Source organism: Pseudorca crassidens, chromosome 3 (genome assembly GCF_039906515.1).
Source record: "Pseudorca crassidens isolate mPseCra1 chromosome 3, mPseCra1.hap1, whole genome shotgun sequence".
NCBI classification, from domain to species: Eukaryota; Metazoa; Chordata; class Mammalia; order Artiodactyla; family Delphinidae; genus Pseudorca; species Pseudorca crassidens.
In genome coordinates, this window is record NC_090298.1 from 124,370,648 (window position 1) to 124,492,543 (window position 121,896).

The 121,896-nt window shown below is 36.8% G+C and overlaps 2 protein-coding genes and 1 long non-coding RNA gene across 6 annotated transcripts; 2 read left to right on the top strand and 1 right to left on the bottom strand.

Annotated features, from left to right (window-relative positions):
* Positions 1–14,669: 14,669 nt before the first annotated feature.
* SPINK5 (serine peptidase inhibitor Kazal type 5) lies at positions 14,670–84,310 on the top strand. 3 transcript variants are annotated; one of them, XR_010942169.1, is made up of 26 exons: positions 14,670–14,796; positions 16,096–16,121; positions 21,334–21,461; positions 23,316–23,385; positions 34,243–34,370; positions 36,101–36,167; positions 39,659–39,786; positions 41,194–41,275; positions 43,403–43,530; positions 45,004–45,085; positions 46,199–46,323; positions 46,761–46,842; positions 47,189–47,316; positions 50,303–50,351; positions 58,128–58,255; positions 58,906–58,966; positions 61,294–61,421; positions 63,004–63,115; positions 64,578–64,705; positions 68,311–68,383; positions 69,284–69,411; positions 69,565–69,643; positions 75,965–76,095; positions 78,539–78,626; positions 82,845–82,954; positions 84,008–84,310. XR_010942169.1 is itself a non-coding variant. In XM_067732181.1 (25 exons), the coding sequence occupies exons 1-25, from the start codon at positions 14,742–14,744 to the stop codon at positions 84,014–84,016; spliced, it is 2,343 nt and encodes a 780-aa protein (XP_067588282.1). In that variant the 5' UTR covers positions 14,670–14,741; the 3' UTR covers positions 84,017–84,310. The 3 variants fall into 3 exon arrangements, 1 of the variants encoding a protein (XP_067588282.1); XM_067732181.1 differs by lacking the exon at positions 82,845–82,954; XR_010942170.1 differs by lacking the exons at positions 21,334–21,461; positions 23,316–23,385.
* Positions 58,170–64,582, bottom strand: LOC137221848 (uncharacterized). 2 transcript variants are annotated; one of them, XR_010942171.1, is made up of 3 exons: positions 64,390–64,582; positions 62,751–62,866; positions 58,170–58,305 (listed from the first exon to the last, which is right to left on the bottom strand). It is a non-coding gene; the product is annotated as an uncharacterized lncRNA (long non-coding RNA). The 2 variants fall into 2 exon arrangements; XR_010942172.1 differs by lacking the exon at positions 58,170–58,305 and adding an exon at positions 61,348–61,475.
* Positions 84,311–97,918: 13,608 nt separating the features above from the next.
* Positions 97,919–115,414, top strand: SPINK14 (serine peptidase inhibitor Kazal type 14 (putative)). The gene is given in 7 exon segments (XM_067730232.1): positions 97,919–98,178; positions 110,439–110,546; positions 111,394–111,439; positions 114,279–114,300; positions 114,303–114,414; positions 115,370–115,392; positions 115,395–115,414. Coding segments are annotated over 7 exon segments (591 nt in total).
* Positions 115,415–121,896: the final 6,482 nt, after the last annotated feature.

The following is a 121,896-nucleotide window of genomic DNA, read 5'->3' on the forward strand; positions in this document are numbered from 1 at the left end:
AGCGGCCATGGCTCACGGGGCCCAGCCGCTCCACGGCATGTGGGATCTTCCCGGACCGGGGCACGACCCTGCGTCCCCTGCATTGGCAGGCGGACTCTCAACCACTGCGCCACCAGGGAAGCCCAGGTGTCACTTCTTGGTGGCTCAGATGACCTTTCAGTCCATCCAGCCATGTGTGGTTGTTGTTCACTGAGGGTGACCCAACTCCTTACAAATGCTGCACCACCTGAATGAAGTACAATATGTTGTCCAAAGGAAGGGGCACTAATGAGGAAATGACTCCTTCACCCTGGAGGCTATTAGTTGTACCCCTAAAATTAGCACTGGTTTTTAGCACTTCCCACAAAATATTCAATACTTTAAAAGACCCGGAAGTGGATTTCCCTATTGTGATCTCTAATTCAATGTAGCCAGCAGGCTAACAAGAAGACCTTTCTAACAACAGATAACACTGTGCACTCTCCATACGCCAGGTACTATCTAAAGGCTTTACATAAATTACCTCACGTAATCCTCATGGCAATCATGTTACCCTTCTCAGGTTAGTGGTGAAGAAATTGAGACAGAGTTTAGGTAAATTGTCCCTGGTTACACAGCAAAAAAGCCAGTTTTTAAATCCAGGTAGCGTTGCTCCAAAGCCCAACACAGTTCTAAGTTACATCTCCTTTGCCTCTCAAGAAGGACTTCAGCATGTATAACTTGAACAGCTACCAATAATAATAGTTGCTTTAGCCTTTTCACACAATCATGTCAATCTGCTCAACAATTCTGTCAAGTGAATGATACTCTTATCATGATTTGTCTGAGATCAAAATGCTAGCAAGTCACACATTTCCAAAAACCGCTTGTCTCCTGTGGTGCAGATTGGAGAAGTAATCTTCTCTGTCCAGACACTGTTGGGATCCACCTCCAGGAGATGGTCCAGGAAAATCCTGAGACACTTTGCTTTAGCATTATGAAGTGGGGGTTTGGAAGGATGAAAATCTCCCCCACCCCATCAAAGTAAATCATGACATTTACAGTTAGATCATATCGCTTAGGGGATGAAGGTACTGAGGATGTGTGGTTTTAATTGAAATAATTAGGAAAAATCATTCTATTTGTCTTAGCCCTCATATCTTCATCTGTAAACTAAAGGGGGGAGTTGGATGACTTTCAGTGTTCTATCTAGCCCTAAAATTACCTAACGAATTTATAGAAATAGCATTTTCATTCTTAAAAATAATACCTACTTGGTACAAAAAACTTATCAGACAAGGAAAATGAAAGGAGAACATTAAAAAATCATAAGTAATTCCACCAGAGATAATAAATGTTAGGATTTTCTTGTAAATCCATTTCTATCTTCCTTAATACTTAAGTGTATAAATGTTTTTAAAATAGTATGATATTTAATGTCAGTTTTTTTCCAAAGTTAAGTTTATTGAAGTGAAATTTATAAAGGCAAAATTTAAACTTTTGGGTGTACAGTTACATAAGTTTTGACAATCACTTATGTAACTACCATCACCTCAAAATATTTTCATGTGCACCTTTGTGGTCAATCCTGTATCCTCTCCTTTGATTCATAGCCCCTCGCACCCTCTGATCTGATTTCTGCCCTTGTAATTTTGTCACTTTAAAAATGTCATATGGGGACTTCCCTGGTGGTCCAGTGGGTAAGACTCTGTGCTCCCAGTGCAGGGGGCCCGGGTTCGATCCCTGGTCGGGGAGCTAGATCCCGCATGCCACAACTGCAACTAAAGATCCTGCGTGCTGCAATTAAGACTTGGTGCAGCCAAATAAATAAATAAATATGTATTTATTTATTATGAATATTAATAAATATTTCATAATAAATATTTATCATTTCATACGAATGGAATTTTATATCTGGCTTCTTTCATTTAGAATAATGTTCTTGATGTTCACCCATGTTGGAGAAGGTTCATTTCTTTTTATTCTTGATTAGAAATCCACTGTAAGGATGTACAATAGTTTTTTTTTTAATCCATTCATCAATTGATGTACATTTGGGTCATGTCTGTTTCTCAGTGATTATGAACAAAGTTGCTATAAATATTCTTTTGTAAGTTTTGTGTGAACATATGTTTTAATTTTCTTTTGAGTAAATACTTAAGAGTGAGATTTCTGGGTCCTATCGTAAGTACATGGTAAACTTTATAGAAAGAACATAGGATTTTGTAATCTACATTTTTAAAAACTTTGTTTGGAATTTTGCAAAGATAGTACAAAGAAGTCCTGTGTACTCTTTACCCAATTTCTCCCAATAATTAAGTCTTACATAATTATACTACAAAATCAAAACTAGGAATTTGATTTTGATGAAATGTGTGTGTGTGTGGTTCGATATTATTTTATCGAATGTGTAGTTTTGTGTAATTAACACATCAATCAGGATATACAATTTTCCATCACCACGAAGACCTCCCCCATGCTACCTCATTATAGTCACATCTACACCCCCCACTCCCCATCCAACAGCCATCATTAACCCCCGGCCAATATTAATTTGTTTTCCATGTCTGTAATTTTGAATGTTATATAAATTGAATTACAGTATGTGCGTTTTGGAGATAGCCTTCCCTTACTTAGCATAATGCCCTTGAGATCCATCCAAGTGGTTACATGTATACATAATTCATTCCTTTTTATTGCTGAATAGCATTCCGTGGTGCAGTGTACTAAAGTTTGTTTAACCATTCACCTACTGAGGGACATTTTAGTTGTTTCCAATTTGGGGCTATTACAAATAAAGCTACTGTGGATGATTGTGTGCAGGTTTTTGTGTGGATATAAGTTTTCATTTGTCTGGGATAAATGCCAAGATGTGCAACTGCTGGGTAGTATAATTAGTACGTGTTTAGTTTTTTTAAGCAGCTGCCAACTTATTTTCCAGAGTGGTTGCACCATTTTACATTCTTACCAGGAACGTATGAGAGATCTGGTTTCTCCCAATTCTTGCCAGCATTTGATGGTCACCATCGTTTATTTTAGCTACATTCTGACCTCCCACTCTTCTAAAATTACTTTCTACTCTTTACTTTCTCATATATTGATGCAGTCAAAAGGTATTACAGGGCTTCCCTGGTGGCACAGTGGTTGAGAGTCCGTCTGCTGATGCAGGGGACACGGGTTCGTGCCCTGGTCCGGGAAGATCCCACATGCCGCGGAGCAGCTGGGCCCGTGAGCCATGGCCGCTGAGCCTGTGCGTCCGGAGCCTGTGCTCCACAACGGGAGAGGCCACAACAGTGAGAGGCCCGTGTACCACACAAAAAAATAAATAAATAAAAGGTATTACATAGTCTTTCATGGAGACCCCACATTATTTTGCTCCTGGAACTTTGTGTATGTCATTGTGCTAAAATATCAGTTACATTCCCATCACCACATGTTCAAATATTCTCAAGCCTCAAGGCCCACCCAATCCAAAGTCCACATCGTTCAAAAAAATCATTACTATCTTCCAGATAGAAATACTGTATCTTTCCTGGACACTTCATTTGGACTTATTTTAGGACACTTTAATATTTTGTTTGGGACTTCCCCAGTGGCGCAGTGGTTAAGAATCTGCCTGCCAGTGCAGGGGACATGGGTTTGATCCCTGCTCCGGGAAGATCCCACATGCTGTGGAGCGCCTAAGCCCATGTGCCACAACCACTGAGCCTGCGCTCTAGAGCCTGGAGCCACAACTACTGAGCCCACGTGCCACAACTACTGAAGCCTGCATGCCTAGAGCCCGTGCTCCACAACAAGAGAAGCCACTGCAATGAGAAGCCCACGCACCACAACGAAGAGTAGCCCCCGCTTGCTGCAACTAGAGAAAGCCCACACACAGCAACGAAGACCCAACGCAGCCAAAAAATAAATAAATAATTAATTTAAAAATATTTATATTCTATTGAATTATTTCTGAGGCAAGTATTGTCTTCCTTACCAGGTTGCTAGATTCCTTAGCGTAGAAAAATTTTTTATTTTTTTCTCCTTACTTCCAGCACCTATGGTTTTCAAGCTTTCAACTACTGAAATTCAACATGACTCCTATAAATTGATATTGATCTAAATTTTTGATTGGCATTAATATCCTTATAGATAAGTATACAAGAGAAAAATGCTTAATTTCAAATCTCTGTGTTGAACATTTTCTTAATCCTATACCATCTTTATCTTCATTGCATCTAGTTAATTTCTACATAGCATTCAAATTTTATAGTTTAAAATCCACTTATTCTACCCTAGGCCCAGATAGTAGCAGCCCATGCATGTGATCTATTAAGTGTTACTTATGGTTTTTCTGCCATCCCCAGAGGCATAAAAGACAATCTCTCCAAGGCAACCATGTGCTTTATATCTGGACAGATTTCATTGTTAGAGAGCTTTCCCTTTCAATGGAGTCATAACAGCCTCTTACTAACTTCAGTCAGGTTCTAGCTTTACTTTCTTGGGTTACATGGAGTAAAACTTTTTCTTTTCTGCTTGATCATAAAGAATTTCAAGACTTTCCTAAGTATTCAAAATGCCAATGAGTAACAATTCTGGCTTAAGGTGAGTTATAAACAGATACTATGATTTATAAACATATGAATGCTTGGTTTTCATCTAATGAAACAATAAGAAATATTCTCTCATGTAATTTCTATAACTCTTGACTACCTCTCCTTTGTTAGGTACAAACACTTTGAGTGGTAAAAATGTTCTCTTGGTGAACTGATATCTTTGTCATCATGAAATGATTCTCCTTATCTCTGGTAATATTCTTTGCTCTGAAATCTAGATTGTCTGATATTCATATAGCCAATCAAGCTTTCTTTTGATTAATGTTAGTATCATATATCTTTTCCCGTCCTTTTACTTTTAACCTATTTCTATCTTTACCTTAAGGTGTGTTTCTTGAAAGCTGCAAATAATTGGATTTTCCTTTTTTTATCTAATTTGACAATCTGTCTCTTAATTTACATATTGACATATAACACATATGTTTATGTCTAATACATTTATATAGAATATATTTGCATTTAATATATATTTTACATAAAATATATAGGTTTAAATATAATACAGGTTATTGATATGGTCAGAGTTGAGTCTGCCATCTTTTTGTTTTCTATCTGTCCTTTCTGTTTTCTTGTTACCTTTTTCCTTTTTTCTGCTTTTGGATAAATCAAGTATTTTATGATTTCATTACATCTCCTTTGTTAATTTACTACCTATAGATCTTTAGTTCTTACTATTAAAGCAGTTATTTTTAAAAGAGATTTAAATAATAAGAAAAATTCTCATATATTTACCCATGTCGTTATCCTTTCTAATGATTTTCTTTCCTTTGTGTAGATCCATATTTTCATGTGGTATGTTTTTTTCTCTTGCCTGAAAATCTTCCTTTAATATTTTTTCCAGTAAATGTATGGAGTAAGGGATGAATTCTTTTAACTTTTATACATAAAAAAGTCTTTATTTCACCTTCACTTTTAAAAGATGTTTTTATTGGGCATAGAGTTCTAGATTGACAGAATTTTCTTTCAGTACTTTAAAGATGTTGCTTCACTGTGTTTTTACTTGTGTTATTTCCAAAGAGAAAATCTGCCGCTTTCCTAATCTTTATTATTCTGTATATAACAGAGCCTTCTCTCCCTGCCCCACTCACCCACCCCCTGCAACTGCTCTGAAGATTTTCTCTTTCTCACTATTTTTGAGCAACTTGATAATGATGTGCCTTGGTATAAGTTCTTCACGTTTCTTGTGCTTGGAGTTCATTGAGATTCTTGACCTGTTGGTTTATAGTGTGGAAAATTTGGGGCCATTACTACATCAAATATTTTTTTCTGCCTTCCCAGGCCTACCTTTGGGGGCTCCAATTACACTTATATCAGTCTTCTTATATTAGTTGTCCCACAGCTCACTGATGCTCTTGTCTTTAGTTTTTTTTTCCTCTGTGTTTTATTTTGTATCATTTATATCATATGTCTTCATATTCATTCATCTTTTTTTCTATGACATCCAATTTATCATTAATCATATTTAGTATATTTTTCATTTCATACTCCAAAGTCCAATTTGTATTTTGTTTTTATGTCTTCCATATCTCTACTTTATATTTTCAAATATATGGAACACATTTATAACTGTTTTAATGTCCTTGCATTCTAACATCCGTAACAGTTTTGAGTTAGTTTTAATTGATTGATTTTTCTCCTCACTATTTTCTTGCTCTTCATATTTTCTTGCTTCCTTAGCATGCTTGGTAATTTTTTATTGAATACCAGACATTGTTAATTTTATATTATTGAGTAGTGAATGATTTTGTATTTCTATAAATAATTTTTAATTTTGTCCTGGGACACAGTTCTGTTAGGAAAAGTGTATGTATCCTTTTGGATCTTGCTATTACCATTTGTTAGGTAGGACCAGAGAAATATTCAGGCTAGAACTAATTATCCCCTACTACTGAGACATAGCCCTTTTGAGTACTCTATCCAATGCCTTATGAATTTTGAGATTTTTCCAGTGTGGTTGATAGGAACAGGTACTAGTCCTGACCCTGTATGAACATAGGGTGCTATTCTCTCTAATTATTTCAGGTGGATCTTTCTTTGGTCTTGAATAGTTATGTCATGTGCCTTTGGTGATCCATACTGTGCTGAATGCTTAAGTGTTATTCATATTTCTAGGGTACCCACTCTGTTCCAGCTCTCTCATCTCCAGTATTCTGTTTTGGTAAATTCCAGCTGCCTTCATCTCTCTGGAATCTCAGCTGTCTCCTTAACAGAGTCTGTATGGCTGTGCCTGAGTTTCTCCTTCATTCTCTGTGACTTGGAAATTTTCTTAAGACAGTAAGCTGGGGCAGCTTACAAGTCGCAGCTTGTTTGTTTACTATCTCTCATGGATCACTTGTCTGCATTTCAAGAGACTGTTGTCCAGTATCTTGAAAACCATTGTTTCATGTATTTTATGTTTGTTTTTATTTGTTTGTTTACTTATTGCAGGCAGTAATATAACTCCAGTTCCTATTACTTTCTTTTGGCTAGAATCATGAGTCCAGTCAATTCTTTTGACTGATTTTTCTTCTTAACATAAATTCTATTTCCTGTTTCTTGGTTTGTCTGATAATTTTGGATTGTATGCTAGTCATTTTATGTTTACTTTGTTCAGTGATGAATATTTTTCTTTCCTCTAAATGTCCTTGAGGTTTGTGCTGGGACACAGTAAAGTTACTTGAAAATACTTTGATCCTTTCTAGCCTTGCTTTTAAGCTTTGTTAGGTGGAACCAGAGCAACTTTTTGTGGTTAATTTTTTCTCACTACTAGGGAAATACCATTCTCAGATCTCTAACTAAATGACAGGTTTTTCCCTTTGATTGGTGGGAACACAAGCCATCTCCTCTCCTGTTTTACTCTGGATATTATTCCCTCTACTTCTTAGCACCCTTTTTTCCATAGCCTTGAGTAGTTTTCTCACACACAGTTACTGACTATCACTCAGTTGAAGACTCTAGGTGGACAATTTGCTGCAAATCTCTCTTTGAAGTTCTCTCTTCTTGGTATCATGCCATGTAAATTTTACCTCCCTTGGTCTCCTCAACTCTTAGCTTTGTATCCTCATCTCGGAGAGACTGCTGTGCTCTACCTGTGTTTTCTCTCTCTATTCAACAGACTGGAAACTATAGACAGTAAGCTGTGGCAATGTAGAGCTAACTTGGGTTCTATTCCCACTCCCAAGGATCATGACCTGCATTATCTAATGTCCAGTGTCAGAAAACTCTTGTTTCATGTAGCTTTTTTTTTTTTAACTAATTTTTTTCTTTTATTGTTTCAGGTGGGAGGAAATATTCTTTCCTTGTTACTGCATCTTGGCCAGAAGTGGAAACCTTATCATTAAAAATGAAACAAAACAAAACCTGGTATATCCTGGTAAACATATTTTTTTGTTTCTCTTTTCAGAAAATAACTCAGTTATTTTAGTTTTCTTATTTGCCTTCTCATCATTTTCTTCCTAATGAAATTATGAAAGCTTCAAGCATCTTTCACAGTGTTCCAGAAGGTTTATTCTATATAAACTACATGTTAGTCTTCAGTAGAGTATCTTTTCCTTTTCTTTTCTCCCCCTTTTTTCTTTCTTTTTTCCCATTTTTCTGTTATTATTATTATTTTTTTGATTTTGGTTGTTTGATGTGCAATATGTTTTTGTATGCAGGTAGTAAATAAACTTTGATCTTCAAAAAAAAAAAAAACCAAAGGGCATAGGGAAAAGACAATGGAATCTTGATTGAGTAGACTTCAGTCTGAGTCCAGCTTTCACCACTTACTGTTTGTATCTTTGGGAACGATCTCTCTAAATTTTAGTAAAATGGGGATGCTAGCAATAATGTATGTCCAACCTACTCAGAAGGTTGTTCATGAGGCCCAAATGAGAATATTAAAAATTGTAATTTGTAAAGCATTTTACATGTTATTATTGCCCTTCATCACCAAGATTGGTTCAAACTTGATTTTTTCTCTCTTTCAGTATATTTGGTGTCCTTCTGTTCCTTTATTTTCTTTCTGAATACATGCCTCTCTTTTGTACTCTTTCCATGTTTTCTTCTTTCCTATCCTAATCTCACTGAATTTGTGTTTAGACCTCTGTTAAATATGGGAGAGTGTGAAAAAAATATATCAGAACAAATACATATATATATATATCAGGAAACTTGAATTCCTGTCACAGCTCTTCCACTTATGGCTAACAGACTTGAAGAAAATCATTCAACCATTGCTGATTTTCAGTTTTACTGACCATGAAATGGAAATAAGATATTATTTGCTTACCTCAAAGAGTTAATGTGAGGATCAAATATATAAAATATAGACAGTATATAAATATTTTTATATATACATATTGTGTACAAATTAGTATTGCATTCTATTATTATATAAATATCCTATTATAAAAATAAATTTTATATGCAATTGCTCTATAACTACAATAATAATAAGTATATTAATAGCCTTTATTAATGTTAGTAACTGCATAGAATTCTTAAATAATTTCCTATACAGTTTTACAATACTTCTCAGAAGCATAAGTAGTATTTTCTATCTAGAAGTGACAGAAAAAATAGACTAAAGCTGGTTATTGCATTTTCCAAGGTTGTGTATGTAGATAACAAATGTCCACTACTTACAGCTTCTTGCTCAGAAATATTAAAATTACTTTCTGGAAAAATACCTTCTTAAATAGAGGTGTTTTATAGTAAGGACGTGGTGATGAAGTGCATTAATATCATGTGGGAGGTGTCACTCAAAATAAACAAAAAACCCACTAAATGCAAAATAATTTCTATATTCACTTTTGAATTTCTGTATTCACTTTTAAATTCACTTTTAAATAACTCCTGCCCCCATCCCCAGTAGTGTTAGTTAACTAACTAGTAATATAGTGGAAACTAAAATTCAGGTAAAAGAAATGACTACAACAAAATTTCATTCTCTGATTCATTTAAAATATATATTTTTAAATTTTTATTGGAGTATACTTGATTTACAATGTTGTTTCAGGTGTAGAGCAAAGTGAATCTGTTATACATACACATATATCTCTTCTTCTTTTTTTTTTTTTTTTTTTGTGGTACACGGGCCTCTCACTGTTGTGGCCTCTCCTGTTGCGGAGCACAGGCTCTGGACGCGCAGGCTCAGCGGCCATGGCTCACGGGCCTAGCCGCTCCACGGCATGTGGGATCTTCCCGGACCGGGGCACGAACCTGTGTCCCCTGCATCGGCAGGCTGACTCTCAACCACCGTGCCACCAGGGAAGCCCCCATTCTTTTCTAGATTCGTTTCCCATATAGACCATTACAGAGTATTGAGTAGAGTTCCCTCTGCTATACAGTAGGTCCTTATGAGTTATCTATTTTATATACAGTAGTGTGTATGTGTCAATCCCAATCTTCCAATTTATCCCTTCTCCTGCTTTACCCCCCCCCAGTAACTATAAGTTTATTTTCTACAAGGAATGATTCATTTGGATTAACTGAATTTTTCAGATGATTGAAGGCTATACACCTTTTTAACCCCAGCTTATTTTTTTAAGAATTGAGAGTATCATCAGGGAATTCCCTTCTAGAGGCCAAATATCTGTATTATATGCTAGTTTTACTCTATGGACATCGTTTTTAAAAGATTTTCACAGAGTCAGGTGAACAATGATTTGTATGATTATTTTCTGCTTCTTCCACTAGAGTATAATTTCTTAGAGATTAGAGACCACATCTATTTTATTCACAAGCTTAATGCTGGGCTCTCACATGATAACAGATAATTGTATGCATTCAGTAAATATTTGTTGTATTCATGTGGGGAGTATTATAGAATCTATTGGAATACCATAACATCTAACTTTGGACTTATATTTTTAACTTGTTAAATCACATTTTGGTAATTTGGTCCCATACCTGAGGATTCTCTGATTTATTATTCATTCTTACTGCTTTTTTCTGTCTAGTGAATCAGGATTGTTGTATGACACAATGGTTGGTGCTATTTAACTTGCTACTTGTTTGAATGAAATTTTTAAGTCTTAAAACCTAGATGTGAGCCACAGCTTGACTGCTTACAAACCATGTGGCCTGGTGTAAGTGACTGTGCACAGGCATCCCTGGTGTCTCTCTCTACATCCAAATTTCCTCCTATAAGGGCACCAGTCAGTTTGGGTTAGGGCTCAACCCTAACGGCCTCATTTTAACTTAATCACCTTTGTAAAGGCCCTCTCCTCGAACACAGTCACATTCTGCAATACTGGGGTTTAAGACTTAAAAATCTGAATTTTGGAGGGACACGGTTCAGTCTATAACAGGAAGTGTCTGAGATAAACTAGTTATAGGTGTAAATAATATGGTCACTACAGTGTGTGTTATTTTAGAGCTTGGACTCTGGATTTCACTGCCTTTATTTTCATTGAGTGTTATCATTTGCAAAGACCACTGCTTACAGGCTGTATGACCTTGGAAAAGTTATAGAATCTCACCAAACCTCCATTTTTTAACCTGTAAAAAAAAGAGAAAAATGATACTCTTTATTGTTGTACCTGTCACTTAGTAAGTGTACCATAAATGATAGCAAATTTTATATTTCTTTGCAAATAATTTAATAAAGATATATATGTACCACCTTTTTCTAATTTTGCTTATAAATCTAACAGTTTTCTTCTTATTGTATATACACACACATAAAAGTATTTCACTGTAAAATATGCGTTACTTTTTTGCCAAAACTCATTATACTAGCTACTTCAGAATTAATTCATTGTGATTTTTTTCCCAAAGGACTGTAGCTCCACAAACTTGTTTTCTACAGTCAGAATGAATCCTAGGAGACTTGAGAATGTACAGAATTTTCAAGTGATGGATAGTGTAGGGTCATGGAATAGGAGTTCCAGTAGCATCAGCTGTAGGGAGAAGCTGGATATTGTATTTAAGAACAAAATATAACCTGATACATAAAATTTAATACAGTTAAAAATTAGGTATTAAAACATTCCTGTTTTCTTAATCCTAATCTAACATAAGCAACAATTATATCTATAAATAGTAGGGTCTGTATGCTTAGTGATCAAAGAATGCCCATCTCATCCTGTTCTTAGATAAAATGACATGCTTATCTTTATAGTTTCTCAGCCTTTCTAGACAAACAGAAAGGAACTCCCAGAGAGGGAGTAAAGGTACCTGTTAATGGGACATTTCAAGATAAGAGGGGGGTAAAATCTATTTTCCAGTTAGTGTCTTTTAAAAAAGGAGAATACAGACATGTTCAATTAATGGGGGAAAACATGAGAATTTTAGGAAAGGAAATTAAAAATTAAGAAAATAAAAAAGAAATTAATTCATCTTCTAAGAACTGTTAGGACATATACTTTTTCAGTCATGGTCACAACGTAATTCTTTTTGTCATTATGGGTTTACGGTTGTGTGTGTGTGTATGAATGTGAGAGCAGCGGATAAACATAAAGGACTGCGTTAGCAGTAGAATGTTGAACCTAGTTTAAAGCACTGTTAACGTCCGGATTCTCTTTGAACTGTCTGAAATGCTATGCGATGGCCACATAGGGTGTAAAAGGTGAGAAAGTGGCAAGGCTGGTATTACCATCCAAGCTAGTTCCTACTCTGAGGTTTATTAATGGCGCCATTTTGGGCAGGTGAGGAAAGGACAATAACACCTACTCTGCTGCATCACTGCATTGCATAAACAAGTCATGGGAGCTAATGGATGACAGATTGTTTGGAAAGATGCGGAAGGTGATTTAATTGTAAGGGACTATAATTATTTATTATTGTGATCATCAAGGATATCTCAGCATAGAAAAAGAGAAGATCTGAACAATGATCTGCTAACTTTGGATTTTGGAAATAACCTTTGTCTTTAGTAATATTACTGATCTACAAAATCTTGTTTACTTTATATTTTTCTTATCTCTTCCCTCTGTGTCAATATCCTTGATGTGAATTCAGATTCTGGGCCACTCGATACATGTTTTGAATTGTAAAGCTTATACTTTTTACAACCTAACTCCATTCCTTTTTAATGAGAAGAAAAAGGGTTTTACACGTTTGATGAATAATTGAAAGAGCTGGCCACCCCCCCAAAAAAATAGAATTTAGAATTTCAGGAAAGTACTCTGATAACCTAATATAAAAGTACTCTATTAACCCAAAACTCAGTTCTCTAAAACCTCAGTCCCATTCATTTGAATTTAAAGTCCATGGTTTTCAAAAATAAGGAGTGATTAACAGAGTGTATGATTAATCACCTCTGGATTTACATTTCTAAAATGAAATGCAGAAGTAGGTCTGATGACAAGAGCCGGCTGACATGTACTTCCAGTATTGGGGGTGCTCACTGAATCTTCTCTTGGCCATCTTATTCTGCTGGAAGAGGTTATCAATCTGAATCCTCTTATTCATCATTTCAGAAGGTTCTGGGTGTTAGTAAGGAACTCTTCTTCAGTAAGAAAGAAACCAACTCCTTCAACCTTCCCTCATAGCAGGGATACTTTAGAGATGCAATCATCTTTTGGTTCTTTTGTTACACCCTATCACTACTTCCACTCCTGGAAATACTGTCCATTTGGGCTAGATTTGGTGTTCATCAGAACATAGTACACAGTCACCAATTCTATTGTAAGGCATTAAACTTTTCTACCGTATGGTTGGGACACATTTCATATGGTCTAACAGAGCAAATGGAAGATTAAAAGATTAGTATTGGTATGTCATTATGCAGAGGAGGATTTTTATAGACATCAGTGATGACCGAAACCTAGCAATGACTTTGACAAAGTTTAGATGGTTAATACTTTGATCTATTTCAGGTGTCATGGTTTAGAACACAATGATAGGATGAAAAAGAGAACCTATATCCTGACTTTTTGATTTCACTTCAGAATGTTTGGGGATTGTTATTTCTATGCCGAGTAAACTTAAATCTGTCATTGTGGACCACGTTTAAGAGATGTTGACTTTTCTCGGAGTCTTAGAAATTACCTAGTAAATCACATCATTATAATGAGATAAAAATGCAAGGCCAGCTATCATTAACTATAAAACTTACCACATATGCTTGGAATTGTTCTAAACAGTACACGCACACACGATTTACCTCTAACTCTTACAACAATTGTGCAATATAGTTTTACTGTCTCTATTTTACATATTAGGAAACTGAGGCTGAAAGCAAATAAGTGACTTGCCCAAGACAACATAGCTAGTAACTCATGAGTCAGGATTTGAACCCAGATCTATAAATGCATCAAAGCCAGGTTCATTTCCATTACACTGTGTAGTTGCAAAGACAGGAATAGAAACAAATTTTCTGACTCCCTGTCCCATTCTTTTTCCATTAAGCTAAGACAGTCAATTTTCTAACCTGTGATAGTCATGCAATTTGAACTTGTTTTCCATGGGCACTAATTTCACTAACCCACTGGAAAGAAATAAAGCTTATAGCACAGACCTTAAGACCAATGATTATATTTTATAGGAAAGAAATTAATTCATGAAAAAAAGAAAGGGAAATATTCTAGCTTTGATGGGATTCAGAATATTGACACAATCTCAGTGTTGAATAGCCTTAGATCAGTTTTCTGGAACAATATTTAAAAGGGCTTTGATCCCATCAATTCTAACTTATATATGTGTCTGTGACACTGAATTGAGACACTTTAGAACAGATGCAGATGGAAGCAAACGGAATCCTAGGTGCTCTTGCTATATGCAGCTTTCTTCAGATGTAGAAATCTTTAAATCTTTACTTGGCTTGTAGGACAACCCATCTGTCTTCTTTTTCCCTCCCCTCCCACTTATGAAGGGAGCTGAGTTAGAAACATGTTTGTCTATGAGGAAATGTGTCTGGTGTTGGTGAGGAATTCAGTTCTGATATAGGATTATGGAGTACTAAACTTTGAGCAGGGTCCTTGGACATTATCTGTTGCATTCTAGGGGAGGTATCATGAAGACACATTAGAACTACTTCAGAAATAATATCTGTTCAGATCTGCCACCTTGACAGGATCCTAAAAGATGGAAACTAAATTGATGTGGTATATTAAGTTTAGCATGACCTTGAACAACTGGTTTTACAGTTTGGCTGTTGTTGTGGGTGTCACCCATAGTATACTATAAAAATGAGCTGCATCTCCACAGGTTCAGTCTTAGAGCACCAGCTGGTGAGCAGTGCAAGGAGCAGTCGTGTAACCAACTTACATCGTCTTCAACATGAAGATAGCTGCAGTGCCAATGCTTCTGACCCTGGCTCTTTGCCTCATACAAGGTGAGCAATTTACCTGTAGTCTAAGCCTCTTGCCACACATCCTAAAGCTCTGGACAGGGACTTGTCTCTCTCCCTCCTTCTTCAGTGTGTGTGTGTATGTATGTATGTATGTATGTATGTGTGTATATATATATATCCCTGAAATACCTTGCCAGATGTAGAGTTTTGAAGAATTACATATGTGGTTTTATAGCTATGTTATCTTTAGAAATGACAAGTAGTTTGAGATAATCTGAATTTTTATCCATCAGAAATCCTTCCATTAATTCTGCAAAGCTAATAGATTCTTTTCCATATTCCCCTCACCAAACATAAAAGTTCATAACAATATGAATTATATATATTATACATATGTAGGATATTAAGCCTATGAATTGATGCTGATATGAATTATGTGTATAACAGATATTTAAAACTTACATGTACTTAATATGTATATTTTAATACTATATTTGTAAATAAAACATTAAAAACTCAAATTCAGTCATCTGTTTTTATTTTAAAGCAGTAGTGCTTTCTAGCAAATTTTATTTTTGTGTTTTCAAATCCTAAATGGATTGAAAATATTTCATCTAATTGGTAAGGGACTTCTGTGGGAGCTAGGAAGTAGGTTTTTGCTTTTGCTATTTGAATTTGAAGGGAACACAAGACTGCCTAGACTTAACCTGCTATGAAGCATTTACATATTTTAAAAGGAAACCTCAGAGATGGAGAGTGAGGAGACCATTATACACAAATGATGCCCACTTTCCTAAAAAAGTGTATAGGTACAAAAAAAGTCTGTTAATGAGAGAGTATATTAGTCTGTGAGTTTAATCTTAATATTTACCAGATCTCTAATTTTTGTGGCTATAATGAGGAGGCGGAGCTACCAGAATTCAGAAAATTTAATTTTATGTATATATATGATATAAACTTTATGCTACACTATACCTTAAAACTATAATTGATATATTTGATAGGTGTACTATGTTATAATTTTAAAAGAGGCCTGCAATACTTTGTTCTGAAAGGATCTTTTAGAAATTAGATATTTTGAGGGGGTAAGAAAGCATATGAGTAAGTATTATTTTTCAAAGTAATTGGAACTTTATGAGCGAGAGATCTTTGTGACTGTATATACTGCCGGGTGCAGTGCCCTCACTTCATTTGCCATGGTAAATTTTAATGTGTTTAAATCAATTTGTGGTTTTAAAATATACTGCCATTAAAATAAGCAAGATACTACACTCAGTAAATTGTTTTACTTATTAAATGTTTTACATTCCCTTAACTTTGGTTTCTGTATTTTTGTCCCAGATGCTGCCAGTGAAGGTGAAAATCAGGTTAGTCCTGCTTTTGCTCTTCATTGAATTCATTCCAAGATCCCTAAAGAAAAATGTTCTGTGGCCAACACCTTCATATTATAATACAGATATATTATACTCATGGGTACTAATAGCTTTTGTTAAAAACACAGAAACAGGTCTTTATGAATCAAGACATGAATCACACACACACACCAGTCAACGTCTTAATGATAATGGATATCTGCAAGAGGCAATCTACCACACTAAAGGAGTGCTTTAAAATTCCATAAACAAACACACTAGTGAATTACTATTGTTCAGTTTAACAGCTGAAAAGTCATGATACACATAGGAAGCTGAAATAACTTTTCTTGTGATCATTATGCAAAAAGGGGCTGTCTGTATCTTGTATATAGTCAGTGTATATATTTCATTCAATACATATTTACTGAGCATCTGTTGTATGTCAGATCCTGTTTGAGATGCCAGGGATATAAAAACAAAAAAGAACGCTGCCGTCATGGAGCTTACATTTTAGTGGAAGAAAACAAACAAGTTAATAAGTAAATTAGTAAAATATATACAACATTAAATAATGATTAGTGCTAGAAGAAAAATAAAGCAGGATGGAAGACAGGAATTTCTGGGGATGGAGATGGTATCAGTTCTTATGAGATAGTCAGGTAAGTTCTCTCTGAGAAGATAGCATTAGAACATGGATCTAAAGGTGAGGTGGGAGTGAATCATGAAGTTACTTGTAACTCTCAGCAGACCAGGCAGAAGCACCTGTGATGGCAGAGGCCCTGACTCTGGAAGGGTCTGCACCAACTCTAAGGGATCTTTTGATTGAGAAATGAAGGAATCGTTTTCTATAGAAATTAAACATTTTTTAATCTATTTGAAAGACACGTTGAAAGAGCCAATTATACACACACACACACACACACACACACACACACACACACACAACTGTGCCATTATTTCAGATTGAAAATATTTCTACTTATGTAGCAGATATTTGCTATGTTTCTCAAAGACCACGAACATTGAAAGAATAAAATAGTAAAAAGATTCTTTTCTACACCAAAACTTTTATAAATGTGGTTAAAATACTCTTGCTGTATTTTATTGTTACTTTTTTTTTTAAAGAAACTTACAGGAATATTCTAGAGAATTCCATTATAGTCTCTATTATTTCATTTAAGTTTTTTTTTCATTTTAACATCTTTATTGGAGTATAATTGCTTTACAATGGTGTGTTAGTTTCAGCTTCACAACAAAATGAATCAGTTATATATATACATATGTTACCATTTCTCTTCCCGCTTGCGTCTCCCTCCCTCCCACCCTCCCTATCCCACCCCTCCAGGCAGTCACAAAGCACCGAGCTGATCTCCCTGTGCTATGCGGCTGCTTCCCACTAGCTATCTACCTTACGTTTGGTAGTGTATATATGTCCATGCCTCTCTCTCGCTTTGTCACCGTTTACCCTTCCCCCTCCCCATAGCCTCAAGTCCATTCTCTAGTAGTAAGTCTGTGTCTTTATTCCTGTTTCACCCCTAGGTTTTTCATCACATTTTTTTTCTCTTAAATTCCATATATATGTGTTAGCATACGGTATTTGTCTCTCTCTTTCTCACTTACTTCACTCTGTATGACAGACTCTAGGTCTATCCACCTCATTACAAATAGCTCAATTTCGTTTCTTTTTATGGCTGAGTAATATTCCATTGTATATATGTGCCACATCTTCTTTATCCATTCATCCAATGATGGACACTTAGGTTGTTTCCATCTCTGGGCTATTGTAAATAGAGCTGCAATGAACATTTTGGTACATGACGCTTTTTGGATTATGGTTTTCTCAGGGTATATGCCCAGTAGTGGGATTGCTGGGTCATATGGTAGTTCTATTTGTAGTTTTTTAAGGAACCTCCATACTGTTCTCCACAGTGGCTGTATAAATTTACATTCCCACCAACAGTGTAAGAGGGTTCCCTTTTCTCCACACCCTCTCCAGCATTTATTGTTTCTAGATTTTTTGATGATGGCCATTCTGACTGGTGTGAGATGATATCTCATTGTAGTTTTGATTTGCATTTCTCTAATGATTAGTGATGTTGAGCATTCTTTCATGTGTTTGTTGGCACTCTGTATATCTTCTTTGGAGAAATGTCTATTTAGGTCTTCTGCCCATTTTTGAATTGGGTTGTTTGTTTTTTTGTTATTAAGCTGCATGAGCTGCTTATAAATTTTGGAGATTAATCCTTTGTCAGTTGCTTCATTTGCAAATATTTTCTCCCATTCTGAGGGTTGTCTTTTGGTCTTCTTTATGGTTTCCTTTGCTGCGCAAAAGCTTTGAAGTTTCATTAGGTCCCATTTGTTTACTTTTGTTTTTATTTCCATTTCTCTAGGAGGTGGGTCAAAAAGGACCTTGCTGTGATTTATGTCATAGAGTGTCCTGCCTATGTTTTCCTCTAAGAGTTTGATAGTTTCTGGCCTTACATTTAAGTTTGCTGATTAAAGAGAGGTTCAGAAACTTCTATTGCCTAAGTAGAGTGGGATGGTAGGGTAGAAAAAAAGCCTGGATTTTTGAGAATCGAAGAGCATGCTCATTTGGATATTTCATACTGGAAAAAGAAGGGTATTGTGTAAATCTTACTGAGCATGAAGCCATGATTTTCTTTTTTCAGTGTCTATGATAATGGGTAGTAGTTTTGGTGGATATTTCAAATTTTGCACTGATATTTCTCATACTGTTGAACTCTATTTCACTGAAAAACATTTTAAAAACAAATTTAGCCACCTCTCGTGTTGGCATAAGCAAAAAAGAATATAAAACATAATTATTTATCTGGAAATATTTCTGATCATAGTCTTTGGATATTTTGTCAGAAATGAAAACTATTAATTTAGTCTTTCTTATAGTGCTGGAAATTTTATTTTCCAAGTTCAGTAGCTCAAGTTCTTTCTAGTACAACATAAAAACATGTTGAATTTTACAAACATGAGCCAGAATAGCACAGAAAAGCACTGGAGTAATCTGCAAGGATCTTTACCATATGCTTAAATTTGTCATCCCAGAAGAGTTAATACGAAGCCATGGCAACCTTGATGATGCTCTAACACAGAGCAGGGGTGATGCCAGCTCCTGAGGGGTTTATGGTGATGCCTGGGGAGGAAAAATGGAAAACACTGGGCAATATCACAGCCAGTGAAGGAAAACAGAAAGAGCTTGGCCCTACAGGGCTCCAGTTTCTCTGAGACAAGTGGAGAAAACACAAAGAGCAACTAAAGCAAACAAAACAAAACAAAAATGAGCCAAAGACTGGAAGTTAGATTGCAAGTAATCGGTTGCTGGGAAGTCATCTCACCAACTCAGGATTCCTTTACGGTCCAGACCTGTTCCTGTTTCAGCCCTCTCTATTATGGTCATTGGGAGGTTATTTCCTTTTTCCCAGAGAAAAACACAACTGCTGATTTCAATTTTTATGGCCTTTTCCTATTTCCCAAAAGAACACACTGGATAACCTCATAACTCAGAAAAATAGCATCGGGTTCCATCTTTACTAATTACAAACTGTGAACAAATTTCTTACCTGTTCTCTGGGACTCAGTTGTCCATTCATATAAAAATAAAAGTGCGTCTTTCTAGGATTTAGGTATTTTTCTAATTATGACACAGGAGAAGTCCAATTCAGGAATTATCTTGATTGAGAATGTTCTTTTTCAGTTGACCACTAAAAACTATTTAAAGCTTTATTCTAGTGTTATCATGAATCTTTGTTTTCAGCACTTTCTTTAAGACCTACCTCACAAGGGATATATTTCTATTACAGAGTCACCAGGCTGTTCTCTGGTTCTATGACAATGTTTTTATCTGGACTTTATAGAATCAGTTATATCCAGCCAGCTAAGCAGTAACTTGCAATACTGGCATAAGATACTATAGAATCAGAGACCAGACACGGATCTCAAGAGGCCCAGTTGTCAGTCTGTTGCCAGAAATTATTGCTCTGCTACTCAGATAAGATCACTGGGTGGTGGTAATACTCTTAGAGATGTTTTAGTAGGTCACCCTTAGCAAAATTTCCTAGGGCTGGTCTCTGAAATTATTTATTCTTCTTCACCATTAATCATTTATTCTGCAAGTGCTACCAACTGCCTCCTGTTTATAGGATGCTAGGTTAGTTACATCATTATCCATTAGATGGTAAGCACCATTTAGGCAAGGATCCTTCCTGCCTTATTTATTGCTGTATCCATGACACCCAGGAAAGTATAACATCCTCATAATAAGTGTTTGTTGATTAACTGAATGATTATTATGAAGATATAGGAGGCTGAATAGAATTCTATAATCTGTCCTTTGGAAGAGGTTGCCTATGTCAGAGTTGGAGCAAAGGCTTGATTGATTTACTTATATTTTCTGGTGCGAGGATCTTTATGCTTTGTATTTTCAAAGTCAAAACAAAACAAAAAACCAAAAGAAAAAAAAAAGAAAACATAGATTACAAAGGCTTTAAAGGACCAGTGGATTTCCTAAACTAATAGGTAGTATAACATTTTAAATCAGTACTTTACTAAGTAGTGCAAATGCACCATTAATGTTAAGCTCCTAGAAAAAAAGTGAGTGGCATATAGCAGGCCTTCATCAAATATATTGCAACATTTTCATATACCTTTTAATGGCCAATATTATTGAACTGTGTGCTAGGTATTTTATATGCATCATCTTAGCATATTCCAATAATAATGGCAATAGCAACAACAACTATAATAATAAAGCAGGAGGAAGAGGAGAGGTAGAGAATCTAATTATTGAATATCTGCTGTGTATCAGGCACTCTTTGAGGGATGCTTATGATATTTAATCCACACGAAACTTATGAAACACATATACTTATATCCTCTGTTTTTACAGATAGAGTAAATGAGCCTTTGAGAAGTTCATTTTCTATGGCTATTGGGCTTGTAAGTGAGAACCCTGGAAGATAAGCTCAGATCTTTTGACTCCAAGTCCCTTGTTCTTTCCATTTCATTAATGACTTTAGATGAATGCTTTTAGGTGAATTTTCAATCTCCAACAGACAATCCAGATTCATTACTTTTATTTGTATTATCTGTATCACCTGAGTGAATGTCTTCCATACAAAGCGGGTGGTGGTCATGAAATAATATTGTTCTTAGAAGGTAAAGTCTTGCTTTGATGAGATTTCTGTAAGCACTTTTTTCATATTTTCCTAAGGAAACATGCAATGAATATAGGGCACTGATGAAAAATGGAAAACTGTTCTGTTCCCGAGATAAAAACCTTTTTCAAAGCTCTGATGGAATAGTGTTCATCAACAAATGTGCCACATGCAAAATGATATTGTGAGTAAAGTTCAATCTTTCTTTCAAGTGTTTTGAGTTACAAGTTATTCTCTGAACTACTAAATGTATTATTTTTATTTTCTGTCAAATATACTTTTCTAAATCTAAGTGGGTAAATAAAAATGCTTAGCAGATCACTGTGATAGCTACCATCAAGTGAAGTTGGATAAATGCCACCCACTCTGAAAGATTTTAATAATAACTCATGGTATTCCAAAATATCCCAGAGGGCCTGGTATCAGTACCTCATGCAACACTTAATAGTTTTTTGAGGATGTACTTCCAAGTTGAGTTTTCTGACCCTGGGAGAAAAGAATTCTTGAGCCTGTTAAGACCTGACTCTGTTGTACCCCTGAGAATGATGCCAGACTCTTCTTGTGAGAGCCAACCAGGAGAATCAGGATACACCCTGACTCTGTGAGCTGCCAGTGTCTTCAGACATCTAGGATTATGCTAGCATGAGACGGACCCTAGGATTGACTGTGGCTTCCAACTCCCCACAACTCAGAAAGAATTAATATCCTGGAGGTTTACTGACATCTTTGCAATGCTTCTTAACTATTTCCTTCTCTCCAGTGACACTCCATAGGTGGTAAAGGCTTGAGTTATCAGTTGCAAGTCCTCAAATCAAAGGGACCGAATTTGGTTTTGAACAGGGAATTCATTCTCGGTTTCTGACCACCATCAAAACTTCAACTCTGGGGGCTTCCCTGGTGGTGCAGTGGTTGAGAGTCCGCCTGCCGATGCAGGGGACACGGGTTCGTGGCCCGGTCCGGGAAGATCCCACATGCCGTGGAGCGGCTAGGCCCGTGAGCCATGGCCACTGAGCCTGCGCGTCCGGAGCCTGTGCTCCACAACGGGAGAGGCCACAACAGTGAGAGGCCCGCGTACCGCAAAAAAAAAAAAAAAAACCTTCAACTCTGGTACCAAGCCAACACAAAACTTACCCACTGAAGATAATTATATTATAATCAGCTTTTAAAATGCCAAGTTGGTAATGTGTCAAGGCATTTAATCTGACATAGTCATTGATATTGGGATAACAAAGCTCTGATCACATGTGCTGCTCCTAATGAAGACACTGTAGGAAGATGAAGGAAGGCAGGGCAAAATTTAGGGAGGAAGGACTCCCAGGGCAAGTTGAACAATCCTTTCTTAGCCTCTTGAAAGCTGAATGTAAACCAGCAGGTGTAATATTTACTAAAGAGTTTCCTCCTTGTTACATAGGATGTTTTGTTAGGAGACTGAAACTATAAATAGAATAAATTTATTGAAAAATAATTTAAAATAAAAATTAAATGCCTTTAGACATACAAGGCGGGTTATTTATCACTTTGAGGTCACTCACGCAATTATTATCTTTATTACTTATGTAAATTATATTGGGATAAACTTGGCTTCTTAACCTGGAAAGGAGGAGACTGTATGAGGCATTAAAGTTATCTTTAAATTGCTGAATTTGCTCTGTGGGTCCTTAGAGATTGGAACCTCAGACCAGGACAGGTGGGTAGATTTTGGATCAATCTGAATATGGTCTTTCAAAGAGAGCATTCCAAAAATGATATAAATGGCTTTTAGAGTTGGTGACCACCTGGATGATGGAAGTATTTAAGGTGGGTAATCAGTTATACAGTTAACAGTAAAGATTCTTGCCTTTAATAGAACCACATTTGAGATATATTTCAGCCCTGAGGAGAGATTTACAGTACCTGTGGTTATTTCCAGAGATACCTCCACTTCTGACAAGCTAGATTAAGCTGAGAAGAATAGCCAAAATTAAGTTTACCATGTATGATGTTAGACCTAAAATTGGTCAAGCATATCTGAGCTATTCTGTTCTTTGCTATCTTCCAGAGAAAAAGAAGCAAAATCCCAGAGAAGGGCCAGGCATTTAGCAAGAGCCAGGGCTACTGCCCCAGCAAAGGTGAGACTATTTGGAGTCAACTTGTCATATTTGCTTTAGAGATTATGTTCAACTCTATTCAGATCTCTTTATTTCTTAATTACTAGGTCATACCTGTTGTGAGGCCAGCTACTTAGAAGGGAGGGAACATGGCGTAGTCCAGGGGTAGGCTAAATATCTGGTACAGCTTGTCCATAGGTCCAACCCATGACCCAACTCTCTGAAAACATCTGGGGCACTGACAGATGCTAAGAGGTGGTGTAAGCCAGTGTGATGTCTGCCTTCCACGGCCGTTTCTCATTTCTACTGTCCTGTCTTAGCTCCAACAAGAGAATTCACGGGACTGTAGAACTTAAGTTCAAGTCTCAGAATTCGGACAATTTATGTATACCTGGGTCTCAGTTTTTTCACCTGTGAAATGGAATGTGGATCAAATGAGAAACTAACTTTTAAAAGCCAGCTACAATGTTTAACATGTGTTAGCAGACATTTGACTCATTTTATTTCCTTTCTCTTTTCCTCTTTCTCTTCTGACTGAACATATTTTCTAATACTTGGAGATTTCTCCTAATTCAAGTAGACTTGCTTATTTATATCTGTTTTGCAAATTGGGATTCAGGCTAATATTTGTTGGAGAAAACTGTTCTGTGGTAAAAAAAATTTTTAATTAAATAAAATGAAAGAAACTATACAGATGCAACCCAACACATAACCATTTCCCTTTATAAATAATTTTTTATTATACAAAAATTCTTATTTATACAAAAAAATAAAAGTTATAGGCCCAGACTTGTTGAACTCTCTGTCTACGATGTCTTACAATAAGTTATTGACAAAGCTGGGGCTATTGCCAGGTATTCTGACAACTACTCATATTATTCCAGGTCTCCTATGTAGCTTCTTCTCCAATATCTTCTTTCTCTTCCTCCTCTCCTGCCTCTGACATGTAACTAAAATGATCAGTCAGGGAAGGCACACCCAAATTACATTAATATCCCTGGTCTAACCAAGCTACCATTCTCCTTGTCAGTGTTACTCAGGACTGTCTGAGCACCTCAGCCTCCGCAGTAGACCGAGTCAACCAAATCTTTGCCCGGGCTCAACCAGTCTCACTTTTAAAACAATAACATAGTCACCACACAATTGGTCAATAACTACAAACTCTTTGAGCAAAAGGGAGCTGCTTCTATGTTCCCCCAAATCTGTGAGGGTCAGAAAACTTTACTGATACTTTTCAAATCTGCCTTTCTTTGTGACATTTAGAGAGAGGCTTATGCTATAAAATCCATTCTCTTCCTCCTCCTCTTTTTTCTTCATGAAAAACTGATATATCATTGGTGTTTAAAAATATAAAATACAAGAAAGTGACAAATAAAAATCCCCCCAATACATACACACACACACATCATTCTTAAACCTACTGTTTTAAAACATTAATAGTGGTACGTTTTCATATGTAGACACACATTTACTGAATTTTAATGAAATAGGATTTTTAAGAAATAAAATGATAGAATATTAAGACATTATACTTCTCTGTTACCATTTTATGCCTGAATTATAATTTTGACCTCTAGATAAAGTTCCTATGGTTACATGTTTTGCTACCTAGGAAATTATTTGCTTATAAATTAAGGCAGTTAATATTTAGCTGTTTGCCTTCAAGTAATTTCTGTCTAGATGTTTACTTGTCTGTGTGTGAATAGATTAATGCAATTATAGTATATTTTTATTGTTGTTATTTTCCTCTTAACTGTAAAAGAAAACAATCTACTTTCTCTGCTTAGATTTTTCCCATCAAAAATTAACCCTTTTCTCCACACCCTCTCCAGCATTTATTGTTTGTAGATTTTTTGATTATGGCCATTCTGACTGGTGTGAGGTGATACCTCATTGTAGTTTTTTTTTTTTTTCCTCATTGTAGTTTTGATTTGCATTCCTCTAATGATTAGTGATGCTGAACATTCTTTCATGTGTGTGTTGGCAATCTGTACATCTTCTTTGGAGAAATGTCTATTTGGTCTTCTGCCCATTTTTGGATTGGGTTGTTTGTTTTTTAGATATTAAGCTGCATGAACTGCTGGTAAATTTTGGAAATTAATCCTTTGTCAGTTGCTTCTTTTGCAAATATTTTCTCCCATTCTGAGGGTTGTCTTTTCGTCTTGTATCCTCTTGCACTGTTGGTAGGAATGTAAATTGATACAGCCACTATGGAGAACAGTATGGCATTTCCTTAAAAAACTAAAAATAGAACTACCATACGACCCAGCAATCCCACTACTGGGCATATACCCTGAGAAAGCCATAATTCAAGAAGAGTCATGTACCACAGTGTTCATTGCAGCTCTCTTTACAATAGCCAGGACATGGAAGCAACCTAAGTGTCCATTGACAGCTGAATGGATAAAGAAGATGTGGCATATATATACAATGGAATATTACTCAGCCATAAAAAGAAACGAAATTGAGTTATTTGTAGTGAGGTGGATGGACCTAGAGTCTGTCATACAGAGTGAAGTAAGTCAGAAAGAGAAAAACAAATACCGTATGCTGACACATATGTATGGAATCTAAGAAAAAATTGGTTCTGATGAACCTAGGGGCAGAACAGGAATAAAGATGCAGATGTAGAGAATGGACTTGTGGACACAGGGAGGGGGAAGGGTAAGCTGGGATGAAGTGAGAGAGTGGCATGGACTTATATATACTACCAAATGTAAAATAGATAGCTAGTGGGAAGCAGCCGCATAGCACAGGGAGATCAGCTCAGTGCTTTCTGACCACCTAGAGGGGTGGGATAGGGAAGGTGGGAGGGAGACTCAAGAGGAAGGAGATATGGGTATATATGTATATGTATAGCTGATTCATTGTTGTAAAGCAGAAACCAACACACCACTGTAAAGCAATTATACTCTAATAAAGATGTTAATAAAAAGAAAATTAACCCTGCTTCTTACTCTCAGAATAAGATGCTTTGTTCAAGAAGTTTCCTCCTATAGACATCCTCTCTCTCTTGCATCATCAATTTATTCTTCATTACTATGTATGTCATCCTTTAACCTTATGACTCTGATATGCAATCCATCAACAAGTCTTGGTTTTGCATCCAACGCATATTCCAATTTGACTCCTTTTCATGATTTCCATTCCTACCACCCAAGTTTTCTGAAATCCTCCATAATTTCTAATCACTAACATCTTTGGCCTATGTAGAAACTTTTGTTTTTTAATTGATCAATTCATTCATTCAGTGTTTCTCATTGATTTAAGCTGCCAACTTTGTAGGATATTAAATTCATAGGTGTGTATGTGTTTCTAAGTTCCCTTTTTTGTTCATATTGTTCATTTCTTTAATAACTAATAAGACAAGTCCCCTTTCTTATCTCACTTTTTCAAAGTTGACTTACCTATGCACAGATATATATTTTTCCACATATATATTTGAAATAAAAAATTTACTAAGTTTATTAAAAATCCAACTTGAGTTTGAGAACTCAATGTGGTAAAGGCTACAGAGAATTTATAAATTAATTTGGGTAAAATTGACTTTTTACAATAGTAACTTGCCCAAGTCAAAGGCATAGAATATCTTATTAATTCATATAACTTTTGTGTATCTTATGAAATCTATAAAATATTCTCCACAGGTATTTTTTGCCAATACCTAGAAAATTTGTAATTTTATTGCTCTTTTGAGTGGTATTTTGTTGTTTATGGTATTTATATCTGATTATTGTTGGCATAGACAAATTCTGTTGATTTCTATAGGTTTATCTTCTGTTAAAAACCTTTATGATATCTTGTTAATTCTTATAATTTATCTTTTAATTCTGTTGTCTTTTTCTTGTAAGTTGATCACATCATCTGCAAATAATAGAAGCTTTATAACTTCCTTTTCAATCTTGTCACTTCTTTCTTTTTCTTTCCTTATATCATTGGTGAGGATCTAGAGTTCAATACAGTAGTTCAACAGTAGCAATGATAATGGACTTCAATCTGCCCTTTCTCTGCCTATATTAAATGCAATATAGCCAAAGTTTCTCCATTAAGTATATTGTTTACCATAGGTGTTTTTCTATAAACTTTAGTAAGTTTAGAAGTTCCTTTCTGTTTTTATTCTTCTGAATATGTTTTGATCATTATCACATGCCTTCTCTGCAACTATTGAAATAATTTTACAATTTTTCTCTTTCAGTCTATTAACATAATACATTTTTTGATAACCATGCTAAATGTTAAATCATTATTATTTTCTTAGGGTAAATCATAATCATAATGCATTTTTTAATACACTGTTGAATTTGCATAGTTATTATTTAGAAAATTTGAAACTATTTTTGTAAGTAAAATGAGTCTATACTTTCCCCTTGTTAATTATTCTTATCTGGTTTGGGAATCAATATAAAATTACCCTGAGGGGGTGGCACTTCAGACTATTGCTGAATAAGGAGGTCAGCTAATTCCCTCCCCAAAGAACAACTATAAGGCTACACAAAATTGAGTAAAACAACCATTTTAGCATTCTGGAAATTGACCAGCAGCCTATGTTAATCTGACAATCAGTTATGCTTGAAAAACTGTTGAACTCTGGGTAAGAGCAATGGGATTCTATGATGTTCTTGCTTAATGATAGTCCCATCTCACTCCCATGGCTTGGTTGATATGGAGGGTCTACCAAAACAGAGCAGGCTATGTGGATCAGCAACTGCACTGCAAATGTTGAAAGGGGTTTATTTAATTTTGAGTAGTGGGCAACTGACATATCCAGAGATATTTTTGGTTACTCCAGTAAGGAGAATGATCTTAGGTTATAGCAGTAAGCATATTTCTGGCTATGTCTTCATAACAGGGCAGCAGAGACAAAAAGGGACTAAGCAATTCATAAAGTCCTGGACAATCATAGGGATGTGTGCAAGCACTTAGAAGACACAAGAAAATCCCAGTGGAAAGCAAATGCTAGGGTAGACGTAAAAGTAGCCTGAAATTTGAATACCCTCTCCTACATACACAGGTCCATCTGTGGAGGATAGACACCTTACTAGCTTGAGCATAAACTCTGTCTAATCATTGGCCTACTGCTAAGTTACACAGATCCAGGGAGAAAAAACCTAAAAAGTCAGGCTTAAAAAAACCAAAAAACTACAGTCATCCCTCCATGTCTGTGGGTTCCACATTCATGGATTCAGGCAATCACAGACCAAAAATATTAAAAACGAACAAACTCCAGAAAGTTCCAAAAAGCAAATCTTGAATTTGCCCCATGCTGGCCACTATTTACATAGTATTTATATTGTACTTAACAACTATTTACATAGCACTTAAATTGTGTTAGGTATTGTAAGTAATCTAGAGATAATTTAAAGTATACAGGAGGATGTGCATAGTTTATATAAGGGACTTTAGTATCTATGGATTTTGGTATCCATGGGGGTCTTGGAACCACTCCCCCAATGGATACAAAGGTATGACTGAATAAACATTTTCTTAGCATACACATCAACAGCTGCACACTATGGGAGAGCAAGAGATCAGAGATTTAGCTCAACCACAGAAGCAAACAATAAAACAGCGAAAATCATCTTTGGAATAAATTGAGTTGCTAAACTATATTATCCATAATGTCCAGTTTTCAACAAAAATTATGAAATAGGCAAAGTAAATAGAATATATGAACCATAGTTGGCATGAAAAAATGTTAATGGAAACTGTCTGAGTGGTTCCAGATGTTAGTTTGACAGACAGAGACTTAAAGAAGCTATTTATAAGGTGTCCAACACTAAAGAAAACAATATTTGAAGAGTTAAAGGAAAACGTAATAACAATGAATAGAGATTTTCAGTGAAAAGTTATATATAACACCCTCATATACACTTGTGTATGTGTGTATATATATATATATACACATATATATGTATGTATATATATAACCAAATGAAAATTCTGGAGATGAAGGGCACAATAACTCAAGTTTTAAAAATTCAGTAGAAAGGCTCAAAAGCAGCTTTGAGATTGTATAGTAAAAGAAGAATTAGTAAACTTGAAGAAAGATTAATAAAGTTTAACAAAAGAAGTACAGAAGGAAAAAATATTGACAAAAATTGCACAGAGTCGCAGAGTCCTTGAGACATCAAGAATGCCAGTATATGTGAAATAGGAATGCCAGAAATAGAAGACAGAGACTGGATAGAAAAATTATTTGAACGAATAACAGCCTAAAATGTATCAAATTTGATGAAAGAATGAATCTTTATATTCAAGAATTTCAACAAACTCTAAATGGAACAAATCAAAGAGATCTACACTTGGGCTCATTATGATCAAAATGTTGAGATCAAGAGAAAGTTTTAAAAGTAGCAAAAGAAAAATAACCCATTATATATGACTGGCTTCTCATTTAAAATAATGAAGGTCAGAAGGCAATGGAAAGAGATGCTCAAAGGGCTGAAAGAAAAAAAATGTTAACCAATATTCTATATCCACAAAAATTACCCTATAAAATTAAGGCAAAATGAAGATATTCCCATATCAATGAAATCTGAGAGAATTTGTTGCTAACAGATCTGTCTTATAAGTAATAATAAAGTTCTTTAAAGGAATGACCACCAGATGGTAACTTGAAATTAGAAAAAGAAATAAAAAGCACCAGAAATGGTAAATATAGGGGTTAATATGAAGTACTCTATAAATATATGTCCCTTATTTTCACCTAGCTTCTTTTAAAGATATAATATTGTATATAGCAATGATTATAATGCTGTTTTATTGGGTGTACAAATATAACATGTATGATAGTTACAGTACGAAAGGAGACAGAGAAAATAGAGCTACAATTGGGGCCAAGTTTCTATATTTTACTAGAATTAAGTATTAATTGGTAGTAGATTGTGATAAATTAGGATGCTTATTGTAATCACTAGAGTAACCGATCAGAAAATGACATGTATAATAAATGCATAAAATCAGCAGGAGAATAAAAAAGACGCACTAGTAATATTTAACCCAAAAAGAAGGCAATAGTGGAAGAATAGAGAAGTAAAAAGAACAAGAGTATATTAAAAACAAATAGAAACATAGCATATGTAAATACAATCCTATCGATAATTATATTAAATGTAAATGGTTTTAACATCCCAATCAAAAGGCTGAGACTATTATATGCTAAAAAAAAAAAACCCCAACTATGTCTCCAGTACATACTCCTTAAATTCAAAGTTTTAGAAAAATGTATTTTAAGTCTATTAGAAATGGGGCATTTTGGGGAGAGAATATCTCAGACCAGTATATCAATTAGTTAATATACTTATTGATACGTTCAACTTTCCTCCTGCTTAGGACACCAGCGGAGGTATTTTCTACTTTTTTTGTAGCCATGTCTCCATTTTGGTTTTCAAATGCATTAGCATATAGATACTCACAATATGCTTTCATTGTATTATTTCTTAATGTTCAGTTATTTCCAATATCACTATATATATTTTAAATTGTCATCTTCTCTTTTTTTTTATCAGTTGTACTAGAAAACTATAACATTAGCTTTTTTATTAATTTTCTCTGTAGTTTCTGTTCTTTATGTTATTCATTCCTATTTGCTCTGCTGCTCATTTTACAGTGAATTGAGCAATACTTAGTCTTTAAATTTTAACTTTCTAAATTTCATGACAAGTGTATTTGAAGGTATCAGTGTTCATCTGTCTCAGATTTGTACTTGAAGTGTTTTCATTTGTCATTCTTTGCCAAATATTTCTTAACTTTCCTCCCTCCCAAATTTATTTAGTAACACATTATTTGATTTACAAATATGTGGTACTTTTTTTCCATTTTAAATTAACTTGTTTATTGAATTGTGGTCAAAGAACATGGGCCATATGACACTGATCCTTTGGAATTTCCTAAGACTTTCTTTGTGGCCTGATAAATATTCTACTTTTATAAATGTTTTATATCTTCTGAAAAAAGGTTTATTTTCTGTTTCTTGGATGTAGTTTTCTATTAAAATCTAATGACTTAAGTACCTTAATTTTTTCCTTTGATATATCAGCTTCTGAGAAGTGTGTGCTAAAAACTCGAACACCAGTTATTGATTTATTTAATTATATTGGTTATCACTTGACATATTTAGAGCCTGTATTATTGAATGTATGCTCATGATTATTATACCTTCTTGTTCTTTTCTTCCTTTTACTTTATGTAATGTCCTTCTTTGTTACTTATGATGCATTTGGGACTGAATTCTATATATTAATATTTTTGCTTCTGCTCTCTTCTTATTCACTTTTGCCTTGTATCTTTTCTTATCCTATTATAATATTTGTGGGCTTTTTAATTTTTCTGTAGTAAATTTTTTTCTGCTAAAGTGAGTTAGAAAATACTGAAGCCAAGCTTCAGCCTCTGCCTCTCCTGGTAAGTGTCAGGAGAGGACAAAGGATAAGACTCAGAGCTGAAGGTTCTAGAACCAGTGTTAACTCCAGTTTGCTGCCACTTCACCATGTCAAGAATCCATCTGTAAGCTCTCAGAAATTGTCAGCATCAGGAAGAATTGTTCACTGTAGGCTGTGATCCACCAGCCCTTGGGGTTTGGAGGAGGAGGAGGTGGAGTAGTAAACGCTTACACCTGTTTTCATCACCTCCCAGCTGGGCTTTTGATCTGTCCATCACCCTGCCAACATCTGTGACCTAGTAGGCTGCTGTTGGTTTCACTGGTGAAGCGGGAGAGGAGTGATGGCCCCAAGTTGATTGCTTGGATCCCTATCCCCATGCTTCTGCAATTTCTCCAGAAATGATTTTTGAGAGAAAATCAGCAGCTTTTCCTTACGCTCCTGCTTTTTCCTTATGCTCCAAACACACTTCTCTTCTTTCTGCCCCTTAAACAGGAGAATCTAGTTCCTATCACAAATCTTTTGCAACTGCAGTTCTCCATGTCTGGAATGTTCTTTCCACAAGTCTTTAATGCCCGGCTCCTCCTCATTAATGCCATCTCACCTCAAATGTTACCTTTGCAGAAAGATCTTTCTTGACACTATACTTAAAATAGCCCCTATTCTGGGTGCTGTCATATCGTGCAGTTTATTTTACATAGCACTTGTTATAATTTAAAGTTTTTGTATTTACTGTCTATCTCTTCCCCTATTTAACGAATGTAAATCCGTTAGAGTACATATTCCTTTTCTCTTTTTTTGCTGTGTCACAGTCTAGTGGAATGCCTAGAGCCTAGTAAATGGGTAATGGGTTTTGAGGAATAAATGAACAACCAAGTGAATGGGGTAGCACATATGGCCATGACTTAACCTGTTTTCACTCTATTTTTAACTTCTTCCTAAATATATGACATGAAGAGTGGGGTATGTTTCATAGATTTTCTTTTCTAGTTTAAATTCTTTTTCCTTTTTAATTGTCTTCTAGGAGAGTTCCTCAGTGTAATCTTCTGGTTCAAAAATTTATTTTACATTTGTGTCTATCCTACTTTATTCTTGATATTGTGTGCCATACTAAGTCACAGGTCCATATCCTAAGTTTTCCAAATCTATAATAAAGACATTTTTGTTATGACAATAATGACATCAAAAAATTTGTTTTGCAATGTTCTTTGGTTTTAGATAGAAATTAAGTTCTGAACCATATTCTTTGGTTTTAGATAGAAATTAAGTTCAAGTTAACTCTGAATCAGAATATCTAGCTTATGTCACAATGATGAGTTGCCAAATAACGTTTCAGTTGGGCTAGCACCTTCTTTCTATGCTAAAATTCTGTGAGCCTGTGATAATAGGGGAAGTGAGTGAGGTTACCCCCATCAAGACATTTAGCACATTGTATTTTTTTCTTTAGATTTATTTAAACTATATTTTTTGTCTTTTTTAATTGAAGTATAGTTGATTTATAATGTGTTAATTTCTGCTGTACAGCAAAGTGATTCAGTTATATATATATACACACACACATTCTTCTTTATATTCTTTTCCATTATGGTTTATCATAGGATATTAGCACATTGTATTTTTTTTAGCTGTATAGCATTATTTTTATGAGAAAAAGATAAATATATGTGTGTAAATATGCTTTTGCTTTTATATGCTTAGGGAAAAAAGGGAGATACCTAAAAAATCACAAATACATTTATCCCTGGAAAGTAGGATTACTCTAGGATAGTGGTTTTCAATGTTTTTTGTCTTAGGACTCATTTAAACCCTTAAAAATTATTGAGGACCTCAAGGAGCTTTGTTTATGTGAGTTATATCTATAGATATTTATTGTATCAGGAGTAAAAACTGAGAACTTCAAAAATATGTTTATTTTTCATTTTAAATTACAATAAACCCCTTACATGTTAACATAAATAACCTATTTATATAAAAAGCCACATTTTCCATAATTAAAGAAAAACAGTGAGAAGGTAACATTGTTTTATCTTTTGTAACTCTCTTTTATTGAAGTATAGTTGATTTATAATGTTGTGCTCATTACTGCTGTACAGCAAAGTGATTGTTATAGATATACATTCTTTTTTTTAATATTCTTTTCCATTATGGTTTATCATAGGATATTGAATACAGTTCTCTGTAGCACGTTGTATTTTAAATGTCTCTTTGTATCACCCAGTAGATTGTGAGCAAGTTGAGGGCAAGGATTGTGTTCTACCTTTGTTCTAACACATCATAGGTTATCCACGTTTACTAATAAATGAATAAACAAGTAAACGAGTTCTATAGTTAACCATGTGAATTATACAGTACTTACTGACCTACTTTTACATGACTGGCATTGCTCTAGGTAGCTAGTGTGCACTAGGCAGAGGGGCACTGGGCTCTATAAAATTTCTGAAAATGGTGTTGTAAGCATTACCATCCGGATGGTAAATGTGAAGTTTCTTTCCCTGTTCTTCAGGATATATGTAGTGATTTTCGGCCTTATGTGAAGGATGGAAGACTTGGATGCACAAGGGAAAATGAACCAGTTCTTGGTCTTGATGGAAGGACACATGTCAATAAGTGTGTGATGTGTGCTGAGCTATTGTAAGTATCATCACCCCCAAGCTGGCCAGCAGGTGGACCTGATGAGAATGTACTTGGTTGCTATCCTGAGAACCACTCCACAGAGAGATAAAGTCCTTTTCCTCAAGCATGTTATCCTTTGTCTTTATAAGGTGAAATGGGCCTTGCTCCCAGAGTGGCTTCTTCTCTTTTTAATTCATATTATCTGATAAAGTTTCTTTTCTTTTTTTTTTTTTTTTTTTGCGGTACGCGGGCCTCTCACTGTAGATAGGGCTTCCCTGGTGGCGCAGTGGTTGAAAGTCCGCCTGCCGATGCAGGGGACATGGGTTCTGCCCCAGTCCGGGAAGATCCCACGTGCCGCGGAGTGGCTGGGCCCGTGAGCCATGGCCGCTGAGCCTGCGCATCCGGAGCCTATGCATCTGGAGCCTGTGCTCTGCAACGGGAGAGGCCACAACAGTGAGAGGCCTGCATACCGCAAAAAGAAAAGAAAAGAAAAAAGAAAAAAAAGGAGTAGATAAAGCGGTTATGCTAGTTATTTAATTTATTTAATTATAATGACTTGAAAATGCACAGTGTTTTATAAGGCATAATATTTCAAAATTTAAAAGGTGCTCTCTTGTGGAATAATCTAAGTCAGTCATTTGACATGTACTGCTTCATTCAGGCATGTATAGATACTCTCACTGAAGATGACAGTCTAATTTAAAATAATGTCATGTGGCTGGATTTATTAGTTGTATAAAAGGTGGGACTTTATGAAAGGGAAGAACTGTTGGGTTAATCTTTCTCTCAGTGCCTGACACTGCTCTGAGCACTGAGACACAGAAATGAGTAAGATCCACAGAGTCTTTAATATTCTGACTGTTAAAGCATAGATTCTCTAATCCGTTTGTCAGCAAGCCTTAAAGTGCTCTGTTTATATCACTGGATTTTTAAAATCAGGAGAGAGAAAGATTTAACAGATTAAAGGACTTCACATCTGTCTTTGAAAATTATAGTATGCTGTGTGGAATTCAAGGGCATGTCCTCTCAGGTTTAAAAATAGTTATTATAACTGGTTTCCAGACAGGAAATCATCCTCATTTCCACTTTCTTATCTAGGAGGCATGCACTTTTAGTGCTCAAACCTGCCCTAATTCTATGATTCTGTGTTTCTTTCCATGTGCTAGCTAAAAAAGAGAATCTGACCTCCCTGACTCCTGGTTGGTTTTTTCCTCTGTAGAACTAAGATAGTCTTGTCTATCTCCAAGTTGAACTGCAGTTAGATAATAGATCTGAAAGGACTTAGAAGCTCAGTTCAATGTAGCTTTTATTGACAAGGGTGCTTTTACATGAAGGCAAACAAGTACTTTACAAGGTTTAAAAAAGCTATACATAAGGGTGTGGATGACAACATGTACTTCAAATGCTTAGTTTGGTTTCATCCTTGTCACAGCATTGTTTTAAAGCTCTTGGTTCTTCCTGTTAGAGCAAGTTTTCCTGACAATCTTGTGTGTCAATCAAGGAGTCACACCCATCCAGTTTTACAGAACAAGGCTTCTAATTGATTGATTGTCAGTGAGTCAGTTTCACACCCATCCTTAATCTTTGGCAATTTTCTGGCTCAAACATTCAAGACAGGCAAAGCTTGTCTCATGTAAGTGGATGGGTTGAGCAAGTTGAGCAAAGGATATGGAAGTGCTTAGCACAGAACTGGACACTGAAGATATGATAAAGTCATAAACCGACCAACTATTTTCCTTTCTTAACAGCTTAAAAGAAGCTGAAGAAAATGCCAAGCGAGAAGGTGAAACCAGAATTCGACGAACTGCTGAAAAGGTAAATTTCTCATCAACACAATTTGGTTCTTGTGGACATAAATATTAACAATTTATACTTGAACCTTTAAGGTAATTCAATCATGTCATTGTTCTTCATTATTACATTGAACTTTTCTCCTTAATTTTAAAGTTTCCCAAGTTGAATTCCTAGTACAGTATTCCTAGTATAATATTCCTAAGTATATTAATCACTAGATTCAAAGTTAAAATAGCATTTCCCACCTAAAGCTCAAAATACTCTGCTTGCTTAAAAAAAACAAGAGAAGACAAAGTTTATGCAAATTAAATTCTGCTTAGTTTCCACCAGACTTCTCTTTGACTTAGTGTAAATTACTTTTGCTTTGAATAAATTAGTTAAAAAAGCAACTTAATATAAATTTGACAGGACTAACTTGAAAATAATTCCAGAATCTTTTAAACAGTATATCCACTGGTGTATTTTATGTATATTCCCACTGATGCAAATTAGTTATTCATTTTTCCATTATGGTTATTATGTTCAGAGAGGCATGCAATTATAAAGGTCATGCTTCTGATTAAACAAAAACCTCAAACAATTATTGATATTGTTTTTAAAATAACCTTAAAATTAAGGTTTTTCAAATTATTCGATGATTTAGTTTTTCAATCTAGTATAAAAAATTATTCCTTTCGTTAATTGAATATGCATTGTAGATGACACAGCCTGGATTTCTTAAATCACCAAGGTTATTAAACCCTACTTTCAGTGAAAGTGATAGCAGCTACTTTGGTAATGAGTAGTCTTTTGTTGAAAAGTCAGAACACCTGAGTTTTAGTCCTTCTCTGGGTGTGTGAAACTGAGCAACTCATCTCTTCTGTCCAGGTCTCAATTTTCATTATTAGTAAAATAAGGAGGTTGGGTAAATGATCTCAATTTTACCCTCCTGTTGGATTCTGATTCTGTGTCCTGCACCCTTTGGTGCTAATAAAAAGATACTATTTTTGTGGATTGTAGGGCATATGTTTTCCTAAGGGGAGACACAGGTGCAATTTTTGGTATTTAAGAGCTGAACTTCCACTTCATAATGCCATTCAGTGAAACAAATGTCCCACCCTAAATAGGGCATTCAGAATTTAAATTAAGAAACACAGAGCATTCATAATTATCCATAATGTGTTCAACACTCACTGAGATTTGAAAAGCAATTTTGTTGTGGTGGTTGTTAAATTTCAGTATAACACTTTGGGTCATCTCGTGATATTCAACATTTTATTACTTCATAAACAGGGAGTTTCTTTTCCCTTGTCTTTCATCATGCCTCAGCTACTTTTCCTTCTTTTTGTCTGTGGCTGGGATCATTGTTTTGGTGGGGTCATTGGACATGATTATGTTGAACAGGACTGCATTATTGTGATGGCTCAATATTTGCCCCATAATTAACCTGTCAGTGGGTTGATCACACAGCAGCATTTCTTTAGAATCTCCTTGGATGAATCACAACTTATAAACTGAAATTATCATTGTTTCTTTTATGGGAACCATTGAGCATCAATTTTATTACCACACTGTGATTATCAGGTGACTGTCTTCTGCGTCTGTATTCCTAGATTGTTACAACCAGGAAGTTCGGAACACACCCATTACTCCTCTAAAGACAAATATCTCCTCATTAGATTCTCTTTTAAAGTGTCCTAATGAAGTGTGAGTTATATATTTTTTAAAATCAGAGAATACTAGATCTAGAAAAGGTCCTAAAGAGCAGCTATTCTGAAAACTGCCTTTGTGTTGGTAGTGAGACTGAAGTCTCAAAGGTGATGTGACTTTGCTATGGTCTCCCAGTGAGTTAGAGCCACAGTTTAATTTCCCTTCTGACTCCAAACCACACTCTTTTTTAAAATAAAATTTTTAATTGAAGTATAATTGATATGCAATATGTTAGTTTCAGGTGTACATCACACTGATTTTGTGTATATATATATATATATATATATATATATATATATACATTTCAAAACAGTCACCATGATAAGTCTAGATACCATTTGTCACCATACAAAGTTCTTATAATATTATTGACTATATTCCCTTTGCTGTACATTACATCTCCATGACTTATTTATTTTATAATGGGAAATCTGTACCTCTTAATCCCCTTCACCTATTTCCCCTACCCCACCCCACTCCCCTCCCCACTGGCAACCACCAGTTTGTTCTCTGTATCTATGAGTCTGTTTTATTTGTTCCTTTGTTTTGTTTTTTTAGATTCCACATATAAGGAAAGTCATACAGTAATTACCATTCTCTGTCTCACTTATTTCACTTAGCATAATACCCTTTACAACCCATCCATACTGTCACATGGAAAGATTTCATTCTTTTTCATGACTGAATAATATTCCATCCATCCATACATACACATTGTATATATGTATATATCACATCTTCTTTATCCATTCATCTACTGATGAACACTTAGGTTGTTCCACGTCTTGGCTATTGTAAATAATACGGCAGTGAATAAACCATACTCTTTATGCTCACGTTTTTTTAGCTGAAATGGGAAGATGAGGGTCATACAGTTGAAAAAGGCCACAGAGAAGGAAGCATTTTTATAGATTATATTATAGTAATATATGCTATCAAGTAGTGTTTTGGTATAGTGTTTTAAAGTTTATATATATATTTATCATATATAATTAAATATAACTTTTGTATACACACATACCCACACACACATATATATGGCCCTTATCAAATAGAATTTTCAAAACACAGAGAAACTTGAAAATACTGAATTCAAGCATCAATCAGGAAATTTGTGTGTATAAACCTCTTCTGAATTTTGGGAGGAAGTCACAACATTTTTAGGTTTTCTAAATAAAGATTAGTCTTGATGGTCTGCATTTCTAAGTGGGTAATGAAGGAAAATTAGGTTCACTCCTGAGGTTTCCACCTGCAGTGTTAGAAATGAACATTGATAAAGGTGGCAGAGTATATATAAAAATGGTCCACAGATCCACAGAGGAAACAAATAGAGTAAGCATAATGCTGTTGGATACCATCTTATTCCTTTTTCCTTGCAAACTAAGTAAAATTGTTCTTGACTTGTTCCATATTAAGTAGCTCTTAAGTATCTCATCTTACAGATTCTATATTCTGCTCATTGGCAACACTTTTATTTTGTCTTGGCTGCTGTGTTTTGTTATGTCTTTGTTGGAACCTCATGACAGATCTTTTATTTATTATCTTTTTCCATAGATTTGAAAGTGAACAAAAACTATCTGATTTTAGAAAGTATTTGCTCAGGCTTATTCTTTCCTAGGATCTTTTACCTTTTAATAAATACACGACATAGTATATACAGGTACCGAGTAATTTGACAATGTAATTACTATTTCTCATTAATACGTTGTGTGTGTTCACCAACACTTTCTAGATATGACATTCTTTGACTATAAATCCATGATGCACATTTTCTAGATTAAAGAATAGAAAAGTGCTAAATGTAATTACTTGTCTTTTTAAAGGATTTCTGCAAGGAATATGAAAACCAAGTGAGGAATGGAAGACTTTTTTGTACACGGGAGAGTGAGCCAGTCCGTGGCCCTGATGGCAGGATGCATGGCAACAAATGTGCCCTGTGTGCTGAAATTTTGTAAGTATAGATGTGGTTTCTTTGGAGTTACTCAAAAGGTGAAGTGGAGAGTGACTAAAATGATGAATAAGAACAATGTTCATGGGAATATTTGTTGTTGAGAATTTTTGAGCTGTTTTATGTCCTCTACAAATCATAATACCACCTAATAAGTAGGCTCTAATGCTATACATTTCTTTTTTAATACAAATGGATTCTAATTTCCAGTAGGATGACTGGATTACAAAATACTTGTTTACATTTTCTCCCATGACCTTTGTAGGCCTTTTTATGAGCTAGTCATAGTACAGAATGAGGGTTAAAAGCAGGCACTAGGACTTTGATTCTTTTCCTTCAGTAATTACCCCATTGTGGCAGAATAGATGGGATGCCCACAAAAAAATCCATGTTCATATGTGAACTGGATTAACTCTCTCTTTTCATCTTGGACATCTGACCCTGGGGGAAGAGCAAATCCCACAACATATAAATTATGGCACTTATAAAGATGGCTCAGGAAAGGTCTCATCACATTTTTTTTTAGATCCTTGAACTCTATGAGCTCTTTCCTACACTTTCTGACTGCCAGTTCTTGTTTTGGCCAGCTAATGTCTCTTCTATGGACATTTCAAGATTTCAAGATTATCCTTCCTTGGATGAAATCTCCTAAAATCACTAATTAAATTCAATCTTTATAACACTTGATAATTTTATTTTATACTAGTCATCATAGTTGGTATTTGTATAATTATTTCTAGTACTATTTGTTGACTGTCACTCTTCTCTACTGGTCTGTAAGTTCTAAGAAGATAGGGTATGTGTTTATATTGTAAACTACTGAACTATATGCCCAGAGTGCTTTCCAATGCTTGCTGAAAAATAATTACTAACCAAATGTTGAATAAATAAGTGAATGAATGAATGTATGGACAAAGATCCCTGCTCTCAAGAAGCTTAAGGCTAATAGCAAAAATAATCCTTGGATGTACACACACACACACACACACACACACACACACATATACATTGCAAGACAGAGTGAAAACTGTCCTATAAGAGAAGAATATACAAGTATGAAAACACACTGAAAGATGTAGAACTCATTTCCACTTTGAGGTATGGGATGTCTTCTTAAAGAAGGTAGAATTTAAGCTGGGGAGGTTTAAAAGGGAAGATGACAAAAAAAAAAAAGAAAAAGATTGTTACAGTGGAAGGAAATGGCAAACTTAAAGGCAAAATGCAAGGGGTTCTTTGGGGAAATGGTGAAGATTTCAATTTCATAAGGGGCTTTAGGGTGGTTTGAAAATGTTTGTTCTAAAACTCAGGAACACTTAGCTGTTTTTTTCCACTTGCATCTAAATGACCATTTTGTAGCTTGAAGATTCAAAACATCTATATTCACTTCCTTATTTTTGTTTCTTACTCCAGCAAACAGCATTTTTCAGAAGAAAAAAATAAAGCAGATGAACGCCTGAGAAAGGCTAAAGAAAAAGTTAAAAGAGAAACTGAGGTGAGGATTAGTTTGATCAATTCAGTTACGACTTTTGTAGGGTGTGCATGTGTGTACTTTACTCTAGAATGCATTTTCAATATTTATTTATTTTTCCTCCACTACTAATGGGTTTCTGGAGACTAATTTTTAGTTACTATTTTATAAGATTTAGAATACTTATGACATTACAATTTTCAGCTCTATTTGGAGGAAATTAAGGCACATTAATAAAAACAGTTCTACACTCCTGAATGAAGGTGATATATCAAGGCTTATCTGAATTCAAAGCTGATATACATTCTTCAAATGTGTGACAGTTGTTTTGGGGTTTTCATTTTGAAAGCAATAGCAATGTAAAATTTTAATACGATCCTTTTAAAATCATACGACATTCTACTTTTAAAACACCTCTTAACTAGTCATCTCCCTTTTTTCCACTGCTGTCATCTTAGCACAGATACCTAATAGCTTTCTTTTGCATTGATACATTAGCATCCTGCCTGTTCTCTATACTTCTAGCCAACATCTTCCTCAATCTTCAAGATTCAATTATTCTTCCATGTTGTTTTCACAGAGTAGGAAATACTTCCATGAACCAATGGCATTATGAAAATCTAATGTTTACAGGTATTCTAGAGTGTATTTGGACCATTTCACTCCATTAAAGAGACCCTATTTAACTTATTCCTTAGAGTTATCCCACCTTCTATGAAGTGTAGTTCAGTTTCATAAAATAGCTCATTCCCGTAGTCCACCTTCTGCCTTCATGTAACTATATCTTAATTGCTAAGGCCTGTTTCAACTGCTTTCTTTCCTTCAGTCCTAGGTTACACAGTCCTTTTAATTTTAGCTGTTAAATGTCCCTCAACTATCCTATCTTTCACTTTCAATTTCTTCCTTCCTTTCTCTCTTCCTTTTCTTTTTCTCCCTTCCTTCCTCCCTCCGTCCCTCCTTCCCTCCCTCCCCCCTTTCTCCCTTCCTTCCTTCTTCCCTCCTTCCTTCCTTCCTTCCGTCCTCCCTCTTTCCCTCTCTCCCTCCCTCCCTTCCTTCCTTCTCTTCTATAGTTTCCCTAGCTTCAGTCTTTAGTCACTTAAACCCTCCACACATCCGACTGGATAATCTTTCTAAAACAAAGATTTGATTAGGTCCTTCTCTGCTATAAATATTGTTTTCCATTTCCTAAGAATAAAGTCCAAAGTCCTTTCAAAGTTTAGTAGTCTGATTTTGACTTTCTTCAAGGTCTCCTTTTAACGAGTTCCCAAACCTTCCTCTTTGTGTCCTGCTAATTCTTTAGCCACTATACTCCTGACTGTAATAGATTATCTCAAAATAACATATTCTTTTACGCCTGTGTCTTTGCATATCATAATTCCTCCTGGAGGACTTTTTTGCCACATTGTTCTCCTAGGCACATTCTAAAGATACAACTCAAATATAAGCTCTTCTCTGAACTTCCTTGGATCATTCTTTCCTATATGCTAGTGCATACTTAATTTAGACATGTGTCATATCCCTTAGCTTTTTATATTGCAATTCCTTATCCTTTTCACTTGACATAAAAGCGCTAAATCACATTCATATTTAATCCCTTTAACTTAATATATTTGTTGAACACTTAAATGGATGAATCTTAATTTATTTTTTAAATTATTTTTGGCTGCACTGGGTCTTCGTTGCTGCGCACAGGCTTTCTCTAGCTGCAGCGAGCCGGGGCCACTCTTCATTGCAGTGCACGGGCTTCTCATCGTGGTGGCTTCTCATGTTGTGGAGCACGGGCTCTAGGCGTGCGGGCTTCAGTAGTTGCAGCATGTGGGCTCAGTATCTGTGGCTCGTGGGCTCTAGAGCGCAGGCTCAGTAGTTGTGGCTCATGGGCTTAGCTGCTCCACGGCATGTGGGATCTTCCCGGACCGGGGCACGAACCCGTGTCCCCTGCATTGGCAGGCAGATTCTTAACCACTACGCCACCAGGGAAGCCCCAAATGGATGAATCTTACAAGCAGAGAAATATCACAAAACTTTTGGACAATTATACATCCTAAATGTTTTATTTTTTTATCCTTAATTCCTCTTTTCCAATATCTTTGATAAAGAGTATCTAAAGTTTATAGAGAACCATATCTAAACTGTCTTATTTTCTTTATTCAGAAACTCTGCAGTGAGTATCAGGATCATGCAATGAATGGAATCCCTTTCTGTACCAAAGAAAATTACCCTATTCGTGGCCCAGATGGGAAAATGCATAGCAACTTGTGTTCCATGTGTCAAGACTTCTAGTGAGTACAGAGTTTTAGAATGTCAAAGAGAAAAGGGAACCTACAGTAATCTAATAGAACTAGCTTGTTTCATAGATGGGCAAACTGGGAAGGGAGTTCAGGAAATTACATGGAGAATGTAAGTAATAGAGCTGGGAATAAGTACCTAGAGCATTTATGCCAAGATGTCTGTTAGCCCCGACACTCATTCTCTTAGCACTGGAACATCCTGACTTATGCAAATATCAAATTCTCCCTACTGCTGAAGCTTCATATTGTGAACCCGTTGTACAAGTTTATAGGCATCTCATCTTCCAGAGAGGCAAAGACCCAAAGTTAACACTTACTGCAGAAACTGATTATTGAAGTTGCCCATGAAACAACCATGAACTCTTATTAAATTACAGTAAATGTTACTTCATATAATGTGACATTTCTCAGTAAGTTATAACTGAGTTTGGTTTCAAAATTTGGGACTGTACTCAGTTTATCTGATTGAGTTCAGATTAAGTAGTTGACTACATTTAGAATCTTTGGTCTTTTGTAATTTGATTGACAACCAGGTATGGTTGAAATACCATCAGTTAACTGTACATACCATGCAATTCCATTGTACAAAGCAAATTTGGCTCATTTGGTTTATCAATGTATGGAAATTATTATTTTTCCACCCATCCTACATTTTCTTACAGATAACACAGCCATGAGTAAGCAATACAGGTAAACTGAATTAATAAAGCTACGGCATACACGACGTGGTAGACAGAACATAGACTTGAGAGGAGAAATTTGGGTTAGTTGTTGTCATATCCTGAGATTATAAGCAAAGCCCTCACCACCTCACCTTGTCTCTGTGAAACAAGGGGACCAGTCAATGTGCTTTATTAAGGCCACTTTCAGGCTCCAGGTGTAATGTCACCGCAGTACTAGTTGTTTTTTTTTTTTTTTTTTGCGGTACGCGGGCCTCTCACTGTTGGGGCCTCTCACTGTTGTGGCCTCTCCCATTGCGGAGCACAGGCTCCGGACGTGCAGGCTCAGCGGCCATGGCTCACGGGCCTAGCCACTCTGCAGCACGTGGGATCTTCCCAGACCGGGGCACGAACCCGCGTCCCCTGCATCAGCAGGCGGACCCCCAGCCACTGCGCCACCAGGGAAGCCCACGGTACTAGTTTTGATATCTCCTTGATGAACACTGATGATGTTCCTTTTCTGACCACAGCCAAAAAAGGTAATTTACAGAAAGCAAGTCTCCCAAATCCACAAGTAACGCTATCTTTATTTCAGTGTTATGCAGAAACTATGAAGAAGTTCTGGTATCTTATACTGGAGGCTGTTTTGTTGCTTCTCATTGGTATGTAGTGATAAAGGGGCAAAGTTGCTCCTTCTTCAGGAGGGAGGACAGATTAGCAATGCAGAAATGTGGAGAAACCATTGACTGTGTTTGGTCCTATGGATCTGTACTGTTTTTGTTTTGTTTTGTTTTTTCTAATTCAGCCAAGCAAAAGCTGAAGAAAAGAAAAAGGCTGAAGCAAAAGCAAGAAGTAAAAGAGAACCTGGAAGAGTAGACTCATATGCAGTGAGTAGACTGTAATTTGAACACACTTCAAAGAACCTAAAGGCTGGAATATTGCCCTGCAAAAATCCCCAGAAAACCTTAACCTTTCAATCTGGAGATGACATTGAGATGAATGATATGGGAGTGGATCAATTCTTGCTGCTTCAGAGACTAACTCTGTACAGTAAAAAGAACTTATTTGCAGTCTGAAAAAAAATGATTTCTAGTTCTAGTTTCATCATTTACAGACTATGCTAGCTTTTGCTTACCACTTTCCTGAGACACTTAGTGTATATTTTCTACATGTGAATTTTTGAAATTTCACATCTGAATTGGGTTCAAAATACATTGTACACACACAGAAAACATAGTTTTTACCTTTGAAATATTACAATATTCATTTTCATGGCTTTATATAAGTTACCGTTAACTTCTTCTTTAGATGATGAAAGTCTCCTAATCTTCCCTCTAAGTTCTATTCTTTTTCTTATCCAACCATCCTCCCTAACACAGCTGGAGTAGTTTCAAAATATTAACTAGATCATAATACTGCTCTTCTTAAAATGCACAAATAACTCATTATCAACTAAAGGATGCATTTCAGTCTCCTTAACTCTCTTATTTGGCTCCTTACCGTCATTCAGAAATTCATGTTCTGCTATAGGCCATGTAGTTTCTGACATGTGCTTCTCAGCTTATTTTAGCAATCTAAAATGTGTATTTCTGAATCCATTTCTTAACCAGGAAAATCCTATTTACTCTTCAAAGTCTCACTCAAAGTATCCTAGTTCCCTGACATCTTCCCTGATTTCCACAATCAGATTTCATGGTCCCAACCTCTGAGTTCTCAGATTTTCTTGTACCTGTATGTTTGCACTTATTTTATTCTATTTAGATTATAGTGGAGTTTACTTATCTACCTCTTTTATTATACATCCTATTATGTCTTATTTGTTTCCATCTCTTAGCAAATCACGAGGGTTTTTTTTGTTCAATTGAATTTTATATTTGAGAGAAAACACAACTAAAATCCTGGGCTCAAAGATTAGTTTCTACCAATGTAGATGCTTCAAACTTCTGCTCTGAATGGGAATAAAACGTGTGTCCAAATTACCTTCTCTATCTTGGCAAAAGCCGTGCAGACCATACCTCAAGTTTATGACAAATGGAACACTCCCCTGCACCAAAGAGATTAACCCCACCAAGGGCCCAGATGGGAAAATGTATAACAACCCCTGCTCCATGTGTGCGACTATGCTGTGAGTAGAGCTGCTGCTGGGAAAATGAGGGAGGGTTTTGTCCTTTCTGCTTCATTTCTCTTTTTTGGAGCTTTATTCTATTTTGTTTCTTAAATTGTGTTTGTTTCTTATCAATGGCATTTTTTTGTGACACATTTTTGCACAGTGTCATAATTGTCAAAGAATGATTCCTGCATATCAATCACTGGTTGAGTTCCCGTGAAAGTGTAAATGACATGAAACAAGGATCATACCCTTGCAGAGTGGGATATGAAATCATCTGAAAACACGACAGATCACTAGCAAACATATCAATATGCCAAACAGTACATCAGTTCATACATGGTTCATAATATATATAACTGTAATAACTGAATGATATTTGAGTATTTTAGATCACTTTCAATCTGGAGATTCTATGATTCTTACTCATCTCTTTTTAAATCACTCTTTTTTAGCCAAGCAGAAAAAAAAGAAAAGAAAAACAGGGAAGATGAGTCAAAAAATAAAAGGCAATCTGAGAATACATCTTCCTTTGAGGTGAGGGGACCTTCTTCAACAAGTCAGAGGCATATGGACCTGGGATCCATAGATGGCGTTCAGGGAACCCATAAATTCCCTTAAACTGTATGAAACATTGATACAGTTTGTGGTTTGTGTATTTGTTTATATGTGTGCATGTACACATGTGCATATGTGACTATTTCTCGGTTGAGGGTCTGTAACTTTTATCATTTAAAAATATTCACGTCTTCAAAGTTAAGAACTATTCTAAAATTTGCTAAGTGCTGACCGCCATTTAAGAAAAATGTATAAACTTGAGCAGTTTTTGCAATCTGATCCAACCCGTGTTCAACACCTCAAACTTCCCTCCTTGATTTCACAGGAGTTGTGCAGGGAATACCGCAAATCCATGAAGAATGGACATCTTCTTTGCACTAGAGAGAACGACCCCATCCAGGGCCCAGATGGGAAGGAGCACGTCAACCTCTGCTTCATGTGTGAGGCTCTCTTGTGAGTAGAGCTTGGGGCTTCTGAGGCAGTGGGGACAGGGAACTGCTAAGGGCAGTTTTCCAACAATTATGAATAATGCGTTTTCCTCTTCAGTGTAAAACTTCAGTGTAGTTTTCCTCTTCTTTTTTTTTTAATTTTTTTTATTTTTTGCGGTACGCAGGCCTCTCACTGTTGTGGCCTCTCCCGTTGCAGAGCACAGGCTCTGGACGCGCAGGCTCAGCGGCCATGGCTCACGGGCCCAGCCGCTCCGCGGCATGTGGGGTCTTCCCGGACTGGGGCACGAACCCGTGTCCCCTGCATCGGCAGGCGGACTCTCAACCACTGCGCCACCAGGGAAGCCCAGTTTTCCTCTTCTTGTGTGTCACATTTAAATGAACTAAAAAACAAACACACAAAAAACTCCAAAACCAAGTGGAGAGCTTTCAGATGATAACTACTGTGATATAAAAAATGCAGAATAATTTCAGGACATTTCAGAAAGAACTCCGAATCCTTTTTTCAGAGAAGAGAATACTCTATGACAACCATACTAATTGCTTTTAGTTTTCTGAAGGATTATCAGCTGAAAGAGGAAATGCATGAGATTACATGTAATATATTGATATCATTATGGTGCATGGCAAATTTTAGGAATTTTTGTTTTGTGTTGGTTCATGATTTTTATTTCTACTCGTTCTGTGTGACCTCAAGGAACAGAATTAAAATTGATGAGAGATATAGGGAGACAGATTTGGGCACAACATGAAGATGAACTCTGCAATAGTTAGAGAAAGGCTGCTTCAGGAATGATGATTTTGTTGTATAGGAGTTGAATACCTCATTTACAGGGGACTAAAGTATGACTTTAGAATAGACAACATGGTATGTCCTAGACAACATGGTATGTCCTCTCAAACCAGAGTCTGCTGTATTCCTTAAGTCTTTGTCCCAAGGGATACTCTATTTTCTAGATGCCCAGAATCTCTGAAAGGATTCAGTCATTCCGTCTTCCCTAGTGGAGAGCAATACAACCCAGCAGATTTGTCCCATAGTATAAGTGAGCCATGGAAGCATTAAAAAATCTGTTAGATGGAAGTCATGACGATGACCATATAATTATCATAACCAACATTTATTGGCATATAATCGGCATATACTTGGGTTTTGCTACCCAATCTCATTTAATCTTCACAACAACCGTATGAAATGGGTTCTGTATTATCCCAAGTTATAGATGGAAAAAAATTAAGGCCCAGAGAAGATGAGAATGATGGAAATTTCGGCCCAGGAAAAATGAAGAAAATGATAAGATTTCTCAATGTAGGGTGTAGACAGGGTATAATTATTTAGCAAAGCCATTATCAACTTCTGGTAGTAACATCTGCCTGTTACGCTCATCTCAGTCTTTTTCTTTACCTTAATCTTTCATAGATAAGGAAGTAAGTCTGCCACCTAGTGGTCATCTCTGCTGTTTCCTCTGACAAGTTTCCATTATGAAAAGAAAATGCTTCTTAAATTTTATAGTCAACTTAGACTCACAGTAAAGTTTGGATCAGTATCCATATAAAGAAGTATAAGAAACACCACAATTTTGGAGCTATTTTAGTTTGTTCCATCAATATAAAAATTCCTTATCCAATTAAAATTTTATTGCCTCATATTTTATGGATATGTTAGCAAAGGCTATTGCCTTTCTTAAGAACCATACTTCCCTCCACAGTCGTTTCTTAAACACTTTAATATCATATACAAATAGTGTTTTCAACTTTTAAAAAAGTTTTAAGTTGATCAATGAGCAGTTTTTACGTTGACTGTAACGTATGAAAACGTTTTAGCAAATTATTTTTGTTTCTACAACATGATTGAATTATCTGCATTATAGATCTAATTATGCTGCATACTGAGTATATTAAACTTAATTTCTAACACTGTTACTCATCCAAAATGGTTAATAGCTATTACTCTCATTTCATTTTCATCATGTGCCTGTTTTTTTGTTGTTTTCATTTATTTTATTTATATAAATAAAAGTTATTTATTCATTTTTGGCTGTGTTGGGTCCTCACTGCTGCACACGGGCTTTCTCAAGTTGTGGTGAGCAGGGGGCCACTCTTCCTTGCGGTGCACGGGCTTCTCATTGCGGTGGTCTCTCTTGTTGCAGAACACGGGCTCTAGGAGCACGGGCTTCAGTAGTTGTGGCACGTGGGCTGAGTAGTTGTGGCTTGGGGGCTCTAGGGTGCAGGCTCAGTAGTTATGGCACACGGACTTTTAGTTGCTCTGCGGTATGTGGGATCTTTCCAGACCAGGGCTCGAACCCGTGTCCCCTGCATTGGCAGGCGGATTCCTAACCACTGCGCCATCAGGGAAGACCAATATGCCTGTTTTTGGAGTGTTCACTTTCAATAATGCTTACAATGCTGATGATGACAATCACTTTTATCAGTCACTTTATTATGTACCGGATACTAATTCTAACTGCTTTACATGTATCAACTTATTTAATGCTCACAACAGTCCTATGAGAGAAGTATTCTTATGACCTCTTCTATCCCTCCACTCCATTTCCCCATTTAAAGATGAGGAAAACACAGAGAGGTTAAGACACTTTTTGTGTTCCTTATTCTATTTGGCTGCAGAGTCTTTCTTCTTAACTTTCTTCTTAATCACCATGCTATACTGCCTCCCAGAAGCTAAATATCACCACTTTATAAAGAGTTCTGCACCTTTTGCAGATGTAAAAGAATCAGCAAATAAGAAAGTCCTATTCCAGGATATTTGCTGGGAAGCTAAATAGGTTTACTCATTAATTAAGGGGTTTTCCCTTGAACACCATTCTCTTGAGGTGTGGTAAATCATTCTAATTATTACCCAATAAAATTACACCTACTATGAGTGGATCTTTGGAGTTGCTTGAGAATAATCAAAGCAATGAATGATCAACCTGTGAATGTTAAGAATCTATACTACTGTATTAAGATTCTTCTCTCTTTTTTCCTGTTTCTTACAGTCAACAAGAAGAAAGAGCAAGAGCAAAGGCTAAAAGAGAAACTGCAAAGGTAATCTTCTCACAAATTCTTATATTATACCCTGACATTTTTTCTCTGCAATAACATTCTAGATATCTCATTAGCATAAATGTTTTCCTGTTTTTGGGGGGACAGAGAAAGATAAATATCATATGATATCGCTTACATGTGGAATCTTAAAAAATGGTACAAATGAACCTATGAAACAGAAATAGAGTCACAGATGTAGAAAACAATCTTATGGTTACCAAAGGGGAAATGGCGGTGGATAAATTGGGAGACTGGAATTGACATATACATAGTACTATATGTAAAACAGATAACTAATAAGAACCTACTATATAGCACAGGGAACTCTACTCAATACTCTGTAATGACCTATATGGGAATAGAATCAAAAAAGAGTGGATATAGGTATATGTATAACTGATTCACTTTGCTGTATAGCAGAAACTAACAAACATTGTAAGTCAACTATACTCCAATAAAAATTAATTTAAAAAATGAATAAATATAACCTTTAACCTGGAAAAAAAAGTCTTAAGTACAAGTTTCCTGAGTATCAATTTTATTTCATGATAATTCAAAATTTAAGGTTTAGTTCATAAAAAATGGAGTTTAACTTATTTGGCTTTTCTTAAGATTTCTGTTGTCAGGCACAGGTTATTACTATCAATTTTTACAATTTACTAATTTCAGGTTACATAATTCCTACCTCTTAGCTATTTTAAAGAGAGCACAACATCCCTATCATTCACATTAGTTCAATTTACAAAACAAAGAGCACACATATTTTCATATTTGATCTTTGTCAGCGCCCAGCTATGGAGGAATACTAGTATTTTCACTTTCAATTATGACTATTAATTAAATCCTTTGACTTTCTAATTATTTTTAATCTACTTCACATTTCTATAATTTTACAATTTTATAAGTAGCAGAGCAAAGTCTGTCTTTACATAGATGTAGGATTACTCTCACATAGCCTTACACAAGGTTTACCTTTATTTATTCTGTTTCCTAACAACAGCCTCAAAAGTATAAGCCTAATAATTTGGGGGGGGAAAGTTGACAGTTTAAAATGTTGCCTTTAAACTGATTCATTTTCTCAGTAACTTTGTTACCTGGAACCATCTTTCTATTAGTAATTCAGAATTGAAAATTTGTTTTATCCATAATGTTTGATCAGTTTCTAAATCCTATTAGATTTTTCAAATGTTCTTAACACATTCCTCCTCCTCTCCACTCCCATTGTTACTCTTCTGTTTCAAATATGCATCCCCCATCCCTGGACTTTATCAAGTAACTCCCAGAAAGGTGTCAGTTTCTCCAGGCATCATACTTTCATATTTGTTCTCTCCCCCATATCTTTGTTTCAGATATGTCTTTCTTTCTTTTCTTTTAATAGATCCTTATTGGAGTATAATTGCTTCACAATACTGTGTTAGTTTCTGTTGTAGAACAAAGTGAATCAGCCATATGCATACATATGTCCCCGTATTCCCTCCCTCTTGAACCTCCCTCCCATCCTCCCTATCCCACCCCTATAGGTTATCACAAAGCACTGAGCTGATCTCCCTGTGCTATGCGGCTGCTTCACACTAGCTAACTATTTTACATTTGGTAGTGTATATATTGTCAATGCTACTTTCACTTCGCACCAGCTTCCCCCTTCCACCCTGTGTCCTCAAGTCCATTCTCTATGTCTACATCTTTATTCCTGCCCTGCAACGAAGTTCATCAGTACCATTTTTTTTTTTTAGATTCCATATATATGCGTTAGCATCAGTATTTGTTTTTCTCTTTCTAACTTGCTTCACTTGTATGACAGACTCTAGGTCCCTCCACCTCACTACAAATAACTCAATTTCGTTTATTTTTATGGCTGAGTAATATTCCATTGTATATATGTGCCACATCTTCTTTATCCATTCATCTGTCAATGGACACTTAAGTTGCTTCCATGTCCTGGTTATTGTAAATAGTGCTGCAATGAGCATTGTGGTAAATGTCTCTTTTTGAATTGTGGTTTTCTCAGGGTATATGCCCAATAGTGGGATTGCTGGGTCGTATGATAGTTCTATTTTTAGTTTTTTAAAGAAACTCCATACTGTTCTCCATAGTGGTTGTATTAATTTACATTCCCACCGGCAGTGCACAAGTGTTCCCTTTTCACCACACCCTTTCCAGCATTTACTGTTTCTAGATTTTTTGATAATGGCCATTCTGACTGGCCTGAGGTGATACCTCATTGTAGTTTTGATTTGCATTTCTCTAATAATTACTGATGTTGAGCATCTTTTCAGGTGCCTCTTGGCCGTCTGCATGTCTTCCTTGGTGAAATGTCTATGTCTTCCACCCAGTTTTTAACTGGATTGTTTGTTTTTTTGATATTGAGCTCCATGAGCTCTTTGTATATTTTGGAGATTAACCCTTTGTCTGTTGTTTCATTTGCAAATACTTTCTCCCATTCTGAGGGTTGTCTTTTTGTCTTGTTTATGGTTTCCTTTGCTGTGCAAATGCTTTTAAGTTTAATTAAGTCCCGTTTGTTTATTTTTGTTTTTATTTCCAATACTCTAGGAGGTTGGTCAAAAAAGATCTTGCTATGGTTTATGTTATAGAGTGTTTTTTCTATGTTTTCCTCTAACAGTTTTATAGTGTCTGGTCTTACATTTAAGTCTTTAATCCATTTGGAGTTTATTTTTGTGTAGAGTTAGGTAGTGTTCTAATTTCATTCTTTTACATGTAGCTGTCCAGTTTTCCCAGCACCACTTATTGAAGAGGCTGTCTTTCCTCCATTGTATGTTCTTGCCTCCACTGTTGTAAATTAGGTGCCCATATGTGTGTGGGTTTATCTCTGGGCATTTTATCCTGTACCACTGATCTATATTTCTATTTTTGTGCCAGTACCATACTGTCTTTATTACTGTAGCTTTGTGGTATAATTTGAAGCCAGGGAGCCCGATTCCTCCAACTCTGCTTTTCTTAAGATTGCTTTGGCTATTCGGGTTCTTTTGTGTTTCCATACAAATTGTAAAATTTTTTGTTCTAATTCTGTGAAGAATGCCACTGGTAGTTTGATAGCGATTGCACTGAATCTGTAGATTGCTTTGGGTAGTATAGTCATTTTCACAATATTGATTCTTCCAATCAAAGAACATGGTATATTTCTCCATCTGTTTTTGTCATCTTTGATATTTTTCATTAGTGTTCTATAGTTTTCTGAGTACAAGTCTTTTGCCTCCTTAGTCAGGTTTATTACTAGATAAGTTTATTCCTTTTGTTGCAATGGTAAATGGGAGTGTTTCCTTAATTTCTCTTTCTGATTTTTCATTGTTGGTGTATAGAAATGCAAGAGATTTCTGTGCATTAATTTTGTATCCTGCAACCTTATCAGATTCATTGCTTAGTTCTAATAGTTTTCTGGTGGCATTTTTAGGATTCTCTATGTATAGTATCATGTCATCTGCAAACAATGACAGTTTTATTTGTATTCCTTGTATCAGTTTTATTTGTATTCCTTTTAGTTCTTTTTTTCCCTCTGATTGCCATGGCTAGGACTTCCAAAACTATGTTGAATAAGAGTGGCGAGAGTGGACATCCTTGTCTTGTTGCTGATCTTAGTGGAAATGTTTTCAGTTTTTCACCATTGAGTATGATGCTTGCTGTGGCTTTGTCATATATGGCCTTTATTATGTTGAGATAGGTTCCCTCTATGCCCATTTTCTGGAGAGTTTTTATCATAAATGGGTGTTGAACTTTGTCAAAAGCTTTTTCTGCACCTATTGAGATGATCATATGGTTTTTATTCCTTAATTTGTTAATGTGCTGTACCACACTGATTGATTTGCATATACTGAAGAATCCTTGCATCCCTGGGATAAATCCCACTGGATCATGGTGTATGATACTTTTAATGTGCTGTTGGATTCTGTTTGCTAGTATTTTGTTGAGGACTTTTGCATCTATGTTCCTCAGTGATATTGGTCTATAGTTTTCTTTTTTTGTGATATCTTTTTCTGGTTTTGGTATCAGGGTGATGGTGGCTTCATAGAATGAATTTGGGAGTTTCTCCCCCTGCAATTTTTTGGAAGAGTTTGAGAAGGATGGGTGTTAGCTCTTCTCTAAATGTTTGATAGAATACACCTGTGAAGCCATCGGGTCCTGGACTTTTGTTTGTTGGAAGATTTTTAATTACGATTTCAATTTCATTACTGTTTATATTGATAGGTCTGTTCATATTTTCTAATTCTTCCTGGTTCAGTCTTGAAAATTGTACCTTTCCAAGAATTTGTCCATTTCTTCGTGGTTGTCCATTTTATTGTCATATAGTTGTTTGTAGTAGTCTCTTATAATCCTTTGTATTTCTGCAGTGTCATTTGTGATTTCTCCTTTTTCATTTCTAATTTTACTGATTTGCATCCTCTCCCTTTTTTGCTTGATGAGTCTAGCTAAGGGTTTACCAATTTTGTTATCTTCTCAAAGAACCAGCTTTTAGTTTTATTGATCTTTCCTATTGCTTTCTTCATTTCTATTTCATTTATTTCTGCTCTGATCTTTATGATTTCTTTTCTTCTGCTGACTTTGGGTTGTCTTTGTTCTTCTTTCTCTAGTTGTTTTTTTTTTTTTTCCGCACGGTACGCGGGCCTCTCACTGTTGTGGCCTCTCCCCTTGCGAAGCACAGGCTCCAGACGCGCAGGCTCAGCGGCCATGGCTCACGGGCCCAGCCACTCCGCAGCATGCGAGATCTTCCTGGACCGGGGCACAAACCCGTGTCCCCTGCATCAGCAGGCAGACCCTCAACCACTGCACCACCAGGGAAGCCCTCTCTAGTTGTTTCAAGTGTAGGTTTAGATTGTTTACTTAAGATTTTTCTTGTTTCTTGAGGTGAGATTGAATGCTATAAAATTCCCTCTTAGAACTGCTTTTCCTGCATCCCATAGGTTTTGCGTTGTCGTGTTTTCCTTGTCATTTGTTTCTGTGTAGTTTTTAATTTCTTTGATTTCTTCAGTGATCTCTTGGTTATTTAGTAGCACACTGTTTAGCCTCCATGTATTTGTGGTTTTTACAGTTTTTTTCCTTTAATTGACTTCCAGTCTCATAGCGTTATAGTCAGAAAAAATGCTTGATACGATTTCAATTTTCTTAAATTTTCTGAGGCTTGATTTGTGACCTAAGATGTGATCTATCCTGGAGAATGTTGTATGTGCACTTGAAAAGAAAGTGTACTCTGCCACTTTCGGGTGGAATGTTCTATAAATATCAATTAAATCTATCTAGTCTATTGTGTCATTTAAAGTTTGTGCTTCCCTATTTATTTTCTGTTTGGATGATCTGTCCATTGGTGTAAGTGGGGTGTTAAAGTCCCCTACTATTATCATGTCACTGTCGATTTCTCTTTTCATGGTTGTTAGCATTTGCCTTATGTATTAAGGTGCTCCTATATTGGGTGCATAAACATTTGTAACTGTTATATCTTCTTCTTGGATTGATCCTTTGATCGTTATGTAGTGTCCCTCCTTATCTCTTGGAACAGTCTTCATTTTAAAGTCTATTTTATCTGGTACAAGTATTGCTACTCCAGCTTTCTTTTGATTTCCATTTGCATGGAATATCTTTTTCCATCCCCTCACTTTCAGTCTGTATGTGTCCCTAGGTCTGAAGTGGTGTCTTGTAGGCAGCATATATATGGGTCTTGTTTTTGTAAACTTTCAGCTAGTCTGTGTCTTTTGGTTGGGGCATTTAATTCATTTACATTCAAGGTTATTATCAATATGTATGTTCCTATTACCATATTCTTAATTGTTTTGGGTTTGTTTTTGTGGGTCTTTTTCTTCTCTTGTGTTTCCCACCTAGAGAAGTTTCTGTAGCATTTGTTGTAAAGCTGGTTTGGTGGTGCTGAATTCTCTTAGTTTTTGCTTGTCTGAAAAGCTTTTGATTTCTCCATCAAATCTGAATGAGATCCTTGCTGGGTAGAGTAATCTTGGTTGTAGGTTTTTCTCTTTCATCACTTTAAGTATATCCGGCCACTCCCTTCTGGCTTGCAGAGTTTATGCTGAAAAATCAGCTGATAACCTTCTGGGGATTCCTTTGTATGTTATATTTTGGTTTTCCCTTGCTGTTTTTAATATTTTTTCTTTGAATTTAGTTTCTGTTAGTTTGATTAATATGTGCCTTGGTGTGTTTTTCCTAGGGTTTATCCTGTATGTATACTCTCAGTTTTTCCAGGAAGCTTCCCCTTCCAGGCCTGTTGAATCTCCTCACCTTGATCTTTCCTAGCTTTTATAGACTGTGATGTGCAACACATCATAAACATATATATTTTATATTGCTCTCCACCAATTTTATCAGCCTTCTTCTGCACCAATATTTAAGCACCCTCAAAAGAATGCTGATGGTAAATATTTACAGATCCACTATAGTGACATCACAATTCTGAGTCTATGATAGAAGCCTTTTATTTTTTTATTTTTTTAAATTAATTTATTTATTTATTTTGGGCTGCATTGGGTCTTCGTTGCTGCACACGGGCTTTCTCTAGTTGCAGTGGGGGGAGGCTACTCTTCATTGTGGTTCGCAGGCTTCTCACTGCAGTGGCTTCTCTTGTTGCAGAGCACGAGCTCTAGGTGTGCAGGCTTCAGTAGTCGTGGCAGGCGGGCTCAGTAGTTGTGGCGCACGAGCTTAGTTGCTCCGTGGTATGTGGCATCTTCCCAGTCCAGGGCTCGAACCTGTGTCCCCTGCATTGGCAGGTGGATTCTTAACCACTGCACCACCAGGGAAGCCCCGATAGAAGACTTTTAAATGCTTACTGACTTACTGCTACATGTAATCACTTTTCTTTTTACTTCTTACTCTGCATTACTTGTCTTCATAATAGACAAAAGTGTAGGGAGGATAGGAAACCACTCTGAGAACATATTTTCTTCATTTTCCAGGAACTCTGCAATGAATGTCTCTGCTTTTTCTAGCTTCTAGAGGGCGTTCATGTTCCTTGGCTCCTGGACTGTTTCCATCATCTTCAAGGCCAACAACATTGCATCTCTAATTGTTCTTCTGTAGTCATATCTCCCTCTCACTCTCTCCCGTCTTACTCTTCCAGTTTTAAGGACTGACCCTTTTGATTTCATTGGGCATACTAGGATAATCCAGGATAATATCCCTATCTCTAGGTCCTTAACTTAAACACATCTGCAAAGTCCCCCCTGCCCTGCAATATATTCACAGGTCCTGGATATCAGGACTTGGACAAATTTGGGGGCAGGAGCTATTATTCTGCCAACCACAAATTGCTTTACGAAAGGGACAATAAATCATTCTTTTTTGTATCTCTCACAGTGCCTAGCCCAGAATAATATTCGGGTAAATTGAAGGTTTTATAATTAGATAAGTGACAGCAATCTCATATTCCAAACAATGTGTGACCTAGGCCTCTGAACAGCATCTGGCTAATACTAACCTTCTGCATCGTCTTCTTGATGCATCCATTATGTTTGGGACATTATATCATAGTTTTCAGAGGGGTAACGTGGAGGAAGCTTTCAATATTTAGTTACCTGATTCTATTTTTTTGTGTGTGTGTGGTACACGGGCCTCTCACTGCTGTGGCCTCTCCCGTTGTGGAGCACAGGCTCCGGACGTGCAGACTCAGCGGCCATGGCTCATGGGCCCAGCCACTGCGCAGCATGTGGGATCTTCCCGGACTGGGGCACGAACCCATGTCCCCTGCATCGGCAGGTGGACTCCCAACCACTGCCCCACCAGGGAAGCCCTAGTTACCTGATTCTTAAACCCTCCCTCACTTGGCAGGAGCTGTGCCGTGAATACCGTAACTATGTGAGGAACGGACGTCTTCCCTGCACCACAGAGAATGACCCCATCGAGGGCCCAGATGGGAAAATCCACGGCAACACCTGCTTCACGTGTGCAGCCTTCTTGTGAGTAGACCTGCAGTCACTGCTCCTGCTGAGTGTCGGAGAAGACAGGCCTGTGGTGGGCAAGAGAGATGATATTGAAGGTTTTTTCTAGGAGGCAGATGGCTATCTTTGCACTGAGTTTGGGGATTTACTCTTACAAAGCCATATACTCGGTGCATTTCTTTGTAGTGTTCTCAGTGTTCTGAAAGGTACCTGAATTGCCATTAAGGGAGGACCATGCGCTAAGAGGAAACTCCTCCAGAGTTAATGGCATATAAGGATTGGAATTTTTGTTCTCTGCGTACATACTGTCATGAATAATCCAAAGATGTAATCACTGGGTGCTAGCAAATTAAAAATTTGCTAATATTTAGTCATTTTTTAAGTATCCTAGTTGCTTTCTGAGGAGAAGGCCGATACCTTTGTTTTCCAAAATAAACAGAGTAGTGAAAATTTATTTACTGTCTGGCCATGGCATATGTGCCTTACTCTTTAAGCAATACTAAAAACAAGAAGAACAATATGGAGAGGTGTACATTTACCTTTCTACTCCCAAGCTAAGTTGGTATAGGTGTACAAGTAATGGAATATATCTATCAAGAGAGATTCCCCTTTAGGATAATATGTGTTGGGTACTAGGAATGATTGTTCCCCCTGCCTTTCTCTTATAGCCAGCAAGAAGCAAAAGAAAAAGAAGCTGAATCCAAAAGACCTAAGAGAGGAGCTGAAAAGGTAGTTATCTTGGAAGCTTCATACCACAATGCGGTTTGCAGTTTCTCTTTAAAAATAACTCATGGAATCACTGAAGGCCTATGTGAGAGAACTCAAGGTTTAGTTAGTCCAGGGGTTGATAAAATTTTCTTAAAGGGCCAGACAGTAGATATTTTAGGTTGTGACCATTCAGTCTCTGTCACAACTACTCAACTCTGCTATTGTAGCTCTAGAACAGCCATGGATGATATGCAGATAAATGGGCATGGCTGTGTTCCAATGAAACTTTACTTACACAAAAAAGGTGGTAGGCCAGATTTTGCTCATGGGCCATAGTTTGCAAACCTCTGATTTACTCCATGCCCTATTTTTAAATGAAGATTTAAAATCCAGAAGGAGGAAGAACTTGCTTACAAAGGTAGTGAGACTATTGGTATCAGAATCTTCATACTGTTTCAAAGTTCTCACAGCTGCAAAACAGAAACAATTCAAACTTAGACTTCCTGACACCAAATCTAGCATTATTCCTAACACACTATGTAGCTTTGGATGAGCACATTTGGTCAAACCAGGTGTGTTCCTTGCTTTAACTTTAATTATCTCTGGTGTCAGCAGTTGGCAGAAAAATAGAAGAGCAACTTTCCCCAATAATATTTTCTTGGTTTCAAAATGAATGACTCCAGGTAGATTTTTCCAGGTTTGTGGATATTTCCTTGCCCCCATCAAAAAACTATTGATATTAAAAATAATCTATAATGAAGTATCACTTGGAATTCTGTATGATTGGTTTGTTTACAGTTATTTTCCCCACAATTGTGAGCCTGAATTTAAAAATAATATGAGCTCATATGCTTCCCTTTTCAACATCAATAAGAAAATATTCTTCAGTATCAGACGATTTCTGATTTCACATTAGCTACTATCCATAAACTATCCTCTCATATCATATTTCTTTTGCTAAATATGACCAGTTAGGGAATCAGGCAGTGAACCTTGAAGGAAAGCTAGGAAAAAACTCACTCTTGTCCTCACTGAGTTTTGACTTGAACTAAAAGATACAGAAAAAAACACAAGTTCAGTCTTACTTGCCACCAGTAATTAATTATATGATCTTAAGTGATTTGCTTATTCTATCTCAATTCCTCATAACTCTGAAGCTAAAATTTACTGAGTACTTCCTAGATGTCAGTCATTGTAGATATAGTAGATATACATTATTTCACATTATTCTCATAACAATTCAGCACATATATTGAATACTTAATAGATATTGGCCATTATTATTTTAACTGTGTGAAACAGATACTATCATTATTTCCATTTTATAGAAGAGGTAACTGAGGCACAGAGAGGCAAGACCCCCTCATCCAAGGTCTCTTGGTGACAGAATGGAATTCTAACTAATGATATTATATAGCTGTCAACATATTGGGCTTGTCTGGACATACCTGGAATATTATGTTGAAAGGGAAGAATTAAGAATGCAAAATGGTGCAAATGACTGAAACAGATTGGAACAGAAAGACTGAAGTATCTGGGGATGCTTTGCTCTTGGAAAAGCACATAGGGAGCTATGGAGAAGGACAAGAAAGCTTTCTCCAAATATATGAAGGACTTTCTGCGTGCAGGAAGGAAAATATACTCAATTTTTCTGAGAGAAGTAAAATATGTTGACTTTGCTTACTGGTTTGAAAGAACGTATTCATCCCATGCAGTGACATCTTAGAAAAATAAAACTCTAAGGATAAGGATCCTATAGGATTGATTAGAGATATTTTCCAAGATCCTCCCAAAGTAGCACTATGGCTAATCTGTGGGAATGATTTAAGAAATTGTGGAATGAACTATCTGGAGGGTAACGAACTCATCACTGCAGGTATTCCAGTGCAAATTAGACCACTTTTTGGCAGGCATGACATAAAGGGGATTGAGACGTAGTACAGATGGTTGCACCAGGTGAACTTCAAAGTTCTACCTAAACCTTAATTCTTTAAACTTCTATGCCATGTGCAGTGTTTTTATTGCATTATAATATAATAGAGAGGGACAATAAAATCTTGACTAAGGACTGTGACCAGTCTGCAGAGAACCCAGTTTATTAAGAGGTTCTTGCTTGTGTGTGACTGCAGGTTCAGTCTGGATTTGGAGGCTATATCTCAAGGACAAAGAAACAGAAACCTCTTTTTAAGTCCTGTGTGCTTACTAGGATTTGAACAAAACAGTTGCCAGAAAGAAACATTCATAGGTCATTTTCTTTTTTTTTTTTTTTCCAGGAAGCACTTAGTAGGGACCCAACAAAGTAATTTCCAAGAAAATACCCAAGCTCTTGCCTTTTCTCCTCCTTTTAGGATACATGCAGTGAATTTCGGCGCCTTCTGAAGAATGGAAGTCTTTTCTGCACTCGAGAAAATGATCCTGTGCGTGGCCCAGATGGCAAGACCCATGGCAACAAGTGCGCCATGTGCAAAGAAGTCCTGTGAGTGCACAGATGAAGCCCATGCTGTGGGTGGCAGAGCCGGGAGGCAAAGAGCTGGGAAGATAATATAGATTGTGTTTGTCCTTTCCTTACATGTAAAAATGACAAATGATGATCTCTAAAGCATTTTGGGGTGAATCTCTCTTTACAGAGGCTAAGATTCACAATTCTAGAAATAGGCAATAGGTGACTAAGTTATTACACTACATTCTCCATTAGTTCTGAGGTAGCACCTTACAATGATCACACCATCTTTCTTGGTAAAATCTTAAGCCCTTTGCTGTCAGGTGGATCCCTTTTCTGGATTATTTTGTAATCCCCATCGGGAAGAACATACACAGATTTTACTATCAATCTAACGCCTCTACCTGCATTTTTGCAAAAAAAAACAGTCACACTTCTAGGAAACTAAAAATAGCTTTACACAAAGTTTGGAAGTACACCTAAAATATTTGTCATTAACAGTCATTTGCTGAACATGTACAATGTATAATGTGTATAACAGTTGGTTATACAAAGTTGAATGAAACAGTATTACCAAAAATCATATAGTTCAGTAAGGTTTAGACATGGGCATAAATTAATATAACACAAAGGAGGAATTGCTAAGTGAAAAATGATATATACAGTGTGTTATGGTAGTTTAGGAAAGGGAGCGTTAATAGAAAGTTTTATGGAAGAATAGAACTAGATCTGGTAATTTGGATCATATGTGAACAGTATGGGAAGGAATGAGAGGAAGAAGGAACAGTGTAGGTAAAATCTAAAATTAAAGAAACTGTACTATATGTACATAAAGAGAGCAAGTCATTTTAGTTTAGTTAGAGCTTACCCACTTCACCAACTGTGAATGCCAGATCATGGATTTTGAAGTCAATTCTATATACAGTGGCAAGCTGCTAAAATTTTTCAGCTAGGAGAGTAAGTGGCGTAAATGTGGTTCCTTTCGGAAGATTCATATGTCAGCAGTAAAAAGGAGAAAAGAGGAAGGGACTAAAATTCAGAATACCGCTGGCGGTAGTAGGGGATTACAATAATCCAGTGAGAGGTAACTAGAGCAAGGGAGCTAGAATAGAAGGTGAGTGGGTCAACATAGGAGACACTGTGAAAGTGAAACCAACGTCCTGTGGCAACAGCTATGCGAGCTGAAGGAGAGGGAGCGGTTAGGGATGGCTCCAATGTTTTGTTCTTTGTGAAAGAGAATCCAGGAGGAAGAACACATTTGGCAGAGAAGATAATTATTTTGGGACCTTTTGAACATGAGGTATTTAAGAGAAATCCAGCTGGAGGTTCACATGAGCATTTACAAAATGCTAATTAATTGCTCACCTAGTCTTGCTTGAGGTTAAGTAAACGCTGGTTTTCTTCTACTGCAATTAGAGCTCTTCCAGGCAAAAGGATGTGACATAATTCATCTTTCTATTGATATTTTCAAAGAAGAGGGCCTGCAATGTAATAGGTGTTCAATAAATGCCGGTGAATTCCATACAAATCTAATCTGGTCATATGATGAGAAACTCACAGAAATGCATTCCACTCTCTGTAATCTATTATTCCCTACCTCCCACTTTCCAATTTCCAGCCAGAAAGAAGATGAAGCAAGAAAGAGAAAAGAAAAGGAGAGAAAAGAAAAGGAAAATCAGAGAAAAGCTGTACGGAGTGGTTGCAAACGTGGCAGAAGAGGGAAAGCTCAGGTGAGAGCAGCCTCTAATTTCCATAACCAGAGTGGGCTCAACTCAATGGCACTGGGACCCCGGCAGACCCTATGGTCAAAGGCTATGAATGTGTGTAGTGCTGAGTTGGAAAGCATCCTTGGAAGGACAGGGGATTTTCCCCTTAAGACTGTAGAGTAATATCTGAGCAATTTTTAGTTTCCTTAGGGCTCACTTTGACTTCTTTAAACTTGGAAATAATTAACATGAATACCAGACCCCAGTCTCTTGACTCCTCTTTATATCATCTAGCTTTCAGGCCAATAAATGATCCTAGGAGAGTAAGTGGTATAAATGTGGAGATGTTCCACATCAGCATCACATGCTCTTCATTTCCTTTCATTATTCTCTCTTTCCCTGAATGGAGCCACTTTTTGGAAGTATATTTTCTATTGTTCCTAGGCAGAATAATATGGTGAAAGAGCACAGGTTTTCGAGTCAGATAGTTTGAGGTATCATCCTACCCATGCCACTTGGACTTGCAAAGCACTGAATAAATCACTTCATCTCACTCAACTCTAGTTTTTCTTACTTAGCACTACTCTTATAGGGATACAATAAAATAATTTAGGTAAGTGTTTAGCACATTTCCTGAGACTTTTTTTTTAAGTGTCAGCATGACAGTGTTGCATGTAAGCTCACTCTTCGTGCATGTGAACACAACTGCCTGAGATCACAGCCACCTTATTTCTATTCTTATGACCTGGGGATGTCAAGACCATCTCTTTGCCTCCAGATCTGACACAGGCCCAATATCTGCCTTTGATAAATTTTGGCTTTTCTGTTTTTCCATATTTTCTCCTGTAGGAACCTGAGTTCTCACTCTCAAATGATAGACTTGTTAAGACCCTTTTTCTATCTTCATAATTTGCTCAAGCCTGTCTTCCTTGGCATTTTGCATGATTCTGTGCTTTCTCCCAGCACTTCTTTCTCCCTTCTATCTACATTAGAGGTCAGCAAATTTTTTTTTTTCTGTAAAAGGCCAGATAGCAAATATTTTAGGCATTACGGGTCACACGGTCTCTGTCGCAACTATTCAACTCTGTTGAATAGCCACTGTTGTGGGAAAGCAGCCATAAATAATATTTAAATGAATGAGGGTGTGCTTCAAGTTTTATATATGAAACTTCTTATGTAAGAACAGACAGCAGGACAGATTAGTCCTGTAGGCTATAGTCTGCTTACCCTTGATTTGTGCGATTAAATCCCAACCAGCTTTATCATTTCCCTTTGTAGAACCTTAAAAGCAACATTACCCATGACAACAGATGTCTTAGAATATGGATGATTCCAGCCCCTCCTCTTCTGTAGACAGCAATCCTAGATGTTACATGCCTTATAAGAGAACATAGACAAGAACTTCTTACTCAAATTATTTAACAAACTTAATAACAATACAACAGACCAAGTCATCCAAGAGGCCTGCTCTCTTCTTCCCTTTCAGGACCAATGTGCTGAGTATCGGAAACAAATGAAAAATGGACCACTCAGCTGTACTCGGGAGATTGATCCTGTACGCAATGAAAATGGCAAATCATACAACAATAAGTGTGCCATGTGTAAAGAGAAACTGTAAGTAATTCTCTCAACCTGCATGTTTAAAAGATAGCCACCTGTTCCTCCTGAATTAATGGTTATTTCTCATTTGCCTATAGCTCCTTTCGTGAACACTACCCTTTTTGTTAATTCTCAAATATTATCTCTTTCTCTTGCATCCCCTAAGGAACAGTGAGCCCTAGTAAGGGCAGCTAATCAGTGGCTGATTCCTACTCTATTTTCTATCATAATTCTGTGAACTGTGTCATCATGGTAGATAATTGCTCTTTAGAACACATCATGGCTAAATCCTAAGGATGGTTTGCAACGGTCATTGGAATAGTTAACCAACATAGTTTAAGAGGGTGGCTTCATGTCGTATGTATGGGACACATTTATTGCACAATCCAGGGTTTGTTCCTTCTATTTATTTTCTTTTGGTGAATGGTACTGATGGGAGTGGTTAATGATCCAGCTCAGCCACTCTTGATTTGTGTTACTGCAGCAAGTAACATAACCACTATTGGTCCCATCTGTATACTGAGGTAGTTTTCTAGGTAACCTTGATGGGTACTTATAGTTCTAAAATTTGATGCATATATCACAGTGTTATTAATTATGGTATTTAATTGATATGCATTTAATGAGCACTTAATGCTTCTCCACACACATTTTTTTTCTCCTTGAAAAAAAATCACAATCTTGTGATTGTGGTACTACAGGCCATGTGATAAAATCTAGTTATTCCAAGTGCTGCATTTTACAGATGAGAAAAACTGAATTTTTTTTCTTCAAGTACAAGGTCTCATGGGGGAGTGACTTCAGAGCTGAAACTAGAATCCAGTTCTTCTGAATACCAGCCTAGTATTTATTCCATGTCATAATATTCTTTAATAGAAGCAGGGTGGCAGAATGGGGCAGTGCTAGGGTATTAGCATCATATGGTTATTTCAGCTCCATGTTCTTGGACAGGTTATTTCACGTCCCTAGGCTTTAATCTGCTCATATTTATAGTGGGGGTGGGGCAGCCATAATCATAGTAGCCACATGATGTTTCTTTTGAAAGTTAAATGAGAAAAACTATGTAAAACTCTTAGCACAGTGCCTAGCACAAAGGAGGTGCACAAAAAATGTGAATGGTCACTATTAGCACTGTCATTAGTGTTCAGCAAATAACAGGTGTCGCCATTAATAGCAATAAAAGAATGACTATTATGATCTCTTATGCTACCCTATGTTGCCCCTTTGCACACCTCATACTTCGTAGGTATGATGTACATAATTGAGATAGCTCTTCACATATGACTATTTCTTTCTGCATCACATATTAATAGTGGGTAATTTTGTGAAGGAACAAATGATGACTCTCAGATGCAAACAATTATTAAGATAAAACTTTGCTGATACAATCCATGTCATCTATGTTATAAGATACTTAACTGGGGCTTCCCTGGTGGCGCAGTGGTTGAGAGTCCGCCTGCTGATGCAGGGGACATGGGTTCGTGCCCCGGTCCGGGAAGATCCCACATGCCGCGGAGTGGCTGGGCCCGTGAGCCATGGCCGCTGAGCCTGCGCGTCCGGAACCTGTGCTCCGCAACGGGAGAGGCCACAACAGTGAGAGGCCTGCATACCACAAAAAACAAAACAAAAAGATACTTACCTGGTACTCCAGGTAACAAAATATTTAACAACATAACAAAGTATTTAACAACATAAATCAAATAATTTTACAATCTTTGGAACCCATGCATCTGACAATAAATGGTTTTTGATGGCCTACTATATAATAGGCACTCTTCACGGACAGGTGCTCTTCAAGTGAACAAGACAAAATTCCTGCCATATGGAACTATAATATAGGAAAGACAGATTATAAACAAAGAAGTAAAAAGCTACATAACAAGACCAGGTGTTGATAAGTAAAGCAGAGTAAGGCAACAGAAAGGGATTGGAGGTGCTACTTTATGGTGTTTGGGGAAAGCCTGACAGTAAGGGAGACCTGAAAAAGGGAGTGAAATGAGCCAGCTGGCCATCTGAAGGAAGAAAGTTTCAGGCAGAGCAGGAGCCACTGCAAGTTTCTGTATATATATATGAAATTCACAAGCTCAGGAAAGAGAGAGGAGGTCATTGTGTCTCAAGATTACTGCGTGGAAAATTGCAGAAATTAATTTGGAAAGATCATGTAAGGCTTTTTTGGGCCAAGAGAAGGACATTGGATTTTATTCTATGTGTGATCAGAAGCCACTGGAGATTTTTGAGCAGAGCTGCGATTGTAGATTGAATTCCACCAGACTGAATCATTACAGGTGGTCTCTTTTTCCTAGTATTTGATTAAGATGTCATGACTTTATTATATTTGTTTGAATCCTCAGGATACATTTACTACCACTTCCCTATTTCTTATATATGAAAAGGGAGCTCCGTAAAATACACACACACACACACACACACACATATTCATGTTATATACATTCATACACGTTTCTTTTAAGCATAAAGCCAAAAGAAACTTTTTTTTTTACATCTTTATTGGAGTATAATTGCTTTACAATGGTGTGTTAGTTTCTGCTTTATAACAAAGTGAATCAGTTATACATATACATATGTTCCCATATCTCTTCCCTCTTGCATCTCCCTCCTTCCCACCCTCCCTATCCCACCCCTCTAGGTGGTCACAAAGCACCGAGCTGATCTCCCTGTGCTATGCGGCTGCTTCCCACTAGCTATCTATTTTACGTTTGGTACACAGACCTACTAGAGAATGGACTTGAGGATACGGGGAGGGGGAAGGGTAAGCTGTGACAAAGTGAGAGAGTGGCATGGACATATATACACTACCAAATGAAACTTTGAAGGAGAAATACGTGTACTAGAGTTCTGCAGTATTTGGATCTTGGGTCAACTGCATCAGAATCACCTGGCTTGCTTGTTAAAAATCAGGTTACTGAATCCCAATGTAGATCTTGTCAGTAAAATTGTTGGGATTGACGGTGAATCTGATTTTAAAAATCTCGTAGCTGATTCTTAATGTACATGAAAACTTAGGAACCACTGGCATAAATATTTTATCAGAAAGGTGAAAGCTTAAAAAAAAAAACCATGATCCTAAGGTACTTCCTATATCACTTGTCTTCTTTCTATCTTGGGCTCCAATGATATTATAATGAATTGAAATAGTACTATAATAGATTGACCTACAAATTGAGGAATAAGAATGGTGAATTGGTAAAGAATTAAAACCACAGCTTATGATAAAAAGGTGAAAGAACTGAGGAAGGCGGACTTGGAGACCTGAAACTTGCCTTTAGATATCTAAAGGATTAATATCAGGAAGAGGTAATGGATTCAGCAGGCTTGTTCTGTGTTTTCCTGAGAATGTGAAGTAAAACTAAAGGATGAAAGCTATAGGGAGATGAATTTGGATACAAATAAAGGAGACTCTGAGATTAATTTGACTTGATCTGCCTAGAATATCTACCCTGTAATGAGGGAGCTTCTTAATAACCAAAGTCACTGTCCATCTGTGAGAGGTGCAGAGAGGTTCTCTGTGAAGGAGGTGGTTTAGTATACATAAACTCTAAGGCCCCTTCCAAATCTGAGTATGTGTCTGCAAGATGACTACTGACTCTTTTCTTTTCCAGGCAAAAAGAAGCAGAGGAAAACAAAAAGAATTCTCGGAACAGATCAAATGGGAATGAATCAGCATTAGGAAAGGTGAATCATTAACTAGGTTTTGGCAAGAATGGTCTTTCTGTAAGTCATTACTTAACTATCAAAAATGTGGAAAGAGGTTGTCAATGTTACCAGTCAGGATATTGCCCTTAGAACATCAGAAGTCATCATTAATGGGAATATCTATCCCTGATAACTTTTTCAGTGTAGAAATTTAACACCAGATGGAAATCTTTCGGTCTAACACTTTATAAAACAGTTTTATAAATAGTAGTTTAAGTATCTCAATAGCCTGGTCAACTAAGTTTTTTTTCAACCTCATTTTATAGATGGGGAAAATGAGGTTCGGCTGCTGTAACAGATTACTACCAACAGTGGTAAAGCAACCCAAATTCATCATCATACATTTCTGGAGTTCAGAAGTCCTAAATGGGTCTCACTGTGTTACAGCCGAGGTGTCAGTAGGGCTGCTTTCCTTTTTTGAGGTTCTGGGGAAGATCTATTTCTTTGCCTTTTTAAAAAATTTCTAGAAGTGCCTGCATTCCTTGGCTTGTGGCCATCTTTAAAATCAGCAGAGGCCAGCTGATTTTTTTTTTTAAGCTGCATCATTCTGACACTGATTTTCCTGCCTTCCTATTTCACTCATAGGAATCTTTGTGATTACACTGGGCCCACCCAGATAATCCAGGATAATCTCTCCATTCTAAGGTCACCTGGTTAGCAACCTGAATTCCATCTTCAACTTTAATTCCTGCTTGCCATGTGAGGCTACATATTTTCAGGTTCCACGAATTATAACTTGGACACCTTTGTGGTCCGTTATAGAGCCTCCCACAGCAAGGTTAAGTGGCTGCCCAACTCCTGAGTCAAAATCTTCCAATTTTCAAGCTCAAATACTATGTGAAAATAGCCATTTCCAATGTAATCCTTCCTTCTTTTCAGGATGTATGTGATCAGTTTAGAAGTCAAATGGAAAATGGACAACTTACTTGCACCCAAGAAAGTGACCCTGTCCAGGGTCCAGATGGCAGGACACATGGCAACATATGTGCTATGTGTAAGGAAAAACTGTGAGTTATTTTTCAAAAATGGGCCTTTAGTTGTGAGTCTTAAAGGAAATAATCATTTCTCATCAGCTTGAGAAAATGACAATTATTTTTAAAGCACACCTGAGGTGTTTGTTCACTTTAGTTGAAGCGTTTCTTCTCATGTTTTTCTTCAAGGGGAAGGGAAGCAGCCAAAAGAAAAACGAAAGAGCAGGACTACATGACAAACACAGTTGAAAAGAACAATGGAAAAGAGGTAATATATGTTAGATGTGCTTATACTTAAATTTGGATGATTGGTTGCAAGATTGATTCATTCAACAAATACTTATGGAATGCCTACTCTGTCCCAGTCGTTGTGGATATAATGATAAACAAGAAAGACACGGCCAGAACTTCAAAGCAACAGCATGGAATTCAATGCCCTAAGAGCAACTCTGATGCAATTACCACACATTTGCAGGAACAGTGGTAATTGTAAAATTATTGTTATTATCAAGTGGATTTTTTTTCTGAAGTTTTAAAACAATTAAGCAAATAGATGCCAAAATTACACACAAGAAAAAAAAGTATCAAAAGCTTGGAGCTCCAGATGATAAATTCTTGACTTGGCATTCTAGTGCCATCTTGTATTCAATTGGGGGTTTTAAAAATAAGGTTCAATGCTTTATGATAGCAGCACATAGAATATGACAACAGCACAATCTCTTCTAATCCATCTATGGACTTCAATTAGAAAAGTGAAATAGTGAAATTTCCCCAGGAAAGTTTTCCCATTAATGAGGCAACTTTTCATTAGTTCTATACTGACTACACAAAATGAAACATTAATAGTAATGTTCATTTTTGAAAAGCATGTTGGGAATTATGCATTTTGGTAGATGAATAGCTTTGAGAAAAGACTATTGTACAACTTCAAATGATCTCTACTGGATATCTATTCTATTTCTAATATTGATCACTTTTTTTCAAGTTTTAAAATATCTATTTTAGCAATTTCAAACAAGAAGAAATACTCTTTCAGCAGACCAGAAAGGCTCTTCACCCAACTTCCTCCCACTCCCTGTCCAAACCAAGTCCTTTTCCCAACAGCCTGGAATGCGATGCTGAACTTACTTATACTGATTATATACGTATGTAAATATAAATATGTAATTTTATACTTATTATATTTACATTGAGCCTAATGGGATTGCTTTTTTAGAGCTTTGCCAAGGTCAGGAGTAGAAAGAAGTAAAGAAGATATGAGAGCATGAAGTATATTCATTCACAAAGTGCAATCTTGAATTGGGTCCTAGAAGGGAGACTTTAGCACCTAATCTGATGACCCAAAAAAAGAAGAAAGAAAGGTATCAAACATGAATTTTATCTAATTATTTTCCCAAATCAAGTAGAATAATAGATGAGTTACACTAGTGAAATACATAGTAATTACATATTTCTAGTAAATTAGGCACTATACTAGGGATCCCTAAGCATGGAGAAGAGCTGTTCACAAAATCTGCTATTTTCCCCCCAGCTTTATTAAGCTATAGTTGACATAAAACATTATGTAAATTTGTGTACAACACATTGATTTGATAGACTTAAAGAATGTAAAATGATTACCATTATAGTGTTAGCTAACACCTCCATCACCTCACATAATTACCATTCCTTTTTTGTGGTGAGAATATTTAAGATCTACTCACCAACTCTGAGTATATAACACAGTATTATTAGCTATAATCACCATACCATATATTAGAGCCCCAGAACTTATCTTTTAACTAAAAGCTTGTACCCTTTGACCAATGTCTCCCATTTTCTCCAATACCATCCCCTGGTTAACGACCCTTCTATTCTCTGTTTCTATGAGTTCAGCTTTTTTAGATTCCACATATAAGTGATGTCATACAGTATTTGACTTTCTTTGTCTGACTTATTTAACTTAGCACAGTGCCCTCAGGATTCATCCAAGTTGTCACTAATGGAAGGATTTCCTTTTCTCATGACTGAATAATAGTCCATTGTGTGTGTGTGTGTGTGTGTGTGTGTGTGTGTGTGTGTGTGTGTGTGTGTGTGTGTGTGTGTGTCTTGGCTCTTGTGAATAATAAAATCTGGTTTTTTTTCAGATTTTTATTGGAGTATAGTTGATTTACAATGTTGTATTAGTTTCAGGTATGCGGCAAAGTGAACGAGTTATACATATATCCACTCTTTGTTTTTAGATTCTTTTCCCATATAGGCCATTACAGAGTAGTGAGTAGAGTTCCCTGTGCTATACAGCAGGTTCTTATTAGTTATCTATTTTATATATAGTAGTGTGTATATGTCAATCCCAATCTCCCAATTTATCCCTCCCAAAATGTGTTATTTAAAAAAAAACATTTTACTGACGTATAATAGTCATATAGAAAAAGTGTATATATCATAAGTGTACAGCTATTACTAAGTGATCATATCTGTGATATTAACACCAGATCAAGAAATAAGATATCACCAGCAGACCAGAAACCCGATCATGCTTCCTCCTGAATAACCTGGTTTTGAGCTGAGCTTTCTCTTGGGGAAGAAAACAACATTCATTATTCATTTTGTCATTTATTTAGCTATCATTTATGCATTCTACAAATAATTATTAAGCACCTACTATTTTCCAAGCATTACTGTGCATATGAGAACAATAGCCATAAACAAAACAGATACAACTCTCTACACTTATGGAGTTTATACTGGAAGAACACAGATCATAGATGATGCGAATAAATAAAATGTAATAGCAAGGGGGAAATAAAGTAGAAAAATGCTATAGTAAATGCTGGGATACAATTTTAAGTAGCTTGTACAGGAAAGAGCTCTCTGAGAAGGTGACATTTGCACCTCCTAAAGGGATCAATTCCATACATGTAAGTGAGGGGAGAACATTCCAAGAAGAGGAACAGCAAAGCCTTGAGGCAGGGATCACAGTACAGCAAGGAGCCCAGTAAAGTTGACAGAGTGACCACAGAGACAGTTATAAAGGAGGCAATCATTAAAGTAACAGGAGGCCATCTTATGTAGGATTTTGTAGATCATTTTAAAGGCGTTAGCTATTATTCTGAATGAAGGTTTTGAAAAGAGCAGTGACGTGATGTGATTTATGTTTTGAAAGAATGCCTCTGCCTGCTGAATTGAAAATACACTGCAGAAGGACAAGAGAAAAAGCTAGACAGCTAGTTAGCCACAGCAGTAATCCACAGAGGCTGGTTTATACTATGGTGGTAGTGGTGGAGGTCATGAGAAGTGGATGAATCCTAGGTCTGTTTTGGAGGTGGAGAATTTGTTCAGAGTTGATGTGCTATGTAAGAAAAGAGAAGCATAATTCTGTCTTTGTTGCTTCTTTATAATCCTTTATTTTAGTAGTTCAATCTTGGGGCAGCAGATACCTGAAAAATACTAAGGATATACCTGGTTCAGTCCTACCTTTACCAGTGATTCTTAGAAGAGGCTTGTCTAAACTCTCCCTGAATTATCTCTATTGATAAGGAACTCACCAGAGTCTAAAACAGTCCCTTTAGATGTTTGAATTATTTAACAAAACAAATTAGAAAATACTTCTTTATGCCTCTGAAATAATTATCAACAGACTACTATTACATTTTCTATTTCTTCTCAGAAAGTGGTTTTCAAGGAATTTGTTAATTCCATCTTAAGTGGTCAAATTTATTGGCACACAGTTATTAATAACATTTCCACATTATCCTTTTAATACCTATATTTATATAGTGTACCACTTTTTATTTTTAATATTGCTAATGTGTGTTTCTTGCATTTTGTCAATTTTGTAAATAGTTTATCGATTTATTAATCTTTTCACACAACCAATGTTTGGCTTTGTTCTGTTTTCTATTTCATAAATTTCTTTTCTTTATTATTTGTTTTCTTCTATTTCTTCTGAGCTTAATTTGCTTATTATTTGCTAGTTTCTTGAAATGGAGGTTTATTGATTTTAAAACTTTTTATGTATTTACTTACTTAAAACTCTCCTTCAAATCACTGAGTTAGCTACTGAGTTTTGATATTTTGTATTTTCATTATCATTCAGTTCAAAACACTTCTACATTCCATTATGATTAGAGTCATGAGTTCTTTAGAAGTGTGTTGCTTAATTTCTAAATACTGAGGAATTTTATAGCTATCGTATTTATTACTATAATTATTCCACTGTGATCCTAAAACTTACATTTTATGACTTCAATTTTGAAATTTATCAACACTGGCTTAATGACCCAGAATATGGTCTATTTTGGCAACAACTTCATGTCCACTTGAAAGGAATGTATAGTCTGCAGCTGTCAGATACAGAGGTCTATAAATGTCATTTAGGTCAAGCTGGTTAATTTTGTTTTTCAAATATTATACATTAATATTTTTTGTCTGGGGTATCAATTATAAAAAGAAGTATGTTAATATTTCCATTTATGTTTGCAAATTTGCCTATTTCTCCCTCAGTCAGTCAATTTTTGCCTCAGATATTTTGAAACTATAGGTACATAAATGTTTGGGATTGTTAATTACTGAACTTATTATTTTATAATTAGAAATTCTCTTCTTTATCTCTGCTATTACTTCTTGTCCTAAATTCTACTTTGTGGGATATTAATATAGATATACCACCTTTTGTATGATGAGTGTTTGCATGTATATATTTTTCATCCTTTTACTTTTAACCTACTGGTTGAAATATAAAGATATAGTTAAAGAATCATTAGAGAAATGCAAATCAAAACTACAATGAGGTATCACCTCACACCGATCAGAATGGCCATCATCAAAATATCTACAAATAATAAATGCTGGAGAGGGTGTGGAGAAAAGGGAACCCTCTTGCACTGTTGGTGGGAATGTAAATTGATACAGCCACTATGGAGAACAGTATGGAGGTTCCTTAAAAAACTAAAAATAGCACTACCATATGACCCAGCAATCCCACTACTGGGCATATACCCCGAGAAAACCATAATTCAAAAAGAGTCATGTACCACTATGTTCATTGCAGCTCTATTTACAATAGCCAGGACATGGAGCAACCTAAGTGCCCATTGACAGATGAATGCATAAAGATGTGGCACATATATACATTGGAATATTACTCAGCCATAAAAAGAAATGAAATTGAGTTATTTGTAGTGAGGTGGATGGACCTAGAGTCTGTCATACAGAGTGAAGTAAGTCAGAAAGGGAAAAGCAAATACTGTATGCTAACACATATACACATATATATGGAATGTAAAAAAAAAAGGTTCTGAAGAACCTAGGGGAGGGACAGGAATAAAGACGCAGACGTAGAGAATGGACTTGAGGACACGGGGAGGGGGAAGGGTAAGCTGGGACGAAGTGAGAGAGTGGCATGGACATATATACACTACCAAATGTAAAATAGATAGCTAGTGGGAAGCAGCCACATAGCACAGGGAGATCAGCTCGGTGCTTTGCAACCACCTAGAGGGGTGAGATAGGGAGGGTGGGAGGGAGATGCAGAGGGAGGAGAAATGGAGATATACATATAAGTATAGCTGATTCACTTTGTTATATAGCAGAAACTAACACACCATTGTAAAGCAATTATACTCCAATAAAGATGTTAAAAATAGTTATTATTAAAAAAAGATATAAAGTATACTTCTTGTAAATATTATAAGTTGAGTCATTTTGTTTCTCCAGTCTGATAATGTCTGTTCTTTAACTGAAGTACTTGGTCCTATTAATATTTAATGTAATTATTGACACCACTGAATTTTAGTCTTTCATAATCCTATTTTTAAAATTTCTCTGTGTTTTTTTCCCTTTGGTCCTACTTTAAGATTAATAAAGTTGTTGTTATTATTATTATCATCATCATCATTATTAAACCCACACTTCCAAAAGACTAGCAACAACAAATAATCTTCCTTCTTCTACATGAAAAATCTATGTATTTTTCACCTTGGGAAACATACTGACAACTAACATATACTGAGCACTTAGTGTGTGCCAAACACTGTATTATGTATGCATATAAATGCATTATCTGATTTGATTCCCTAAAACAAATGAGGCAAGAGCTATAATTATTTATGTTTTTCAGATGAGAAACTAAGGCTCAGAGAAATCAGATAAATCACTTCTCTAATTAGTGGCAGAGCTGGGACTCAAAAACCCATATGGTTACCCAGCATTTACCTCTGAGTCTCTCCTTTCTAGATTGTATATAACCAGTGTCTTCATTTAAGAAAAAAAAAAGGGATATTATTTCTTGCATGGTAGTTTTTGTCCTATGGGCATACCTCAGTTTATCTGTGCCCAGTATCATGTAGGATTTCTGTTTTCTTATTGCTTTGTTTTTCCTTGTATCTTGGTTTAGCTACTTAACTTCCCTAGTAAAAAGAAGCCAAATCTAGGAGGTTAAATCTACCTAACAGTGGTGTGAAACGAATATGTGAGTTTGTATAACCTATGTTACAGTTCCTTTACTAACCATTTATTCATACATGATTGAGGAAATCAAGAGGTTTTCCCCAAGCTCATATCTCTTGAGTGCCATTGAGCAAATGTACTTTATGTTTTGCTTGTTCAGAACTCTGAGATGTGCAAACACTACCGAGTATTACCCAGGATGGGTTACCTTTGTCCAGTGGATTTACAGCCTGTCTGTGGTGATGATGGCCAGACATACGGCAATCCTTGCAGGCTCTGTCATGAAAATCTGTAAGTATACAAGTCCAATGAGTCCATCTTCCAGTGTAGAGGCTCTTGATGACAGTGCTGACCCACAGCAGTGTACTGATATGAATGTGAGGTGTGTTGCAAACAATTTACTAATCGTAGCAGTTAAAATTCAAATGTTGTGAATGATCTTATTCATGCATAAAATAGAGAGGATTTAAGGTTATCCCTTTAATAAAACTGTTCATATAGTTTACTGAGTGGAAGAGAAAGGAAAAAGTGGTGGGGTTACAATAATTAGAGAAAATCTAAGCCCATGTGCACTCATGGGAGCGTGAACATCATCTACCCTTCGTGTAAAGAGAAAAAAGTTGAAAATCATTGCGATACAGAGTCAGCCCAGCCTCTAATCTCTAATGGCCTTATGACTACCTGATAGTCACAGATTTCCCATCCTCTCCAAGTCTTCTTGGAGCAGGAAGTGCTATCGTGCAGAAGAAAGCACACTGGAGCAACCGGCAGACCTATTCTCAATTTATCACAATCTATCTGCAGGCATATTATCTCATCCTGAGATTCACTTTCTTCCCTGGAAAACTTGAGATAGTTCTCTGGGCCAGCTGACTTCACAGGATTATTGAGAAGAATAGCGATTTTTATTTTAGTTAAATACAAGGAATTTGTTTTAATACTTTAATTATTGGTTGTAGATTTGTTGTTGCTTTTCTGCTCGAATGCTATTTACTCTCACCTCCATTCACATTCTTCACCTGTTCCCAGCCTTCATTTGACCAGCTTTAAATAAGGGCATGGTGGCAAATCTTGACTTTTCTACCCCACCCCACCTCAGACTTACATTGCAGTCCATATATGTTCATTCTCTCCTTCTTAGAACACTGTAAGCAAGGCCCAGAATTTGAGGATGGGACTGATATCCTGCTTTTCAATCCCAGGAAAATATCTGAATTTACATTTATTTCCTTTTAAATCAACTAACTCACAAAAGCAAGAGCCATTCTGCAGTTCATATACATAGACTAAAATCTGAATATGAGTGCTTTATGTGTTATATCTGTAAGTCAGTCACTTTCATATTCACAGTTTCACTGAATCCTCACTGCTCACTACAGAGTGGTATCATCTTCATTGCACAGATGGTTAATCTGAGGCTCAGAGTCCAGGTAATTTGTTTAAAATGACAAAGCTAGGAAGTAGATCAGACTGGATTTTAATCTTGTTGATTTGGGTCTAAACACAGTTTTCTTTTCTCTCCACTACACTACTGTTATATCCAAGGCAGTAGTTCCTTAAACATTTGGGGAGCAAAGATTCCTTTGATAATATAGAGAAAGTTACCTCTTTCCACAAAGGAAAAGAAAATGCTGAAACATTAAAAATCTGTATGCATAATATCTGTGGGCACATAAATCTCTTGAGATCTATCCATGGATCTTACAGAGTTTTAATAATTAAGGAATCTTAATTCTTAAATGTCTTAAATGTTTAAGGAATGAGTACAACCATTCATGAATCTGTTGCTATATATGTCTTATTTTCACCCCAGAAATCCTTCAACTTCTCTTTATTGTAAATGTCAGGCCCTAAGTTATCCATCCAGTGCTCTACAAGCATTCCATTCACTGTATAAACCCACAGTAAGTTTACTCAAGGGAGCTTCAGAAATTACAGAAATGCCCATAATAAAAATATTGATAAAGGCTTGTTTAGCTAAAGAACTGTGAGTATACATTAGGAAGAGAAGATTCAGGCTAACCCAGGCAAGATGGAACATTATTGGTTTCCATGGTCTTAGAGGAAGTTATAGGGAAGCAGTTTCAACTTGCACAATGTTCAAAGACAAAATGAACTGTCCTGATAGACAGTGAGTTTCCTATCACCAGAGCAAACAAGTAGATGTTTGCTATATAATATTTCTTACGAGAAAGGCATTAAAATTCATCTTTTAAGATTCTTTCCAACTATTGATATAAAATTCATACTCTATGATCATATATTGTTATATTTTATAACATACATATAGAATTTATATATATTTATATAAAGTACATTTTACAAAATATATTCTATTTTATAATCTCCAAGTCACATTATAGGTATCCAATAAAGTCAAACTTCTCTCTGGGATCCGGTTTTCCCATCTATAAAATAATGGCTTTTGCTCTAGATGATCTCCAAGTTTATTTCTGACATTCAACAATTCCATGACTGTATAGTGTACAGGAGAATGAAATGTGATGAAATAGATCCAGGCCTGGAGCACAAATCTGGGGCTCAATCAGGAGAGAGAGAATAAACCTGAATGATGCCTACTGGAAAATAGTTGAATGCAGATCCCGGCCCCTACCCCTAATTTCAGTTCTGGTTTGATGCCCAAATGTCATATTGATCCTTGGTTGTGTTTTGTCTTTTTTTTTCATTATAACTTTGAGTTTCCCCATCTTTGAAACTTCCTCTTCTGTTTTAGAATACACCAAACTAATATACGCATACGCAGTGAAGGAAGGTGTGAGGAGAGCAACCCAGAAACAACACCTCTCAGCATGCCAGCATCTGTAAGTACACCGGTGTTCATGATTACAGTGTTAGAACCAGGTGGTTCTGCTTCTGTTCTCTTGAACTGAGTGATGGACAGTTCTCTGGCCAGGGAAATGATACTAGGTTAGATAACCCCAGAATTGGTCAAATCTTCGTTGTGAAGATAAGTGATTACTGAAATATGTGGAAATAAAAATATAGTAGTTAACATTTTTAAATGTTTACAGTTTACTGGGATCAATGACAGACTATGAGGAATGTACATAATGTAACACTTCTGCAGAGTTGATTTTATTTTCTGTGATCTGCAATACAAAGATGAGACAGAGACCAAGCGAGGTCAGATACTGAAAGAAGTGGACTTAAACCTTATATCCTCGTATCAATACTTTGCATTAAGCTGTTTACCAACATGAAAAGTTGCCTTTTTCATTTAAATCCCTACAAGGATGTTATGACACACATTACAGTACTTTCACCTTATCTGAGGTTTTGCTTTCCATGGTTGTAGTTACCCAAGGTCCAAAAATACTAAATGGAAAATTCCAAAAATAAACAACTCACAAGTTTTAAATTATGTGCTGTTCTGAGTAGCATGATGAGATCCTGTACCGTCCTGCTCCATCTCACCTTTTTCCAGCATAGCCCACCTCTTAGTCACTTACTAGCCATCTAGGTTATCAGATCAACTGTCATGACATCACAGTCTTTTGTTCAAATAACCCTTATTTGAAGGAATAATGCCCCCAGAGTGCAAGAGTAGTGACACTGGCAATTTGTATATGCCAAAGAAAAGCCCAAAAGTTCTTCTTCTATGTGCAAAGTAAAAGTTCTCACCTTAATAAGGGGGAAAAAAAATATTGTGTGCTGAGGTGCTCAGACCTTTGGTAAGAATGAATCTTCTATCCACGAAATTGTGAAGAAGGAAAAAGAAATCTGTTAGTTTTGCTGCTCCACCTCAAAGTGCACAAGTTACAGCCACATTGTGTGATAAGTGCTTAGTTAAGATGGAAAAGGCATTAGATTTGTGGGTGGAAGACATGAATAGAAAATGTGTTCTGACTGGTGGCAAGGTGCTGGGCCAGAAAGCATCAAGCCTCTACCAAGACTTCAGCAAGGGATGCCGTGAAATCAGTGACACCAAGCCATTTACTACAAGTAAAGTATGGTTACAGAGATTCAGGAATAGATTTGGACTGAAAAATATAAAAATTACTGGAGTGGCTGCGTCTGCCAGTGAAGAAGCTGTGCCACATTTCTGACAGTTGAAAAGGTTGATTAAAGAGAAAGGATGTCATACAAAACAAGTCTTCAATTACAATGAGGCTCCTCTGAAAGAAGATACCCAACAGAACCTGCATTCATAAAAGTGCAAAGGAGGCACCAAGGCATAAAACATGGAAAGCCAGATTAACTCTGGTACATACCACAGGGCATATGATTAAGCCAGGCATAGTATACAGAGTGAAGAACCCACTTGCTCTCAAAAACAAAAATTATCTGCCTGTGTTCTGATACCATAATCAGAAAGCATGGGTGACAGCCATCTTGTTTATGGAATGATACCACCAATGCTTCAACCCAGAAGTGAAAAAATACTTGGAAGAGGAAGGCTTGGAATTTAAAGTCCTCCTAATAACAGACAATGCACCTGGCCATCCTGAATCTATTTGCTATGAAAATGAAAATTTCAAGGTTGTATTTTTGCTTCTATATATAACCTCATGACTTCAGCCCCTTGACCAGGGCATCATTCAATTTGTCAAGGTCACATACACCCGCCTGGTATTTGATTACATTTGATCAGCAATTGATGCAGACCCTAATCTGGACAAAATGCACTGCTGGAAACCATTCACTATTGCTGACACAATAACATTCCTCGAAGCTGCAATGGATAAATTAGACCTAGAAACTGTAAATGCCTGCTGGAAAAATGTATGAAGTCATGAATGATTTTAAAGGCTTCCTGGGGATCAATGGAGAAGTTAGGAAAATCATTCACAGGGCAAGACAAGTTGACGGAGAAGGATATTCTGACATGCTCGATGAAGTGGAAGAACATATTGAAGGCCACTGAGAAGTGTTAAAGACTGAGGAATTGGAAGAACTTACTGAGTCATCTACAGAGGGAGAGGAAGATGAAGAAATTGAAGCAGAACCAGCAATGTGAACATTACCAAAATTTGCCAAAGTGTTTCAAATTGCACAGATATTAAAGGAAAAAATTATGGAATACGATCCTTGGATGGAACACAGCATTAAAGTCACCCGTATGATCACCAAAGGATTACAACCTTTGCAGCAACACTTTGATGAGTTAGAAAAAAAGAGTGACACCTTCCGATTACAATGTCCTTCCAAAAGTTTTTGGCAAAAAAACCCTTAAGCTATCAAAGATTCCCAACCATTGACATTATCTGCTCCTGTCATCCAGACATCAACATCGTCATAGTTTGATGGATTACCTGAAGCAGATGATCCTCCTTGTGACCTATTCAGAAGGTCAATGGTAGCCTAATGCTATGTCACAGTACCTATGTCATTCACCTCAATCTCATCACACAGGCACTGTATTATATCACCACAAGAAGGGGTGAGTACAGTGCAATAAGATATTTGAGAGAGAGAGAGAGAGAGAGAGAGAGAGAGAGAGAGGACCACATTCACATAACTTTATAATTGTTTATTTTATTATTGTTGTTGTTAATCTCTAACTGTGCCTAATTTATAAATTAAACTTTATCAGAGGTATGTATGTATAGGAAAAAAGCATAGTATATATGGGGTTGGGTGCTATCTGTGGTTTCAGGCATCCACTGGGGATCTTGGAACATATATCCCGAGGGTAAGGAAGACCAATGTGTTGAGTTTAACATTCTCCCTGGTGATGGCATTTGAGGAATCTCTTCCTCAGGCAAGATGATATGTGACCTGGGGAAAAAACTAGGAATTTTCAAATAAGAGAAAACTTTTTGTCACCAGATAAATATGGGTTCAGAGTTTTTGATGTTTTTCATATGTGAGACCTTTGGCAAATCACATAAATACGTAAACCAGAGCTCTCACTGAGTTATTGAAAATATTTAATAAATACTTTTAAGCATTTGGCCCAGTGTTTAAAAAGCAATGGCATTTATTATTATTATCAGGCCTAGGAGCCTAAAGTATGAATGTAGAGAAACAGACCCTGGCACAATGCTTATTTCTTTTAAATAATTTTAATAAATTTATATTTGGTATTAAAATATACTTATCTTTAATAAAACAATATTTTAGTAAGATTTGATAGCTAGTTATTATTATTCACAACTGTTTTTACTCTATTCCACTGGCACAGAAAGCTTTGGCAATAATGGAATTAAATACAGTTCTGCCAGACGTGAGGATCTTAAGCAATACTAGATGAGACCATATTCAGAAGAACTCAGCGAGCCTTGATATGGGAAAGTGGAAAAACAAGAGCTATAAGCTAGGTGTTTCTGGTTTCACACTGGCAGCTGGAACGCAGGGTAGGAGGCAGGGTACTGGAATGAAGTCAGGAGACCTTCACTGTTTTCTCATGTGGGTTAAAAAAGTCATATATCTACTCTGGGCATTACACATATATAAAGAGAGGTTTTAAACTTTTGCTCTAGTCCCTATGTTGTGTTGGCTATCTTCTTAATCTTATTAGATATAAACTGTTAGTGGTCTGCTTCTCATTTTATTGCCAGAATATCCTGTCTCCCCATCTTAAAAACATACCTGGTCACGTACATCTCAAACAGGGAGGTAAAAATAATCTTTATGCAAGTCTTATAGACCACACCTTAGACTATGCCTTGCTGTAATCTCATGTAGACAACATGATGCAAACTACTTTATGAGGAATCTGCCATAGAATAATACTAATAAGATGTATTTATTCAAATAATGAAGCATCTTGCCAGAGCTAAGAACAAAAGGTTTTGCAACTTCCTTCCTTTCATTTTGGGGTGTTTTTTTTCTCGCTAGAGTTATATAACAGGCATTATTAATGACAGGAATTATTTATGGTTTTATCTGATGGAACAAATCATTAGAGCAAGAGGTGTCCTGGGCATGGGTTCAATTCCTGCTGTATGATTCAATTATGTGACATTGGATACCCCAAGGTGATATGGGTGGGTCATGGCTCAGGACTGCTCTGAAAACCATTATGGGTGTAAATCCTGGAGGCTGGAAACTATTGCCTAAACCTTGTTCCTCTGTAGAAGATTCTCTAAGAGAGTCTGGAATCCCAAGAATGAATAAAAGGCCTGGCAGTCACAACTTTCCTGGAAAAATAGACTGAAAATCCTACTTTTACTTCCTATTCTACGAGGTACTTTTCATTATCCAGTAACTACTAAGATTAATTTAATATAGAGCTTTATCTGCTCTTTCCTTCTGCGTCCTCACAGTAAATCTGTATTTAGGGCAGGGATCATTATCTTTCCCACTTTACAGAAAATCAGCCTGGGAGAAATCCTGCAATTTACCAAAGTTAATCAGTATTTGTTCGGGGTCCACTGTAGCCCTGACTTCATTTCTTGTGCTCTGCCACCATCCTTTAGTTGTCAGGAGATTCTGAAAACCAAGGGCTCTAGAAAAGGCATTATCTCAATTAAATAAAGATTAGCTACACTGGAAGGAAATTCCTATGTTAAGAAAAATACCAGTACTATTTTCTGAGATGAATAAATGACTATTCTCAATTCCATGACAAAGATTTTCCAGGATTCAACAAGACCATAGCTTGCCAACTCAAATCAAAGGAAGCCTGATGGGGTTAATGTGAGAACTAAAGTGGAGGTTTGAGTTTGGAATAATAATGCTGCTAGTGTTCCAGGTAGTACCAGCAGACAAGATGCAGTTACCTTTTTTAAAAATTTAAACGTTGATTTAATGTTTTAAATGTTGATTTCAAGAATATACAACTACATGGATGAGTCAGGCAGGAAGACAGCTGATTAAAATCTCATGGCCTAAAACAAACTATAATAGTAAAGCATTAACTGTTAGAGGAATTAGACTTAAGTCCTGACCAAATGTGACATCTTGGCAAGTCAGTGAACTTCTCTGAAGTTTAATTTATTCCTTTGTGAAAAGATGTGAATGACACCTTCCTTTTTTCATTACCATGACGGTCTCATGTAATCAAGAGCAGAGTTCATTTTTGTATCCACCTCAACAGGTAGTATATACTAGATACTCAATAAATACTCACTGAATCAATGGAATAAAATGTGAAAGTGATTTGAAATTGTGCATTCTTAGCAGAATGCAGGAATCTATGGATTTCTTTGACTATGTTATTACCATCATAAATGTATAGCCTGCATTTCTACAATGTCTTTGAGTTTCTAACATCTAACCTACCCATCTTCTCTTGTAGGTCAAATGATGAAAGAGTTGGTGAAAGCCGTGAGGGAAAATGTGTATTCCAATTCTGAATTGCCTACCTTCACCATCTGTATATACAAAGAATTCTTCAGAGCTCGTCTTATTTACTATAGAAAACAATACAGAACTGTTGGGGGAATGGACTCACTGACTTTCAGTCTTTTCCATCTCTTTCCTCCTAGATTCTGTGATCTGAGGGCACAGAGACATCTTCACCCAATCTGTGCTGTAGAAACCTCCTGATCACAATGCTGTCTGTCCAACTGCTTGTTCAATAAAAGTAAACCCCGCAGAACGCCATTTCTGGGATTTCTTTGTCACTGCCTGGAAAATAGGAACTTGTTTTTGCAGAAGCTGAATGAACTCTACCTTTTTGTTTTTCTAAGCCTATAGGTGGATGGAGAATGCTTTCTTCAAATTCAAGTTGCTGTCACGGCTGGGAAGGAATGTCTAGAAGAGAGGTGGGGATGTAGGGGTTCCCAGGCAGCCAACAGCTATATAAAGCCAAACCAGATATGAATCAATAATTCATAATTTCCTGTATCAGGGCCTTGGACCCATACATAGTCTGGGGGAAGACCAAGGCAACAAGAGTTACCAAGCCCCATGTCAAGTGCTCAAGAGCTACATGTATTATAGCTAGAGGCTACTAAACTAGACAACAACCTAATACACATGAGAAATCCACCAGAGAATATAAGCACTAGATAGCAGATGGAACACGTATAAGCTCCTGCCTCAGTGCTGAAACACTCTCATGCTCAGAACCTTGCTACCGGTGTCCTGTGACAGTATCTAGTTACATTGTTCACTTGCAGATTCCAGGCTAATGCTGAACACACCGTAGATGGAGGAAGCTGTGGGGAATCCACCATGCTTCTAGTTGTTCTCAGCTCTAGAACTGTGCTGGGAATGGCAGGCCTACTTGGATTTGGGGAGTTAATTTTGTATTGATTCCTCTGCCCTTTTTCTTTTAGATAAGTTGCCACTAGGCCCATTATAGTAGGATTTTATGATCTTTGTCCTCTTTAACTGAGTGAAGATAAATCATTCCCTATGTTTTTTTTTTTCTTTTTATGTTATCATTAAGAAAAAAGAAAGAAGACTTGTAAATCATTTTTCAAGCAGGAAAACACAGAGCCATTTTAGAAAAAAAAAAAAAAAATGAGAAAACAATGTTGCTATTTTCTTTGGTAATTCCAGGACATACAGAATGGGTTTACAGATACTATAACATCTGAGATTGTATCTCCTTCTTGGTTATTTCTAGGAAATCCAGAAATACCATTTTCCTGGCCAAGACATATGATTTTTGAGAAGTAGTCACTTTATGTCATTTTGAATATTTTATTGAGATAACAACAACAAGCCCCCTGTACTGCCTTCCTCATTATTATTTTGATTATGATTATCAGGTAATATGCACAGAAGACTATGTTCTCTCACACTCAAGACTTAAGCAACCCTTGATAATAATTCTGAGCACTAGGGAGAAAGTATGGCTCAGGGATATGGTGAGGTGAAGGATAGGGTGGTCTAGAACAGGATGAGACACAGGAATGGAGAAAATTCCAGGGACCCAGTCAAAGTCAAGGGTGAAGAGGGGGACAGAGGTCAGGGATGAAATGAGAATCAAGGAAAATAAAGCAGGGAATGGACTGAGGCTCTGGGATTGGGGTTAAGAGTGTGAATGTGTTGAACACATTACTTGAGATTAAAAAAAAAAACAACTGAAAGTTGTTTATTTTGGAGACACAATCTGGAGGCAAATATAAAATGTCATCTGTGTCAAAATGGTCACAACAAAATAGCTGTATTAACTATCAAGTAAACTGATTTTTGAGTTGCTTCCTGAGTTATATCTTGACATCCGAATGGGAGGTAAATGAAAACCAGACCCATCTTACTGACGTTTCACAAACCAGCCCTAAAATTCTAAACCGGGAAGTGACAAATGATCCTGAGATGGACCTAAAGAAGGCCAGACTATTTCTATCACCTCTTCCTAGTCACTACCACAGACTTATGCATTTCTCTATAACTATACTTCAGATTCCACTTTCAGAATGTGGGTTTTCATAGAAGTACCACTGTCAAACTCCTTATTTTTTCATGTCAGGAACTCACCTGAAGTCTCCCTCTCTCTCTCAAGGCTTCAGAAACAAGTACAGAGAGCACTTGTATAGACTACAGGTCAGAAAACTTTTTCACTAAAGAGCCAGATAGACTTTGTGGGATAAACAACCTCTGTCACAACCACTCAATGCTGCTGTTGTGTTAATATAATGAATTTACATTATGTAAATTCACATGCATAGCTATGTTCCAATAAAACTGTATTTATAAAAACAGGTGGTGGGCCAAGTTTGACCTGTAGGCTGTAACTCAGTTATAGTTAAGAATCTGTCTCTTTAGCTACATGTAAATCAATGAAATTAGAACATTCCCTCATACCATACACAAAAATAAACTCACAAAGACATGACACCATAAAACTCCTAGAGGAGAACATAGGCAAAACATTTTCTGACATAAATCGTAGAAATAGTTTCTTAGATTAGACTTCCAAGGAAAAGAAATAAAATTTTAAAAAAATCAAATGAGACCTAATCAAACTTAAAAGCTTTTGCACAGCAAAGGAAATCATCGACAAAACAAAAAGACAACCTACGGACTGGGAGAAAATATTTGCAAACGATGCAACTGACAAGGGATTAACTTCCAACACATACAAACACCTCATACAACTCAATATAAAAAAAAACTCAATCAAAAAAAGGGCAAAAGATCTAAGCACACATTTTTCCAAAGAAGACACACAGATGGCCAACAGGCACATGAAAAGATGCTCAACACATCACTAATTATTAGGGAAATGCAAATCAAAACCACGATGAATTATTACCTCACACCAGCCAGGATGGCTATTATCAAAAAGAACACAAATAAACGTCGGCAAGGATGTGAAGAAAAGAGAACCCTTGTACACTGTTGGTTGGAATGTAAATTGGTACAGCCGCTACAGACAACAGTATGCAGGTTCCTTAAAAACTAAAAATAGAACTACCATATGATCCAGTAAATCCACTCCTGGACATATATCCAGAAAAGATGAAAACCCTAATTCAAAAAGATAGATGCATCCCAATGTTCATAGCAGCACTATTTACAATTGCCAAGACATAGAAGCAAACTAAGTGTTCATCAACAGATGACTGGTTTAAGATGTGGTATATATAGGCAGTGGAATATCAGCCATAAAAAGAATGAAATATTGCAATTTTCAGCAACATGGATGGACCTATGGAATAGCATACTAAGTGAAGTCAGACAGAGAAAGAAATATTACATGATATCACTTACATGTGGGATCTAAAAAAGAATATAAATGAATCTATATACAAAACATAAACAGACTCACAGACATAGAAAACAAACTTATGATTACCAAAGAGGAATGGGAGGGGTGGAGGGATAAATGAGGAGTATGGGATTAACAGATACAAACCACTATACATAAAACAGATAAGCAACAGGGATTTACTGTATAGCACAGGGAACTATATTCAGTATCTTACAATAACCTATAATGGAAAATAACCTGAAAAAATATATCTCTATATACATAGATATAGATGTAGATAGATAATGACTGAATCACTTTGCTTTACACCTGAAACTAAGACAATATTGTAAATTAACTATATTTCAATTTAAAAAAAAAGAATCTCCCTTATCCTTCTTCTTTGTAACTTAATTGTCTTCTTTGCTCCCTTCTGTACACTTAAACACCAACCACACTTCTTATTCTATGATAATAATAGAAGATAATAAATGTTGACATTTCTAAACATTTAATATGTGCTTACAAATGAGAAAAGCACATTCAAAATGCACATTTGTACTCCAATCCAATACTCTTCGTGGCCTTGCTGGTTGACTTTGTCCAAGGCCAGTCTCATATATAGCACAGTTAGATCATGGTAAATGAAGGGAATGTGCCCTCAAATAGCACTCCCTGTGGCCTTTACCAATGATGGATAATACTTGTTTCCCTCATAGTAAAAAGCATAACAAGACATCTTGTTCTTTCTCTGATACCATCCTGGCACACAAGTCCCTTTTTCTTTCCAGTATTGAAATTAAAGTTAAATATAAATAATATGTGACTATAAATCATTCTTCAAGCATGAAGGGAGAATAGAAAGAAAGACTTGGTCATTTGAAAATCAGTCCCAAGAAAAAAAACCTCATAAAACATTCATCATCCTTGATGGACTTTTCACTTGACAGTAGTTCCTTCTGGACTATTTTGAGGGATGATGAGCTGTCTTCCTCCAGGCTATTCCATGCACTCTCTCCTTGTCTGTTACAGTCCTTGTAAATATCTTTCTAGCCTAAAGACATTTACCTTATTTTTTTCTTTAATGAATTTTAGATCCTCTTTTTCATTTCAGTGGACTTTTCAATGGCCTAACAGACTTGCCTGTCTCTATCCTTTACAGCTTTCTTGTTTTTTAATCTCCAAATGACCTCTTCAAAACACAGATCTGTATAATTCCCCATTTTAATTTTTTTTTTGAAAACTCCTACTAAGCAGCCACACTGCACTAAAACACAGTAAAAAGAGAAAAACCTGAAACCCAGGCATTATCTTCCCAGATACCTTTTATCCTCTGTACAGTTAATCACTAAATCTATTAAATCTTTGGTTTAAACCATCATCAATCATTCATGATTGACCGAAACAGCCTTATACATGATTTCCCTGCTTCAGCCTTCTCCCATCCATTGCATTCTCCACTGCAGAGTGATGATCTGAAATCCAAATTTGATAGTAATATGCATGAAACTTTTAAGTGGCTTCTCTAGCCCCCAAGATGAACACCAAACTCCTCCTGACATGCAAGGCCTCTCTGTCCACCTCTTCAGGCTCAGCTCTTACACTCTCCTCTTTCCCTTCTACCCTTGAATAATTTCCTTAAACTTGTTCCTTTATGTCCTCTCCTCTTAACATATCCTCCTTATCCACCCCTGGTCCTTCTCCCACTTTTTCCTTCCATCTCACAAGGTTCATTCCTTCAAACTCTAGAATAATTTTTTCTCACCTCATTAAAGGTGTAGCTTTTTTCTGGAAGCCTTCCATGACTTCTTTCCCCTCTGTGAATTAGTTATTCCTTTCTTATGCTCCCATAACACCCTGTCCTTTCACCTATATTACCAGCTGTCACTGTTTCCTAGTTGCTTATTTACAAGTCCATTTCTCTCACTAGACTGTGAATTCTTTAAGAGAAGAGATGGTTTAATGTTCTTGTTTTTATTTCCAGTGCCTAGCAAAATACCTAGCATGGAGTGTTGCTTATTAAAAGTTGTTGACTAAAGCTAGACCCTTAAGAGACTTAAAAGAAAATTTAAAATAGGCACTCTCAGTTATGGTCAATGACATAAAGCCTACAAGGACTTTTGTTTTCAAAGAACTTAGAGATTCTGCATTCCCTTCCTGGTACAAATTTAAAATTGCTGGCACTGATGGTTGGAAACAAGCTAAAATTACCTGAAAATATGAACTTATAAAATGTATCTCCTCCCCAGATGAAGGCTAGATTCATGAGATGTTTCTCAGAAATATTAGAAAAGGCTGCAGCTAAAGAGGAATGCAAAAGCAGTAGGAGCCCAGAAAAAAATATGCTGTGAAGTGTATTGTTATAATTAGCCTTATTGTAACTTTCAACTAATTAATTTGCTCTTTATCAGCTAAATATATGATATGTAGTTATAAAGAAAATCTCAATCAGGGAAAGGTTATTTTACTTCAGACTGATAAACTCCCAGGCTGACAGAGCTAGAAGAAAATTAGAGATGATTTATCCAGCATGTTTAGTATATGGGAATCCTGAAGCCAAAAGAGGGGAAGTGATTTTTCTAAGCCTACCCAGATGAGTGCAAAGGAGAAATACAAATTCAAGTAAATGGTTTTTAATCTCATGTCCCTTACACCACTCCCTCTGGCCTCATGAACCACAGTTCCATGCTTTTCATGTAAATAAAATTATCTACCTGATTATGTTTTCAGACAAAAGGGTGGATTTTGTATCAAATGATCCTAGAAAACTTCATTATCTACAGAAACAGTCACGTCTGTTAATCTGTGGAATACTTCACTTCCAAATCTATGGATCATGTGGCAGGAGACAGTACACATGCAGATTTTTTAGCATAGAGTAATGGGATTAGCAATGAAAAGTGAATTCTAATGGCTTGACTTAACACGAAAGAAGTCCTGGGAGCAGTAATAAAATGGAAAGTTGCCAGCTATTATATTCTCATCTCTGGATCCACTTTGCTCCTTAAATTTTAAGTTAGAAAGTTGCCAGAACTCCTACTGCCAAGGTCTCTAAAAATGAGCTCTGACAAGTTGTGTTCACAAAGGATATTTGCTTAGGTCCTGGCCTCTGGTCACAAGACAGACATGGATGATTCACGAAGGAAATGCCCCATCCGTCTCTACCCAGAGGCTCTTCCCAGGCACCCAGGAGAGGTGTAGGTAGTTGGAGAACCTCCAGTTATAAGTACCCACTGAAGAATTTCTGGTGGAGCTGTTTACCCCCAGGTTAGCACTTATCTGGAAGCACAAGGTAGGTTTCTAAAGATGAATGGAATTTTGACATAGTCATTTTAATGTCAATATGTCAAACAAGAAGTAATAACACAGCATCAACAACTAAGGCAGTAGTTAAAAGCTATTAACTAGTTTTCTTTTTATCTTTCCTTCACTCTCTATCACAAAGCTTGAAGAAAAAGGTATGTATTTTTACTTTACAGGATATTTGAAATAAACTGGACAAAAACATAAAAAGGGGCAAAAAATTACTCTTAATGGCTTGAGTACATTAGAAAGTAACCAAAGCAGAAGAAATTAAATTTTCAAAAGAAATCAAAGGGACGGAGTATTGACCAAGACTGCTGCCCGGCAGCTTCCTGAAGAGGAAGAGTCTGCTGAGTGTATGACTATACAAAGTATCTGCTGAACCCTAGGTTCATGGGGTTCTCAATCTCAGTCAAAAATCACCCTGTCTCATGGGTGGTACAGAATCATGGAGCAGCCTCAGTGAGGGGAACCATTTAAGGCTGGCTTGCACTGCTGAGATGCAGGCAGCAACCATGCCTGTTCAGAGATAATAGGGCCTGTTCTCATTTTCTGTGCACTGCTTAAGCACCTCAGATCCTCATAAACTCCTATAATGAATGAGACCAAATCTCCCCAAATCTAGGCAGAATGAAGACCTCAGAGTCAGACATAATTTTATTTAGAGAAAAAGAAACAGATAATGTTTTACATATACACTTATTGATGGAAACTGACATCTGCTCTGTGTGGGACCCATGTTGGGGATTGCTAGGAATTCCTGTGCAGTGCATGTCCACATTAAAGGCTGGCTGCCCCAGAATCACACCTAATCAATTAGTTTTGAAAAAAAAAAACTGAGCCTGTTAAGGAACTGGTAATAGAGATGAGCGTGGATTTGTTGAAGGGTTTTTTGATTTGGGCAATGTATTGTGATGATGTTGAGTTTCAGGTAATTGTATATACTGTTTTTAAATCCTTAGTTACTGAGTAGATGGTGAAAGGAAAACGCAGTCATGTTGGTTGTTGACCAGATTAATTCTTCGTATAAGTATTTCCAGAAAGAGAAGAACATGGATAGTGAATTTCTAGATCATTATTCTTGAACCCTGAATTTTTTAACATCTTTATTGGAGTATAATTGCTTTCCAGTGTTGTGTTAGTTTCTGCTGTAAAACAAAGTGAATCAGCTATACATATACATATATTCCCATATCCCCTCCCTCTTGCATCTCCCTCCCACCCTCCCTATCCCACCCCTGTAGGCGGTCACAAAGCACTGAGCTGATCTCCCTATGCTCTACAGCTGCTTCCCACTAGCTATCTATTTTACATTTGGTAGTGTATATATGCCCATGCCACTCTCTCACTTCGTGCCATCTTACACTTCCCCTTTCCATTCCTCAAGTCCACTCTCTACATCTGTGTCTTTATTCCTGTCCTGCCTCTAGGTTCATCAAAACCATTTTTTTTTTTAGATTTCATATATGTGTGTTAGCATACAGTATTTGTTTTTCGGTTTCTGACTTACTTCACTCTGTATGACAGACTCTAGGTCCATCCACCTCACTACAAATAACTCAATATCGTTGCTTTTTATGGCTGAGTAATATTGCATTGTATATATGTGCCACATCTTTATCCATTCATCTGTCGATGGACACTTAGCTTGCTTCCATGTCCTGGCTATTGTAAACAGAGCAGCAATGAACATTGTGGTACATGTCTGTTTTTGAATTATGGCTTACTCAGGGTATATGCCCAGTACTGAGATTGCTGGATTATATGGTAGTTCTATTTTTAGTTTTTTAAGGAACCTCCATACTGTTCTCCACAGTGGCTGTATCAATTTACATTCCCATCAACAGTGCAAGAGGGTTCCCTTTTCTCCACACCCTCTCCAGCATTTACTGTTTGTAGATTTTTTGATGATGGCAATTCTGACTGGTGTGAGGTGATAATCACTGTAGTTTTGATTTGCATTTCTCTAATGATTAGTGATGTTGAGCATTCGTTCACGTGTTTATTGGCAATCTGTATATCTTCTTTGGAGAAATGTCGATTTAGACCTTCTGCCCATTTGTGGATTGGGTTGCTTGTTTTTTTTGATATTGAGCTGCGTAAGCTGTTTGTATATTTTGGAGATTAATCCTTTGTCAGTTGCTTCATTTGCAAATATTTTCTCCCATTCTGAGGGTTGTCTTTTCATCTTCTTTATGGTTTCCTTTGCTGTGCAAAAGCTTTTAACTTTCATTAGGTCCCATTTGTTTATTTTTGTTTTTATTTCCATTTCTCTAGGAGGTGGCTCAAAAAGGAACTTGCTGTGATTTATGTCATAGAGTGTTCTGCCTATGTTTTCCTCTAAGAGTTTTATAGTGTCTGGCCTTACACTTAGGTCTTTAATGCATTTTGAGTTTATTTTTGTATATGGTGTTAGGGAGTGTTCTAATTTCATTCTTTTACATGTAGCTGTCCAGTTTTCCCAGCACCACTTACTGAAGAGGCTGTCTTTTCTCCATTGTATATTCTTGCCTCCTTTAACAAAGATAAGGTGACCATATTGTGTGGGTTTATCCCTGGGCTTTCTATCCTATTCCCTTGATCTATATTTCTGTTTTTGTGCCATTATCACACTGTCTTGATTACTAGCTTTGTAGTATAGTCTGAAGTATAGTCTGATTCCTCCAGCTCCGTTTTTCTTTCTCAAGATTTCTTTTGCTATTCGGGGTCTTTTGTGTTTCCATACAAATTGTGAAATTTTTTGTTCTAGTTCTCTGAAAAATGCCATTGGTAGTTTGATAGGGATTGCACTGGATCTGAAGATTGCTTTGGGTAGTACAGTCCTTTTCAAAATGTTGATTCTTCCAATCCCATAACATGGTGTATCTCTCCATCTGTTTGTATCATCTTTAATTTCTTTCATCAGTGTCTTATAGTTTTCTGCATAGAGCTCTTTTTTCTCCTTAGGTAGGTTTATTCCTAGGTATTTTATTCTTTTTGTTGCAATGGTAAATGGCAGTGTTTCCTTAATTTCTCTTCCAGATTTTTCATCATTAGTGTATAGGAATGCAAAAGATTCCTGAGCATTCATTTTGTATCCTGCAAGTTTACCAAATTCATTGATTAGCTCTAGTAGTTTTCTGGTATCATCTTTAGGATTCTCTACGTATAGTATCATGTCATCTGCAAAGAGTGACAGTTTTTGTTCTTCTTTTCCAATTTGGATTCATTATATTTCCTTTTCTTCTCTGATTGCTGTGGCTAAAACTTCCAACATACTACTATGTTGAGTAATAGTGGTGAGAGTGGGCAAACTTGTCTTGTTCCTGATCTTAGAAGAAATGGTTTCAGTTTTTCACCATTAAGAACGATATTGGCTGTGGGTTTGTCATTTATGGGCTTTATTACGTTGAGGTAAGTTCCCTCTATGTCTACTTTCTGGAGAGTTTTTATCATAAATAGGTGTTGAATTTTGTCAAAAGCTTTTTTTGCATCTATCGAGATGATCATGTGGTGTTTCTCCTTCAATTTTTTAATATGGTGTATCACATTGATTGATTTGCATATACTGAAGAATCCTTGCATTCCTGGGATAAACCCCACTAGGTCATGGTGTATGATCCTTTTAATGTGCTGTTGGGATTCTGTTTCCTAGTATTTTGTTGAGGATTTTTGCATCTATGTGTGTCAGTGATATGGGCCTATATTTTCTTTTTTTGTGACATCTTTGTCTGGTTTAGGTATCAGGGTGATGTTGGCCTTGTAGAATGACTTTGAGAGTGTCTTCCCTCTGCTATATTATGGAAGAGTTTGAGAAGGATAAGTGTTAGCTCTTCTCTAAATGTTTGATAGAATTTGCCAGTGAAGCCTTCTAGTCCTGGGCTTTTGTTTGTTGGAAGATTTTTAATCAGTTTCAATTTCAATGCTTGTGATTGGTCTGTTTATATTTTCTATCTCTTCCTGGTTCAGCCTCGGAAGGTTGTGCTTTTCTAACAATTATCCATTTCTTCCAGATTGTCCATTTTATTGGCATATAGTTGCTTGTAGTAATCCCTCATGATCCTTTGTATTTCTGCAGTGTCAGCTGTTACTTCTCCTTTTTCATTTATAATTCTGTTGATTTGAGTTTTCTCCCTTTTTTTATTGATGAGTCTGGCTAATGGTTTATCAATTTTGTTTATCTTCTCAAAGAACCAGCTTTTAGTTTTATTGATCTTGCTATTGTTTCCTTCATTTCTTTTTCATTTATTTCTTTATGATTTCTTTCCTTCTGTTAACTTTGGGTTTTTTTTTTCTGCTCTTCTTTCTCTAATTGCTTTAGGTGTAAGGTTAGATTGTTTATTTGAGATGTTTCTTGTTTCCTTGAGGTAGGATTTTATTGCTATAACTTCCCTCTTAGAACTGCTTTTGCTGCATCCCATAAGTTTTCGGCTGTCGTGTTTTTAATGTCATTTGTTTCTAGGTATTTTTTGATTTCCTCTTTGATTTCTTCAGTGATCTCTCGGATTTTTAGTAGTGTATTGTTTAGCCTCCATGTGTTTGTATGTTTTACAGATTTTTTTCCTGTAATTGATATCTAGTCTCATAGCATTGTGGTTGGAAAAGATACTTGATACAATTTCAGTTTTCTTAAATTTACCAAGGCTTGATTTGTGACCCAAGATATGATCTATCCTGGAGAATGTTCCATGAGCACTTGAGAAGAAAGTGTGTTCTGTTGTTTTTGGATGGAATGTCCTATAAGTATCAATTAAGTCCATCTTGTTTAATGTATCATTTAAAGCTTGTGTTTCCTTATTTAGTTTCCTTTTGGATGATCTGTCCATTGGTGAAAGTGGGATGTTAAAGTCCCCTACTACGATTTTGTTATTGTCAATTTCCCATTTTATGGCTGTTAGCATTTGCCTTATGTATTGAGGTGCTCCTATGTTGGGTGCATAAATATTTACAACTGTTATATATTCTTCTTGGATTGATCCCTTGATCATTATGTACTGTCCTTCTTTGTCTCTTGTAATAGTCTTTATTTTAAAGTCTATTTTGTCTGATATGAGAATTGCTACTCCAGCTTTTTTTTTTTTTTTTTGCAGTACACGGGCCTCTCACTGTTGTGGCCTCTCCTGTTGCGGAGCACAGGCTCCGGACATGCAGGCTCAGCGGCCATGGCTCACAGGCCCCACCACTCTGCGGCATGTGGGATCTTCCCGGACCAGGGCACAAACCCGCGTCCCATGCATCAGCAGGTGGACTCTCAACCACTGTGCCACCAGGGAAGCCCTCCAGCTTTCTTTTGATTTCCATTTGCATGGAATATCTTTTTCCATCCCCTCACTTTCAGTCTGTATGTGTCCCTAGTTCTGAAGTGGGTCTCTTGTAGACAGTAATATATACAGGTCTTGTTTTTGTATCCATTCAGCCAGTCTAATGTCTTTTGATTGGAGCATTTAATCCATTTACATTTAAGGTAGTTATTGATATGTATGCCCCTATTACCATTTTCTTAATTGTTTTGGGTTTGTTTTTGTAGGTCTTTTCTTTCTCTTGTGTTTCCTGCCTAGAGAAGTTCCTTTAGCATTTGTTGTAAAGCTTGTTTCATGGTGCTGAATTCTTTTAACTTTTGCTTGTCTGTAAAGGTTTTAATTTCTCCGTCGAATCTGAATGAGATCCTTGCTGGGTAGAATAATCTTGATTGTAGGTTCTTCCTTTTCATCACTTTGAATATGTCCTGCCAATCCCTTCTGGCTTGCAGAATGTCTGCTGAAAAATCAGCTATTAACCTTATGGGGATTCCCTTGTATGTTACTTGTTGCTTTTCCCTTGCTGTTTTTAATATTTTTTCTTTGTATTTAATTTTTGATAGTTTGATTAATATGTGTCTTGACGTGTTTCTCCTTGGATTTATCCTGTATGGGATTCTTTACACTTCTGGGATTTGATTGACTATTTCCTTTCCCATGTTAGGGAAGTTTTCAACTATAATCTCTTCAAATATTTTTACAGACTCTTTCTTTTTCTCTTCTTCTGGGACCTCTATAATTCAAATGTTGGTGCATTTAATGTCCCTGGGTTCTCTGAGACTGTCCTCAATTCTTTTCATTCTTTTTTCTTTATTCTGCTCTGTAGTAATTATTTCCACTATTTTATCTTCCAGGTCACTTATCTGTTCTGCCTCAGTTATTCTGCTATTGATTCCTTCTAGAGAATTTTTAATTTCATTTATTGTATGTTTACCATTGTTCGCTTGCTCTTTAATTCTTCTAGGTCCTTGTCAAACGTTTCTTGTACTCTCTCCATTCTATTTCCAAGATTTTGGATCAGCTTTACTCTCATTATTCTGAATTCTTTTTCAGGTAGACTGCCTGTTTCCTCTTCATTTGTTTGGTCTCGTGGGTTTTCACCTTGCTCCTTCATTTGCTGCATATTTATCTGTCTTCTCATTTTGTTTAACTTACTGTGTTTGGGATCTCCTTTTTGCAGGCTGCAGGTTCGTAGTTCCCGTTGTTTTTGGTGTCTGTTCCCAGTAGGTGAGATTGGTTTAGTGCCTTGTGTAGTCTTCCTTGTGGAAGGGACCGGTGCCTGTGTTCTGGTGGGTGGGGCTTCCCAGACCAGGGCTCGAACCCACATGTCCTGCATTGGCAGGTGGATTCTTAACCACTGCACCACAAAGAAAGCCCAAAAGAATATACTTAATTTTTTTGTTTTTGTTGTTTCATCTGCAGAATAGCAATAATACTGCTCTTCTTGTTTCATAAGGTTAATCATTTAACAAGCCTTCATAAAATGTTGTAAAGTGTGTTCATGCTCTAGATAAGCAAGGTTTACAGTGCTATTAATGTTGTCTACTACAGTACATTTTAAAGAAATGTGCTTCTATGATCCTTTTCAACTTTCCTGCATCTAATATAATCTTAATGCCCTTTACACATCATTTAAATGTCTATTTGCTCTTTACTACACCTATGATTTTATTTGTTCTCAAATATAGCCACACCATTATATTTGCTGAGTGATCAAAGGGATCTTCTGGTAGATGAGTTTCAGGATGTAACTATTCCAAATGTCTGTAGCTCAAGATAATAAGGAAGCATTCCTTGACACATGAAATAAATACCCTAGCTTGGATTAATGCCAATCATCATTGCAAAGGCCAATTTTAATGAGGATGGGACCCTGCCCTGAGTATATATATGTGTATTTGGCAGACTGCTTTTTCTCTCTTTCTCTCTGAACTTCTTGCCTCAGAACAGCATCTCTCTACTACCCTCATTCATCATCACTATGAAGAGCATCACTGCTTTTGTCATCCTTGCTCCAGCAGCCACTACATGGGTTGTCACTCCACCTGGTAAGTTAGGATTCCTTTTTAATATTCATACAACGTTAACTGCAACATATTCAGCCTTCAGTAATTATAGAATGTTAAAGTCAAAAGAAAATTTAGAAGACATCTATTTTGATTGGTCTAATCAACAGAGTGGGGGTGAATCAGACTTTGAGGAAGAGGAAGAGGAAGAGAGACTGAGAAGAATAAAAGGATTGTGAGCTTTCTGCTCAGTTCCTCATCGGGATCTCTCAGGTTTCTGACTTGGCCTTTCAGAAACCACCTATACAACTTTGAGACCATAACTCCAACTCTACCTTGGGCATGCCCACAGGATCTCCTGGACAGCCCTTTCTCCAATGACCAGAGATTCCCCCTACCACCTCATTTTTTTTTTGTTTTTGGTCAGAATCATATATCTCTGACTTCCCCCCGAGTTGGCCCTGAGTAAAGAAGTGACCTCTTTTAGGTCTGGCCTGGGCAAGGGATGTTGGGAAATGGGTTTTAGTTACTGTGAACAATGAATTCAGCTTTGCATTTCTAACTGTGGAATTTTCTATTTCTCCAATTCCTTCTCTCGAAATGAATCTCGTCCTACTCTCTTCTGGCCATCAAGCAATAGGGACAGAGGTGAGTACCTTTTCGGCATGCTCTTGGCAAAAATGAAATCAGAGCTAATGTGTAAATGAGTCATGAAAGTAGCTAAACTGACTCACAGTGGGCTGAAATAATTCCCTAGGATATAAAACTGTTCCTACTGTACTTTCCTGGTGGTGTTTCTTTCTTTAAAGGTTACAAAATGAATCTCCTTGCAAAAGGAGAAGAGCAGATAAAGTAAAGTTTTACCTTTTGGTAGCATTTTAAACTTTTCTCAGTATTTTTCACATTCATTATCCACTGGACTCTCATTATAACCCTAAAAAGAGAGATTAATATTTCCTTCTTAAACTGCTAATTCTCATTTAAGGACTATTCTAGGTCTGATTTATTTTTGCAGCACAGCACCTGGGCCATAAAAGATCTTCTAGACATGTTTGCTGAAAAGTTAAAGAGACTAGTACTCTTTCCACTCTCTTCTCCCTCTTTACCATCTCAATATGAGAATGACGCAGAATTGAAGGAAGAGAATGTAGGGTATTATTTTTCTTCCAATTACAGGTGGACTGCACCAAATACAACAGAAAAAGTGCCAGGATTGCATGCACAAGGGAATGGAGACCATTATGTGACATAGATCAGAAAACTCACAGTAATGAATGCATGTTTTGTATGCTAAATCAGTAAGTACAGTACTCAATTTGGAGCCCTGTTTTGCTTTTATGATCACAAAATTCACATTGGCCAAAATCTGCTTGGTTTTTAAAAACATGGTTTTACAAACCTTACCTTTTGTCATGATCCTCCAGTACTCTTTGGACATTGCTTTGTTTTGAAAAAATAGCTATATGTAAGGATATATATGTGTATATATTTCTTTGCTGTCCAGCCAAATTCTCATTTATAGTCTACAATGTCCCTCAGATTAGCTGCTACATATAGACATTTTTATTCCCACATTACATTTAAGGAAACTGGGTCTCAGGTGGGAAATATATTCTTGGTCAAAGTTTCATGAATCTCCTGTGTTACATCTTTCTTATCACTTAGTGGAAACTCAGAAGACAGCTGTCTATATTTGGGCTGTTAGCCATGGACACTGTTATAAGACTGATCTATCCTTCATACCCCAGAGGAGAATCATGTTGCTTCTCTGATTGTCTGGAGAGGTCTAGGGAAGAGAATGAAAGCCCAAACGCAGAGTTGGAATTAGTTGGAATCCTCACCACCACCAGCCCCATCCATTATATATTAAGTCCTCACTATAAACAACATCTCAGCTTCTAGGAGATTTTAAGAATGGTTATTACCAGCCATTCCAACAACTTTCTTTTTTTTTTCATTCCAACAACTTGAATTCACTCCTTTCTGATTAGTAGTTAAAATCATGGGCTTTTTATGCTAAAAACCCTGCAGAAAGTAGGCACAGAGGGAACTTTCCTCAACATAATAAAGGCCATATATGACAAACCCACAGCCAACATCGTCCCCAATGGTGAAAAACTGAAAGCATTTCCACTAAGATCAGGAACAAGACAAGGTTGCCCACTCTCACCACTCTTATTCAACATAGTTTTGGAAGTTTTAGCCACAGCAATCAGAGACAAAAAAGAAATAAAAGGAATCCAAATCGGAAAAGAAGTAAAGCTGTCACTGTTTGCAGATGACATGATACTACACATAGAGAATCCTAAAGACGTTACCAGAAAACTACTAGAGCTAATCAATGAATTTGGTAAAGTAGCAGGATACAAAATTAATGCACAGAAATCTCTGGCATTCCTATACACTAATGATGAAAAATCTGAAAGTGAAATCAAGAAAACACTCCCATTTACCACTGCAACAAAAAGAATAAAATATCTAGGAATAAACCTACTTAAGGAGACAAAAGACCTGCATGCAGAAAATTATAAGACACTGATGAAAGAAATTAAAGATGATACAAATAGATGGAGAGATATACTATGTTCTTGGATTGGAAGAATCCACACTGTGAAAATGACTCTACTACCCAAAGCAATTTACAGATTCAATGCAATCCCTATCACACTACCACTGGCATTTTTCACAGAACTAGAACAAAAAATTTTGCAATTTGTATGGAAACACAAAAGACCCCGAATAGCCAAAGCAGTCTTGAGAATGAAAAACGGAGCTGGAGGAAACAGCCTCCCTGACTTCAGACTATACTACAAAGCTACAGTAATCAAGACAGTATGGTACTGGCACAAAAACAGATTGATAGATCAATGGAACAGGATAGAAAGCCCAGAGATAAACCCACACACATAGGGTCACCTTATCTTTGATAAAGGAGGCAGGAATGTACAGTGGAGAAAGGACAGCCTCTTCAATAAGTGGTGCTGGGAAAACTGGACAGGTACATGTAAAAGTATGAGATTAGATCACTCCCTAACACCATACACAAAAATAAGCTCAAAATGGATTAAAGACCTAAATGTAAGGGCAGAAACTATCAAACTCTTAGAGGAAAACATAGGCAGAACACTCTATGAAATAAATCACAGCAAGATCATTTTTGACCCACGTCCTAGAGAAATGGAAATAAAAACAAAAATAAACAAATGGGACCTAATGAAACTTAAAACCTTTTGCACAGCAAAGGAAACCATAAACAGGACCAAAAGACAACCCTCAGAATGGGAGAAAATATTTGCAAATGAAGCAACTGACAAAGGATTAATCTCCAAAATTTATAAGCAGCTCATGTAGCTCAATAACAAAAAAACAAACAACCCAATCCAAAAATGGGCAGAAGACCTAAATAGACATTTCTCCAAAGAAGATATACAGACTGCCAACAAACACATGAAAGAATGCTCAACATCATTAATCATTAGAGAAATGCAATGAAATATCATCTCACACCATTCAGAATGGCCATCATCAAAAAATCTAGAAACAATAAATGCTGGAGAGGGTGTGGAGAAAAGGGAACACTCTTGCACTGCTGGTAGGAATGTGAATTGGTACAGCCACTATGGAGAACAGTATGGAGGTTCCTTAAAAAACTACAAATAGAACTACCATATGACCCAGCAATCCCACTACGGGGCACAGACCCTGAGAAAACCATAATTCAAAAAGAGTCATGTACCAAAATCTTCATTGCAGCTCTATTTACAATAGCCCAGAGATGGAAACAACCTAAGTGTCCATCATTGGATGAATGGATAAAGAAGATGTGGCACATACATACGATGGAATATTACTCAGCCATAAAAAGAAATGAAATTGAGCTATTTGTAATGAGGTGGATAGACCTAGAGTCTGTCATACAGAGTGATGTAAGTCAGAAAGAGAAAGACAAATACCGTATGCTAACACATATATATGGAATTTAAGAAAAAAAATGTCATGAAGAACCTAGGGGTAAGACAGAAATAAAGACACAGACCTACTAGAGAATGGACTTGAGGATATGGGGAGCAGGAAGGGGAAGCTGTGACAAAGCAAGAGAGAGTCATGGACATATATACACTGCTAAACGTAAGGTAGATAGCTAGTGGGAAGCAGCCGCATAGCGCAGAGAGATCAGCTCGGTGCTTTGTGACCGCCTGGAGGGGTGGGATAGGGAGGGTAGGAGGGAGGGAGACGCAAGAGGGAAGAGATATGGGAACATATGTATATGTATAACTGATTCACCCTGTTATGAAGCAGAAACTAACACACCATTGTAAAGCAATTATACTCCAATAAAGATGTAAAAAAAAAAAAAAAAAATCATGGGCTTTGGTGTCATACATCTGGATTAGAATCCAGGCTGCAGTTTGTAGATCTGTGACATTAGGCAAATACCCAATTCGCTGCACAATTCTGTATTCAGTAAGACAGAAATTATAATAGTGTTTAGGATTCACTGTGATAAAACATGTCAAACCTTAGCTAAGCAGCTGACAAAGAGTGAATACTCAAAGAAATAAACTCTTCTTCCTTTTTATAATTTTCCTCCTTTTCTAGACCTTCTGAAAATTTACAAATATAATAGCAAGTGTTATCCAAAATAAAGTCTCTCAGGATATGCAAATTCATGCCCTAATAAAACCATCAGAGACTGAAGACTGAGATGGTATTGATTATATTATCTCATATCTTCTTTTTAGAAGGAAGAAATCTAATACTCAGAAAGGAGAAATGACTATAACAAAATTACATAAACTGTAAATGCCAGAGATGTATGTGTGCATATTTTCTTTTAAAACTGCAGAAATGTTTGCACACTATATTATGCTTTTGATTTCCATCTGAATATTCATGGACTATTTTAAAAGTGCCCAATCTCCTTTTAATGTTGGTCTTATTTTTTATATTTTTATTTGTTTGCAAAATGATCATCTATCAAGGATGTTAATGGTAAATATCAGCTAACTAGGGTAGAATATTAACCAGCACTCTTCATTCTTAGTTCAGGTCGGACAACACAAAATGACATATGACTATGTTTTACTCTGTAGATTATGAAATATCAAATAACTGTATGACCCATTCAATAAAATCTACTTTTCCAGACAGAAAGGATCTCAACTCAGGAAACTTCATGATGATGAAGTGTAAGTAAGTATAGTATATATACTATATATATACTGTATATATACTATAGTATATATACTATATATATACTATAGTATATATACAGTATATATATATGTATATATATAGTAAGTATACACAGAAATTTTATTTATTCTTAATATAAAATGTTTTAACAATTTCTCACTTTCATCGAGAAAAAGTGTTTTCAGATATGTATTCTAGAAATGATCTATGACTATGAGTAGTCATAGATAAGACACCTGACCAGCCTAAACACAAAACCTAAAGTATAATTTATTTACCCAGAGGAAGACTCCACAAACTTTATTCGTAGCCCTTAACTGGAGCAGATTGATATACATGTGGTTATTTTCTAATACTGCAACTAATTAGCAGGTTAAGAAAAGAACATTAGGGACTTAAGAACACTAATAACAGTAAAAAAGTTATTTAAAAAGCACAAAAAAAATTCAAGAACACAAAAGTAGAGATAATTTAGGGGTAAGGAGCTATGTGAGTGGAAAGTCAATAATTTTAATAGAGTTTGAAATGTGATACTGTAAGAGAACGGCAAACATGGGGTTGTGGTAGTAACGACAGTTCATTTTAAGGATGGGCACCTAACCCATTGTGGTGGGTGAGGGAGAGAAATGCGGCCATGAAACTGTTGCAAAAGTAAAATGATATTTGAAGGAGAAGTAGCGGTCAGTCTGATGGATGAAGTGGGTAAGGGCATGCAAAGTAGGATAAATATGAGAAGCAAAGGCACAGGGATGTTCAGGAGCAGGAAACACTGGGAATTCAGTCCTTAAATTCAGCTGGGATAAAAGGCAGAGCAGATGAGACTGGAGAGATAAGCATGGGTCATGAGGGGGCTTTCTGTTGATGGAATCAGTTAAATATTTGAACAAGATCAGATTTGGTTTCTAAAAATATCACTCTGGCAACAATGTGGAGGGTGAGTGAGGGTGCTGTTAGTCATATAATGAGCTAGTGTATTAGTATGCCAGGCTGCCATAACAAAATTCAGATCTTCCTCCATTTAGGATGGGGTTATATCCCGATAAACCCATCATAAATTGAAAATATCATACATGCACCTAACGTACCAGCCTCGCCTACCTTAAATGTGCTCAGAACACTTACATTAGCCTACAGTTGGGCAAAATCATATAACACACAGCCTATTTTATAAAGTAATAAGGTGTTGAATATCTCATGTAATTTATTGAATACTGAAAAAGTGAAAAACAGAATGGTTGTATGGGTACAGAATGGTTGTCAACATACGGATTGTTTACCCTGGTGACTGTATGGCTGACTTGGGTGCTATGGCTCACTGCTCAGCATCACAAGAGAGTATTGTACTGCTTATCACTAGCTCAGGGAAAGATCAAATTTCAAAGTACAGTTTCTACTAAATGCATATTGCTTTCACATCACCATAAAGTCAAAAAATTGTTATTTGAACCATCATAAGTAGGGAACTGTCTATACCACAGATTGGGTGACTTAAACAATAGGAATTTATATTCTCACAGTTCTAGAAGTCCAAGATCAAGGCACCAGAAGATCTGGTGCTAGGTAAGAGCCCACTTTCAGGTTCACAGTCTACTATCTTCTTGCTGTGTCTTCCCATGGTAGAAGGGGCAAGGTTGCTCTCCGGACACTGTTTCATAAGGGCACTAATGCCATTCATGAGGGCTATGCCTTCACGACCTAATCATCTCTGAAGAGTTCTACCTCCTAATACCATCACATTGAGGATTGACTACAACATATGAATTCTGGGGGATTATAAATATTCAGGCAGTAACACATGCGAGACCTTTAGGATGACGGTCATGCTAGCTCATGACTGGAATGGTGGGCACATGGGTGTTGACCCTGTAATAATAAATAATTTGCTTAACTATAAACAACAACAATGACAAAGTCTACATATTGTAGAGTGGATATATTGTAGAGTACATTATATAACCTATGTTTTAAAAATATATGTAATTATACAATAATTACATAATTTTCTTTTTTAACCTATAAATTGAAAAAGTGAGTTTACTTACATAAACTCTGCTTTTGTCTAAACAAAATTTTCCTAGGCAGATATGCAAGTCTGGACAATGTTGTCCTGTGGCTTCAATAAAAAACCCTGAGAAGGGAAAGACTTTCCCCTATGGTCCAGGGTGGGACCGATCACTTGTATGGTGGCTTTCCTGTGATGGAGAAACGGCTCTGAGGACCTAAAGAATGGCAGATTAGTACTGTGGTGGAGTGATAATTGGTTAAAGAATGGACTAGACTGTGAAAGTTCTATGGTTTGGGCAGTGGAATTGACTTTCCTTTCTACTGGAGAACACGCAGTCTTAGGTAAAATCCTGTGAAGGATTTTCACATCCCTAATGGTGGTAAGAATCTGCTTTGGCCACACACCTATGGTCAATTAACCTTCAACAAATGAGTCAAGAATGTACAATGGAGAAAAGACAGTCTCTTCACTGAGTGACACTGGGAAAATTGGACAGCTACGTGTAAAAGAAAAAAATTAGAACATTCTCTAACATCATATACAAAAATAAACTCAACATGGATTAAAGACCTAAATGTAAGACTGGATACTATAAAACTCTTGGAGGAAAACATAGGCAGAACACACTTTGACATAAATTGCAGTAATATGTTTTTGGACCCATCTCCTAGAGTAATGAAAATAAAAGTAAAAATAAATGAATGGGACCTAATTAAACTTAAAAGCTTCTGCATGGCAAAGAAAACTATAAACAAAATGAAAAGACAACCTGCAAAATGGGAGAAAATATTTGCAAATGATGCTACTGACAAGGGATTAATTTCCAAAATATACAAACAGCTCATATAGCTTAATATCAAAAACAAAACAAAAAAAGAAAAAAACTCAATCAAAAGATGGGCAGATGACCTAAACAGACATTTCTCCAAAGAAGACATAGAGATGGCCAACAGGCACGTGAAAAGATGTTCAACATTGCTAATTATTAGCGAAATGCAAATCAAAACTACAATGAGCTATCACCTCACACAAGTCAGAATGGCCATCATTAAAAATGCTGGAGAGGGTGTGGAGAAAAGAGAACCCTCCTACACTGTTGGTGGGGATGCAAATTGGTGCAGCGACTACAGAGAACAGTATGGAGGGTTCTTAAAAAACTAAAAATAGAGCTACCATATGATCCAGCAATCCCACTTCTGGGCATATATCTGGGCAAAACTATAATTCAAAAAGACACACATCCCTAAGTTCACAGTAGCACTATTCACAATAGCCAAAATATGGAAACAATCTAAAGGTCCACTGACAGATGAATGGATAAAGAAAATGTGGTACATGTGTACAATGGAATACTACTCAGCCATAAAAATTAATAAAGTAATACCATTTGCAGCAACATGGATGTACCTAGAGATTATCATATTAAGTGAAGTCAGGTAGAGAAAGATAAATATCACATGATATCACTTGCACATGGAATCTAAAAAAAAAATGATACAAATGAACTTGTTTAAAAAACAGAAACAGACACAGAAAACAAACTTACGGTTACCAAAGGGGAAAGGGTGGGGGAGGGATAAATTAGGAGTTTCAGATTAACAGATACACACTGCTATATACGAAAGAGATAAACAACAAGGACCCACTGTATAGCACAGGGAACAATATTCAACAACTTGTAATAACCTATAATGGAAAAGAACCTGAAAAAGAATATATATATATGTATTATAATATATATATATATATATATAACTGAATCACTTTGCTGTACACCTGAAACTAACACAACATTGTAAATTAACTATACTTCAATAAAAAATAAACTTAAAAAAAAAGAATCTGCTTTGGACTGTAGAGTGAGGAGTTGGTTTTTTTAAATATTCGTTTGAGGTGACACTGGAACATACAAACTGAATTACTTCATAGCTAGGAATAGGAGCCTGACATCTAGGAACAAAGCCCCAAATTGTAGCTTCTGGAATTCAACCATGGGTATGAGAGATGATGAGGAAGTCAAAGACTAAGGATTCTTTGAGGAAGATGGGATCCCTCAGTCTCATTTACTCTCCTCTCCCAATATTAGTTCAACTGGAATTTGGAAAAGCTAAAAATATTTTAGCTTGATTTTTTCCTATGTTTTTCTTTTTCTTCTATGTATTTTCCTCTATGTATTTAATCTACAGGATTAAATACTGTTTGTAGACCTCTCTCTGTTATCTTATTTTTGCAACTATTAAACAGGGTCACATATTGATAATATGCAATTCCTTTTATCTTAGGAAAGTCTGCTTCACTTTTACCTAGTCAAGATATTGGATCTGTGGAAATTATTGTTTGATTTCTCATTGCTGTTATGGATGAGTATCAGAGGGGCCATGATTCATACTGGAATGTCACAAGAGTCAGGAAACTCAAATGTTAAAATCTGCTTCTTCAAGTCTGCCTTCCATGAGTAATTATTTGTTTAATAATATTCTCCTGCCAAGGTATAAGCTCCATTAAGGTCAAGAATATGCCATTCTTTTTCACGGCTGTATTTCCAGTGCCCATACAACTCCTGACAAACCAGAATCCCAGACAGTAGAAGGCCTACGGGAACTCATTTAACCAGTGATACCCTGCTAATAACAAAATCTGTGACAAAGCAAAGTTGAGAAAAATGTAAATTATTTATTATCAGGTGGGAAGTAATTTCACGCTCATTATTACCTTTGAATACTCATACAATGCAATCAATCTGTGGCTCTGAGCCTATAAAGCCCATATCAGTAGCGGAGGCAGGCAGTTTTCCAAGCTGTTTAAATGTTAGCTCACTTAAACCTCCAAAGAGTTCCTTAAGGAAGGTTTGATTACCCCATTGTGAAAATGGGAAAATTCCGTCCAGAGAGGAAAAATTACTTTTCAAGTTGACAAAAATATTGTAACTTGATCTTTTGCTTTTATGTCCAGAATCCTTCCTAAACAATGGGATGCCTCTACCTCGCTGAACTGGGAGATGACTGATTTACTTAGGAAGATGACAGGGTATTTTCAGATTGTTCCATATTAGACTTACAGAGCCCACAGGTTGGATGAAAACCACTTCTTTCATATTCTAAGTGACCCAGGTCCTTTCTGGAAGTTTCCAGTAGGTCTGTTTTTAGGCTTTTATTGAAATGAAGTAATGAGACAAATTAACTGAGGTAAATAAAAATTTGTTCATTCCAGTATTGTTAAGAATAATGAAATTGAAATCAGCCTAATTGAGCAACTATGGAAGAATATGAATATAATAAAAATCCATATATGTGATAGAATATGACACTAGGCATCTAAATTCATGTTCTATATGACTATATTTAAAGATCAAGAAAATGTCACAGTACATTTCTAAGTCAAAAAAGTGTAAAACAATATATACTACAAAAATTTGATCAAATATGACAAGAACATGTATATGTGTTCATTTCTGTGTATGTATATATAGATTTTTTTTAAAAAACTGGAATGATATAATTCAATACAGTTTATGTTTCACAGTTATCTATGGGTTTTGAGGTTTCTTGTCTTTTTATTTCTTTTCTAATATTTCTACTTTTTGAATTTTCTAAACTTGTATTTCCTTGACATAAGAAGAATTGCTTTTTAAAAAATGTAACATAGAGGCAGGAAGTTCAGAAATTAGGAGGAAACCCAGCTCTGATAAGGTATCTTCCTTGTTACAAAGCTGCAAAGGTTTGGATTGCTACAGGACAAGGCTGGACCCACTGCAAATGGCATCCACAGACTTCATCTGTCACTGCAACCTCCTCTCTTCCTCAGCTGTTTCCACATTTTTCATTCTGGCCAAAGGCACTAATTATTGTCGTGGAACATTCGATACTTCTATGCTCTTTCCTACTGTGGTATGTTTCTTCTGCTATTGCCTCTTTGGATTGCCCACCCAGGGCTGCCCTGGCCAGCGATCCGTTCCCACCACCCAAGTCTTGTAGGCATCTCTGTACTCCCTTCCCCAGCACCTCCTGCTGAGTTTGTCTTTGACTCATCCTAAATGTTTGGCCTCCCAGGGCCTGCTCAGCCCAGCACACAATGCATCAGTGTCTTCCCTCTCCTACACAGCTATTCTATCCCCTCTTGAGGCTCTAACACATGCTCCTTAAAGGAGAGGCACCAGCCACAAAGAATTACATTACATCTCACTTCCTTTCTGAGGTGAGTCAACCTGGGTACACGTGGTAGGGAGAGTGGGCATCTGGCATTGTGTTCTGATACAGCTGGATCTTCCACTGTTGAAGCTCCATTCCTAAAGTAATCCAGGGAAGATGTCAGGAAGAGATGGGGATGTATTTAGAAAAACATGGAGTCATAGACTGTCTCAGGAGCGGGCCGAGCAGACAGCTCTGGACATTGTGCCAGGAGCCTCCAGACATCCTGGAGAGTGGAGCACTGTGGAAACATCTCAGTGTCTCAGATAACAAATATCACACCATAGCATAAAGGCAAGTTCATGTACATTACCTATCAACATATGCTACAGAGCAGAGAAAAAGGTCTCTAGGACATAGGGAGGACCAGGTCACTTTTGCAGGAACAGGAAGACAGGGAGAGTTCAATGTGGTCCTTGGTCAGGACCTGGAACCTCCATATACCATTCTTTAGGGTCAGAAAGGCTGCTACAAGGAAAGGCAATCCCAAGGGAGGATCTGCTCACTGAATTTGCTCACTGAATTCTGGATGAAATACCTTGGGAACTCCTGTGAGATAGAGTATTTCTTTTTTTCTCCCTATGCAGTCTCTCAGAATGCTCCAAGAGGGTTTAGCTTTCCGAGTCAGAAGATTCTCAGCACAGCCAAGTAGGCCTGGAGTATTAGAAATCTTTGTCTTAATCTCAAGAGGCAATCTCTGCTTCATGACCAAGTACAGACCTGCTTCCTCTATTGAGAAGCCCTTGTTGTCTAGAAGCCTCTAGCAGCCTCATCATTTTCTTTGTATCCCTTCAAATAAAAAAATTTTGAGAGAATCATCAGGTAAGGTGCCTTTTCAAGACACTTAAAATATCTCCATCCTAACATAATACAGTTATTCCCAAACAGTAACCTCTGATTTACTTCTGTCTTCTAAGTAGTCACAGGTCTGTCACTGAGATCTATACATTTATTTATAACTAACCAAAGTTTATTCCTGAGCATTTGTTCTCGGAGAAGGAGCATACAATATGTATACTGGAGATGAATATTCACTTCAGAAGTGGTCTTAATATCCTGATAACCTCTTCTTTTGTGATTGTATCAAAAGGCAACATCCTGAAGCAGTATCTCAGAGAATTATTCTAAGGACACGCCAGGAGGAAAAGTGGCCAAATCCTTCCCAGTACTCTGCTCACTTCTGTTCTTCATCGTGATACATTTGACGTTACCTTCTGGTGAGTAATGTAGCTGTTTTGCGCAGGGATGTAAGGTTGATTGCTGGGCTGTGACATGATAATCTAGAAGAGAATGCTTTGAGATTTTTGTGTATATATATTTTATTAAGTGTATCATTTTACTATATTATATATCTGTATATATAGAGAGACAGACAATGGAGTGTGATCAAAAAAAAAAAAAAAAGGCTCTGGGCCAATGGGCAGGGGCCTTAGCTTTCCCATCTATTAATGCAGACTATAAGACCTAACTCGTGGGGACCAGGGGCTTGGGCGACTGGGTGAGGTAACGTGTGAAAGTGACTGGCAATATGCCTCCAAGACAGTGCATCACAAAAATTCAGAACTTTTGAAAATGCTCTGCCATATATTTGACTGGGTCATTATCTTTTGTGTCCTTTTTTAGAGAAGTCATGTAGAGCGACCTAGCTTCAAAGACTGAAGCGCTTAGTTTTCTTACATATCTGCCATGAATTCTTGGGCATTTCATAAGATATGGGGATTGGGTTAAAAGATCTCTTTAAAGTTCTAGCATTTCTTAATTTCTTTCATATATTGGCTGTCAGCTCTGAATCCTCTCAAGCCCAGGCTAATTACTGTTAATCAAAAAATTATTTGGTACACTGGACTGGCAGTGATGCACCTATATAGTCTTCTGTTGATTATCTACCAGGAGTAAAAGAGTTACCCCACATTTAAAAAAATGAATGAATATACGTATAAATGAAATAATGTTTTCAATTATTGCAAGCTTTCTGGGTACTACATAAAACTCTTTTATTCTGTCAACAAATTAAGCTATGACTTACCAGATACTAGATTCTTTAACTATTTTCATTTGTTATGGTTTCAGGCCCTCCACACTGGTGGCCACCACATGGAAATATTAAGGTAATTTTCCTCTAAATTTCCTGGGAACGAGACTCTGAGTTTTCTTTGGAATTACTATTTTAGAACCTTACTGAGGCAAGTGATGTTCTTCAATGTCACATGAATGTGGCAGGTACACTGTAGGTATAGGAGCTCAGAGGAGAGTAATCCAAACTGGGACCCAAGCTGAGATTTGGTCATAGGTATACCACAGAGCCCTCGGTAGTGCCTGGAAAATGTTTATGGACACTGGCGGTTGCCAGGGGACAGGGCAGGTTCTTATATGCCCACAGACTTGGGCATAACATGGTTTCTGCTCTGGAGGGGCTCACAGTTTGGTGGAAAGAATGCTCCTAACTGCCCTGTGATACGCAGAGAATGCCTATGGGAGTTGTGAATGGCAAACGCCAACTCTAAGTTATAGACTGAGGAAATGTGAAGGAACAGGAAATCTCTGAACAGAGCCTCAAATTCTGTTTCCAACTTGTATGAGGGCAAAGTGACAGAGACACCTTTTTCATTTTCAGCTATACCTCTGAGCACTGAATATATTGTGGGGTAAAATAAATGTTTAATAAATGGGGGAAATAGTGAAATGAAAGATTGTTTTGGTTTTTTGATGTGGATTTGCATCACTGTACTCCTTCACTTCAGGAGCACTTGCACTTTAAGCTTTTGTCTCATTAGTAAATTTTAAATTTTACTTCTTAAAAAAATATATTCATGAGTTGACTGGTGAGAAAGATGTTTTGAGGGCAGCTTGGCCTTCAAGGGACGCAGAGATCAGAGTGTAGAACCTGTTAGAGGCTATAGCTCCAGCAAAAAAGTCTATAGAATTTGTCCAGGATTTATACTCTAGTCTCATAGAGTTGAGTCCTAGAGTTTTCCTCTTAAGAAGGTTGCCTGCAAGAGTAGTCCTCCACTTGTCCATAAATTTATAAACAAAAATAACCTTACTCATTCTTACTTATTTTCTCATGAAGCTTACAAAAATAGCCAGAAAAAACGAAGAGAGTGACTGTTTTTATAGTAAATTCTATAAATAATTCTATAAATAAAAGAAATAGGATGGTACAATAGAGAATATCTTTTGAAAGTAGAGATACTACTATCAACAATGTGGTCAGTGAAGGCTTCTTGGGCATGGGGATATCTGAGATGTGAAGGGTGAGAAGGAGCCACCCAGATGGAGAGCAGTGAGGAAGATTTACCTACTTGAGTCACTGATTAAAGACTTGTGTGACTGGAACACAGAGAGGGAGGGAGGGGGCGCAGCAGATGTTATAGTTACACAGCAGATGAATACATAGCCTACTCACCCGATGAATATACATCCTACTCTAAAGAGAAAGAAAAGCTATATTTAAAGATGATACTAATTACTCTTGCTATTATTTGACTATATTCATTCAGTTTGAACTATTTAAAATCTTATTCATTTTGCACATATTTATAGAGCAAGACTAAGTGCCAATATATGTGCTGGACACACAAAGGTTAGTCTAATCAGAAACAGACCTTACCCTTATGGGCTTATAATTCTTTGGAGTGTGGAATTAGTCAAATAATTGTATAAATGCTTTATTACACACTGATTAGAGATACTAAAAAAGGAATGGAAAGTTGAGATTGTATTTTGGGAACTCTCTGAGAAAGTAGGTCATAACTTGAGCTCTGAAGGCAGAATGAGTTTAGGTTCAAGAAAAAGACAATACATTTGATGGGGGGGTCGTGACAAACCACAAGACTCTGAGATGGAGGGACTATGGAGCACTTGAAGCAAAAACAAAACAAAATTTTTAAAAAGACAAAAAAAAACATGGAAAATGGCAAAGAGCAAGGTGGTATAAGACAAGGTTGGAAAAGTCAGAAGGGTACAGATCACATAGGGTCTTTTAGCTTATACTAAGAAGAAATTTTTTATGTGCAGTGAAATGCAATTAAAAGAGCATAAGTACAGGAATAACATGATTCAATGGACATTTAAATTACAGAAATTAGAGGCTACAGAGGAAAAGAGAAAGTGGAGGGAGTAGTTGGGTGACAGACAGATGGTGGTGACCTGGCCATGGTGCTGGTGTTGGATAAGGGAAGAAGGGAGAAGAGCTCAAATATGATCCCTCTTTCTCTAAATAGCCCAAACTCCTACCCACCTTGTATTAGAGGTACTTTATCTACCTATTGTATGGTAATCATAGAGCCCCTGAGACTATCATGGTCAAGCTCAATCATCCCAGAGTCACTGCTCTCAAGCCATCACTGATACCAACATTGCAAGCAGACATGGGTTCTGGTCCCACTGAGACATGCCCCTTCCTTTGTTTTCAGTTTTCCCTACAAAATCAGGGAGTTATTCTAAATGATCTCATGTTTCACACCTTCAAGATAAGAGTTAGCCTGGAGATATTTTTAGTAGATAAGATGTGATAAATATTTTAAGTCAAGGCATATAGATTTCAGTGAAACATCTTTTCCAATTATGGGGCTTCAGTTTCCTTAGCTGAGTTACCACAGAAAATCTCTAAGACTAATTCCAGGTCAAATAGTCTGAGAATAAAGGAGATTGAGAGAGAAGCTAAATTTCCCAAATCTGTCCTGTTAACGCACTCTTCCTTTTCCCACTATAGCATAGCAGGCCTCCTTTCTCTCTTCCTGTCAGGAGGTCCTGACAACAAGGGCATCACGTACGTTGTTAGCTGATGGACATACGTGGGTTCCGGTTCCCTTGCTTTGTGGAGGGGGAAGCTAGAGAGCTTTTGTCAGACTAGGATATGATTCTATGTTTAGATTTTCCTAGTAAAGTCCAGGGGTGTCTGTGAGTGTAATTCTAATCATATCATTCTTTTCAACTCAATTTCAGGTGAAATGTCCATATAAGAAAGTAGATTGAGTTGGTTCAATGGAACAGTGAACCCCTGCCCTGGTATATATCAACCCATCTGTGGCAACAATTTGGTAACCTATGAAAATCCCTGCATCTTGTGTGTTGAGAGCATGTGAGTAATACTGGGAGAAAAGAAGAGAACAATGAAAAAGCTTAGTGCAAGGTGATTACCTCTTCTACCAAGTACAACAGCCTTGAAGCCAGGAATTTGCTCCAGTTTGCTCAGATAATAATCAGTCCCTGCTCAGGAGAACATGTGGCAATACAAAGCCCACTGGAGTAGAAAGCAGATTCGCTGTACTCAGTAGTGTTTGCTAGGCCCTTTCTTCTCTCAGCCTTCTCATTCCCATATGCCAATTGATAAGATTTTTTTTCACTTGAAGCTTTAAATATCTCTTTGAGTCCTTAAAATTCTTTGATTTTAAAACAAACTATACTTTTGCCTTCTCTCAGATATCTTCAACTTCATATGTGTCTGAAACTCTGAGCTAGGGTAGGTGACTATAAAGTTTGGGTCCTCTGGCTAGTTTAGTTTTTGGATTTATGTGACATGATTATCAGTGATTAGACACTAAGTCTCACTAAACTGTGGCTTCAGGGTTGATCTCTGTATAAGACAGTGAAGTTCACAGGGAGAAAAACTCTCCCCGTGGCACCAGACTGAAGCCCTCCACCCAATGATCATTTTGTAATTTTCACAAAGAGCAATGAGACAGGAATGTGTAAACCTCAGGCCACGCCCACTAATGAGGAATTCAGTCAAAGTGTAAGAGTATTGACAGAGTAAGATGAGGACTGATATGCCTCATATATCATAAGCTGAGGCCTGATTAAGTAACTTATTTTCAAAGAGCTTATAATATAGGTCATAATATCTTCAGTGGCATCTTGGAATCATGGAAGGATAACAGGGTAGGAAATCCAATAACCTGGCTTTTGTCTGTAATCAATGTCCTTTATGTTCTTAGTTTCCTCAAATATAAAATAAGGGTGATAGATAATTTTGCAAGTATTTTTGTAGCTCTGACATTATATTAATGAAATATTTATTCTGATTCTTCCTTCAGGAAATCTCAGGGAAAAATTAATTTCTGCATGATGGAAAATGCTGAGTGGACTCAGACATGAAAGAAGTACCTTTTTTTTATCTTTCCATTGAGAAAATCCTTCTCTTGCAACTCACCCCTCCTTAGATGTGTTCTTAGTGACAGAGAGCTACCCCTAGTGAACTTGTAGACCTCTCCCCTCATTGATTCGCTGCCTTCCATATTCTCCCTAATAAATAAACTTTTCTGAAAGTCTCATTTAACATGGGTCTCAGATCCATATCTCAAGCCTCAGAAGTAGAACAAAATGAACATTTGAGCCAAAGGTCAGAGACAAACACAGGGCTTAATCAGGTCTCTGATACTGTAAACTGTGGAATAACCTATCAATATGTAAAGGCTCCTGGTTGTCTTCCAAAGAACACAACAGAAATTTCTTCCATATTCCTTCAGAATTAAAAATAAATATATATTAATAGGAAATGTGCCTAAAATAACCAGCTGAGCTTCCCCTCGCAGCTGTAACCAGAGTAGTCATCCATCTACCAGCTCTAGTTTGTCTAAGACAGACTTGGAATAGAAAAAGTACACCCTGGGAGAGTGCTCTAAGCTTTCACAGCTCTTGTCTGAGAGGAAATTGCTATCTAGAAATTAAATGAAGGTATAAGAGCATTCTCAGAACTACCAGTCTTGCCTGAACCAAGATGGCAGAGTAGAAGGACGTACTCTCACTCCCTCTTGCGAGAACACCAGAATCACAACTAGCTGCTGGACAATCATCGGCAGGAAGACACTGGAACTCACCAAAAAGATACCCCACATCCAGAAACAAAGGAGAAGCCACAGTGAGACGGTAGGAGGGGCGCAATCACAGTAAAATCAAATCCCATAAATGCTGGTGGGTGACTCACAGACTGGAGAACACTTATACCACAGAAGTCCACCCAGTGGAGTGAAGGTTCTGAGCCCCACATCAGGCTTCCCAACCTGGGGGTCCGGCAACAGGAGGAGGAATACCTAGAGAATCACACTTTGAAGGCTAGTGGAATATGATTGCAGGACTTCAACAGGACTGGGAGAAACAGAGACTCCACTCTTGGAGGGCACACACAAAGTAGTGTGTGCATCGGGACCCAGGGGAAGGAGCAGTGACCTCGGAGGAGACTGAACCAGACCTACCTGCTAGGGTTGGAGGGTCTCCTGCAGAGGCAGGGGAGGCTGTGGCTCACCATGGGGACAAGGACACTGGCAGCAGAAATTCTGGGAAGTACTCCTTGGTGTGAGCCCTCCCAGAGTTTTCCATTAGCCCCACCAAAGAGCCCAGGTAGGCTCCAGTGTTGGGTGGCCTCAGGCCAAACAACCAACAGTGAGGGTACCCAGGCCCACCCATCAGCAGTCAAACGGATTAAAGTTTTACTGAGCTCTGCCCACCACAGCAACACTCAGCTCTACCCACCACCAGTCCCTCCCATCAGGAAACTTGCACAAGCCTCTTAGATAGCCTCATCCACCAGAGGGCAGACAGCAGAAGCAAGAAGAACTACAATCCTGCAGCCTGTGTAACAAAAACCACATCCACAGAAAGATAGACAAGATGAAAAGGCAGAGGGCTATGTACCAGATGAAGGAACAAGATAAAACCTCAGAAAAATAACTAAATGAAGTGGAGATAGGCAACCTTCTAGAAAAAGAATTCAGAGTAATGATAGTGAAGATGATCCAGGACCCTGGAAAAAAGAATGGAGGCAAAGATCGAGAAGATGCAAGAAATGTTTAACAAAGACTTAGAAGAATTAAAGAACAAATAAACAGAGATGAACAATACAATAAATGAAATGAAAACTACACTAGAAGGAATCAATAGCAGAATAACTGAGGCAGAAGAATGGATAAGTGACCTGGAAGACAGAAGGGTGGAATTCACTGCTGCGAAACAGACTAAAGAAAAAAGAATGAAAAGAAATGAAGACAGCCTAGGAGACCTCTGGGACAACATTAAATGCAAAAACATTCGCATTATAGGGGTCCCAGAAGGAGAAGAAAGAACCCGACAAAATATTTGAAGACATTATAGTCGAAAACTTCCCTAACATATGAAAGGAAATAGCCACCCAAGTCCAGGAAGCGCAGAGAGTCCCATACAGGATAAATCCAAGGAGAAACACACCGAGACACACAGTAATCAAATTGGAAAAAATCAAAGACAAAGAAAAATTATTGAAAGCAGCAAGAGAAAAACAACAAATAACATACAAGGGAACTCCCCATAAGGTTGACAGCTGAGTTCTCAGCAGAAACTCTACAAGCCAGAAAGGAGTGGCATGATATACTTAAAGTGATGAAAGGGAAGCACCTACAACCAAGATTACTCTACCCAGCAAGGATCTCATTCAGATTCAATGGAGAAATCAAAAGCTTTACAGACAAGCAACAGCTAAGAGAATTCAGCACCACAAAACCAGCTCTACAACAAATGCTAAAGGAACTTCTCTAAGTGGGAAACACAAGTGAAGAAAAGAACCTACAAAAACAAACCCAAAACAATTAAGAAAATGGTAACAGGAACATACATATTGATAATTACCTTAAACGTGAATGGATTAAATGCTCCAACCAAAAGACACAGGCTCGCTGAATGGATACAAAAACAAGACCCATGTATATGCTGGCTACAAGAGACCCACGTCAGACCTAGGGACACATACAGACTGAAAGTGAGGGGATGGAAAAAGATATTCCATGCAAATGGAAATCAAAAGAAAGCTGGAGTAGCAATACTCATATCAGATAAAATAGACTTTAAAATAAAGGAAGTTTATAAATAAAGAGACAAAGAAGGACACTACAAAATGATCAAGGGATCAATCCAAGAAGAAGATATAACAATTATAAATATATATGCACCCAACATAGGAGCACCTGAATACATATGGCAACTGCTAACAGCTATAAAAGAGGAAATCGACAGTAACACAATAATAGTGGGGCACCTTAACTCCTCACTTACACCAATGGACGGATAATACAAAATGAAAATAAATAAGGAAACAGAAGGTTTAAATGACACAACAGACCAGATAGATTTAATTGATATTTATAGGACACTCCATCCAAAACCAGATTACACTTTCTTCTCAAGAGCGCACAGAACATTCTCCAAGATAGATCACATCTTGGGTCACAAATCAAGCGTGAGTAAATTTAAGAAAATTGAAATCATATCAAGCATCTTTTCGGACCACAAGGCTATGAGATTAGAAATGAATTACAGGGAAAAAAACGTAAAAAACACGAACACATGGAGGCTAACAATACATTACTAAATAACCAAGAGATCACTGAAGAAATCAAAGAGGAAATCAAAAAATACCTAGAGACAAATGACAATTAAAACACTATGATCCAAAAGCTATGGGATGCAGCAAAAGCAGTTCTAAGAGGGAAGTTTATAGCTATACAAGCCTACCTCAAGAAACAAGAAAAATCTCAAGTAAACAATCTAAACTTTCACCTAAAGGAACTAGAGAAAGAACAAACAAAACCCAAAGTTAGCGGAAGGAAAGAAATCATAAAGATCAAAGCAGAAATAAATGAAATAGAAACAAAGAAAACAAGAGCAAAGATCAATAAAACTAAAAGCTGGTTCTTTTTTTTTTTTTTTTTTGAGGTACACGGGCCTCTCACTGCTGTGGCCTCTCCCATTGCGGAGCACAGGCTCTGGATGCGCAGGCTCAGCGGCCATGGCTCATGGGCCCAGCTGCTTCGCGGCATGTGGGATCTTCCCGGACTGGGGCACAAACCCGCGTCCCCTGCATCGGCAGGCAGACTCTCAACCACGGCGCCACCAGGGAAGCCCTAAAAGCTGGTTCTTTGAGAAGATAAACAAAGTTGATAAACCACTAGCCAGACTCATCAAGAAAAAGACGGAGAGGACTCAAATCAATAAAATTAGAAATAAAAAAGGAGAAGTTACAACAGACACCATAGAAATACAAAGCATGCTAGAGACTACTACAAGCAACTCTATGCCAATAAAATGGATAACCTGGAAGAAAAGGACAAATTCGTAGAAAGGTATAACCTTCCAAACTGAACAAGGAAGAAACAGAAAATATGAACAGACCAATCACAAGTAATGAAATTGAAACTGTGATTAAAAATCTTCCAATAAACAAAAGTCCAGGACCAGATGGCTTCACAGGTGAATTCTATCAAACATTTAGAGAAGAGCTAACACCTAACCTTCTCAAACTCTTCCAAAAAATTGCAGAGGAAGGAACACTCCCAAACTCATTCTATGAGGCCACTATCACCCTGATACCAAAACCAAAGATTCTACAAAAAAAAGAAAATTACAGACCAATATCACTGATGAATACAGATGCAAATATCCTCAACAAAATAGTAGCAAACAGAATCCAACAACACATTAAAAGGATCATACACCATAATCAAGTGGGATTTATCCCAGGGATGCAAGGATTCTTCAATATACGCAAATCAATCAATGTGATATACCATATTAACAAATTGAAGAAGAAAAACCATATGATCTTCTCAATAGATGCAGAGAAAGCTTTTGACAAAATTCAACACCCATTTATGATAAAATCTCTCCAGAAAATGGGCATAGAGGGAACCTACCTCAACATAATAAAGGCCATATATGACAAACCCACAGCAAACATCATTCTCAATGATGAAAAACTGAAACCATTTCCTCTAACATCAGGAACAAGGCAAGGATGTCCACTCTCACCACTATTATTCAATATAGTTTTGGAAGTCCTAGCCACGGCAATCAGAGAAGAAAAATAAATAAAAGGAATCCAAATAGGAAAAGAAAAACTGTCACTGTTTGCAGATGACATGATACTATACATACAGAATCCTAAAGGTGCCACCAGAAAACTACTAGAGCTAATCAATGAATTTGGTAAAGTGGCAGGATACAAAATTAATGCACAGAAATCTCTTGCATTCCTATACACTAATGATGAAAAATCTGAAAGAGAAATTAAGGAAACATTCCCATTTACCATTGCAACAAAAAGAATAAAATACCTAGGAATACACCTACCTAGGGAGACAAAAGACCTGTATGCAGAACACTATAAGACACTGATGAAAGAAATTAAAGATGATACCAACAGATGGAGAGATATACCATGTTCTTGGATTGGAAGAACCAATACTGTGAAAATGACTATACTACCCAAAGCAATCTACAGATTCAATGCAATCCCTATCAAATTACCAATGACATTTTTTACAGAACTAGAACAAAAAATCTTAAAACTTGTATGGAGACACAAAAGATCCCGAATAGCCAAAGCAGTCTTGAGGGAAAAAAACAGAGCTGGAGGAATCAGACTCCCTGACTTCATACTATACTACAAAGCTGCAGTAATCAAGACAATATGGTACTGGCACAAAAACAGAAACATAGATCAATGGAACAAGATAGAAAGCACAGAGACAAACCCACGCACCTATGGTCAACTAATCTATGACAAAGGAGGCAAGGATATACCACGGAGAAAAGACAGTCTCCAATAGGTGGTGCTGGAAGAACTTGACAGCTACATGTAAAATGAAATTAGAATGAATGAAATTACAACACTCCCTAACACCATACACAAAAATAAACTCAAAATGGATTCGAGACCTAAATGTAAGACCAGACACTATAAAACTCTTAGAGGAAAATATAGGAAGAACACTCTTTGACATAAATCACAGCAAGATCTATTTTGACCCACCTCCTAGAAAAATGGAAATAAAAACAAAAATAAACAAATGGGACCCAATGAAACTTCAAGGCTTTTGCACAGCAAAGGAAACCATAAACAAGACGAAAAGACAACCCTCAGAATGGGAGAAAATATTTGCAAACGAATCATCAGACAAAGGATTAATCTCCAAAATATATAAACAGCTCATGCAGCTCAATATTAAAAAAAAAACAACCCAATCCAAAAATGGGCAGAAGACCTATATAGACATTTCTCTGAAGAAGACATACAGATGGCCAAGAAGCACATGAAAAGCTGCTCTACATCACTAATGATTAGAGAAATGCAAATAAAAACTACAATGAGGCATCACCTCACACCAGTTAGAATGGGCATCATCAGAAAATCTACAAACAACAAATGCTGGAGAGGGTGTGGAGAAAAGGGAACCCTCTTGCACTGTTGGTGGGAATGCAAATTGATACAGCCACTATGGAGAACAGTATGGAGGTTACTTAAAAAACTAAGAATAGAATTACCATGTGATCCAGCAATCCCACTACTGGCCATATACCCAGAGAAAACCATAATTCAAAAAGACACATGCACCCCAATGTTCATTGCAGCACTATTTACAATAGCTAGGTCATGGAAGCAACCTAAATGCCCATCAACAGACGAATGGATAAAGAAGATGTGGTACGTGTATACAATGGAATATTACTCAGCCATGAAAAGGAACGAAACCGGGTCATTTGTGGAGACGTGGATGGATCTAGAGTCTGTCATACAGAGTGAGGTAAGTCAGAAAGA

What these genes read in the sequence shown, in the direction of transcription:
- SPINK5 (XM_067732181.1), top strand. Translation starts at nt 14,742, where the DNA reads ATGAAGATAGCTGCAGTGCCAATGCTTCTGACCCTGGCTCTTTGCCTC. An exon ending in TTCACGTGTGCAGCCTTCTT is followed by an intron (nt 58,256 to 58,905) that starts GTGAGTAGACCT and finishes TTTCTCTTATAG; the next exon opens with CCAGCAAGAAGCAAAAGAAA. An exon ending in ATGAATCAGCATTAGGAAAG is followed by an intron (nt 68,384 to 69,283) that starts GTGAATCATTAA and finishes CCTTCTTTTCAG; the next exon opens with GATGTATGTGATCAGTTTAG.